We start from the raw sequence: 113,204 nt of genomic DNA, 5'->3' as shown, positions 1-113,204 counted from the left end.
CGTGCTGCGGGCGGGGGAGGGGCGAGCGGGGACTTGGCCATGTCGCGATAGAGCCGCTGCCACAAACAAACGCTGAAGCCTCCGAGCGAGGCTGCTGCTGAGAGGCGGCGCAGCGCAGCGGGGCTGGGGCTGCGCTCCCGCTGCACCCGCACCTGTGCGGGAGGGGCGGGGGAGCAGCATTGGTGACTGGAACCACATTGTGGCCAGCTGCGTTAAGTCACAGCACTAATAAGGCAGCTTCGTTGGTAATTAACGCAGGTGGCCACAATGTGGGTGTAAGTAACTACCAACAAGGCAGCTTCGTTGAAAACGGGTCAGGTGAGCGCGCAGGTTCCTTATTGCAGCTATAGCCCAGCTCTTGCTTGTAATAATTTAATGAACACCAGGGCGCTGCCGCCCCGACAGCGTGGAGGCTCGTTACTGCACTGATTGGTGGCCCCATGGTGTGCTCTTCAAAATAAAATGCAAAGAGAGACCACTGCTATGAATTAGGTCTCCATAAAAACAAGTGCTGTTTCAGGTCAGTCTAACAGAACATGTCTGCAGCAGGCAAAAGTGAATTTTGACTAGAAGGACTTGAACATTGACCAAAACGTGCCAGATCTAACCCCTTGAGTCAACTTCCCTCACTTTATCTGGTTGAAGGAGCCAGACACAGTTTGCAGGTAAAAGAGGAATGGCTTTATAGACCACCTGAGTAAAACATCGTGTCTGCTCCTGCCTTGAAGCCATCATGGGCTGCAGAACTCTGCATTAGGATGTGGCTGAGCACATCTATGCTCATACTCCACCACCTTTGCTCAGGGGAGCAGTGCTCCTCACTCATCACCCCTGCTTACCCTGCCAGGTACCACATCTCAGGAGAACCCTGGAGTGCACAAAATGGATGAGACTGGACAGGGAGATAAACTTAAGAGCACCACTACTGCACCCCAGCTGCTAACAGAGGCTGAGTCCAAAGGGCCAGACCTGAGCCACTCTGAAGCAAGAGTCCCCTGAATGGTACAGTGTGGACAACCACACACTCCACATCAACTGAATTGCTCTACAGACCTACTCCTGCGGATTTGTTATGTTTGTAGGCATGTCCGCATTCACCAAGTAGTGTTAATGTAGATGCAGCTCGTAGAGCGTACTCCACAGGTTTGTGAAGCTCCATCTTCCACATCCTGAGAAACTACTGTAACAATGAAGGTAGCACCTAAATGGAGACCGTCTCTGTGATGATTATTACACATCTTCATCCCTTTTTTTTTATTACAGACATCCTTTAAAATTTTTTGAAGTTAAAATTATTAGCTCAGATATTTCCAAAAGATTGTGTCACTCCATTTCTGTGAAAACTACTCAGAAGAATAACTTCTCAGAAAATCTCAAGTTTTCCTAGAATAGGATTTCTCAAACTAGTAACAAATTTACTGCCCTATTTTCCCACTGCCTGTTGTCATCTCTTATCACAGATGAAAATCCAGTCCCTCAGCTTTGCTGAATGCTTTTCTCTGTATTCAGGGAGACAGCTTTAACATACACTATTCCAGCTTTAACTTTTCAATATATGCAGCAGCATAGTCTTGTGTCCTGTTTTAGTCTGCTCTGCCTCAGCTTCTGCCCCCTCTCCTCTTCTGGAGTTGCCTCAGGTGATGCAGTAGTCTCTGCAAGGTGTGGAGTGTAGGTAAGGGTAGGAAGCAAAACACACTCCCCCTCCCCATTTTGCACTCTCTTGTCTCCCCTGCAAAGCACTCAAGCAAAGCCACATGTGGAGGATCACTGGTCAAGATCCTAAATCTAGCTGTAATCCATTCATTATTTCATTATTCAGCACTACTCACTCTATACCACTGCAAGAGAGCAGTATCACTAAGAGCCAACTCCTACATCAGAATTTTGGACAAGCTATTTCCAAGTGAAGGGAACCATGCTGTGAAACAGCAGTTACTGAAATCTCCACCGTGCTCAGTGGAAAAGGCTCAACTAGGGGCAAAAATAAAGCAAATTGTTACAGACTTCTAACAAGTACAGAGGACAGGCATAGTAATTAAAAACAACAAACCTCTTGTCAATAGTGGAAAGTAAGACTAAAGGTTCTAAATTTCTTGAAGTCCTGAAAGCAGAGCAGACTATGCAAAAAAAACCCCACCCTAACCCAAAAAAACTCAAACAAAAGAACCCAACCAAAACAGGAAAGAGGACTTTCCAAGTTAACATGATGATGCTCATGAACACACAAAATCGTAACAGTTCATACAGAGCCTGAATATGGAGACCTTAAATTAAAAGCAACCAGCAGCATAAAGAGGCTCATGACAGAGGTTACTAACGAGCTAAACACCAACACATGGTCAAATACACAATACAGCAAAAAATCCTCCCTCAGCCAGTACTGAATTGTAGAGACAACTAATTATTAACATGTTTATGAAGTTAGTAAAGAACAGTTTCATTACAGATTTTTGTCAAATCTCTCGGGTGCCATGTCTTTCCATTTTGTTGCTCAGTTGTGTAATCATAACTTGAATTAATATTCTTTAGGTGACTTCTTGTAAAACAAGAAATTGAAACACCACAAGTAAGAGCGACTCTAAAGGATGCTATTAGCTGTGCAGCAATTACACTAACAGGCATTGCTGCATATGTATCAACACTGTAAATCTTCCCAAAGTTTGGGAAATGGAAAGAATGAGAGAGTTGTTTGTGGTCATACCATCAGACATAGGGCAGTTGTTTGGATCCATCCTTTGAATTCAGGAAGGTAGGAGAAGGGAGAGTGCCTGGTTTGCATTCAGGTCTTAGTGGGATTTGTTGATGTTAAAATGCAAAAGTAAAACACTACACAAGTGAGATTAGATACTGCCAGTTTTTCTCGCCCCTCAACACTGATGTTGAGCTGGACTGTCCCATCCAAAGCTAAATATAATTAGGCCTACTGCAAAGCCACTGCTCTTCTGTCACCATCATTTTTCTTCCAGTCTCAGATTAATGGTGCTGCTGGCAACAGGCGATATACACACAAACACAGAACCAGCAGTGAAATCGGCCATCAGAATCATGCTATGTTGGTTAAAAACCACCGAAAAAAACCAATATCTCTGCCCATCAGCAAAGGTACAGCTTTGTCATAACTGATAATGCATTGATTTTCAAAATAAAATAAAAAAAACACCACAAAAAACAAATCACACCCACAAAAAATCAACATATGAAAAAGATATTATACATTAACTTCAGCAGATTGCTTAATGCAATGGGAACAATGTTTTAGACTTTTCTTCATGTAAGTGTATAAATTTCTATTTATGCACTCTTTAAATTTTGAGTACTGTGAAGATGATTTTGAAGTTGTTCAAACTACAGTGTAACCATCCTAGCAAAATTAACATTTCATGCAAAAAAACCAGCACTGAGCTCATCTGCAGTGCTTAAATAAACTGTAATGAACATTTGTAAGCCTACTATGTTTTAGGTCTATCTTCAAAAAGCAGACTACAAAAACAGTAACACATGAAGACCAAAAAGCTTTCAAATTTTGCACAACCACACCAGTGAAAATTTGGTAGCAGCAACATGTTCACATCGCTTGTCAGACTCTGCTTGTGTCCAGTTTAAAACAAGCCCTTTGATCAATAAAATTTACCCATGCAAAAAACCAACTCCATATAGTGTCAACCGCTGATACTTGTTACAGAAATCCTTGAAAAACGGAGATTCCATAAAAAGCAGCACTCACAGAAGACACCCAGAATAAATAAAGTGCTTTTAGGTTTTATTTGCGTGCTGCTGTGACTGAAAAGGCTCAAGCAAAATGCAAAAATGTGTTATGTTTTTTTAATATGTAAAATATATTTAATATATATAAAATAATACACACACACACCTCATTACACACACAGATCCTTCCCTTATCAAAACTCCAGATTCTCCTCCCTCTCAGTGGTGAGGTTCTCCCTGACCGTTTCCTTGCACCCCTGAAATTCACTTCTCACCGTATGGCATGGCAACCAGAGCAAGACGATGCAAGCAGAGAGGCTCCCTCGCAAAAGTCACTTCCTCCATCTCTTGACACTGCAGCTAAGCCACCTGACTTCCTCCTGCTGTTGTCCTTTTTAGAGCAAAAAAGGATTTTAAGAAGTTGGACACAAATCTAGACTTCACTGAAAGACAGGGAGAAATCTGAAGAATAGTTTTCTTTAGCACGACTTGATACTTTTTCTATTTAAATTACATCTGCAATTTTATCCCTGAAAGTAACAGTTCTAGTGGGATTCCACATTTACACAGGTATCTGCCTGTACACCCAATTTGCTACATCAACACCTCTGCCATAGAATCTTATTTCCATGGTTTTCTTGCCTGTCTTATGCTGCTTTGTTTCTTCTCAGTTGTGATCTGGACCAATTTTCCCCATATTGTTCAGATATTTAAACAAATACTCATGAAATATTTTGAAAAACACTTAGACACTTAACTGATATTTACAAATTATCTGCCCCCTACTTTCCTGTAACTATAGTATCAGAATAAATAGGACATACAGGGGCTTCCAATACAGTTTTTATTGCAAAAATGGTGTGTTCTTATGTGTGTTGTAGATTATGCTGTAGAAAAGACCACATATCTTTTCCAAGTCCTTGGTATTAGACATGAATACACATTTTGTATTAGGTGACATTCACTTCTTTCGAGTTACCAGTTTGTATACCTCACCTGAATTCCTTTCTACATTACTGATTATTCTGAATAACTACAGAGATTATTTGATATGTTCAAAAAATTCTGCTTGTTCAAGAATAACAGAGAAGTTACTATAGAAGCAATTATATTTCAAACTTCCTTTAATTAAGCAGAATATTTGGGAAAAAAATAATGTCAGAAAGATACAGGAAATCTAAGCAAGACTTCACCGAAGAACTAAGTGTCTTGGGGAAAACGTAACAGCATGTATCCAAATCATTATGATGCAGGAGAGAGAAAAACTACAAAGAGAAAAGAAAAATCTGACAGACTGTGTGTCCAGACCTGATAGTTTTAGAGAAGCAGAAGGGCGTCAAGCAGGCAAAGGTATTTCAGCAGCTCTGAGCAGAACGCCCCAGCCAGCAGAACTGACCGTGTTCAGACGGGATGCTTTCTGACGGGAACGGAAAATGTCCGCGTAGTTGCGGTTTACCTGAATGTAGTCAGACCTATAAATAGAAGACACTAAATAAAGATACGCAGTTGAAATCAAGTTCTCTTTTTTTGAGGGCTCTCTGAGTGGTTATTTTGTGGTTGGTTTTGTGGTTTTGGGTTGTTTTTTTTTTTTTAAAGCAAAATTCCATCCCATTTACAGAACGGCAGCTGCTTGTTTGATTTAAAGTTTCCATCTTTCTACACAACGCGCCTACTGAAAGAAAACCTCAAGAAATATCTTAGAGCTATCAACTGGAAATTTATCCCTAAACTTCTATGCCAGTACACCTTAACAAAAAAAAGGTTGAAACTACCAATGAAACTCTGGCCAGTGACACACCGCAAAGCGCATTATCACAAAACTAGTTCCGGAGTAAGCTTGCACAAAACCATCTCACAGTTCAAGACCAGACCTGACCATAAACCAGCACCTATTCAGCTTCTTTCCAAAGTCTTCTGAGGGGACTATATCCCAGGGCAGCTTGGATGGCCGGCTCAAGAAAAGGTGGGAGCCAACATCTCCTGATCCTTAGTCCCATACTTTAAAAGATGGCCCTCCTCCTGGTGTACTCCATGCAAGGATACACTACAAAAAGCATAGACCACAGACACCACTACAAAAAACTGGGGGTGAACAATTAAATTCACAGCAAGATGTGGCACAGCCCATAAAGGTTAGTACCAAGTGTACTTGCATCCCAATCCTAAATTTTATCCTGTTCCTTTTACAAGGGGGAAACAAAACCACCAACCCTCTCGCAAAACTAAATTTTTGCTTCAACTCTTCATATAGTTTTGAAGCGCACCGTTTTCTCAGAGCTTGTTGGTGTGTCTCTGGCACTGACCAGAGGATTTCTGTCCCATTTCTAAGCCGAGTGCTGGAATCGGAAGTAGCTGCACTCCAGAGCATACAAGGGGAAGGGAGTTCACTGCAAGGCAGATCAGAGGCCAAATCATCTGTTCTTTAAGAGACAAGTCTATTCTGTGCTTCCTCGTATCGAGCTGCCAGTGAGCAGAGCTAACGGTAAAAACGTCTTCAGGATTATAATTTCTTTCATTTATGTAGGAAAAAATGGTTAAAACACAAACAGGATTTTTTAGAATTTAGTTCCTAAACTTGTAACCTAAATAGAAGTGAGATTATTTTGAAAAAGTTATTGGAACTTTCCCTTACTTAAACAGGATACACCAATGCCTTGAATATTAAAGTCTGCTCCTCAAAAGATCACTCAACGGATTTGTGTGCATGGGGAACTTGCAACCCTGTTACACTTAATGCTGTTTAGAAATGCTGCTCCATGCCTGACTAGAGATTATGGAGCCTAACTCTGAACATCATTTCTTTCAACGTTTTGGTCTCAGCTACAATTAAATTTTTGAAAATAACTCAATACATACACCATGATTTATATGTATTACTATGAAGACAACCTCAGCAGAGGGTTGAATCACCATGTTGATGCAATTAAATTCAGATTCAGATTGAGGTACTCCAGGCCAGTCTGAGGCATCTCCAAAACTCCCAGGCCAGCATCCCTTCACCACTAACAGGTAAGAGGAAAAAAAATAATCCAAACCAAACATTTCCATTAGTCTGCATAGTTTACAGGTGTGTAAATCCACAGCTCAAGTGTACAGAAACAAGCAGTGATCCCTTCCTCTAAAGTATATTCTCTGAAAACAGTATAAAACTATGAAATCTTATGTAATTTAAAGTCTAGTAGGAATTTAAGGGAAAAAAAAAAAAGACAATTATACCTTCCTCCTATTCTGGCCATCTGATTGAAAAACATAGTAAGGCAATTTTCAGCTGCCCAGTTGTATTTGCTCGCATTCGGTACCAATCGTCAGCTTGGTACTGATACAGCTTTCCAGATACCACCATATTTTCTGTAAACAGTGTTTCAGAATAGGAATCTATACTTTACCTGTAGCTTTAAGTGTTGTTCCTTGGGCATCTAGTAGCACTGTTAGATTATACAGCTAGTTCCAGCTAGTTCAAGAACAGCGTAACTCTCCTGTGATGTCTACAGCTAAACTTGAACAAAACATTGATATGCCCTACAGTGAGCCTTTGCTTTGGATTTGGAGAAAAAAAAAGTAATACTTCATACTTAAAAGCGCTCAGTCGATTCTAAAAATAATACTAAGCCTGGTTTTACTTTGTACTGCACCTTTTAAATATCTTCAGAAGACTGGTTTTCCACACCCTCTCTCAAAGTGCAATCAAGTCTGGCTACCCTGTGCAAGCCCCACATAGACACACCAGCCAAAAAGGACCTCAAAACAGCATTTAATAAAATAATATTAAATTAAGCAGGATTGGCCTTTTTCAAAATTGATGTAACACATTTTCTTATTGCTTCATTGCAGATATAACTTACCAGGAAAAGGCTTGGCAACAACGATGAATCCTGTAAGAATCTTCCAGAGTGAATCATGATGATTACTACAAATGCAGAATTTCTAACTGCAAGAAAGTTTTGAGAGTCTCTATTTTAACAACTTTGTATTTTATGTTCTAAACTGTACGGGACTTTTTTCTATTCCATTTTACCATACTAAACTATGTCAAAATTAGTTTTTTTGTCCTTGAACAGAGAAGTAGAAGGCATTGGCCCATGCCTTATGGTTTAGAAATTGAAAACCAATTCTACTGGCTTACTAAATTTGGTATCACAGCAAGATACTTATTTTGTAAGTTGGTTTTACCAAAATGTTCAGTGTTTCTTAAGAAACATACCAGGAAACTTTTAATGTCAAACACATTGTTCATAACCATCTGAAGCACCTTTTCTTTTTGTCCTACTCTGCACCTTATCAGGTTGAGACCTGCACCCAAATTGCTTGCTCAGTTAAAACAAAGAGCCAAACAGAAACCTCACAACTTAGTATTCATTTCACCTACACCCAATCAACTCAATGTTTTTGTGGAACATTTATTACACTAATAGCTAGACAGCACTTTTTTTTTTGTGGTCATGGATCACATTAGTATTCCCATGTAATAAGACAGACAACAAGAAACAAACCTTAAGAAGTGGTGTTTGGGCAATACACAGAGACCAAGAGCAGATGCAAGAAATATGGAGGATAATCTGTAAATTTAAGATCACCTGTGGATAGTGCTCAGCTCCTTCAGAGCTACAGGTGTAATATATCCAAACAGATTAAGTGACATCATTGCTTTCTAAAATTGCACAGATACTGTAGGGCAATACCTTTTTCTTGAGCAAATAAATATCCTTTGGCTTTTCATGACACAAACGTCTATAGTAAAGGAGGGAATGGAAGGTTTGTCCAGGGCTGCTAAGTTTATAAAGTATATAAATTGATTGCTGCAGTCAGTAATGGCTAAGCTTAAATTTCACTGCGATAAAAATCTTGCTTAACTCACAGGGAAATTCGAAAGCTATGGAGCTGCCCATCACTCCCTATTTAGCTACATGGAGCAATGAATTCTAAATTACTTAAAACAGCAAGACTGTAATTTGCCTGTATGCCCTATGCGTGGCACTATGTCACAACTGCCACACATGAATGGATTGTTAATTAGTTTGTTTTGTTGTGTGGTTTTTTTTTAATATAAATACAAACCTCAGTGAAGTAAAAAAGACTAATGAACATCTTTTTCAATGTCATTTTAAAAATTTTTAGCAGAACAGCTGTGTTTGCACCTGCACTTCATGAAGTAATAGTGATTATGTCACAGCATGTAAGTGTGGCCATTAGTACTTACCAGGTAACACGTTCAGATTATAGCATGAAGTGATACCAAACCATCTTTAGAGTCAATCTTAGCGCACAAGGCACTAAATTTTTCTTTTGATTTTTGTGTATTTGTAAAAGACCTATTACACACATATATTTGCCATTTAAAATTACTAGTTTATGACACATATAGCAATGAAAACTATATCCACAACTGGTAACATATTGTTTTAGTGAAACAAGAAAGAACTTACCTGTTTGAAAAAGAACACCTGACAAACAACACTCACAAACTACTTCTGCACCGATATCTACTGACATTTCCACCAGCACCCGTCCCTCTAACTACAGTGTCCTCACAAAGCTAGTAACTGAATGTTACACAAGGATAACATCAGTCTAGCCTTCTTTCTACTACCACCTACAATTTTAGGATTCACATTTTAATTTTAATATTCACATCCATAGACTATCCAAGTGCTCAGACAGACCTGCAACATGAAGCCCCACTCTAGCTTTGTAAGTGAAAATGAGATGTATCATCCAGAGTCAGTAGCGTGGCTCTGATTCTGAACATGCTTTGGACAACATGTAAGCAGAGAAAATACATTACAGGAATTATGAAAAGAAAACTGCTTAGAAATCAAATTAAAAAGAAATTTTAGACCATTACTTAGAAAGCTCACATAATCTGAAAAAATAGTATAGATATCCAAGTATAAGTATCACTGGTCAATTACAAAATCCCAGAGAGATTTAGAAATAATACATAGTTGTGTAGTTGGTAAATGTTTCAAGGACAGACGGGTTAGGGATAGGTAAAAGATGAGCATCTCCCTCAAATTCTCTCGTCTATTGAGAAAATAAACACGAGTTTGAAATACTCCAAGATCATCTTACTCCTTGGGTGCACATATGACTGCAGGAGTCCACAGTATGGATTCTTCTCCCTGGCGACAAGCACCAAAACAATTACGTAGGATAAACAGCAAAGGGATTATCTAACCATATCCATTCACAAATTACAGACATCTCGGCAGTGGAGATGCACTGCTGTCATTGCACTGATAAAATGCTTAAACTTAAAGCCAGCATCCTGAACCAAAACCATCATTACATTAGTTACCAAGTACTCGCCATACTGATGGGTGCTTCAACTGCAGCATCAGTGAAGAGGAGCTTATTATTGGATAGGAAGACCGTCAAAGCAGAGTTGAGCTATAACTGTAGAATCTTTATGGATCTGAGCTACTTCTGATGGAGTCATCAAGGTGCCCTGGCTCACATCACTTCTGGCTCCTAGAAGACTGGGAATTCAGATTATTCAGCTGCTTGGGTTTTAAATCAGAGATTCATTTTTGAAATTGTTTTAGCTGTACATTTTTTTTGAGAGGTACTAAGAGGCAACCTACAATTTTGAAAAAGTGTGGTTGGTATCTAGGCACCTTCATAGACACATTTGCATCGGTTTGCTGTTTGACAAGACAGTTTACACATCAAAACTGAACAACTTGATTTATTTAAAATTCACCTCAAAATGCATTGTGTTTAGTTTCTTTTTTAAAATGAACATTCAAAGCATCAAAATATTACTAATTTAAAAAGAACCTTTGTTAAGAATAAGATAATTTACATACTGTAGATTGTGGCTGTGAGGGGAGAGAAACAACCAATGGTAGATTAGGCACAGTACTAAGGCCAACATGCCAGAAAACAACACAGCTCTATGCTCAACTTTTAAATGATCTGGACAAAGTAAAACAATTGGGCAGGAAAATAAAACCAATTGCTTACTTGAGGGTGTTTGTGTGAAAAAAAAAAAAAGGTGTTAGTAAGTTTTCTATCTAGACTTAACTCATTCATGTATTTAAAAAACTCTATCTTCTTCCAAATAACAAAAAAAAAAAATGTTTCTAAACCAAGGCAGATTATTATTTGGAACTGGCATAGTAAAACAAAGGATCACAGTATACAGAGCTTAAAATCCTGTACCAGGAAAGAGCAACAAGTGGTTTACAAGGGGATCGTTTAAGTATATTATCTAATCTTTAAAAACAGATATAAAATACCAGTTGCATAGGGATTTAAATATAAGGCCAAGCAGGAGATTAAAGTAAAATAGAGATCAAAGAAGGGCACTATGGTGTCAAAACATAGTATTTCCATTTGAATTAATGTCTAATTCAAAATCACAGTATTTTGCTAGTACTACAAACAGTGAATGTCAAACCGTCCCATTAATCTTGAACTGAAAACTGACATTAGAACTTCTAAATAGTACAAAACTAAAGCTCATTGTCTAAACCTGATCAGTGTATTAGCACAATAGTGCTTGGTACGTACCTGATTTATATACTCTACCTTCTGTAAATAATATAAAGGTTATTTCTTGTTAATAAGTGTGAGATCACAATATTACTGCATGCCATCAGTGGTTTGCAGGCTTACTTGATATTTAATTATTCAGTCTTTAAAAGTGTAAGATCCCACCCTGCAGAATCTTCACCCATTGAACACAGAACACTGTCATTAATAAAATACAACAGAAGTTCCACCACTAACAACTAACATAGAAGCCAGGATTGTAGGTCTAAACCCAGTACAGTCCATTATTATTAACTCACAGCAATTTTTGTTAGGAAGGTAACCTGTAGACTTCCAAATAATCTTGCGTGTATTAAATAGAAACAAGTATGTAACTAACGGTCGTCTCTTGGCATTTCAAGTAGATTATTCAATTGTGAAAGTATTTCCGCAAAAATCAATTTAAAGTTGTTAAAATGAAGTTCAAATATTAATTTCTGTATCTACACGTAGCTTAATTAACCTAAAATTGTAAGGAATAGTAGTGTAAGGAAAAAAAAAAATTCTCCAGATGAATTAGGCGTTAAGGTACACTAACTGGGAATACCTGAACCAACGTTGTAACTGAAAAAGTGCATAAACATAGTAATACTACAAACGTGTTAACTACAGAACAAAAGGTTTTCTAAAAGCTAAGCGATACTATTTTACATGGTATTTACAGGTTGCAATTTTTCCAGAGACCACAGAGGCAGCTTATGATCTTAAAATTCCTTTGATCTATTCAAAGTGTCCTTTGGCTTCCATCCTATTCGGTCAAGAACCTATTCACGCACCAGTGAATCAGGTACTGTACAGTCGAATGACACCGCCGTCGTGGTTCTGTTCTTCTTCAAAATTCACTCCTTTCTGTTCTTTGAAGAAAAAGCAGTGTTTTCATTTCACGCTTTTCGTAGGCGTTTCAGATTCTGTAGACTGTCGCCCATCAGTCCATGCCTCTCGTGTGCTCTTCAGTGCTAGCGTTTTCTGCTGGTCAACAACAACGTAATCAACTCTTTCATCTGCTACACTGCTGCCTGAACCACTGCTCTTTTTCTGGTGAAGGCAAAAGAGAGTGAAAAACACATATTAAAATAAATCCATAACAAAAAGTAAGTAGATGTCCCAAACAGATACAAAACAAGCACACGTTTCTCTGAAAGGTCCAACATAGGCTTTTTGAGTCATCGTTTGACAAACTAGTCAAGATGATCTTGCTGGAGGCTCCCTCTTTCCCAGTAACTACTTGTGAAGAAATTTTAATCTTTTGATGGCAGAAATGCAAGAGTTGAAGATTTGCTTACCTTACGAGGTGGGGTAGATTTTCCTGAATCTAGGTCCAGATCTAAATATTCTACTTGTTTATCTCCCTTAGGTTTTACCATAGGGCTGCTTCCTCCATCAAGACTGTTGCTTCCAAACAAATTCTGAAATTATAATATAAATAACTTCAGCACAAACGTACACGCTAATGGTCCACGTTATCAAATATGCTTATTATGAGCTGCCAAAATATTGAAGACCTGACTGAGAGCTCTTGCCATCAGTTAAACCATGCAAGTTTTATTGACACTGTATAACAAGGGGATATATTCTAAGTCAAAACTGGGACAGGGTTGAAAGCCAACAGGGGGCAAAAACCCCAAAACCAACCCCCCATATTTAAGGTTGTCACCAAGCCAATCTGTGCCTTTCATCTAATGTGCCTTTCACTTCATGAGATAAGAATGGAGCGTGGTTTGTTCTTTTTAAATAAAGTTGTTATATCTCAAATTTAGCATTAATTACAAACGTTTTTATTTCCTTAAATTGCTGTTAAATACCTTACAGGAATTTTAGCATTACAATTGTGGCAAAACTTCAAATGAAATTTTTATATTTCATTCAAAAGCCATCATGATTAAGTTGAAAATCAAAAAGTATTATTCAATTGCTAAGACCAAAAGATTAAAACGTTGGAAAATTTGTGTAGGGCTGTCTGAACTGAAGTTGCATTGTATATACCTAAATTTCAATTAGCCCAGACTTTTACAACCTCACCTCCTCTGTCCTCTCCCATCCTGATCCCTCCCTCTTAACAGGTGTTATAGGAACAGTACAATAGAAGGACTCTTCTCTAAAAGATAAAGAAAAAAAAGGAAGACAGAGGGCAGCAGTCAGCAAAAAATGAAGAGGAAGGCAGAAGGAAAGACAGAAGGGTAAGGCTGACAGCAACTTGAAAGAAAAAGCAGAATATTGCTGATTTTATTTAACAACATAGAAGTATGACATGTCCAAACAAGATGCCTCAAAGCTGATGACAGAAAAAAGAAAGAGTATAGACTCCTTTCTAAGATGCAGTTGGAACAAATAAAAATTTCCAAAATGTCTATGTAATTGGAACATTTTAAAACAAAGGCCTTGAGATATCTAGAAACGTTCAGGTTCTCTAGGAAATAAAATACTTTATAGGTTAAAGCTTAATGGGCTGGGCTTTTCAAATTGAAGTTACCCATTGTATCTGTACCGTCTAACTCATTTGATAACAAGTGGTAACAAGGACAAACACAAACTACTGAGACGAAGTTCACTTTTGTTGCCCAAATTCTCTAAACAAATTTCTGCATATTTAACATATGAAAATCAGGTTCTGTATCAATGTTTCCAGCATAAATAGAAAAAGCTATTACTCTTTAAATAAAAAGTAATCTGTTATTTCAAAGAAATTAGACAGGCAGAACATATGCATTAGAAAACAGAAACTTTAAATAAATGAAAAAGAAAGGAAATCTGTAGAACAACCTTAAAGAACGAATGGTGCAAGCAAACAGAAGATATTAATGAGAGGCCATCTGAGCTGTGACATTAATTATACTGTCTTGGCACTGAAGTTAAACCCCTGAAACAACATCGTAAGAATCAACAAAAAACCCCAATTTGAACTGCGATTGTGCTGCAGGGAGAACCGTGGGCATCAGTGATTCTGAACCTTGGTGTAAAACGGGATGTTTCTCCCATCTGTGAAATGGGACGTTACCGATTACTTACCAACACCTCTCACAAGAGAGGGGCTAAGTTTTAACATCATCAGCTCCCCGCCGCCAAAGCGCGCTTCAACTGGGAAGCGGTCCTGCGCTGCGGGCAGGTCAGACATGGCACAGAGCATGGGACAGGATGCCATGATGGCTCGTGAGCTTGCACCGAGCCAGAGCTGCCAAGAGAAGTCAGCAGGAGGGGCTCGCTCTGGGGCACCTAAGAAGCAGTATCCAGAGGCAGCGATGATGAGCTGGAGGGGAGGGAGACTGGAGGAGATCGGGGAGGGTATCCAGAGCAGCAGGGGATAGGGAAGCAAGCAGCACGGCGCGAGGAGGAAAGTCCAGGGTGTAGTGAAATGGGCTAGCACATGCCATATAGGAAGGTGGACAAACGAACAGAACAAAAAAAGGTGCTAGACAGGCCCTGCCCAAAGAAGGTCTTTCATAATGCTTTAAAGATGAAAAATCCTGCGGTGTTCCCTACTAAGAACTCAAGCTGTAAAAACGTGGTGAATGCATCGAACTACGCTGAACAAAAAGCTGAGCTCAAAATACAGGTTTTCCTCCAGTGCTTTAGGGGTATTCTGGACCACATTTTAGTTTAGGCCTAGGTCTGCTGCTACTCTCTTACTTTAAAATACCAATGTTGATCCTTCTTTTTCTCACTCTCCTTCCTCCCCCATCCAAGTGAAAACCACAGCACGTGTCATTAACTTTTCTTAACTAGCTCGTCATTTACTGCACTGCAAGCTGAGTATCTGAAACTTTATTATCAGAGAAAATTTTCCCCCAAAGGGGAAAAAAATGCAGTTATTCAATATAGAAAGACCCCTTATGTCCTTCAAAGTTGTCCTTTTAATAAAGGTTTTTAAGCCTGTCTCAGAGGTTTTAAGACAGTTTATTTCCCTTGATGTCTTAATACTGAACTGGTGCATAGCCCAGGACAAGCAATCACAGGCAAGAGGAGACAGTTTCTAGGGAAGAGGACAAAAAAAGTCACGTATTGAACCGTTTTGTACAACAGATACGTACACTAGCCATTCTCTTTATATATGATTACACTTTTAACTTCTTCAGTGAAATCTTAGTAAAATTACAGTTTTTCTACAGAGACTTTTTTATTACTATTTTGATCTAGAAGCACAAAGGGAGTGATGTAAAGTGGAAGGATTTGTGTTTGCATGATTTTAAAGTAAGGACTGCACAGGAAGAGAGTAGTTAAGATGTAGATTTTACATACTGGGTCTTCAGTGGACTGATTTGGATTCATGGATACATAATTCTCTTCACTGTCGTGCGAGTCACTGCTGGAAGTTGTGCTATGAACTGAATCCGGTCTGGGAGACATGGGAAACCTGGAGGAGCTAATTACCAGGAATTATTTTACAAACAATACATCTTGAATATCTTAAACCTCCTGGTAAACAACAAAAATAAGCATATTAGAGCTGAAGTTTTCATTCAAGTTTACGAGTGTCACATTTTTTTGGTTATACACAGTCCCATATATTTAATATCACAAAATAAAAATTAGTATGGACACACTTTGTTTCAATGTACATGTGCATATATACATACACACACACACACATATACACACACGCTTCCAAGGGAAACCTCAATTTGTATTAGACAGGCTAAAAATCTAATAAAGATGTACACAGATTTATTAACACTCTTATCAATGAAAATAATTAATCCAAATAAGGAAAAGCTAAGAAACTTACTCTCGTGCAAAGCTTCTGGTGATAGGAGATCTAACTGGGGCTTGTAATTCTTCCCATTCAGGCAGAGGTTTTATTTCTAGTGGAGCTGGTTTTGCTATATAAGAAACAGACAATCTTAAAGCACAGAACGTTCCTAAACAAACTTAAATTTAACAGCATTTCAAAGCCTAAATAAAAAAAAACACACAACTGTTTTTTTAAACAATAAATACTAGTTAGGAAAAGGGAACACTGTTCAGTTCTCAGAAAGCCTTGATTAAGCTATATTTTTAATCTTTCCAGGTACTGAAAAGCAACATCAATTGGAAAAACCCCCACAATTTAAGAATTTTTCAAGTTATACTTGTACATGGTAATTCTGTTTTGAAAAGAGACTCTGAAAACGGCATCATCGTGTTCTGTCTTTACTCTGCCACGATGACTTGTTGAACTGAAAAGCCCAGGATAGGGTTCATGGACTGTTTCAGCAGAGCCAACTCCGGGTACTTCTCTTGACTCATGGGACAATTATTATTATGCAAACTCTACCCTCGCTGCATACATGTGCCCTTACTGATGAGATTTCACAGCTCAAAGCGTGGGCAGAATCTGCAGCTAAGACTAAGTTTGCAAAAGTGAGAGATGACCAACACCCAGCTTCAATTCCAAAAGGTGCTTGGCTTGTTTCAGTGCTGATCAATGGATCAGCAGAGCAGCAGCGGTTTTGTGCCATTAACAACAGCTAACATTGTTCTAGAAAAGGTGCCATTTCTAAATTCCATTTTCAGAACAGAACCACAAATAGAGTATGAGTGAGAAACACACTATCCCTCTTCTCTGGCTTGTATGTTTCACCCCTCCGAAACGTGAGGAAAAAAAATAAAAATAAAAGGACTTGGGGGTGGGGTTATTAAAAAAAATTAAATAATCACAGTCAAACTGCTGTCACAGTTTGAATCTCAACTTTATCCTCCCTAAAACTGTTTTTCAAAACTAAAGATGCAATGTCATCACAATAACAGCCCTTGTCCTCACCCCCACCCCAGTTTGCTGCCCATTAGCAGATTTATCAAGATCAAATGTCAGGCACAGAGCACAAGTTCATGTTCAGTTAGAGCTGTCACAAGTGACCACATGAGGAACTGACAGAAATCAGTTGCTCAATTGGCATGGTTGTCCCATAAGGGAAAAACAGAACTGTACTTATTGTACTTTCATTATACTCAGTCTTCAGATTGAACTTTTTGAAAAGTCAGCTATCTTTATTGAATATAAGGACTCCCGATCCGAATTTTCTGGATCGGTATCACTCTTGAGTACCCCAAACGGTTTTCTCCTTTTCTCTGTTTAAGAAGTCATAATTACGCACTCAAAGCACATCAAGCCTACTCCAGCAACTCTGCCACTTTAACTGACTTGCTCATAAAACGCCGTCACCACAGGCTCAGAGGAGGAACTACGACTCATCTGTCTCAAGTTATAAGGTATCATATGAAACAAGAGTGGCAGAATCGAACTTGACATAGGCAAGATGACACTAAAGCATGAGTGACACAAAAATGAACAGCTTGGCTCAAGTCCTCGGTAAAGGGCTGGGACTACCTGGCAGGAATAAACGGCTGGCAAGGTTCTGCTCCAGCAGAAGCAGAGTTAGGACTTAGACAAAACCCACTGAGAACAGCAGGAATATTTCATCCAGTTGCAATGGGCTTTACCAACCGAAGGTAATGATCAGTGACACTTCCAGGAGATTTTTAACATTATTTGTAATCTCCTGTACTTCTTAACGACTATATAAGGCACCAAGTCAGCACCTTCAATAAAGCCCATCAGACTAATTGCGATCCTCATAAAGGTGCATAAACAAACCTCTGCACTAGTAAGTGGTCAGAGGATCAATATTTTGCTTTATTTCAGTGTTTGGCCAACAGCAGGAGATCCAAGTAAACTGTGATTTCAGGTTATTCCCTAAAAAAAAGTTATTTCAAGCAACTTACAGGTAAGTTATATATACTTGCTTCTAAATAAGCAGACAAAAATAAATCCAAAATATGAACAGCTACAACTTAAGAGATCAGAACACCCATGTTAACGTCAAGGAAATGTTTTCATGTGCTGCTCAAGCCAGAAAGACTTCAATTCTGTATATAGCAAACTTTTTGCTTGTCAAGGAAAATGCATCCATGATCTTAGATTATAACAGAAGTAAAAAGACTATACAAGACTTAAAGTTATTCTAGAATAACAGTTTTCTTAATTTTTGTTTACTTATTTTTATAAAGCTCCATATACATACAGTGCTAAAGTACATACCCTTTCTTCTTGTAGTAAAGTCACCTATGGTTTGTGAATCAGTTCGCTCTAAACCATGTGGTTTAGGTCTTAAAATTTTAGGACTTTGACCTAATTGGTAAAAAGAAGACTCTCTTAATAATATTCTATTTGTAACTGGAAAATGGAATTTTGTAAATAAAGAGCACAACCCCCTGCAGAAAGGTTAACGCCACAAGCATAAGCAAGCTGCCGAAGGAGTTTTACAGTCTTGCTAGGTCTCACACTAAGGGCTTAAGCACCAAACCAGAAACAAAGAAAACACTGCATGCAAGTAATTGGTTGAAAGCAAGCATAAAAAGGTGTACAAAAAGGCTAAAAAGTGCATCAACAAACATTGTAACTGATCATTACTATTAACTGGTTTCAAGTTACATTACGTGAAAAATTCTGGTTTTGAGTAATATCTAGCATGATAGGAGAAGAGTAATGTTTCAGATGCAAGTTGAGGTATGCTCAAATAGATTAAATCCTCTTTAGTCACAATATTACTTTGGAATTAGTGATACTCTTGGAAGGTCTCCTATCCACCGCTCATCTCCCACATGAGAAGCCCCAAGAATCTTTTTTCGCACCGTATTTGTTAAACTTGTTCCCCAGAGGCCTGTATCTATCTGTACCAAAAAAACCTCTCTGACCTTGTGGACACAAGGGGACTTTCCAAGCTCCCAGTCTGTATACTGTCCCCTCGCCATGGCACAACCCAGTCTCCACCACAAACAACCTGTCATAAAACTGCAATCTTTAAAGCATTTTTTAATTGCATAAACCAACATAAAAGTGCAGTAGATGCACTAATCATTCCCCAATACCTTACACTATCATGTTATTAGCATAACATTCCCCTACGTTATGCTATCCCACAACGTAACTCTTGAGATCAATCTGGTAATAAGGTGAAGAGTACAAACTCAGACAACATTACAGTCAATAAGCTCCCTACAGACAGTAACATAACCCCTCTCCCAGCAACGAAGTTCTTGGCCAACTTGACCAAACTCTGCAAGTGTTTCAGGTCACACTGTCTTCTTTAATTAAAAATGATCAATAACGCATAATAACTCTAAGCTTTCACGTCTATCTGACAAAGTGTTAATATTAGGAAAGGTGAGTGTCTTCGAGTGGTACACCAAGAAGTCGTATGAAAGGTAAATCTTTACAATAAACCAAATGAAAAGTTTAAGTCTGATTATGTTAGAAAGTTGCCCTACAGCACAAAATTGAAAAGGACCGGTACAGACTCAGATGTGGGCTAAATTGAGTGAGAATGCTTTGTAATAAATAAATAAATAAACTTGGCAACAAACATCAGAAGTTTGCAAATCTTTACCCCACAGATTTTGCATATGAAGTGCTCTATTACTGTTATCACTGAAGTATTGGGAATAATCAAGTAACAACAAGCAAGGTAAACAGAAAGGTTTTGTACTGTATCTTAATTTCTACACAGTGTTTCTGAGAGACCATGCAGGTAAGACAAAATTTACTTATTTGCTAGTAGTGCTGCATAGCAGCCTCCTTAAAAAGAAAAGGCCATGAAATGATTTTCACACAAACAGTTCTGTTCCAATTTCAAAATCAGATGCTCCCTTAAACGGCTCGAAGTGCCAATGGAGAGGCCAAGCCGTTGGGCAATGCTGACCAAAGACCCAGATTGTCAAGTGGTACACCAGGCATTTATGTAAAGCATACTGTTGGCTGGAGCTAAGTCAAAAGCATGACCCAACATGCTGGCATACTTCATGGTGAGCTGATTTGCTATTCTGAAGTACCTTGCCTACAACGCTATGATAAAAGCTTGCCTATATGAAAAGATCAAAATCTTAAAATCAATTGAACAAATGTAGGAGTTCAAATTCAAACACCTTTTATTAAGAACAATTTGATGCTGAATATCATTACCTAATCATATTAACTTTGTGTTCCACAGTTTTATAATCTGATTGGCAAGAAACGTGGCCCTATACAGCTCAATTTAAAATGCCAATCAATGCACTGACATATGAGCACAGATTGTAAGTACGGTGAGAAATCTATCAGAGGTACCAGGAATAATGAAATTACTTCACCACTGTGTACTTTAACCTCTCTGCTCTTATAGCCAAACATAGGCTGAAGTGCCTGAAATCTGTAACACAAAAGATAAGCGCAAAGAACTCAGAGCTATGACTCATTATTTCTACTTTTGTTAATTATGCTAACGTGGTCTCATGCAGCTAACCTTCCTGAACTATGATTATCCCCATTTGTAAAACATGGACATTATATAATTATCGGCCTCATACTTAATTTAGCACTTACAAGCTGAGACTTCCAGAAGAGCTATATAAGTACAAGTCCTTATAATATTTCTCTTCTGCATCAGACAAGAACATACAAAATGTTCCAGTATAAAATAAACTCACTGAGCTTTCATCTCTTGGTGCTGAAAGACTGTTCAACCTAAATAAATTTGGTGGCAAAACAGCTTGCTGCTACCAACCAGCCAGGATAATGCAATTCCTCTAGTTTAACATGTCACAGAGAATTAAAGTGTTTGTGCAGGCTGGTTTTATTCCTCCCTACAAACAAAAAAACAAAAGGTCTAATCTCTATTGAGGAGCTTATACTGTGCAACAGAAAAAAACGTGACACCAGGCAAGGGAAAAGGGGAGAGGGGACCACAATCACAAAACTGAGGTTGGTTATTTATGTCTGTAGTGCAGGATTCCTCCTCTACCCTGGTTTTGCCCATTTAAGAAGACAAAGTAACATGAGCTAGGGCACAGAAAGCCCTTAATAATATCCTTTACTGCTTCAAAAGACATATTTTTAATAAATCCATCAGAAATTTTAAAAGTGCCATTCTTTATTTAAAAATTGACAGTTCTGCCACTATCTTAAGCCAGATCTGTGAACAGAAATATATATATTTTTTTAGAACTTTGTATCTTAAGTACTGCAACTGAAATTCCTGGTGCTGCTCCCAAGTAACCTCACTAATTTTCCCCAAGAGCACTTCCTAGCTTAATATAACGCAGAGGAAAAAGTGTCTGACAGCTGTACACTGGACTGGTCTTCAACATCTATTCTTTTCAGAAGGAATCAATAAAGATAAGCGTCACAGGGCAATTCTTGAAATCGGCGTTATGAAGGTAGAAGGACAGTAGGTCTCTACGGAGAGTTTGGCTCCACACAGCATTCAAACACCAGTAAAACTGAGGAACACATGTCCCATGGCTTAGGCCCACAGGACCAAATTTACCTCATCTAATGTTTAGGCACTCACACAAGACAACATTTTTAACTTACACACCTATTCTGGGAATGATAAGTCTGGGTTAAAAAAAAAGAGGTTTTATAAATTTATTTTTTCTTAACTGAAAAGGAGACAAATTGTGTTGCGACACTACTGGATGCAAACCTACAGGGGAAACAAACCCAATACATTATGGCAAGTGAAACCAACCAAGCAAGAAGTGAAAATTAGATGTTTTTGTTGTTTAGTCAAGTCACCACCTGTGAAATGCAAAGTGCTACGGCCAGGAGAGAGAAGCTCAGCTTCTGCATGTTCCATCAGACAAATGCTGTGCAAGGGCACTCTGAGGTGAAAAATCACTAATGAAGTCTATTTTTCTAACAAGTGGCTGCTTGTAAAAACTGCCAAGCAGAACAAGCGATTATGGATCTAGCGTTAGAGTGCACTCAGACGACATGAATTCTGCTCCTGACATTTCGGTGTGTGTCAATGCTGCCTTTGTCTGAGAAGTCATCAGGAGAAGAGTCCATTTCACATGTTTGGTTTTGTTTCAAATAACGGTTTAAATTGAAAAACCTTTTGGTTCTTCCATTGGCTAATATATTCCTTCTTCTTGTTTTCCACAAAACACTTGGAATATAATGTTGCAGGAGAAAAAAAAAAAAGGGGGGTCCCACCGCAGCAAATTCCTGCATTAGAGTAGGTGGGTCCTAACATTTTTGGTTTTGAGGACGTAAGCTGCTCACTGAAGAGCCGCGTTTGTTTTCAGGCTATTGCCTTGAAGCGCAAGTACTAAACAAGATTTCTGTTCAGAATGCTTCTTTTCCAGCTGCCTGCTTGCTCGATGGCTTGCTGGCAAAGAATTTTATGTCAGGAAATTACAAACATCCTCATGAAAGAGGCCAACACTCTATTTAAATACTAGTTATTTAGAGCTTAAAATTTTAAAGTAAATCTACTAACATGTCATAAAATTTGAGAAACGCATGATCTGTTAATGCCGTTTCCTGGCCAACAGGACTAATCCACATGAGACAAGGAGAATAGACCTAGGAATGCTACAGCAGCGCTTTACTTGGAATAGGAGGGAGAGAGCAAGAGGCAAAACCAGCCACATGAAGTGTCCTACATCCACAAAAGTACTTTCAGAGATGTAACTAACAGCCATTTCCATTAAAAATACGCATCTTTCCCCCTCTTCTCTGTAATTAGAGGAAACAAAATTGCACCGAGGTCCACGAATTCCAGTACTCAGAACCACTGTAGATTTTTCCTTAAAAAACACGGCTGAAGCTCACCATCTTACTCCCACAGGGGTTATTATTTGGTTTTTCAATTCTGCGGAACAACCTCCTCCTTTCCTTGTCTTCCTCACCCCAGTGAACTCTGATTCCTGAGTACACGGTCTTCAGCACAGAGCTCTACAAATAGCCTGAATTTGCTTTTTCATCTTTGTTTTTATTAATACTATTTCCTGTCAAGGTACTTCTAATTAGAAACATGTATTTAGTTATACAACATTCATATTCACTTCCACATTAGTATTCAGCAACAAATAAGATCATCAATAATGCGCTTAGTTTTGGTCAGTGATGCCACATGGATGGTGATAACCACAGTCTCTTCAGGACAGAAAAAACAGAAATAAATTTATTCTTTCACCATTACGAAATATAAAAAGTAGTCATCTAAAGAGATGCTCTCCTGTTTTCTTAGATATCTTTATCTTCTCAAAATAACTTCTCTTAGAGTACTGGTACTTTGAATGCTCCAGAAATTAAGAATGAACCACAAAAAGTTATCTGATTATAAAGAAGTCCAACTGCATCTGACAGCTAAGGTTCACTGGCATTCATGAAATATTTGCCAAATGCCATAAAAACTATTCAGAACATACCAGAGCTATTAATCACCCAAATAGTATTTGTCTGCTCTAATTTGTGAGTAACTCTACGTATCTGTATTTCAGAAGCCCCCAAAGCATGATGAACTAAAAGCATTCAATAACAAAGACAGTGGTTTAAGACCAAAGTACAGTGTTGTGGAGTGTTTATCGATTAGTAGTTTAAAGTTGCACTAAGATACATGAAGTCCAAGGAACACTACTTGAGATCACTTTCTCTACTTTTTTTTTTTCTCTTTAAACAAAGCACAAAAAACTAAGTTTAACTTGTTCAATGGAAAAATCAAGCCAAACATTAAGTCTATAAAAAAGCCAATGGAATAGCATGACCATATGTATATCAAAAACTATGTTTGCTTAAAAAGGCATTAAGATACAGGGAAGAAAAAAAAAAGAAAAATTGTATGGAGGGAAGGAAAAAAACAGGGCATGATTATCCATGTTCTCTTGTTCCTGCTCTCCCTAGCATCTTTGGAGTTCAACGCTACCACCTCTAGCACTAGCATCAGAGCAAGTCTTGCAGTTTGTCTTCAGAAAAACTCATATGTTTAATTTTTTTAAAAACTACTGCGTCCAGTAAACCATAGCTTCCTTTGCAGCTGTGATGCAGCCATCCAAACGAAATTTTTGCTTGAAATTATTTGTTGTTTCAAAGTTTTGTAAGACAAATCACAGCTGCAAGTTAAGGACTGGCGTGTCGTAGCAAGGAGCTATATAGATTTTAGTTAAAGCTATTAAGTGAAAACTAGCCTTGTAGAAGTAATTTAGCATAGCCATGGAGGAAGTGTAATTTTCAGCTAAAAGGAACTCTTTGGAGCTTGTAGGGAAAAAAAAAGAAAAAATTATCAATAAACGTGTATTCAGCCTGCTTTAGGAACTCTTGAGGAAGTACCAAAACATCCTCCAAAAAGTCTTTTTTTAAAAAAATTCCTAAATGGAATGAACAAGAGGTGTAGTTTCCAAGAATAAATGGAAGGATTAAACACATGAATTTCTTAAAAGCAAGATGAACAGTACTTCTGGTCAGAAAAGCCATCATGAAAATTACAGTTTCTTTTTCAACAGATCTACAGTTCAGTTCTTGCTGCTAATTAAAATCACCATTCACAATTTTTCAATGCCCACTTGTCCTAAAGCCTGAGAAAATGAGTGATCCATTATTTTAGAATCTGCAAGACAATCATGATAGCGTAGAACACTGCAGTGTTGCCAACTTCTAATTATTATTATTTTTAAAGAAATGTCAGCTCCTGTCATCACAAATGCCTTAATTGTTTCTCTGAAGTTTTATTTCAAGATGGTGTGGTGCTCCTGCTATATCAGGATGTGCAATATGTTCACATTGTCCAACTCAAACATGTAAATATTTAACAAGGAAACTGTTCACTAGACTATTTATAACTAACTTCACAGCTAATGAGGGTTCTTAATTTCCTTAACAACTACCTACTTTGCTTGAGATTTTTATAGCATCATACTACGCTACAACAACAGACGATTCTGCCGGTCACCCAGAAGCATCATGGTGAGTCCCATGGGAGCCACAACGTGGCAGATGCTTCCTGCCACGTGAAGCCGCTGTACACAATTATCTCTTCAAAGTGGGCCTATGCTCTTAAACAAAGAAAACTGGAATTTTCTATGAAGTTAATCTGTTTTGGAGATGCGCATGAGTAGACATGGCAAAGATACAGCCACATTTTTATAAGCAATCCACATATTTGTGGTTTAACCACACAAATTATGTCTTGTAACATCTTAAATGAGAAAAATCTATAAGGAAAACAACCAGATAAAGTTTTCAACACTTTTAAAACCATCACAAGTCCCAACTCCATAAGAATTTTTTTCTTCTCCCTTGGTTTCTTTTGTTTGTTTGCTTTCTTGTTTTCAAGGTGCAACTGGGTATTTATTGACATGAAAAGAAACATCTGCATCACTCACTGTCTCTAAATCCTAACTTACCACTTGCTGGGCTGAAAATTACCAGGGCCAAGCAGCGGTCTCTTCTAAAGGGAATCACATGGACTCAAGTTGCAGGGAGCATCTCGAACTAAATGCTGATACGTTTTTGTTGAAAGATAGGTCTTTTGTAAAAAAAATAAAGGTGAAAACGCACTACACTAGCTATTGGTTATTTTTGCCATCAGCAAAATAATCTGTGCATTCCAAACCAAAACTAGGACTAAAAATCTTGTTTAAAATAATCTTGAACACAATTAAACTCTAACAATATTTGGGAAAATACAATTGCTATTCAAGACAAGTGGAGAACCAGCACCATGTTGTAGGCTGGGAATCTCAAGTTCTTTACTGCCCCTGTGAACAATCTGCTTGGTGATCCTGAGCGCCTTGTTCTATCAATCTCAGCTCCCCATGACTCTGAACTAGGATCTGTGCTTAACTGAACTCCTTTGTGAAGTGTTTAAGTACTATGGAGCAAAAACATTACAAAAAATGGCAGCGTTACTCTATATCCAACTGAATGAGATTAACTTTCGATTTCCATTCCATCACGGTCATGAATTGTTAATTCAGCCACATGTCCTGGTTCATATATCTCTTTTCAGATCCTTAAAAAACCCACTTTGGTACAGAACTAAATTCCACCATCACCAATTCCATCACTGACTTAACTGTTTGTTTCAGATATTGAAAAATTACGCTTTGTCAGTCGAGGTATTTCTTAAGAGCTTTGAACTTTACAGATGAGATGTACACACACACTAAATGTTAGATGGCTATAAGGAGTCCTTCTGGACATCTCCTAAACAAGTATTTAAAAAAAATAATAATTGTATTTTGCAGTTTGGTCTGAAAGTCTTGTTTTAAGAGGACAAATCCCATCCCCGACCCCCGGAAATGAATCATGGGGCAGGAGGGGATCATTATCAAGCCTGGAGGCTCACCGACACCCCTCCATCTCTCAAATGCTGCATCACTCAAATGCTGTCTCCTGACCTACAAAAACCGATTCACACTCTACCCCTTTTGTTTTCGACTATGTACCTGCCTTCATCTCTGACTTACGTCACGTTTGTACTGAAGATTACGATCGTCTAGACTCGCAGACCTCTGTCAGGCCTTACAACCTTCTTATGGACTGCCAGCACAGCCACCTGGGACCTGCCTTGCTACATGAAGCAGTTCCCTGCGGAGCAGCGAACTGTTTGCTACAGTCCTGCAAGCTGTCAGCAGGCTGGAGATCGCAGGATCCACTGCATCATATCACAACCCTGTTCAGATATTCTGAAGAGCCTCAGGGAAAGTACGAGGTGGAGCAGAAGAGAACCTGTTCTTTGCTGCCTTAGTTGTCCAGGAAGTCTTCACCTCACTGCATTTGGGCACCTTTGGTTCTACTGCTCCTTCTTGGATAAACGGTATTGTGAGGATGGGACATGTCACTGTCAAAATGAACGTCACGTAATGACTGTGTCAGAAGTAGTTGCAGTTTTTGAACAATTGAGAGAATAAGACCCAACTGCATGGATGGATGCAATGTTTTTTCCGCTTGAAGCCTTTTGCTAGCAACAATGCTTCCAATTTAGCATCACTGCTACATGCAACCGTGGCAAGCTAAAGCAGCCAAAAAGCAGAAATACGAAATCAGTATAGACAATGGTTCTCTATAATAAAAGAAACAGCACCCTGAACAAAAACAAATTAAAAAAGATATCATTTTTGTCATTCAATGACAGGTTATTGCAGAAAAGCACCTTGCCAAACGCCCTCTGTTTTGTCCCAAGCAAAATATCACTTACCTTTTGGTATGATTCTCTAAAGAAATTGTAAAGTGCTTTGGCTCAAGTTATTGGGGCAGGAAGCCAACACCATGTTTTGAAATTACTTTCAAGACTTCCAGAAAGTACTGGAAGCTCCCCGCATTTACAGAAGCAGCTGTGAGCTAGAAAAATGAAACTACATGAAAATGTAGTGTAATCTCAAAGCTATATTTATTTATTTTTGAAAAATTTGTTATTTTTTAACCCATTTTCTAAATCAAAGCTCTTCTAGAAAAAGACATCAGGTATCTCAGCTCACCATGACTCCTGACCCAGGTCACTCCTACAGCTGATAAGCCTGAAGAACCTGAGGCTCTCACATCAGGGATGCACAAGTACCCTCCACAGAGTAACGTGCACATCTTTCAGTGAATTTTAGACCTATTTATTACCTACATTTAGTTTACCCATGTTGCTGATTTTTCATAACAGTCACTACTTCTACATAACTGTACCTATTCTTAAAAATGTGGAGAGTTTTAACAACTTAATAAATTATCCAGAACGCCAGGTGTTTGTATCATAGCTGTGAGAACATACACATTACAGTCACTGCTGCTGACAGACAGATTGCCAGATCTGTGCTGCCTGACACATTATTATTCTTCAAAGACAGCAGAACCAGAATAACTGAGTATGAGTTTCATCCCAGGTTTACAAAACAGAAACAGCAGAGGGGAGGGCAGGCTGTATGCAACAGAACGGCCGCTGCCACCACCAAGCCCTCGAATTTCTACCCTTGTCAAACTACGTAAGAAGTAAGCCCTTAAACCAAAGAAAAATAGATGGGATGCTAAGCATATACAGTTGACAACAAAAAGCAGTGCATTCTTTCTTTATGTGCTAGTTTCACTGCATTATTTCTTTGTCAAATGTATTTTTAGCACTGAACGTAACAAACTTCACCAGTCCACACAGAAACATTAACTGAGCCAGAGCAAGTGCTCATGGGAAAGGTGATGGTGATATTTCTCAGTAACAAGGATAGCTACCAAAAAGGAACTGTTACTTGGAGGCAGTGTAAACACTATTTTTTCCTTGTCACCAATGCACCCCATCTCTGCAGTAATACCGTCTTTTAGAGAAGCAGCAGTGGTTCTCAACAGAAATTCTTGAACCAACGGCATATTAGAAAACCCCAACATTTAAAGGAGCAATAGCCAGAGGGTAACTATTTCATGTACCATTTCCTCACTTTCAGTGTCTGCCTAAGTTTTATTGAACATACCAGCCAACTTGATAATTTCTAAGCACTAATTCGTAGCAGAAGACCGCTGCAGCACATTTATATAAGCAGAAATAACCTGATAATAGAAGTTGCTTCAAGAGCTTGAAAGATTGAAAAGCAACACAGTAGAATATAAAACACACTCATTTTAGTTAGTTAAGGGTCCACTAAAATAAGAGTTTTATCCTATTTAATTCAAAAGGAACTGCAGTTTTGTTTTCCAAAGGTATTTCTGGCAGGAGTTATTTGCGAGGAGAACTCAACTACTGAAATAGGAACATATTATTATCCTGATGTGGCATCATATCTGCTCTTCACAACAGCGGAAGACTCGCAGTAGCACACTTGATAAAATTTGAGTGAGCCAGTGTATGTGTGTGTTACTAAGATAAAACCCTCAGTGATAAATCAGAATCATTACCATTCTTGGTAGCTCAAGATCTTCACAAACTTTTTTCAGCCCCTAAGCATTTACTATATAACATTTACTTCTGGGGACAGTTTTACTTGAAAATTACTTCATCTTCTAAATTATACTAAATAATTGTATTACTTTACAGTGATAACAGCTTCTAGAAGTCTACAAGTAAAAAACAGAGCCAGACACTCTACACTCATTAAGAGGTATGTTAGTACACCTAAAAATCTTCCTTGATGTTAGCTAGGTCCTTCTAGCTGTAAAGCATTTGAGGATGGGAACAAAGCAGGAGCCTTACACGTCACTCCCAGTATGTGAAACACTGACTTTCAAGAAGAGAGATGCAAGAGCAGCCATGCTGCCCCAGATGACATCTGTGCAACTGCTTTGCACCGCCAACAGCACAAATGAGCAGCTTTTCAACATTGAAATTTACTACTATTGAAGGTCAAACATTTTATCAGTAAAATATACAAACTGGCCAGTCAGGGAAAATATTTTAAAGCAGTTCAGTGTTTATTTTAAGAATATTTTCTGGTATCAGCTTTCAATCTGTTACTGTCCTGTATTTCTTGGAAACTAAACAAAACTAGTGTCTGGTAACACAGAAACAACTAGACACAAGCAGAGAGACAAGGTCTTGAAAAAGGCTGAGCCTCGTTTTCTGAAGATGGACAGCCAGAATGAGATGTGGTACCTCCCATTTCACACTGGGATCATCTATATCATAATGATATGATCTACTTCACTTAATTACAGGCTGTTTTCACTTAGTGGTAAAAATACTAATGTAAAGGTTTAGTTAGTGCATATTTTGGATCATCTGATCATTCACCATTCAGTTTCCCACAAAATGAAGTCAGTCATTCCCGATGTAAACACTAATTTTTCAAGCATGTAATTTTAAAAATAGGACTTAAATACAAAATAGTGCAGACGTTTGACCTAATGTTCTTTAGTTCCCACTTCTACAAGAAAGTTAGTTATGGTGTCTGAAAAACTGCATAGTAGGGAAATAACTTCCTCAAGCATTTACCTGTATTTCTGACAGGCTGGCCGATAAACCATTTTCAATTAACTGGAAAAATCTAAGCTATTTATTAGTGATCCTCTATACAAGTATCTCTTATAGACACACCAGAACAGTATCATCTTTGTTTCTTAAGAACACTGGTCACCTAAATAATTCTCATTTTAAGGAAAAGTAAACCCAGTATGCACCAGATTCAAGAGATTCACTTTTTAGGACAGCTTTGAAGGGGTCCTCTAAAATCTGGGCTTTTTCTCAATTTTATCATTGAAGTTATTGCAGCTTCCTCAGACTCATAACAGTCATCTTCCACACATTCAGCAGTGTAAAATATTTCCACATAAACCTAGTTTTCCTTTCTCTTTATGACTTTGTTTAATCTATCACATTCTAAAAAGGCAAGGAAATTGTCACCTACTACAGTTTATACCAATTTTAATACAAGCATGGCACCCAGCTCCTGTGACCATGCAAACATATCTTAAGAGGTGGCTTGAATTAGCTTTTTCCTCCTTCCATTTGGATCCCAAGGGAATATATACGGTAACCTCACAGCACACATTAAACTTCTTCCCGTGACTGCCCCATGTGGCCACTAACACTTAAGCATTAAGCAGCCCCAACATCAAGTGATTTTCCGTGCTTTTACAGACTGAAATGAGGACTTAACTACTTAGTAGGAAACACTATTTCTTCAATCTAATTCTTCCTTCATTTGAACACGCTTTTAAGAATTATTCTATGTAAGACTTTGTAAGACCATTGCATACTTTGAGTAGGACTGAAAAGCAGCACTCATTCTTCTTGTAGCAACTCATTTCTTCTAACAATGTTTACATCAAAAGCAAATACTTAGAGTTAAATAAGTTAATCTTATCTTTTACTTCATACAATGAAAGCACGTACTGATCCTACACCAAGCACTGTTACGGCTATAAATTTGTATTCTATCCAATGCCTTGTGTGCTCTCTCTCCACCGCAAGTCAGCTAGCTGTCTTCTACGTATAAGGACTAAAACTTATGTTTCTGAGTGTTCGCAATTCTGTGTAATTTTTTCATTGGTAGCTACAGCAATAAAATTTGAACCTATGCTTGTATTTGGCATTGTTATTGTGATGTTTTAATAAGGTTTAAAATAAACCTAAAATTCCTTAGTGCTATGGCTATCTCATAGGATAAAAATTACTTCGTTAGAATTTCTAAAAATATGGTAATTTTCCACTAATCAGAAGTTGGAAGAGCTATATTATTTTCTTAGATGATAAAAATCAACTTCTACTGGATATTTTCCTCACCTTTTCTGTCTGGTTTGAGGTTCCGATCCACTGGCGGTGGCTCACATTCTGCAACAGGTACTGACCGTCTGGGAGGGGTCTTTGGACTGGACCTGAAACCCATGTGAGCGGGAGGAGGGACTTGCTTTCCAAATAACGGAAAATCAAACGTGCCTGGTGTCATTGGTACATAGTTTGTTTCCTGGATGGGTTCAGTGAAGCTGCTGGAATGCTGTCGTGGAGGAGAGTTGGGATTCATTGGGACATAATTTTCATCTAGTTCTTCACTTGAAACACTTCCCACTGTCAACATGCTTCTGTTTTTCTAGAATTAACATATATTTCCTTTAACAAAATAAGTTATGCAATCAGCTGTGAATCACACGAGTTTTTTAACCTAATCTACACAGATTAATATATTCTACTGAAACTGAAAAAAAAAATAGAATCACAAACACCGTACAGCTTGCTTTTTTACAGGGGAAAAAAGAGCATTCAAGCACTGTCACTGTCACCTCTCATCAGATCAAGTCATACTTACAAAGTGGTTATGGAAGCCCTCCAGTGAATTAGATCTGTCATTCGGAAACGTTCGTGGAATATCATAACAGTCTTGAGAACTAATTTCTAAAGAAACAAGAAGAGAAAGTGGCTATTTATCATCCCTGTTCCTGTCACTTGGCACCAGGCATCCAGAATCTGTTGTTATTTACTGTCTGCTTCTGAGAGCATACAAACACACCTCCTGAAGCTGTGGCCCATAGATTTTATCTATATACTTGAAAGGACTGTGTTCACAAACAAACTTAGCACTCCTCAGTCACAACTTTAAGGTCTTGTAGTGGCATTTTTCCATGGCAAGAAAAGAAAAAGTAATTTTTCCTGTCAAAGCAGCAGTAAAGCCTTCCTTTCAAATAGGCAGGTGTAACAATTTAGTGTAAGAGTGGGTTTTGAGATACTGGGCCCTCATGAAAAATCTATTCTAAAATCAACAAACAGCAGATGGAATTTAGGGTCTGGAGAAAGGTTTTCTGACTGAACACCCTTCCCTTGGAAAGGGCTGATTCAACAGGATTCAATCTGTTGCAGGAACAGGTGAATCCCTCCTCACAGTTCCCCAGTGCAGTCTCTAGGGGCTCTCAGTTTGAACAAACTGCTACAGAACCGAAGATCTCTCCATTTCCAGGGTCCTGGCTGTTGGCAGTCTGGATTAAGAACATCCTCAGCTTTGTGGCTGCTTCTCTGGCGGGCAGGGTTTTTTTGTGAGACATCTGGCTCTCAGGTCCCAGGTCCTGCTCACCCACGCAGGCAACATGCTGCCTTACCCTGCAACAGGCATGTCCCTCCTTCTGGTGCCAAGGCAGAAACTGTGGGCAAAGTCTGGCTTTTTTCCTCCACCTTGCCCTGAAAAAAAGCTCTGAAGTTTTTTGGAGATTTCCACCTCAGAGGAAAAATAAACACTTCTGCTATTAAGCACCAATTTAAAAGAGTATTTTCAGAAAGCCTACTTTTCCTGAGGCTGATAATCTCGGCTTTAGTGCAGGACTATTCATAAACTTAGAATGACAAAGAGGATAATACTACCTGAGCACCTGTATGATCACATCTGTTCTGTATGTTGCCTCCTCTAAAGGCCCTGTCCCCATCCCCTCTCTCATTTCAGCCTCCCATCCGTATCTAGCACAACTCAAACTATTCTTCTTTAAAATCCCCTCTAACATTAGCACCAACTCTAACTAGTTTAAAATTTCACTTTAAAAATAACACTGTAATGCCCAAAAAAAAAGGAAACTCTTAGCCCAAGAGTAGTTAAGAAAACCAGAACAACTGCTTTCTCCAACAATAACTATCAGCTTCCCAATCGCTACCTCTCGCTGCATTTCTCGAGATAATAACAGGAACAAAGAAACAGCTAGGAAAAAAAAAACCCAACAACAAATTATTTGAGTAAAAGTACCTACACCCAAAATACACCCAGCTGCTAAAGGAAAAAGCAGTAAAAAAAATGCACTAGCACATCTGGAATGCCAACATTTATTTAAGTGACTATAAAGAATGACTTTTAATTTTAAAAATGCAGTATGTATATCTATCATAAGGAGAGAAATAAAGGTCAGTGGTAATGATCGCCAGATTAGGCTTGATCTCAAAGCTCTGGGTATACACCAAGTCCCAGCGACCTTCATGAAACACTTTCAGCTTCTACAGATTTAGACTACTACACACTAACCCTGCTTTGGTTGCTCTGAACAACTGATAACGGCAGTACTGAACTCAGCTATATGAACTTATTACCAAAAATCCTGATTAGTTCTTCACTGCTGTTTTCTTAAGATGGGTAAGACCATATATATGCCGAGGTCTTCAAATATTTTTAGCTAAAAAGAATGTCACACTGCAATATACGTCCCTTATTGATGTTCTGTGCTTTGCTGTTTTAATGGTTTTCTCTAATAATCTTCTCTTTTTCCTCCTTCCTGCTTATTTTAAGCATTGTGACCACAGACCACTTTTGTGAAGGGCTACACACTTGTTTTTTTAAGGCTAGAAATGCCCTTTATATCATTCAGCCCATTTGCATCATTCATACCACATCATTCATCACAAGATGACATCATTTAACACAAAAGTTCTGGAAGAGCAGGATAAAATATGGAATACTGACCTTTACGAAAGATATTCAGATCTACAGTTGAAATGGTGTTACTGCGTGAGGGTGGCATTCCTGCGGTAGGGATGCAGTAACTACTATCAGTGTCTGAAGCAGTGCGACTAATGCTACATGTTTCCACAGGAGATCGATCTGCAGCGTGGTGAGGTTTCGGTGGCCGAGGTGGAGGAATATCTGGAATAGTCTCCAGTTTTGAAGTCTGAGACAACGTTCCCTCTGGAAAAGTTCGTGGAATCTGATAAGTACCTCCAGGTGTGGGGGGAATGTCATAGCTAATGGAGATGTGTCTCATCTGTGCGTCCAATGTAGATGTTGCTGACGGGGTATTGAAAACATGTTGCTCTCCTTCTGCGTCAGTCCCAGACGGAGACGCTGCCTTCGGTAAAACATCCTGTGAGTAACTCCTAGGCAGGTTATAAAGGCTGCAGTCTGCCAGTGTTAGTCCAGTACGAGAAGGTGGAGAGTCATAGACACTTTGCTGCTGAAAAAAGCCATTCACAGCATGCTTGCTTGCTGATGGCGCAGGATTTTTGTGGGAGGGCACGTTATCGTTGCAGTCTGTTTCAGAAGAGCTGGATTTTGCTGAGTCAGCGTGAGATCTACATGTGAGATTGTGAGATTAAAATGTTGATGAAGATATAAAGAAAAACAAACATTACAAATAATAAACACAACATTTAAAATGTAAACAACTAAAAAGTCTTCCAGTATTTTTATTTTAAATGAAATGCAGGATCTTAACTACTAAACAAAGAGTAGTACTTAAGAAGGATCCCAAGTACTTACACACAGACAAATCCATGCATGTGAAACAGATAACACAAGTGTGGAGCTTTAGCAGCAGCAAAATAATAAAGTGATACGTCACAAAGCAAGTGATTTCTGTGATGCGAATTTGGAGCAGAGTTTGCTTAGGGGCTGGGAGATTTTTTAATTACTTTTTAACCCATGCTGCAAGCTAGCAGCACTTGAATGGCACTATTAAAGGCAAAAATAATACACTCACCCTTGGGTTTACAGTACTTGCTAGTTCTAATCAGTATGAAAAACATTAGAGGAAAAAATAGGACTGCTTGTAACACTCTTAAGTGCATGCCTAAAGTTATCTACTGACCACACAAAACTGGTTCAAAATAGATAAAGAAGAGAGAAAAAAAATAGACAAGAACAGAAATAGGAAGAAGACAGCACGCTCTTTGGGGGGAAAAAAAAATCCATAGCATATATGTGCAACAGAGTGCTTTTGTCTTGATGCAAGTTAAGGCAGTGTTGTTAGATAAAACTGCACAGTAGTTTGTTTACCTTTGATTTATTTGGAAATTCCATCTTTTATGAGAACTGCACTCATTAATATTGGTACTAACCAGTACCAGTAAACTTACATGAAAAGTAAACGCATTGCAATCTTTTTTCTTTCGCACAAACCTTCCCAGTTACCTCGCTCCAGATAGAGAAATTCTGTTATCAGTCTGACTCCTTGCTTAAATGAAAGTCAAAACAGTGGCAAAATACTAACACAGGTGGAGTTAATGCAGTCCATACATCTTTTGATACCATGGTATTTCCTATTTTCATTCCCACAGTAAAAATACCATTGTTATGCTAATTTATACATACCTATGTAAATATTTCACCATGCGTGTGTATCAAGAAATAGCTGCTATACTACTCTTACCAAGCCCTATTAAACAACTGGACTATGCAGCTTACAAAACTTCTGAGAAATAAAATACATGAAAATCAAACAGCATGACTACCACAAGAAGCATTTTTTTCCCCAAATCTTAAGAGGCTCTCTACCTCAAAGTGATCACAATCAGAATTTATAATGCAAATTTCAATTTGTCAGTAAGATCACACTAAACTTTCTTTCTTAAGGGACAACTGGATTTATTTCCCAGGGTTCTGGTAACCTGAGAAGAAAGGAATCCAGTGTAGCTATTCATTTAGGTTTCCTTTGCGGCCATTGGAGAAACAGAGACTGTGTGAAACACAATCCGTCCTTCTTAGATATCCATCTAAACCCGATGAATCACCCCCAAAGTGTGCCTCTGCCAGTTATCAAGGGAACTGACATGATTAGCTTAGACCGGACATCTGCAGTCAAGAAATATGTCATTCACCTAACCAACTGGTTTTTGTTCTGTTTAATAGCAGAGATAGAATCTTCCCTCAGTCTGAGCAGCTTATGAGAGGAGTTCTCTGGCTTTAACTATATCATCCTTTACTGCTAGCTTGTTCTTTCTGGTTTTGGTTTTGGTTTTTTTTTTTTGGTGTGGGTTTTTTTTCATTAGAAAAAGTACACTGGTTTTGCCCTGGTTATTATTTTAAACATAGATTTAAGTTCTGTATCACTGTTTGGAATTGGTTTCTAGAGGACTCTGAACATTAATCTGCATTTAGTTCAGCAGGACCCCCAAAAAAAGAAAGTATCGTTCTCATTAAGTATTTATCCTTGGCACAACCAAGGAAGTGAAACTTCCTATGTTTCTTACAGTGCGAGCTTCAAAAACTCACTAATGAACCATTGGAAATTTAACACACGTGCAAAAAATTGAGCACTTAGGACTGAAGGAACTACACGAGGTTACAGGCTACATAATAAATTGTGAACATACTGCGTGACTAGTGACACAGTGAGCTTAGCCCCTGCTGCAGCCCTTGCTCTTACATGAAGGATTCATTCAGGAGTTCCTCACTTTCTAAAAGTACTCTTTTACTTCTGTGGTATTCATTCAGACCAAAGTCTCAGCAAAAGTCACGCGTATTTTACAGGAGCAAGGATTGTGATCTGTATTTTATACGCTATAAAAATAAAGTGGGCAGCCTAGAAAAGCTGGACACTGACAATCAATTGTAGAACCAAAATGATTAGTTCCAGTTCACCAGGATATACTTTAAAATGAAAAACATTTCAAAACTACAGGCATAAAATATAAACACCACCATCTCTCTAACAAAAAGAGAACAGAAATGCACATAATGAAAAAAGGGTACACTCAATGTTGTTATTCATTTCATGGCTTGTACACGGGATCACTTCCATCCATTTAGCCATGCACCAGAACCCAAATGACTTAAAATATTTTCCACACACAAAAGCAGAGAAAATACCCTTAATCTTACCAGTTCTAGGCACTATGGTATTCTTTTTCAGACATTAGGGCATATTATAATGATGCCATGTTATATTTGGCTCTAAAGATGCACAACATGCAGGCGTATATAACCAAGGCTCAAGATGCAATAACAATACATGAACAACACCAGCGCGTAAAGATTACCCATCACACGTAAGCAACAAACGCTATCATTCTGAAATTCAGGAGATTCTCTGAGTCTAAGTGAATGCTGCTGCTTCTTTCTTGACCACAAGCACTTGTGAAGAACAGAAAAAATGTTGGTTGTTGGAACTAAAAAGAATGACACAAGGCAGCCATAAGGTTGCTTGCTTAGCTGATGGCAACAACTTACATTTCTCACTGTAAGAGGGCATTTCTGATTTACTTCACATTTTAAAAAATAGTCTTTTGGAATCAACCTCTTAGTCTATTGAAATAGTTTCCAAAATATGAACTAACCAATCTGATTTTGCAAGACCAAAAGTTTGGAATCCGTCTGAAACACGGGACAACAAAGCAGTTCATGCTACAATGAAGACAGGGAATTCAGCCTCTGAAGTTTAAATAGTTTTCAAAAGTCAGTATTAACCACTGATCATAACACATACAATCTTGAAAGCCTACAAAGTATTTGATTCATGTTACCTCAAGGAAATATAGAGTACGACTAGACTTCAGTCCTGCTTTTTTTAAAAAAAAAAAAAAAAAAGATTTCAGATGCAGGATATTTGATGATTTCTCAACTTAAAACTACCTGAAAATCTTAATTTTTCTCATGTAGTTCAGAACAGCTCAAAACAAAATCAATTGGCTTAAATATTCCATTAACAATTGGTTAAGATAAGTTTTTATGTTCTGGTTTTTTGTTTTAGTTTGTTTGTTTTTCTTTTCTTTTTACAGAGTTTAAAATAATGGCAAAGTTGGATATAACATAACGAAAACTCCTCGTTCTATTTATAAGCAGAGGACAACTGTGACATGAATTCAGCGCTATTGCAACGTGAATTCAGTGTTATCACATGTAGGCATCACATACCCGCAAATTATGCTAAGTGGCCAAACTATTCCTTACTCAGTTCTAGGACTGGACACCTCTTATCACACATCAAGATAAGAAAACTATACAGCCTGCAGATCTACAAGGACTGCACAACAAGATGCACAGAGAAGAGACGGGTTACTGAGGCAGGGGAGCCCAATAAAAAGTCTGCCTCCATGTACCAAAATCTGCTTGTTGGCAGAGACTCAGGAAAAAAGTTTTACAAGTGTTTTAGTCTGAGGGGTAGTCATCTCCTTTTTGAATATGCTGTATTTGGTCTAGCTTGACCTACTCATCCTGTCGAGCTGATCCTTTTCCCAACTGCAGGTATCGACACGGCTGATTAAATAGAATACTATGAACAAAGTGGCAGCAAAACTGCTCTTGTGTGCCAGCCATCTGGGACAGAAACAGCAAGCATAGTAAAAACATGGATAAGTAAATAAATAAATAATAAACCAGCTCTATTTCCAGGAAATGGAAGCCAAAGTTACATAGTTTTTCTGTTAAAACTCACAGAACACCATGCAAGACGTATCTCAAACAAACAATATTTTCAGGCAAGTTAATGGCTCTGTGATTAATTTCTCACACGCGTTCCAAGAATGGCTACTGTTCACTCACTGCAGTGGAATCTTTTTACTTTCAAAATCTTCTAATAGCAGGTATTCCTGCCCTTCTTCCGAGAGAAAGGATGACCCTTGGCTGGTTCATAAACATAGGAAAAATGAGGAAGACAGTGTTTAGTATTTCAATATACCTCTCGAATGAGCCAGAAAAATAAGGGCTTTGGAAACAGTCTTTGGCTGCATTTTCTTATTCAGGATCCAAATACAAACCTTAAAATCTCACTAAGTGCTACAGTCAAACAATGCTCTTTCCCAAGTCAACAGTGAACAGAGCACAGAACTATTTTAGACAAAGTACAGCATAATTGTTACAGCTGTGAGTACTGTGTCCGAGATATTCTCACAACAGTACGTGGTGCATTGCATGCCACCATAATGAAGCATTTTAAAATTATTTATTAGTTTTAAACCACTACAATTCTAAAAGATTTCAGAGGCAGCTTGGATACTTCCTCTATGTTTCAGTTACATGCCTCACCCAGAAAAGAGCCCCAAAGCCTTGGAATAAAATTCAGTGGTTCCCAGATTATCTACAAAGTACCATGCAAAATTAAAACAGAAAATGTTCCCTCTGCATATTGGAAACTTTAAAATCTAAAGTGAAAACATCACAGGAAAAGAAAACATTCAAGTAACAACACCTGCCTATTTAATTACATCTATTAAGCTTTGCACTTTACACTAAGGAAAAAAGGTTGTATGAAATACACAGATAAATTGTTCCAAGTCTGGAAATTAATAGGAAAATGATGCAGCCATTTAATTTTTCTTCACCTGTAAGGATGTGGATTGGTGTAGTGCACAGAATGCCCTCAACTGTTCATCTTAGTAACATGCTACGCAGATACACAAAGCTCTAATTCCGTAGGAAAAGGTCCTCTATACTCTGGTCCAAATCGAGCAGAATATCTACAGTACCAGACATGAAACATAAGCAGCCCTTTTAGGTGGAACTGAGACTCCGGCATAACTATTATTCTGAATTTTCATTATTACAGCCTTCTTAATGAAAGGGCATAGCTATTTAGTGAATTCAGTTAAATATAATATACTAAGCCCCTATAATTTCCAAGAAATCACAATGCCAATGTTTCACTGTCTTCAAATATTCATAAAAAAACATGATTTATTTAAACAACCTCTACACTCCCAACGACTTTGTTCAGTTCTTTCTCAGTTCCCTCAGCATTTTATCTCCATTGGACCTTCTGCCTTCCTCAATACACAAATACCTCTCTCCTGTGTCATCAGTGTCTTCCTCAAGAAATTTTTCAGGCTATTCACAGACTCTGTACCTTGCCGTGTTTTGTGCCCCCTTGTATGGTCTCCTCAGACTCCACTCCCTCTACTTAAACCACATGTCATACAACTGTGGGAGTCAGGTCAAAAAGCCAATTACACATCCCAACCTTGATCATTCCTAAAAACATACTTCATGTGGTATTGTTAGAAACCCACTCTGTGCCCACCCCTCGCAGAAGCAAATGGGCACTCAGACACATTTCTCATAAGCCAGGGTGCTGAAATGAGAAGTCAAGATGTCTCTGCCAAGCTGTTCTGGAAAGGAACTTTTGATAGCTTTTGGCAGGAATGGTGACATACCTCTCAGGCACCATCAGCTTCTACACACTGAAACCTTTAACACTGAGAAAGCAGACGCTGGATTTCCCCTTCTCTTGCAGGAGGCTTTGGGGCACGCCGTGCTGCTTGTAACCTGCACATTCCATTCTCTGGGGAAACTATAGGCTCATTCCTCTGTTTTATAAGAAAGATTGTAAAGGTGGATACTTTTCTACCATGTAATCATCAGCAAACGGAGCAGGAAACTCCTCAGGCACAACAGAGCAAGATAAAAATGCCAAGGGAGTGGAGAACACATGGCACAGGTAAAACTGGCAGAGCATCAAGGTGTTGATGAAGAAGGCACCGCCACTAAAAGGTATGGCCCTAAGGGAGTATGTGAAATACTCATGAAAACACTTTCAAAGGAAGCTTTCCTCAGCCTTCCATGTACTTGTCTGCAATCACAAAAAGAATATGATGTTTTGCTTATTTTTCTGGAAATACCCCAGCAGATTCTATTTTAAATTACTGCAGAAAAGCAGCTTGCCAACGAGATTTGTAAGATTCTCCCACAGAATACCTAAGGTTGGAAGGGACCTCTGGAGATTACCTGGTCCAGCTCTTCCAATACCTCTAAGCAAAGCCAACTTCAAAGGCAAGTGAGGCTCCTTAGGAGCTTGTCCAGTCAAGTTTGTTTGTGGTTGTTGGTTTCTTTTTTTAAATCTTGGAGGACAGTGATTCCACTAAGTCCCCGGGCAGCCCACTCCTGGGATGGTCACCATGATCCAATCTGAAAAACCATACTGATATTTCCCAGGTACCTACCAAAAATATCATATCCTCCTACGAAGGAGGTGCTGTACATCTCTAAATTAGAAGTAGCAGTTGGAGAAATAAATATACATTTAATTCAGTGGAAGCTCTCAATTCTTTCCTCTAGAATTTCCAGTTGCACACTTCTCTGAAGAACTGACAGTGCGAGTACTCTTTAATTGAGTAAGAAATAAGGCTTATTTAAGCTTGTTTTAAAATATCTGTTATTTGGAAAAAGTTAAAATTCAGGATACAGAAATTGAGTGGTTTAAGTCTCCTGCATTCTTAGTTAGCACAAAATAATTATCTTTTACTCGTGCTTGAGAGTCTGAAGCATGTCAGTAATAGTCAGCAAATACCATTTGAGGATTGCTATATTTAGTGATGTGATAACCTGGCAGGTGATAATAAGTATCATGTTTTACTGAATCCCTTCCATGAAAGCTTTAACTAGCAAAACTGGGGCACCAAACACCAGAAGAGAGAAAGACTAAATTTCTCCAGCTTTTTCTAGTCCTAGACTGGACTAAACACACCAGATTGTGGCAAAAGAAAGGTTACTCCTCTGCTCTGTGCCATGCGTCACTCCAAGCTACAATAAAATGCCTTCACCACTGCATTTATCTGATACTTTATATTGGCAATTGCTGTCCACACTTTTGAAGAACTCAGTATGGGTCTAGCGCTGACCAAGCAACTTACTATTGCTGCAAAAAGTTCACGCATAGAAAGAAAAAGAAGCAAAAGTTACAGGCAGCTTCCCCCCACAGATTACGTGAATCCAAATATTCAATGATTCAGCAATAGAAATGTGCTTTTAGCCCAAATATTCTTGGCCTGTAATTCAAGTAAGTGCTATTAAGAAAAAAAAGTCACTTACCTCATAGGTTCAGGTTTTTTACTTTGACAGTTTATTAGCAGTAGGTAGTCTTGAGGATCTTCTTGACCAGAGGAAGACTCCAGCGGGGGGATGTTAATAAGCTGATAAGGAGGAGGTAGGGAAGATTCTGCTTGCATGGAAGGTGGTGAAGTGTTGATGGGCAAGGGTAACTCCGCAGATGGTTGTAAAGAACTGACTGGTGGCTTCACAGCATCTGCAAACATAGAAGCATTCTTGTTACAATGAAGAAATAGTCTTACAATACTACCAAAAAAGTTTACTAACAGAAGGTGAGAAGGATCTGGGTTTTGAATTCAAAATTGTAAAATCGGTAGACTTAAGAACATCTGGATATTAACATTTGTTTCAGAGTATTTATATATAAATCTTTATAATCCTTTTACATGTAATCAATTTCTTAAGTATGTATTTCTTAAGTATGCCTTAGAAACAGAGGTTATGCCTTATTTAATGATGCTTTTAACCTGTTTTCTGATCATAGAAAGAACAAAGATGCTGACAGCTGCAGTAAGACTGCTAAGAAAACAAATCTGTTTTTTTAATCAAGAGCAAACAAAGGCCCATAGGTTATTACTTGAATATGGTAACCTGAGTCAGCACTTGAACATATTCATCCCTTTTTGACCAAGGTCACTTCAACATTTGAGATTAGTCACCAGTCAAGAACCAGCCTCTCTCAATATCTGAAAAGCAACAGGAGAAACTTTACTTTTGCAATGGAAGATCCCTTATAATTACTTACTTATAAAAACTTACTATAATGCCTTAAAATAACGCAGAAGACCCCTCCTTACATACTCCAACTTTATATATACTTAGTGCAATAAAATGAGGTAGTTATGGTTTGCTGTTGTTGTTTGGGCCAGGATTTTTGGGGGAGTAGAGAGGATGTGTTGTGGCTTTTTTGTTTTTTAATAACCTTGTAATTCTTATCCACTTCCTATTAATGTATTTTCTAGAGTAACTTAATTTTTCCTTCCAAATACATGTATCCTGACTATTAAATTATCTGGGAGACTGAAAACATATTGACACTGTTGAACATTAAACAATCACCTAACTTTTTTTCATTGTTTTAATGATACATTGACTAAGAACACCACAATTAAGCAAATTGTTCCTCAATTATCAAGGCTCCCTTGTGCTTGCAACTCATTGTACGTTCCAGTTTGCACATCCCAAGAATGGACGCTGATTATTAGCATTGTTTAAATGAACATATTATTATCCAATGCAGGCTGCTCCTGTTAGGCTTATAGACCAACTATGCACTACAAAGTAATTTCATCCAGCTTGTGCTTCCCAGCTCTATCCTGGGAAGAACAAGATGAGCAGACCAGAACATAGCCCTCCTGCTTCCAGTTCTCTGTACATTAGGTACAAGTGATTTAGACGTGGAAATAGGAACAGCAGTACTTGCTTTGAACTCCCATGGCACTTACACAGGCTCAGAAATTAAATCCCACCACACCCATGTGGGTGGAAGAACTTTAGGTGTATGAAAATTCCTCAACTCAACCTACCTGAAAAGGTAGGATAACCTAAAAAAAAGTTTTTATAAAAGGCTGTGCCTGACCTATCCATCAAACTAATTAGCAGAACAAAGGCACAACCAGACTGCACCCAGTGATCACGCACACAAATAAAATGGTTTCTTTACTACATGTGAAAATATTAAAATATGACCAAGTTTCTATTACTTAGGAATTCTGAGAGCTTGAAGGAGTCTACTTGGAGCACCTACTGATACTTCTTCATTCCCCTAATGTTGGGGTTCAATAGCAGAAATCGAGAAGTGCCTAAACAGACCTACAGGCATGTATTTCCTGCTCCTGGAAAAGAGGTAGTGGGGAAAAAAGACAAGTAGTTCCCTGCCCTGTCACCTCCAGAACTGAGGAATGCAAGTAAATTGACGCACAAGTTACGAGCAGAGAAGAAGAGTTTTCTGCCAGATACACTATAATTCTTTGGCCACACTTACAGACAAGATCCTCAAGGATGTTGGTGTACCACAATCCTCGTTTGTTCCCCACAAGGAACCTCTGCACCTTGTCCCTGACTACACACGATCTTCACGTCACTAGATCTGCTTGGTGCCAAGTTCACACAAGAGGAAAAAAAGAAATCAAACAGGACATCCCTGCAGCTTCCAGGGACTATGGGTGTGTCAATCAGACCACAGGTAGTCAGGAGAGCTCAACAGGTATATAGTAAGATGCATGCCTACGTGAGGCTGATGCATTTAAACGAACCACGCACTAGCATTCCCAGGAAGAGTAGCAAGGCTCAAGGGTAACTTTCCAGGGCAAAATAAAATCCAGAAGCTTGAAAGAGGGCTAATGTATCCACCATCAGGTTTTGAGAAAGAAAGAGTTATTTTCTTGGAGGAGTAAGAAAAAAGTGTGTGTGAGAGAAAGAAAAAGTTAAGGCTAGTTAGAACTTGTAATTGGCAAAAGGAGGCAAGGTGGTGAAAACCATTAAGCTAAATATACTGGCTCGGATCTGTAGCCTCTGAAGACCGTGATGCCATCTCCAACGGTACCCTGTTGCAGACCCCCTGAGCACAAGGCAGCAGGACAAGCCTGCCACAGTGGCCCCAGTTTCTGGGGCTCTATGGCTTTGGGGCACCCCAGTGCCGAGGCTGTACCCACAGCCTATGCTGACCAGCCTCTGACAAACTTTTCTCTAAATTTGTCCTACCTCTTTTGAGTACGTTTATGTTTTTAACCTCTACCATCATCCTGTGGCAGCAAGCTCTACACCTTATAATGTATCGCAGGAAAAAAATATTTCCTTTTCTTTTAAACCTGCTGCCTGGTAGTTTCACTTTATATCCTTCAGCTCCCATCTTCAGAAAAACAGTGAACAATTGCCTCCTGTTCATAATCACCATTCTCAACTTTACACAACTTTGTCACAGCTTTACTGAGTTGGTGCCGCTTGATTTTTCCTGGTACAGAAGCTATTTCATCACAGATCTGCCCTTCACTCTCGCCTTTCCTAGCTCTACTAATTCCTTCCTGAGAAGGGAAACTACTGCATAAAACGTCCCAAAAAAGTCTGAGACACACTTATCGATTTACAAAGACATAATAATTCATTCTGTTCCTATCCTAACCATTTGTCTTTTGATTGTTACTGAGTATTAAAGGTGACACTGTCCCAACTGTCCAGAAGGTTCATGATCTCCGAGCAAGGATTTGGAGCCCATCAATGTTACTGAATCATTAAGGATACTCTCCTTGCGATGAGCTGCCTCATTTATTTTGACACAGATACCACTTGACAAAATCCCTGAGCCTTCCTACAGATCTGCTGTAGGTTTTTTTGTGCGTGGTTTGTTGGGATTTTTTTTTTTTTTCAGTGAATAGAGCACTAAGCTATTAAAACACCAACTTTCTGATGTGAAATTCATCCTCATGCAGGCGTTTTTTTATGTGTTAAATAGTGTAGGCTATATGCCTGATTTAAAGAGCAACTGAACTTAGTCTAAAGCACTTCACTGCTGGGCTACTTATTTGCTTTATGCATTTGAGCTATTTCAAATGTGACTATGAAGAAAACGGTAATGTTAACAACTTTCCTCACCGAGCAAATGAACGCTGTTTGCCTATCTGTACCCTCTCAAACATTCTCTTTAGCCACGTACTTCAGAAGCTGATATGAAGGAGTTTCTCCCAGCAGCCTATTATGATTTCAAAGAGTACCATCATCAACTTGCTCCACTTTGGACTAGCAGATTTTTAGGGAAGGGGTCATCTGCACACCAAAGAGCGTTGTAAGTCATTTGGTTTGTTCCCAGAGCTCAGACACTCGGACTGCTTTGAAATAACTGGGAGCTGGAAAAACATCCAGAATATTCAACATGCAAATGAGCGTAACAAGAATCCTATTTTGTTTTTTTTTAATTCCTGCATTCAGTAGTGCTAGAACAAGCAGCTTTCTCAAAACAGGGCAAGAGTTTTATCTTTTCTCAGCTGGTTTGTAAAGAGCAGTTACAGGCATCATTTTCACTAGAATTTATATATTTCAGTACTTGCCTCACTAATAAAACAATCAAATTTAACGAGGTAAAAAGAACATCTTCTGAACAAGTATAACAACAGGCTCCCTTCTCTTCCTTAACTACATAAAGCTTCTTTATTCCACATGTTCCTATATTTCTGCTTTACGAACAATCTAGAAGATCTGAGTGTGGGAGTTTGCATCTAGGGCTAGTTTTGTGTTTTTGGTTTGGTTGTTGTTTTTTTTTTTTAAGGAGAGCAAAAATTAAATTGTTTTCTGCATTATGATATATAGTCTCTTAATATTCTAATTATGTAAATACTTGAAACATTCTCATAGTGAACAAAACACAGAAGCCTCATTACAGTAAGCATTTCTTTAAATGTCAAAACTGCAATCAAAGTAAGAAAATGCATTCTTAGCAGATCATAGGTAGAAAGACTAAAATAGAAATGGGATTTTCCCATTGTAAGAGTGAATCAGCAAAGGATTTGCAATTGTATAATTCTACTCTTCTTCTGAGATGCTTCATTCAATCCATTTACTGTGATGCAATGTTATCATTAACCAACAGCCAACAAAATATTAGAGCAATAACTCTGAACAAAAATTTACAGACACAACAGCGGGAGCCACAATTAAAAAAAACAACTTCACTTTAATCCTTAAAAGGACGTGTTGTTTTTTTTTTTTTTTAATTAAATCTCTTAAGCCATTATCTGTGCTGCTTAATGTAATGAGACACATCCTGAAATACACCGCTGGAGTTTACTCTAGTGTCAGCTTCTACATGGTCTCAAGTGAAAGATCTTGGAACCAAAGGGCCCCATGTGTGCACGTTCACGCACAGAGCACAAGCATGTGTACGCTGATGGGCACAGACAAACAAGGACTTGCTCTGTTTGCATACTTAACTCCATAGATATGAGCCAGATCCAGCCCAGATGATGCATGGACACCATAGTCTGGGTTTGGTTTTCAGCACAAGTGATAAGCTTACAACCAATAGAAAAATCTATGCAGTGAACCTCAATTCCGAACCTTTCTGCTACTCCCAGAGAACATCCTTTTAAATACTTCAATTAAAAGGTTCCCACGCATTTCACAAGATTGTTTTCTTAGTTTAATATAATCTCAAAGTATCTCTCTCTTTCTGAAGATAAACATGATACCCTATTTAAAGAAGATTAACAAAAAAATCAGCAGTTGCTCATATATTGCGCTCAGGACAACGCTGCTTCCTGCATCTGAACCAGAAACATGACTAACTGTTCCAAGTTCCTATCACATGCTGAAGTTTCCAGCTTTAAGAGCTCACATCTACAATTTAGTACTTACTACTTGCAGTTCATAAGTAATTTTAAGCTGCACTTTTGGTTATTTAAAATTTGAAAACACCAAAAGCATTTCCACTCAGGAATTTCTTCCCCCCCTCCACCTGCAATTTTCTTTTGAAGACTATTCATCCAAAAGGGGAGGAAAAAAGAAACATCTGTAGCTTGTTCTCTCCATCTTCAGACGGGACACAGGCTGGGTGATGCAGAAAAAATAATCCAGGAGTCCTGTTATAGACTAACTTCTGTAGCTGCTCGTGAAGAGACACAGTGCAGCTCACCACATTAAAACGTTGGGGTTTCCTTCACTAAAAAGGCTCAGAGCTCTCCTTGGCCAAGCAGGCTGCTCTGTCCCCTCGGTGATCTGACCCAGCTGGGGCTGCAGCACACTGGCTGGAAGCATAGGCACCTCTGTGCTTCAGAGAGGTTTTCGGTGCTCCACGTACTGCCTCACAGCACCTCACGACTCGAGAACTAGTGATCCGCTGAGCAGTTTTCCAATCCATCCTCCTGCAATCTCCTTCCCCTAGCAACTCATCAGGTGATGTTAATGCCACAAAAACTGTCCAGCAGGAACCAGGGAAAATTAACTTAATTACCTAAGCATATTAATTTCCGTTTATTTTTCATCAAAGAAGAGTAGAATCATCTTCTATATGAATTGTTGTCACATGCAGTTGGCAGCTTAAGATAATAACTCCAAACGCTCCAGATTAAGATTCTGATCGCACTCCTGATAGTAAATTATATCTTTTGTAATATACGTGTTTTTTTCCTCACAAACTTGTAAGGGAAGACCTTCTGTTGCAGATTTTGTGCTCTATTAATCATCATCTCACTTAGCCACCCATACTTAAACCACATCATCTCAAGTCAAAGACAGTCTTCTCTGCTGTCTTCTCTCTCTCCTTTGGATAATGGGCAATAATTATCTCAGCTTTGCCTCCTTTTACTCAGCTCTTTAGCCACCAGCTACCACCTCTACCAAATGTGCTACGCCAAATCTCAGGTCCTTCTCTGGTCCTGCTTCTTCTAATTTTATTATTGCTCTGCAATTTTGCCAGATGAAATCTTGCAACTCTGACAACCTCCTTCACAGTCTATCCTCACCTTCCTCTCAGAAATTCCACACACAAAAAAAAAAAGACAACTCAAAGTTTGTACATCTCAGTGGCCACTATCCTCCACTTCTACCTCCTCAAAGCAACCAACCAAAAAAGCCTCCACAAAAAGATGCCCTTGTGCCACTATTCCCTCTAAACCTACCACCTCACTTTCAAGACAATAGACCCACAATTCTTATCTGGATGGTCTCTCTCCTAATGCTTAACTTGGACCTTTCATGTTATTCCATACTGCACTGCAGGTCACCAGCCACTCATCCTCCTGGCATGTCATCTTTGAGCTGATTTTCTTTCTAGTTAATCATATCCAATAGATAGAAAAAAAAAAAAAGAAATCTCAACTCATCATTAAGTATATAATTTCTATGTTGCAACGACTTTTTTTTTTAAGCTTATTACTCTCATTGCACTTCTGTCTGTCCTCCTCCAGAGCCTGCCTTCCTTCACCTAAAAGCTTATGCTATTTCTTCTCTTCTGAGCTCTTTCATGACCAAGGTCTCTAATATTCATCATATGTTACTGAGACGGTGATTTTGATTTGCCAAGCGCACCAGCCTCTATCATTCACTTATTAAAGCTGTCAAAGGAGAACATTTTTTATTCCTGCCAGGCAAATCCCTCCTGCAGGAAGGGCACCTCTCATGACCAAAGACCCCCTGAAAATTTATTCTCAAAAATCCCAGAGTTCAACACCAGTCCAACAGCAGAAGCACTACGATCGCTATCTGTCACAAAGGTCAAAACCACCTTATTTGCTTTTACTTCTTCCCATGCCTCTGCTCCTATGTCGATGCCTCTTACTGCAGATAATACGTTCCTACCGGTAGAGCCTGTTTTCTGTTCCACGCTTGCGTTACAGGCAGCACAGGGGTACCCTCATCTGATACCAGGATCTGCAACACAGAGTAGCAGCAGCGATGCCTGATAACGCACCATCGGAGAGAACACAAGGAGCCAGGATCGAAAGGTGGAGTTACGTTCTACCTGCCGGCCCTTGATACTGCACCCAAGCTACGATCGATCTGCACTGCATGTATAATCAGAACACGATTAAAAAAGAAAGGTAATCTGAAAATAATTACTGTTCAAAAGGCAGAAGGCACATGAGGTGTACACCAGATAGCAGCTACCTGAACAGAAACTGCCAACTTTTGAAAGCTTTGTGAGTGAAGCAAGCAGCAGCTCTTCCAAAGTACAGTCCTTATGATGACAGAAGCTTTCTTTACCACATGTAATTATTTGTGTAAATGTAACTGTAGATTTCAACATCTAGTTCTTCCCTTTTCTTTTTTTTTCTTTTTTTTTTTTGCTTTACTTTGTTATTGCTATCTTTATTCAAATGAACACATGCAAGTAACATGTTTGCATATCGTAAGATTATTTCCTCCTTCCCTTGCTCTGCCAAGCACGCAATTCACTAAGTTACAGAAACGTGGAGCTCGATCACGTATAAAACATTCATTGCAGATGTCTACTGAATTCTGGGGAAGGACTTTCACAGCCTGTGCTTAAATATCCTTAGAAGGTTTTTCTTTATCATTACATTGCCCACTGAAAGAGAAACAAATTACTTCTCTCTTCAGATAACAACTGATCCATGTCCTGCTTATCACACCTTTTTATACTTTGAAAGTCAGCTCTTTCCTCAGTATTTTCTTCCTGGGAAAAACAAAACCTTCAACTTTCTCCTCATTGATGACTTCTAAAAATCCATTTCCTCTATTTCTATCTTTCTTTAAACATATATCCTTATCCTTCTGGGAACTCAGGCCACAGTATTTCAGCTGAGGTCTCCACAGCACCAGGCAGAGGAGAACAGCCATTTCCCATGTCCATCTAGTCTCTCCACCCCAGCACGTCTCTCACTGGAGTTCAAAGCACACAAATCACTGGCAGCACATTTTTGCTTACAGTTACATTTTAATCTCTGAATAACATACTGTATTCTGACCTTAGAGAGAAAATACGAATGTTAAAAGCACAGTATGAAACTCAGTGGTAAACCTAAAACCCATGCTCATGTGTAGCCCCCTACACCTTCGCACGTGCATTTTAAAAAGATGCTACAGAAACCAACGTTTTTCAGATTCCATTTAACAGTAAGAAGCATTAGCTGAAGAAAACATCAGAAGTACCCAGAGATTTCTTTACAAAAGTAGATGTAGCTTATTTTTTTAAAAAATCATAATTCCTTCATGTTTCCGTCTTGTTCTAAGTTTAGAAGACCTAAATGATTGTTCCTTAAAAGAAAGTCCCTATAAAAAGCCATATAATGTAATTGTAATTGTAATGTAATCATTACAGATTACACTATACTATGATGCAATCAGAAAGCCGGAGACTCAGTGGCTTGTAAATATGAGTAAAGAACATAAATTTGTGTACTCAGTCCAAATACAAATATAACACTGCAGATCTCCAGAATGAACAGATTTCACGTGCATAAACCAATTTGTATTTGGAATGTCATAACAAAGCATTACATAGGTAGAAATTACTGTGAATAAAAGAAAATACAGCTTCACATCACAGGAATTTCTGAGTCTTCATTAAGTATGGAAGGAGCAGTTCAGAGCTAGTCTGAAGTGATCTTTATTTTTTTGGTCTCTCCACAGTTATAATTAACTTTTTCTCCCTCATTTCTCCCAACACCAAAACACCAACTCCATATTAATTTTTTAATATCACTAACCACCACCATCTCAATTTTTTTCTTTGTATATCCAAGGAAGGAATTGGACTGGGCTTCCAAACAAACTGCAGCAGAAGAGGGCACCGCTGGCCTCTTGCAAGTCCTTGATTGAGTAAAGGATGCCAATGACAGTCCTCACATAACAAGACCCTTAACCGGTTTGACAAGAGAGATTTTGTCCAGCTTCAAAGAAAACTATCTTCCGCTTCCATAGGCTAAAGGGAAGGTTGGTTATGCCCCACACAATCTCCTCCTCTTTAGTTTCATACTAAAATACTAGTGCTTTTTATTGTTTGTAGTGAATTTCACCTACTCTTTAACTTCTCAAAACAAACTATAAAAAGCTGTGTTAACCTACAAAGTACGTTTATGACTTGCTTTTCCATTAGTAGGAAGATTTATCTTGTAAAAGTAAGACTTCGGCAATAAACAGACACTCAGTAACTGTTTTTCCATTTTTCCTTTTCTAATTCTTCCTCAGTGCATTGCAAGAATTTACTTAACCCATAAAACAGGCAGTACTGTCAAATCTCACTTATGTAAAGGTGTTGAGATAATTCAGACAAAGCTAAAATGCCAAAGATGAAACATGCAATGAGAGTATAATAGGGATAAGTTACCGATATAATTGAATGAAGCGAAAACCAGTTTTGGTCCAAACAGCCAGTGAGGGCATATTTAGTTCTCTCCACATTCATAGCATGTTTCATCTTCAGTTCAACAGAAGATGCAACAACAGAAAATAAGGATTAGCAAAACACCAGTTCTCAGCAAGGAAAGGCCTCATGGCTTGGAGGGGACTCCACCTCTCCGTTCCACAGACTGGACACATGCTCCTTTGTGCTCTCATATACACAAGAGCTGCTAGGTAAACACATTTCCTCCTTGCTTCCCAGACTCTTAGTTTGTCCCCAGGACCAATGATTTCTGAGCACCTCCTGCCCACAACTGCACTGGTGCACTAGAGTATTATCCACTGAAAAGCAACCACCTGCCTGTCTCTCTCCCGTACATAACGGATGCCTGGCAGACCGAATACTGACTCACATGGCAATCGCTCTCAGAAACGTGCTGTGTGGTCTCAGTTATGCTCAGGGCATCACAGAAACATGCTGGAATGGTCAAAACAACTACCCTTCACTGAATTTGCTATTAGAGTGGTAATTCATAGACGAAGTTCTCATGAAAAAGTTTTAGTTCAAAATTGCAATAAGAGGAAAGAAAAGGGCCCCTCTTCAAAAATGACTGGAAAATATTGTTGCTTTCAGAGGACTTGGCTGGAGTAGAAGAGATGCGAGACCTTTTTTTCCCCCCCACCTCCCTCAATCCACCATCCTACAAAAACAGGGATTTAATTCTAGCCCCTTCAGTCAGGCTTGCTTTATTTATAACCCTCTTACAGCTTCTATTTAATCTTTTCTTGGGACTGTGCAAAGAGCTACAGAGAGTCATGCAACCCACTAATCTCCATAAGGAATGCAGGAATAATAAGTAAATAAATAAGGATGGATTCAGGACAAGCAATGGCCACAAGGTATTTGTAGGAATTAAACACACCATCCTGTTTCCTACAAACTGCTTTCACACAATGTCTATTTTGGTAGGATTAGAGCCGGATAGTGGAGAACTACGAGTTATTTTTTGTTTGTTTCAGCTGGTGGGGGGCAGATTATTTTTTTTTTTTCCCCCAAATTGCAAAGCAGACTGAGAAATGGTAATATTAGAAACCTGACATTTTGCACTCATTCCTGCTTACATCACCATATGTTTTTATACCAAATGGGATTCCTTTGATGACTATGATGATCTTCTGTTTCGCATGATCTTACTTAAAAATTTTTCCTATACTGTCAAGATCTAACATCATGTAAAAGAGAAGAGCATCATCCAAGTTGTACGGCATACTTAATTGGTAACAAATTCTGAGTATCTCCCTCTGTTCTGCTTACTTTTTTTTCCAGAGTAACAAGGAAGTTTCATAGCCAATGCATACAAGCTTGAAAAAATATGCCAGCTAAAGATAGTCATCTGATCTTTGAAATATTCTTCACATGTAGGCATCACACTTTCTCAGAAAAACCAACAGAACTTACCCTCATCTGTAGGGTTGAACCCACAGATATCACAGATACATCGAACCCACTTATTCATCTCCTCCTCGCTGTCTGCTACCAAATAGAAAACTCTGTCTATAGTGTTGATATCAAAAATATAACTGTTTTCAAACTCTTTTTTGTTGAATGTTAATCCAGCATCCACTTGTTGACATAAATTTAAGTCAATAATACGGATAGGCTTCTTGGCATGGTCATTTTTGTAGTATTCCAATACATCTGGATCCCCCGTTAAACGGCCACTGCGAAGCACAAACCATCTCCTCTTCCATGCCTGAAAATTGGAGAGACAAAAAAAAGAGATGATAATTAGAAGCAAGAAATCATACCTTAAGACTGTTAGCTTTTGTGTATGATTCCAACCTGGGTCAGTTCAAGTAATAATAAGTAGTTCAATTATAATTCCAAGAGATAACACACCAGTTACCTACATTTAACACAACCCATTTACATATTGTTACAGCAGTGGACTAGAGGATTACTGAATTCGTATTTTAAAGTTTATTTCTTCTGTATTTGAGCTTTGTTTTTAAGAAAGGGACATACAATTAAATCACTGTTTGCAAAATGAGAAAGGATTAATCCAGTAAAGAGAAAAGCCGGGAGGGGACCAGAAGGGGGAAAATGCACATGCAAAAAACTTCTGAAGGAAGCCAACGTAAGCATGGGGAAGACAAAATAAAGTATATCTTTAAGTGCTCCATAGTGTCTTGTTTCCAGCATCTGCTGCTTTTACAATCTCTGTGGAAGATATGCCCACAGAAGAAATACACTTTACAATTTGATGCCGTGCTCATTACACCAGCTTTCCTGTTGCTGCGGAGTGAAAGAAGCTGGTCCAGGAGAAAAGCACAAATAAAACGTCTCATCTTCCAACTCATCCTCAAGCTGCCTTTCATCTCCCATGGGCCTCTGTCACCTGGCATAACTCTCACCAAAGATGCTAACTCAAACCAAAAAAATGAAGGTTTGCATACAACTGTCCTGGCCTTACCAACAGCACCTTTATTGTCCCACTTAGCTGCCTTTTGGTTCCTCAGCTCTACCAGCAATACAGCATTCTCGGCGAGAAAGCTTCCCTATATGCACAAGTGACAGGATAACAGGCACAGTTGAAGAAACTAGACATAGCGCCATTGCCAACTAGAAGGCCTGCACTGCATTCACAGTTGGAAATCTGAAAGTAGAGCCTGGATACAGTGGGGAGCCATCACTGTTTTGTCCATTTGTGTTTATGGTTTTCAGCCAAGTTGGATATCAAGGCAAACCAACGCAGCAGCAAAGCCACCGTGCGTTACACCGCAGACTCACACCACGTTACCTTCCAACAAACTGGCAGAGGGAGGGCATAAAGGACAGAGGGAGAACTGCACTGCCATCTTCCAGCTCCGAACTAGCGCCGTCAGCTTTGCACTAGGGCCTCACAAAACCCTCATTGTCAAGCGGGCATGCCTGCTTTGGGTATCAAGCTTAGGAAGCTATTATGAAAAGATAATACAGCAAACAGGAGAAAGGGAAAAATGCCAGACAGCTTAATTAAGGCTTGTGATCCATTCTCCAGCTACCGAGCCTCTAAAAGTTAGTTGATTTAAGATAACTTTTATACTTTATAAAACAAGTATATTTCTTGCAGTTGTGAATACAGCATCTGCCTTTAAATGCTGAACTGTGTGAACCAAGTCAAGCTCTCAAGCAACAATTTCCACGGTAGCAGTTAAGTTTAACCGTGTGAACAGTAAAACACAGAAAATCTAACAGACGAAAGCCCTACAATTTATATCTCAAACGTGAGCGTACTCTGGTAGCACAGCTGATTAAGTGCTGTTTAACAGCAACCCAAAAAACACTGGCAAAGTTTGTCACAATCAAGTGACAACTTAAATGCTGGGATAACAGGAAACTTCAATATTGGAGGCGCTCTCTCTAGACAAGGTCGATCACAGATAACCGCTACGAACCAAGCTGCAAAATTGTGTTGCTTCAGAAACTATCTTTATCTTTAACCTCGGCCTTTGGTCATTCAGATGAAATTTTCAAAGCTTAAGTCAGGAGGAAAAGAGATTAGAGATAGGAGAGGGACAAGAGCAATTGAGAAGCACGAAGCATTTTGTCTCACGATTTGTGTTACAAAAATAACCCCCAAAACCCTGTAAATCAACTCTATAACAGCCAAGTGTGCCTCTTCTCGAAATTTATTTCTAGAACTTTGTTAAGGAGCGTAAGATTCTCGGCAATCCTGACAGTTTCTGTTGAGCATTAATAAGGAAATAAGACTCTTAAATTCAGAAAAATCAACCAGCTAAACAGAACTTGCTTTCAGCCCTCTGGGCTACAAAGTAGCAACTATAAAGCACTTAAAACACTGAATTTAGCCTACCAGCACCTGCTGCTATTTTTGAAGTTTTCACATAGTGCATATGTGAATGTTTATTTCAGACATATAATGAGTCACACTCACTGAAACTGGCACAGATTATATTCAAAAACAAAAGCAATTCCATAAACTACACACTAATAAGGCAGATACAAAGGTTCTCTGGATTACAGCACAAAGCACAATTTAGCAGCAGAATAAAGCTTAAAGCTAGACAAGCAAACTGACATCAGCACCCGTGCTAATCACAGTACAAAAGCGCCTCTATATTTTGTCAAAGTGCAAAATGAGCCCACATAAATCACTCTTTGTTATTTGAAAATATCTGGGATTCTTAAAGCTTGATCTATTTTTAACATTTCAGTATTTGTCCTTGTAATGCAAGCTCTATACTGCCCCACTGAAGCACAGAATACTGTGTTATATGGGTAAGGAAGAGAGCATCTTCAGTAACGGCTTTCAAAAAAGAAACTCTAAAAGAGAGCGTGCACATGTGCAAATACATATTTACGCACTTTTTTATTATTTTTTTAAAACCCTTTGGGCATTCTTGTTTGAAAATTTTTGCATGTTACAGACTATTTCTCATAATCACCGACAGAGATGCAACTGGTTTATGGCACAGGAAAATTACAGGTACTGATTATCTGCCATGTTACCGCCATTATCAAACACACATTATCAAACACAGGTTTTCTGTGCTAAAAGTCAACTGCATTAAGTTTAAGAACTTAAAAAAATAGCCAATATAGGATTTAAACACTTTGTCCCAATACCAATATCATTTAGTTCTCAAAAGATATTTCAGCAAATAGAGAAAAGGTGGGTTTTTTTATAAGAAAAGATTTTTTCACATACATTAAATGTGTATTATTAATACAAATAGGGTTTTAAAAAATATCTTTTATAAATATACTAACACCTAGTTACAAAACACTGCATACAGATCAAATATTTAATTCAGGAGTAAAATTGTTCCTTTTAAAAGTGTAGTATGGCAAAAACCATGGGAATCGGGCTCCCCAAAAGCCTGTGTAGGCTTTGTAAGTTATTACAAAACAAGTTTTAACGAGGTTTGCCGCTTTTGTTTCAGACTAAGAAAGGCCTTGTGTGCCTCTCAGCTTGTTTTCTCCTTCGAGCTGCAAAGCATATCAGCTGGCCGAAACATAGGACATGACCATTCTTGCCAAACATTGTCCTGAGTGTATCATAAGACCATCGTATCATGAGACCATCATAACTACAGAAGCAAGCTTGTTTGCTTGTTTTTGAGGTAGTCTAAAATGTGACAAGCTGCTCACCCACAGAGCATCAAATGATCAAAGGAACAGTGGATTCCTCTATTTTTCACACAGCATTTTGAGTAGGTTACAAAGCAACAACAAGAAACTCCTGCGATTAGTTTTTCCACTCACATATATGCAAACTGCTGATTTAAAAGCAAGTGAATCAGCTAAGAAATTGGCAGAAAGCATTATTTAACCGTGTTCTGGTTTTTGTTTGGGTTTTGTTTGTTGTTGGGTTTTGTTGGTTTTTTTTTTTTCCCAAAGACTGTAGCTAAACCCATATACAGTACACAGGATTTAAAACATAATCTCCTTACAGGAGGTATATCTGTTGAAGAACTTGTAGTTATATCTCCCCCTTAATCTTTACATTAATGGATTCCCCCCTCTTCCTATACATTCAAGATGGACCTCATTCAGCTGCTGGCTGTAGTTCAGAGACGTAGGAAATAGGGGATGTATGTGTAAATGGAGAGAGAAAGGAAGGAAGAAGGGGCAGGAAAGAGTAGATAGTTCACATTTATATTTTAAGAGATTTAACTTTCCATTTGGATCCCCTTAAGCTGTTGCTCAAAAAGCCAAAATAATTATATGAAATGTTGAAATAAAAGCTTAGAAATGTTAAATCAAAGACAACTTTTTCTGGTCAATTTTTTTACAGCATTTACTTTCACGTGGTCAAGTAACTCTGCTTACTGATGCAGAGTAAGTAAGGTCAGTTGTCCTTCTTTGCTTTGCTAAGTTACTATTAACCATAATTCTGACATCATTTAAAGCTGATTTTTCTCCTCTAGCACATTTACCACCTTTTTTCTCTTGGGTAGCACCCAGCCAAAAAAACCTCCAAAACTCTCAAACACTGGCTAAGTCAAAGAGGGTATCACTTACATCTCACTCCAGCAATACCGCCTATAAATCTTTCCCCATGTATGAGCAGCAGACCCAGGAATAAAATTACAAATCTCAGATCTCCCTTCTCATCTCTCAAGTGTGCAGACATTTGTGCTCAGGTTTTCACCTCCATGCTCCACAGACAGTACTTTAAAAGGGCAGTAGTTGGCATCCTCCCTTCCCAGAGAACTCAACTAAGACTTGGAAGAAAAGAAGCAACCTACCCAGGGGCACAGGGAAGGAGGTTACAGAAGAACACTTGATGTTTTACAAACACACAACAGAACATTTCCTTGCTCCAAAACAACTTGTAAAGTAAGTAGAAGACATGCAGAGTGTGAACCAGAGAGAAGTAGGGGGAAGAAAGACAGCTCAAGGTCACTTCAGGCTGTCACTCTCCTGGACATTTATGTAAATCCTGAATCTACTGTTGAAGTATTTTCATTGATCTGCTGGGATCAGATTTGATTTTCTTTATGCTTTTTACTCCCACCTATTTCATCTGTCCCTCTCCCATTATTTTTATTCCAGTTCAAAGGTTAAACAACAGTGAATTGCTACATATCTTTGGCAAACAAAAGGAAGTAGGATCATAAACAGAAGCTGACTGTTCCTTGTCCTTTTTGCCTCCACATTTCTAGTGTCCAGGTTCATCGCAGGAGACAAACACACCTCTGGCACAGCTTCACTCTCTTGTGCATCAGACCTGTGCTCTGCATCCCATTAGGAACTCAAATGAAATAAAAATAAGTGTTCCTTCACACTGTGCTTTTTAAATCCTGTTTCTGGTAAGCATACACCAGTGACAACTATCACTGATGAGCTTCATCCCACAAGGCACATATTTGGAAGGACTGCCGGGAAGTAGCCAAAAGAGGTCACCTCAGGTAACAGTACTTCAAGTACGGAACTTTACTTTTTCCACTTCCTACTCTTGCGGCTTGCAGAAATAACCCCAACATGGTGAAATTTCAAAGTTTCAGTTGATGTTTTCCCTGAGAAATTAACACTTGTATATTTCTAGATGGAAATAAGGGTTGTTTTTCAGGAAGCAGTTTCTGGAAATCTTTTAAAACCTTTTTTTTAAAAAAAATAAAAATAAAGGCCATACCATCAGCATCAGAACCGAAAAACATGTAATTGCTAGTTACTTCTGCAAACCATTGTCATAACACCTACTGGAAACTGCCATCCTCTTCCCTAAAAATGACATCTTGTCTTTTTCTTTTTTTTGAAATATAAGACAGAACAACTAAACTATCCACAAAAAAAAGCATGTTTAGTGTCTTAATTCTAACAGCAGAAACTGCATTTCTAAGATTTGACAATAGTCCAAACATTCTACTTTTAGTAGCTAAATACTACGAAGTGTAAACAGATTGCTGCAAAATAAACAAATGTGATATGAGGAAAATACTGAATACATTACGACTTTCTTAAAATACTTAAGACTTGTTTTCCAGGAAGCACCATCTTTTCTCACTGAGCAAAATAAGGAAAAAACAGACTCAGTGGAAGTTTCCACTCTCCTGGCCATCATCCTGATCATCTGTTCCGAATACACACAAGGCCAAAATTTCCTGTTTTCATACTATTGTCACCATTTTCTAGTCTTGTGCTGTCGATTCTAACTTTAGCTTGTTAAATAAACAAAATAAAACACTGAAAATATAGCAGAACAATACTTCCACACAGATTTACTGAGCACTGTTTCATAACTGACGTTTCAGCATGTGAATTAGTCTCCCAGTTTCACACTGCTAATTAAAGCATCAAAAAAGGCGCAAAATACAATTCAGACAATACAGCACTAACTGCTGCTTTATTACGTGATGCTGAAATTGAATATTTTCATAGTCCTTTCCATTTTGCATGGAGGTTCTTGTTTTTTTTCCCTTTTTTAAAAAAAAATAATTTAAAGTCTTATGCCTATTCCCAGTGTCATTGTGCAGTCAGGTCTGTATCATCTAATTCCCATTAAACTGATGCTCATTACGACTGGTAGTACCAGCCACTTCAATAAATACTTACTTTTCTGCAGTATGTCAGAAATTTTCTAACGGGAAGCAGAAACTTCTCTCTGCCATACTCCTGCACACCAGAAAATTATCATCTCTTCACCAAAGGAGAATGGATTCAGAGAGTTACATAGAGCAATAAAAGCAGGAGATCTGCAGCAGAGCCCGGACCTGAGCCCTCATTTCACTGTCTCTAATCTAGGACCAGCAACCAGATCATCCTCTCTATCTTCCCACAACATCTTATCCACTTCTTGTGCCTATAAATATTCTGTCATTTCTGATCACTTGCAAACTTATCTCTTCACTTCTAGTTGTTGTACTTCACATCACCCACCCTCTGTGCCTAAGACATATTAACTCCCTAATAGTCTTGCCAGCAAGAAGTTCCATGTCCCAGATATTAACTTTGCCATCTCCTCTGAGCTCTGTCAGCAACAAAAAACATAAGTCTTGTCACAGCACGACGCTTGTCACGGCACAAGGAAAGTATTATCTGTTGCAGGTTCCTTACTCACACATCTACAGAGTCTTTGTTTTGCTGCCCTGTTTCTCAGAACATTTCCAAAATTTGGTCTTCTCCTCTCTGATCATGAGCATGTTCTGATCATCTCCCTCTCTAGTCTTTCCCACATCCATCCTATTTAAAATCATACTGCCAGGACAATCTCCTTTCTCATTCTGATTACATCATCTCTCATTTTAAAATTCTCCATTTATTGACTCACTTGATTGCGGTTTTGAGCCTCTTTTTCAATTTTTAGGCTTTTTCTTGTTCGGAAAGTCAATGCACCGATATCAGATTTGGCTCATTTTTTCCTTTTGTCCCACACCTTGCATCTTTCTTCAACTTCTGAAGGTGCCCTGAATCAATAGGCATGGCAATGACATCTCCTTCCTTCAGCTACTTTGATAGTACTTAAAATCACCCAACCAACTTACAATTTGGCTTTGCACCAGATGGATTTATTTTAAAAGTAGTATTTTTGTGTATTTATCAGACAAAGGCTTGTTTGTTGGCTTTTTTAAAGTTGTTTCAGTCTTTTCAACAGCTCTTAATTAGAAGTCACTTCCCCTCACGAGTCTTAGTCTAAGCAAGCTAAACATTGAGGGAAGGTTCTGCCTTTTTTTCTCTTTTTTTTTTTTTAAGTGTCTGTACATTATTTATCACAAGGATTACTACAGTGCTGACAAGATCCCCTTAACAAGACAAGCCAGAGAAGACACCAGCCACGCTGTCTGACTCGAATTCCACCACTGTGAGCTCATGGGCATATGTTGTTGCAAGTTGCATGAGAGCATGCACAGAAAAATCAAAAATTTAGGATTTATAAAGCCACAAAATCCAAAGCTGAAAGATCAAGCCTACACGCCATTGATATCAACAGCTACTTTCCAACTAATGGCTGGAGATTAAATATTTCACCACATATTTTCGTCTGTTCATTTCTCATTTCCTAGGAGGACAGTCATTTTGAAGTGGTGTTTGTAACAAGGCATGAGAAATCTCTATTCTTCCAGATCATAAGCCTAGTGTTTTTGTAGTATTTTGTACGGACACGGTTTTCCTTTTCTTTTTTTTTTTTATTAACCTTCGTACTTGCCTATGTAGGTATCTGTCTTCATTATCTGTGAAGGACTTGTATCCAAGGAAAAACAAGACACTAGAACTACGCAGAAACATGCAATTCCTGACACTATTTTGGATCCTTTAAAGGACATTGCAGTTTCAACAAACATATAACACACGCTTCACTGTGCTTCATATTTGGATCACTCAAGTGTGCTCATGCTTCATACAAAATAGAGATTTCTGTAGATGACGGAGGCCAGGCATTCTGCACATCATCTCTTCAACAAAATATTCATAGGCTTAAATACTGCATTGTGTACTCTCCATAAAAGCAAGAGGATTTCAGCTACAGAAGTAGCAGTTTCACCATCTTCAATAGGGAATGACAAATTAAGGGGGATGATGCAAAGATGCCCCATAATGTCTACAAATTGCCTCCCAACTAGCCTGGTTTAGCCTACTAGTGGTATGCATAATGAAAGAAGCTCCTACACATCCATTAACACACATGGTAAAGTCTTCAAAGGAAATTCCAGAGGTTGTTTTAAAATAATCCCTACAAATTAACTTAGGACATGTTGACACTCCATCCTTATCCATCTCTTGTGAGAGCAAGGCTGTGCACTAGCTGACGTTTTTTCGAACCAAGTATCTGTAGACCAAAGCAGGAGCCTCTTTAGTAAACACCTCAGCTATTACAGCAATGAAAGGACCGACACTTACTCAAGCCACTTTACTCCTGCACAGTAAAGAGAAGGCTAAAGGAAATCCATTGTTCTGCCAAGGTATTAAGGGGAGAATCAACACAGTACTTTTTAAATACTGTGAGGCATTGCAAGGAATTCCTTATTCGAAAAAAGGGGAAGAATTAGGAAGGGCATGCTCAGTGTTTACATTTAAGATCAAAATTATTAGCTTTTCCATTACAAACCATCAGATCCGCAATGCGCACGAACCAAGCATGCAGATATGGCAGGAAGCGTTGCTAAGAAAAGTAAAAGCTACAGTAAAGCAAAAGTCAGTATTGTATCTGATACATACATTCTCAGCTTACATGACCAAGAAAATTTGCCAACTAGGCTCAGCAGAGTTTTTTCTGAACAGAACGGACCTAAAGAACTCCAGAGAAAATTAACTTCAAAATAAACAAGCACAAAGTCAAAATTCTTTGCAAGACATTATGATGTATAAATGGCTTTTACTATGCTAATTAAACTGAGTTTCAAATTAAACAAAAATATTGTTTTTCCAACGCTGCAAACAACATTCTTTTAGATTCAAATAACTCACTGGTAATAACAAAATGGTTAAGAAATTTAAAAACAAGCTACATCACATACCAATAGCAAATTTGACTACATACCAGCATACTTGAAAATTAAGATGCTTCAGTATAATTACTCTGATTAGCTTACAAAATGCTCCTCTTGCTCTCATTAGCTCACATGAAGTTTTCAGCTGTTTCCTAGACTGTAACAGTACCCTCATGCCACATATTATTAGGATCAACAGCTTCGTAGAATTTAACTACTACAACCAATTAATTTATAGTTTTTCTCCCAACTCCAGGGCAATCTTCTGAATCAGGATTCGTTCTGAAACCAGCAATTGCTTATCCCACAGGCTGCGCTGCCTCGCTGGAGGAACCTGAGCACCAGGACCAAGCCCCGGTCAGGCAGTGGCTGCTCACAGCAACTCGCCGCAAGCCTCCCTGTTGATAAAACTGAAGTACTCGCACTAGTGTTTTAACAGCCAAGAAATTAGAGATGGTTCTTGAATAATGATAGAAAAATTAAGATAAAATAAGCGTTTTAGAAGGCTGAATCAACACACCTAGCATGCTCACTGTAACGTACCGAACTGATGCATCGCAGAGCTTCTACTTGCACTTTGTGGCATAAGCCTTTTTTTATGGTGTTTTTTTTTTTTGAGTTAGTGATACAAGCGAACAAACAGATAGAAGTTCAGGCTCGTGCTTCAGAAACAGAATTCACCAAGTCAACTTGTAAATCAAAACAAAAGCTACACCTCTTTTTGAATAAAAAAGATTTTTCAAGCAAAAAGATAACGTTCTTTAAGGAAGCCCCTGTTTACTTACTCCAGTTCATTCTCCATATACCTAAGTTACAAAGCAGAAAAGTAAACAACATCGAGAACAGAATTTTTTCTAGTTTACCTTTCCAAGTCTTCAGAAAATTTAAGCAATGTCCTGGCCATTTCTGTAGTTGTGTCTACCCAAAATAAGCAAAGCTTTCTTTTTCCTGCCAGCTTCCCACCTCACTCTACACCACCCTATCCTCATAACCTTTGACCAACAGGAAGCAGACACAATGGACTGAAAATAACAGCAATTGTAAGATTTCAAATGATTGAATACGTGAGGGGTGGGCTTAAGATTTGAAAAACTTCCCTTGCTTTGGTTTTTCAACAGTTGCTCAAAACACGTTATCTACATAGACTTAGGTTTGTTAGAAATCCTAGACTGAATGAGGCTGAAAACTGAAACACACTATTAAGTGCACAGAGGTACAAATTCTTGCATATGTTGAGTTTCTGCACTGAAGTCATAGTCTTTAGGCTATTATATCCAATGAACTTTTCTGACAATGTAAACAATAGCAGTAGAAGTTTCTTACAGCAATATATTTTGGGGTTTTTTTTCCAAATATTTTTATCTATCTGGGGTTTTAGATCAGAAATAGGTATAACTATATGTCCCATAGAATAATACGACATTCTGGTAAGAAATGTAACCAGCAGTCCATTTAAACACTGCAGTTAAAGCTATCAAAAATGTGGTGATGGAAAGTCACACAACAATTTGCTAATACGAAAAGGACCTTTGCTAATTCTAAGCAGCTGAGGTGTACTTTGTGGTGTAGAAGGAAGGATCTTTTATCTTCTCGCATAAAAGCCCAAGCAATGACCCCATAGATATCTTCATTACCAGTAAAAAATTCATGTCCTTTAAATAGCACTAACATCTCGGCACAAACACTTGAGGGTTACAGATTCCAAAGTCCAGATAGGCAATTAAAGCATGTCTTTTTATTAGTTCTGATGTTTTCTGTCTTGCATCCCAAGTACCAGCTGATTATTATTTTGCAAACCCACAATCACGTCCTGTTTCTGTCATCCCTCCCCAAAGCCCTCAGGTTCCTCTTTTGCGGTTACACCACAACACATACAGGTCATGATGATAAGAGCAGAATGAATTAACTTAGAGAGGGACTCACCTCTTCTGTAAGAGCTATACTATGTTTTCTGGAGCAGGGAATGAGGAGAGGATAAAGAGTCAGTGTCATTTTTACACAGACTCCTTGTCCCGACATAAGACGACTAAATCAAAGGTTCTTCCACAACCATAAAAGCTGGTAACATCCTCTGCCTTGTAAACAACAAGCAAAAATTTCAGGCTAGGAGTATTATAGTGGAATAGTTACAAACATGTTGCAACACAAGGTCATAACAACGCTCCAACATAATTTTGAGTACATTTGCTATCCCGTGCACACACTTCATCAAGCATTCACTGTACCTCTATAGCACATTACGTGCTGCTTGATTTTAGAGGCATTTTAATCACAGAATTACATCAGAAATATTCTTTTCCTGGCAGGGGAAGCTCATGCACTGCATTTCTGCAGGATAAGACTGGATCTAGCTTGTCAATGCAGTATTTCATTAAGGTCTGCAAGTGCTCAGAATAACTACAGAGAAGCCCCTCATGATATATTTCAGCACGGTATCCACAACAACTTCCAAATATAAGACATCCATACTGCGCCTGAACAAGCTTTTCTGCACAGCACCAAATAAAAGCCACCACTGGCATGTTATAATAGCAGCTTGAAGCACAAATGGTTCAACAAGGAGAGTAAATACAAAGTTCTCTGCAAGCCTGCAGTTTAAGAGTCCCTTGAAACCACTTTGTCTGCTAATAGGATCCTCCTTTTCCCTTCCCCCACTGTAAGACACAACCTGATGCCATCACACCACGGAATAACAGGGAAAGGATATCCTGCCTAGATTTTCCACTATACAGATCAAATCATCAATCCAGAGAGGTCTTTGCTTACACATAGGATAAAAAGAAGATGCTTCCAACTGATAAACCCTGAGAGGAAGCAAGGTTGGCCCCATGACTATTTTTAAGTAGGTGGCATTCACACAATGGCCTAAAATTAATGGCCAACCCTCAGGGTCCATGAAGCCTTCATTTAAAAAAAATAAAAAAATTAAGGAGGTAGCATACAGGGGGAGGTAGGGGGAACAAAAGACCTAGAAGGTGGCAGATGGAATCATACTTCTTCCCAGACTCACCTTGAATTAAGTTTGTATGCTTGGTTTAAGTGAAAAGACAGGAAGCTTTATGTCGCTTTCTCTAAAAATGAACCATTTCCTTCAACAATTGCTGGGAGAAATCTTACTTCACAGATCTTGCCATTTTAACTAACACTCTCTTGCTGTAAGTATCATATGACAAAAAGTAAGTAAACACAGAAAAATAAGAATATCTTCATGTAGCTGCATCATGAAAGAAGGAACTTGTTTCTCAGCCCTAATTTCCAAGGCTAGCTACCACAGCTGTGCTGCAGCTCCCGACGTCTCACCACCTCACAGACAAAGGGCATTCAGTTTACCAAACGGCCAGTGTTTCACATTTAGCTCAGTTAAAAGCATCCCACATCTAAGGCTTCATCTAAACATGATAAAAAAAGTCATACTTTGTGCATCTGGGCAGCTGATGAATACAAACATCTTTGGCATCATCTGTGGATAAATAATTTAAGTGGCATCATTTCAACATTAAATGCACTGAAAATGCAATTCTCATGCCAGGCATTTCTTTGGATGAAGAACAAGATGAGGCAAAACGCCCTTTAAGATCACCTTCGTAATCTAGGAAATGCCCAGAAACTCGAGACATTTTAAATGTCACCATTCATCTCCACCTTTTAGTGCTAAGAAGGATTTCTTCTTATTAGCATTTATCCTTTTGGAGGTGTTTTTTGTTTTTGTTGTTGTTTTTAATAACAGCATCCTTCTGATGAGTAAGAGAATAATGGAAAACAAAAATTGCCTAGAATTTCTCATCTCATCATGAACTACTCCCCTCCTCCTCTGCGCACTAGATAAGAAGTGAACAATTAGCCTGCTGTTTGCTCGGTACAGTGAGATTGTTCATTTCTTCATCTGTATCAGATCACATCATGGAATACAGAAAAACATTAAAAATAGATTAAACAAAAAAATATATCTATGATTAAACCACCAACACTGCTATGAGAACTTAAACCTCATCAGATTTTGATTGTTTATTTTGTAGTTTTGAGCAGATTCAAGTATTACAATCCCTTTACCTTATCTGGCTTGCAAAGTACTTCACGTTTTTAAGCTTTGCTCTTTGACATGAAAAGCAAGCACTACATCATCCAACTGCTTTTTACATCTTTTTGTGAGAGTTTCGTAACTAGTTTCACTTACTATAAAAATGTTTAATTTTTAACTTACAGGCAGCAAAGGAACTCTAAAACTGGACGCCTTGTTACTTTATTTATTGGCTCTCTATACATCTAAACAGCATCTACTTTGTTTACTGACTGGAAGCTCTTACTACTGCCAGCACTTCAGGAACAATGTAACTGTGGAAAAGGGAAAAACATGTTTTTCTACATTTTGTTTGTCACCTACCAGAATTATAAGGTACACATGTACCAGTTTGAAAATATTTTTTATAGCTAGTAACCTCAAACGGACAAAACAACCTACCTCAGCAGGTATTTTGTCTGAACTTGTAACTTAACCCTTTTCATTCTGGAGCTATTTGAGTAATAATGACTGCCAAATTTGCAACACTGATTATTTTTTCAATATCTGTATGATAACAAAATTGGAAAAGCATATTCTATTTCTAGAGATGACCATTTTTTAATCCTTAAAATTGGAAGAGCTTGGGGCAACAGCAAGAGGCATGCAATCAGAAATAAGATTCAGTACCTTGTACAAAATTTTCCAACTCAAAAATATATATCACAACACTGTTTATATGAACCCAGTAAGATACACAACTGATTTAATTTGATTTTAAATACAGATATAAAAAAGGATAATGCACTATAACAACCTATGAAATGTCAAGCAAAAAAAGGAAGCTTCTCATATGCCCCACAACTTACAGTGGCATCCAAAGTCTTTCCTCACCTAGGGAATTCTGGTGCCACCTGTATTAGGTTGTGTGACAAGGATCCACTCGTCTGAGGGGTACAGCAAGGTGAGAGGGATGCTGCTAGTCAGGCCAGGTGCCCCTCTCTCCAGGTCCTCTGAGTACACCTCCCTCCTGCTCCCTAGCACTGACAGCAGTCCTACACGAGAAAGGCCACGGTGGTCTGTTTCAAACAGGAGAGATTTGGCAGAGGAGTGCACCTTTATAACCAACATCAGGTCTCATACAGGTTTCCTAGGCTGTCCTTCATCCTCAATGCTAAGCAGATGTAAGGCACATATTGAGGTCTCCAAGTGGATGGCTCCTCTACTTTCACAGTCTATCACCTACCCTCCCTCCGAGACCTGATAGGCTAACCAAAAAAAAAATAGAAAAAATAGCTACTCTAAGCAAAACTCAGCTGACCTTCACATTTGAACGCATTGGTTTTGCCTCTGCTGCAAGCCTCTTCCTTCTAGAAAGCTGCAGAGTTGAAGCTGCTTATTCACAACATGAATCGTGACAGAAGGACTGGTAAGACCAATAACAACAAACCCAAACTGTAATTTTTGAAACCGCTGATGTAGAATGATTATATCTTCACTGTCACCGGCTGCGAAGACGACACACCCACTAACGTCGCGTTATTTTCCTGCTGCCGTCAGCTCCCTGTCAGGCAGGTGCCACTTCACTGGAGCTACTACAGGACTGGAGAGCACTCCTTTCTCTTGATAGGCAGGGAGGCCAAAGGCTGAGTGATATGGAAACAAATACACTCTCACTTTTGATAACAGGCTGACCTGCCAGAGTGGCAGGAACGTCTATTCTTACTCTCCATCCTAAAATTTTTCAGAGAAAGTAAGACAGATATCAGCAGATTGGGTGAGACAACTCACATTTTACTAAAGCAACATTTTATCACTGCACAGTGATGATCAGAAGATTCTGAGGATGGGATGATAAACTGAGACTGTTTAAATTTTCATATCACTTCATTTTGACTCAAAAACATGCATTGCTTCCTGCCCCGCCCCCCTCCCCACCTTGAAACTATAAACTTTAAAACATGATGCCTCACGGCATGTTAAAAGCCTAAATCCTGCTACGACCACTCACATCAGCTACTGATGGACACTGTCCAAATTGTTTCAATCCAGAGAAAAATAACTTTGGTGATCAAAGTCACTGAATCAAAGTAACAATAAAAAGCATTTATACCCAAGTTTTGGCACCTTAACCAAAATACGCTGATCAATCAGTTTGTCAGCCCCTTTGTGACTAATAAATAAGCGTAACCAGTATGAACTGTGTGCTTTCCACCTCTCACAACTCTGCTCAAATACTGCAAGAAAAGCACAGGCAAACAGTTTAACAGTTTGCTATTCTATGAATGTCCTCTCCACAGCAGAAGATTTTCTGCAATAACGTGCTTAAACTAGACATCCAAATCAAACACCTTCTGCCTGAGCAAGGTGATGACAGCATGTGATGCTGCTTGGAGAAAAAGCTACAGTTGAACTTCTCCGAGCATTTAAAAGAGTTATCACATCATACCAACAGAATTAATAAAATTCCCACAGAAGGTAGGAGAAGTTTCAGTGACTTTTATCAGACACAGCAGAAATGAGCTGACAGCGTAGAGAAGCATATACAAACAACTGCTTTCTCTTTGATTCACAATATTTAGATTGTTATTTCCAGCCCAGGTTAAACAAATTGGTGTTATGATTCTATTGTTAGGCTAGATGTATCAACATGTTCATGCACTTTTGGAGGCAGGTCAGCCAGCTCAACAAACAGATCACAAAAGAAACAGCAAAGAGGTAGAACATGAGCTGCTGCTTGGGTTCACCCACCGGGCTGTTGTGGAGAAGGAGCAGGGGGCGGGAAGGAAGAAAACAGCACAGAACAACAGTGGAGCAAAATATGTTGTGAACATGCTATTTTAAGAAGTGCAGAAGGTTTCTCAAAACAAAAACAAACTCAAAACCAAAAAAGCACTCCAGCATCGATTCATACTCCTGAACATTTCATAGAGACACAGATAAACTTGCTGATTGCAACTGCCTGATGTAAATCAAGGCAAAAGAAACAAAGAAACACTGGATATAGATTTCTTACAGTGAAAGGAAAATTAGGGCTTAAAGCACAAGTCACCATCAGCCAAATTTTTCTCAGTAGAAAACTACTTGTTTTCTTTACAAACAAAGAATAAGGACAAAACATACTTTCCAGGTAGTCCAGATCTCCTACTTAGTCTTTAATGAGAAGGGCTCAGCCTTACCCCCACCACTCTCCTGCAACAGCTCAGGGACTTGACTCCAATTCTTCATTCTGCCCAACACTTCTATAAAAAATTACATTTAAAAAAGAGAATTCTTCCTCATTTCAATCAAAGGAGAGATGTTTTGAGACAGGTTATTTACAGTTATTTACCAGAGCTCTCAGCTTACAGATACAGAGTTGAAAACAGGCATATACAAAGCAACAGAGATTACGGATTTTTCAGATATTACAACCAGCCCACATAAGCAGAAAGAGTTACAACTTTTAAATAAGAAAGGCAGAGCAACAAATACAATCATGGATTAATCTCCCTAGCTTACACTCTGTCTTGGTGAATCTGAAATCATTTATCTGTTCCAACAGCTGACAAGGCTGATGTACCATCCCTGTAAGTCCATTTTCTAAGCGGACCCAACATGTAAAGAGAAGCAAACCACATTAAGTAGTAAAGTCAGTAACTCATTCCCTTCAAAAGGGCCTTGTGAGACTTGTTGTTTATGATTTGCTCTCCTCCATGCACAGCAGACGCTCTGAAAAAAGTAAGCTCGGTTGCAGTCCTACCAACAAAGGAGGCTTCTATTTTCATAATCAAAACACTTGCCTCGTTTCACTGGAAATACTCCATAATTTTAAATTCTATTCAGAGGAACAGGTCCTTCGCCAGCTGCGTACCAAGGCCTTGCTTTGCCCATAAAGTAAAAACTGCAAAGTAGTGCCATTAACTGAGTACCCTCAAACATCTCAGGCCACATCAGGACTCGACCAAGGTCTCCAAACACATCTTAAAATGCTTCAACTCAGTCAGCACACTTGGAGAGCAAGCTTAAGTTGAAGTGGAAAACATTTCCATACCTACACATAACAGATATTGAAATATTCAAATAATTCATTTCAGTCTACTATACAGAAAGATATACTTAACTACACAAAAATAACGCTTTGCGAATGGGGGAAAAAAATAAACAAATCTGTAATGCTTGCCAGTTCATTTATTTTCTAAAGCATTTAATTTTGATAAAACTCAACTTGCTTCTGCATACAAATCATTGGCCTGCCTCTTATTTGTGTATCACTGATACCCAGTGTAACTTTGAAGTTTAAAATCAATCACACAAGATAATGTCTCCTATCATCAAGTTATGTCACTTTTACTAAACTAGGAAAATTAAACCTGAAAACTTGGTGTATTTGCTCTGCTGATCACATTTCACAGAATATTGTTGTCTGTAACCCATTAGTAACTTGCATAAGTTTGTCTTTTTACTTTTTGTCAAATACACATGAAAGAACATTCTCCTTGCAGCGTGCATGTTTCTCTACTTCATCACATGCTGGAACAGGTTGTTGTTGTTGTGGGTTTCGGGTTGGGGTGTTTTGGTTTTTTGTTTTGTTTTGGGTTTTGTTTTGTTTTTTGACACCAGATCCTAAATAGCTCTTAGACGAAGATCACTTCCTTGCAGAACTTCTGAATAAACAGACCACATTTAACAACAGGGTTCAGAAGCTTTTACATTGCTGGGGTTCTCTTGCCAAAACAAAAGAGTATCTGTGCTTTTGTCTCACTGGATGTGCATATGTGCTTATTAATATCATATAGTGCTTTCTCTAAGCAAAAGAAATGGACCAACTGCTCGCAACACGCAATGGAAATTAGAAATATTTCTTCTATTTGTTCCCCTCACCCCCAACTGATTAACTGGGCTATTCTTTAATACAGAAAAATCCAACTATACAGCAACAGTAGTGACTGCCAGTCTCAGTAGAGTAGTCTTGACCTTCCAAAATTCTGTTCTAGTAACCCTTGCTTTATAAATACTGTAACACTCAAGTCCCAGAATTAGAAACATTTGTTTTTCATTTTAGCTTGCTAGCAAAAACAAAGCTCAAGTACAGGAGACTAGTCAAGTATACTACTTCTCATTTGAAATACAATGTTTCTCAACGAGCTCCTTAAAACAAGTAGTATACAACCAAGTGCCGTAGGGTTTCTGTGTACCACCAGTTCTAGTACGAGCATGTGATGCTGACCACTATTTGTAAACAGGACAGACAAGAGGATAAGGAGTGCTACTTACACTACACCTCATCCTCGGTCAGGACAAAACCAACCTCCAGAAAACACATTTACAAAACCAGAACTGTGACATGCACTGTGACACTCCCCTTCTCTGTAGGGACATAGGAAGTTACACAAAGCAGAACCCATCCTTTTAACACTTAATACTACAGATTTTCACAAAGAACAGCAAAGCATGATAAAACTAAAAGTAGCACAAGCCTGACACGGACTTTAAAAGAAAATGACACCATCATCCAGAATCTTACTTTAAAATACAGAAAGATGGAACATCCTTCATCAGCCTCCAGCTGCTGCTACTTTCATCCTGGAGAAAAAGCCCAGCAAGATCTCCATTTCAGCACCACTCCAAGGAGAGTACTACACTTATTTAGCATCAGTCCCCAACAGCAATACAACTGAAAGCTCTGCAATCTGGTAGGCTCAATGAAGGTTTTAATCATCTAATGAGATTACCTCATCCGTGTGTGGTTTCACAATGCAGTCTCAATGGTAGCCCATTATGCTGGTCCCCTGACATCCAGTATCAATCATGCTAATCGGCTTACTCTGCTATCACTCCTACAGCGAGAAGACTGCCACGCACAGAAACCAAAACCATGAAGAGCTTCTACCTCACAGGATAAGAAGAAATTGTGAACTAAGTACTGCCATGGCAGCACAGAAAACATCGCTAGCTCCAATCCTAAAATTCATGTCACTTCCATCCAACAAGTTATGAGCCACATTCCATTTTTGAATTTTACATACGTTCTATGCTCAACCACAGCAAAGTACAACAGCTCCCTTTGGGAGAACATGAAGCTCATGTATAACAATTTACATATTCACGGTTAATAAATTTCATATTGAAAAATCATAAAGCTTCGCAGAACATCAGTAGCTGCCTTTTCTGAAACACAAGATTCCCAGTTATCATCAAACCGAGCTCACAAAGCACAGCACACTGGCTGTATTACTGTTACCAATATAAAAACGTTATAGTAATTAATGCCATTCATTTACCAAAGTAAGAAGCATCCAACCTCCAAGTAACGTAACGCACGTACAAATAAAACTTGTTCTATATGACAGATGAGGCTAATAAGAAAATCTAAATATTAAAACCAAACTTAGCCCATGTTTCGTTCTTCTGTTGCATAGGAAATAATAGCCCTGATTTCTGCTGTCTTCCTAGGTAACACAGGGATCCAGTTGTTGTACACACAATTAAAAAAAGCTGGCCATGCTACACAGCTCAAGACAAACAAAACAAGCCCCTCTAGTATCAGCATTTTATGCAAGAGAGATTAAATAGCCCAAAGAAGCACAAGAATCATATGCAAAAATCTAAGACACACCTGTTAAATTAGCACTACCGTATGACATTGGCTCTACGGCTTACACTCTTCCCAAAGCACTTAAAAATATTAGTGCTACCAGAATTTCAACACATCTTCATTCAATGCAAGAAAAAACACACAAGCATAAGCACAGATATGGACACACACTTAACAATATGATTTTTCTTTTTTTTCCAAAGGCTACACACATCTAGACTTGACTGGGAGCTCTAAAATAGGTCTCCCTAACCCAAAACATCTTCTCTAGTGTATCCTTTTACCAGTAGCTGCTTTCAATAACATGAAGGAAAGGGAAGAGAAATTGATTAAAGGTGACCAGACGAGTACATAAGGCTATAATCTTGTCATATTTAGGTTGGAAATACACCAAATCACTTAAAACTTGACACAACCTGTAAAAAGCAAGAATCTCAAAATAAAAAACCCAACCAAAAAAGACAGAGAAAACACACACACAACTCTGTTGCTGATTATCAGCCCATTTTGCTGGACCAAGTATCCCCGAACTCTTCGCATCTTCATCCACTGCCACAATACTCATTTAAAATGGGAATGTAAAAAGGGAAAAGCAGCAAGGCGATTTCGGGCAGACAAGTCTTTTGATCTTGTTATCCAAAATTAACTGCCTTGTAAGTCACTGACTCAGTTGGCCCAACTGAAGGCAGAATCTGACTCAGGACTCTTGCCTTGCTGAGTAATCTTTTTTTTTTAGATAGCAAATACCAAAAGGTAACCTTGCGGCATTTGACATTCCAGATAAAACACATCATATTTTAAAAAGCATCTACATTTTCTCCTCTGCTTTTTCACGAGCATACTCAATCCAAGCAGTTCAATAACTTCACATTTTTATAGGACATCATCGTCATCTTTGCACATCCCAAGCGAAGGCAAATAGCTCTCCATTTCACATACTATAAAGACTCAGAAATAACCTACCCCTGCTACCCCAATGCACACTAACCCTCCAGAACAGAATATAAAACTGCATCACGCTGATTCTCTCACCCAGACTTGATTACTTTTATACTAAGTTAACACTTTCGATTTCTCAAACTTTTAAACAAGTGAAGGACAAGACTATGATCAAGAGTAGTCAGCACGGATTCGCAAAAGGAAAGTCATGCCTGACCAACCTGACGAAATGACTGGCTGCAGGGATTACGGGCGAGCAGTGAATTTTAATTATCTTGACTTCATAAAGGCTTTCAGCACTGTCTCACGTAGTGGCCTCACAGACAAATGCAGTGAAATATGAGCTAAATAAGTGGACAGAAAGGTGGACGGAAGACTGGCTGAACTTCAAGGCTCAGAAGCTTGCAATCAGCAGCATGGAGTCTAGGTGGAAGTCAGTTACTGGTGACGTACCACCACCACTGGAGCCAATGCTGTTGAACATCTTCACTAACAATGGGACAGAGCACACCCTCAGCAAGTCTGCAGATGATACAAAACTGAGAGGTACAACTGATACATCAGATGGCTCTGCTGCCACTCAGAGGGACCTCAAACGCTAGAAAAACGGGCCAATGAGAACTTCATGAAGTTGAACAAAGGAAAACACAAAGTCCTAGTTATTCCTGGGAGAAATAACACCAGTGCAGGCTGAGGGACAGCCAGCTGGACAGCTGCTTTGTAAGAAAGGTCATGGTAGACAAACTGACTATAAGCCAGCAATGTGCTCTCACAGTCAAGTTGGCCAACAGCTTCCTGGGCTGAATTAGGCAGAGCACTGCCAGCACGTCAAGAGAGACGATATTTCCTCTCTACTCAGTCTGTTAAGACACATCTGGAGCTCTGGGTCCAGTTCTGGGCTCTGCAAGAGAGACACGGACATGCTGGAGAATGTCCAGGGAAAGGCTGGAGAGAGAATTAGAGGGCTGGAGCATCTTTCATACAAGGAGGGGCTGAGAGAGCTGGGACTGTTTAGCCTAGCGAAGAACAGGATTTTATCCATGTGCATAGATACCTGGTAGGTGGAAGAAAAAATAATGGAGTCTTGACTCTTCTCAGTTGTGCCAAGTAAGAGGACAAGAGGCAACGGGCACAAACTGAAATACAAGAAATTCCATTTAAACATAAGAAAAGCCTTTTTATTGTGAGGATGACTGTACACTGGAGGAGGCTGTCCAGAGAGGTCTCCATCCTTGGAGGTGCTCAAAACCCAAGTGGACAAGGTCCCGAGCAATGCGCTGTTGCTCTGAGCAAGGGAGATGGAGTACATCTCCAGAGGTTCCTTCCAATCCCAGAAATTCTGTGAATATATAAATAATCAAGCAACTGTCAAACATCGTATTTGTTGACTGTTTTGAAGTTTTATTTTTACCACAAATGCACAAGCCAAAAGGACAGTATGCATAGGCCAAGACCTTCAAATCCTTTCTCATTTGAAACAGCATCTACTAGGCAAGAGCTTTCTTGAAACAATAAAATCACTTACTGTTTATGAAGCAATTTTGAATGGTCTGTGAGACACCCCAAACAGAGAATACAACTGAAACAGCAAGACAGGTAGACAAGCTACTACACAACCTGATCACTCCCCGCTTAGAGGCTGAACTGTTGCTACAGTTTAAAAAATGCACAAAATCAAAACTCTAGATACAAAACAGCATTGCTTCTTCCACTATTTCATCAAAATAACTACGCCGATGAAAAGGAGACAAGACAGAGGAGAGGAGGAAAAATGCATTTGACTTGGCTTCAAAAAGAAATGAGTAGGAAAAACTGCATCTGTAATGATGTTTTATTCCATCTAAAGTATCAAATATTGACATTAAAAGCAGCATTATTCATCTGCCACTAGCATAGCACTGAAATCTACATAGAAAGAGCAGCAGTCTCTGTAAGCACGGAACACTGGCAATGCACAAGTGTCTGTTTTTAAACTTCTGTACCTTTAATAGACCTAAATATTTAATTCTGTCCCACTCAGCAACTTAATATTGTTTCCAAATTTAAACAATATTCCAAAAGTCTGCTAACAGCCTTCTGAAACCAAAATGTTCCTTCCCATTCCTCACAAAAAAGTTCCAGTTGAAAAATACTGAAATGCCTCTCAGGGTCTCTCAGCCTTGCTACTGCAAGAACTTAACAGGAGGGAGAAGACAAGGAAGGACATCATCCTTAAACAAACCTATTATCACCTGTTTTTCAGTCCTTTTCTCACACACAGTCAGCTTACCACAGATATCCAGGACAAAAAGTCATTAGCACAACCAGTTAAAACATGATTTAACTAAGACAATACTATAATGGGAGATGTTAGGCAACCTAAAACCTTGAAATTCATTGGTTGGTCTATCTGTAATAAGATTCTCGATGTTATTATGTTAGCTTCCATAGGGATCCAAAATACTAATTAAATGAAAAGTCAAAAAAACTATGAATTGCACTCTCAGTGTGGAAAAAATACCAAAAAGAGATCAACTTCATATGAAGTTTGTTTAATCATGCATTCCAAGTTTGCTTAATGCCTCTGTTTGATGTTCTATAAAATTGTCATTTAGATTAAAGCAATTCTAAACCCAAGTAGGAGAGTCACATAAAGCCCAGGGAAGCTGCATTAGGATGCAAGAAATCATTTCTAATTGTAGAGTGCAGACTTTATCAGGTTTCTGTCACACCATTTATCAGTGGTACCATTATTTTCCCACATCGTTTTTGTTACAGCAGAAAAGCACACACGCTCAAACAAGCACGCTATATTGTTGACTAAATCCAGTCTGAGCATTGTACAGGTATCCAAGTACTTGTTCATCATGGTAAAACACCAGTGAATCACCAAGAGAGCTCAGAGAAAGGAAAAGAAAAAAATGTTGTCCTGGAAAAAAAGGTTACTGAACACAGCAAGTCATTATTCGCCTTTCTGCTCATTTTTGTTGAGGATCTGGAATGGGGGGGAGGGATGAGGAAAGAGCAGTAGGTAAGAATTCACTTGTGCAGATGACCTATTATTCAGAATAAAGTAAGACTAAACTAAGAAATAGTCTTCTTTTTGATAGAAGCTAAGGAAAAGATTCATGCAATTCCTGAATTTGCTTATTTTTATTGATCTAGTTCCTAAAATGCTTTTCCTAGTGCAAGGTATTTTACATGCATGCTAAAATTGCACAAACACGTAAGCAACCAGCGAATGGAAAAAGAGTGAAAGACAGGAAGAAACTGATTTGCAGCACAGGACAAGCAGGAGATAGGAATTTGTGAACTGCAGTTTTAAAAATAATTGAAAGGAGTTTTCTAATTACCACCATATATCAAGAAACTATTATTTTAAGCTCGGTATAAAAGACCATAATAATGCATGATGTCTGACAAGTCATTTTGGGTCATAAAAACATGCTATTTCTGACAGATTTCTTGTTGTTCAGAACCTACAGATTGCTCCACACTCCAAACTAAAGCATTGCAATAGGCACAAATGTTGAAAGAGGTTTTAAGAAACATCTTCCCACCTGACAGTAATTTCTTTCTGACTCCATTATGATGAAGCAGAGTGTGAAGCTGTACTGGAACTTACACCCACAGAAAACTTTAAACATGAGAAAATGCTTCTGGAGATGGACATTTGACCACATTACGTACGGGATTGGGGTTGTTTGGGTGTTTTTGTAATTTTGCATATTTAAAAGACTCTGTCCTGGGAAAGTGCAGGTGCTCCTTAGGCCAGCATGCTTTCAAACCTCACCTACAGGATTTACAATGGATGGAGTTCAGAACCACAAACCTCAACACAGATGCTGCATGGCACCGCCAAGACCACGTCTGTAAAAAGGCGTATCTCAGCCTGCCCTTGCAGTTCCTGTCTAGTATAGGGAAAAACCTAAGTGAACAGCACTAGACGGGATACACACATGGGTACAGACACGCTGATAAAACTCGTGTATTTGAGCAGCTCAGAGCAAGGAAGCCTGATCCCTTCTACCGACATTATTCCCCGATCAGCTCTCGCAGACAGGTGAGCAGTGAACAACCATTATCAGGGGACAGACCATCTGAAGAGCAACAAGCTCCAGGGCATTGTCTTACTAATAGTCAAAATAAAGAAGCCGGCCTGGACAAGTCTTCAGAGGCAGCAGAGCTCCAGCAGAATCAACCCTAGACCGAAGATGTTGCTAATAAGCAACCTGTGATATCTTCTGATCTCTGCAGTGCGAATTCAGGTCTGAAAATAAAGGATAACATCTCTTTTTTTGACTCTGCCTCCTGTCCCTAATTTCTGCTATACATTATTACATACAGAGATATGGTATGCATACATCAGAAACAACATGATTTTACAATTATAAATTACCGACATTTGGCAAGACAGTGATTTCAGCCACTGTTCCAAGACTACCAAGTAGGCATCTGTTAACATATGAATTGAAACTACGTAAGATTTTTATGGTATAAATTTATAGTCAAAAAGCAAAACAGAATAGCTCATTAATTTAACTTGATTAAAAGCACACTTGAAATCTTTCTCAAAGTACAGTGGGTTTTGTGGAAGAGGGGGAAGAACTAAAGCACATGCATGAAACAAAAGACAAGACATATGTATTGGTAAGCTGTTCCAGGTGCAAAGAATCATGGAAGAAACAGACCTGCAAGAAGAGGGAAAACCGATGAACCAGCCCCAAGAAAGACCTGATGAAATAACTTCACATTAGCACGCAGTAATACACCATGTGTGCTTGTGCAAAGCCCTGCCTACGCAAGACCAGCTTTGTGCCTTCTCCTGCTCTGGCAGGAGGAGTGCTGGAGCACACACCTCACCACCTACTGAACACACTTCTAAGGCTGCAGTTTTCCGAGGCCATCTGTGGGAAAGCTCTCTGTATAGACTGCATAGGGCTGTATCTTTGATACTTTGTCTTCATGATTCTGTCTTAAAAAGGAAAGCCAGTTGTATTTATCTGTATTTGATCGGAGGCACCTCTTAAGATCATAAAGAAAACATCTTGCTCATCCTTCAAGAACCTCCTGACAGCTGTGCATGGGTGCACACACGCTTGCACACCTGTATTTTGAAAGGTGAGGGAGAATAACAATTGGTTTCCTGCAAGTGTTATGTCCTGTTGTTTTTCCGAGGTGATCTAGAGAATTACCACAATACCAGATGTTTACAAGGGGAAAGAGAAACTGTAGTAACTCTGCACAGAATGAGGCAGTTGACTGCCTAAGCACGTTATTCTAAATACAAATTCAAAGCATCACTGCTTTTCTATAGGGGCTCTCTGTTCCAAATCCTGGAATTGCAAGCTGCAGGACATTAACAAGCATACATTTGAGTTTCCAGCCCCTTCAAGTGTGCATGAGGCAACGAACTTATACAAAGTATTTTTAGACTTCCTGCAATCAACTGTCCTCCCGGCATTGCTCAATATGACGCACAGTTGTCTGAATTATGCAGTTGTGCTAACATACGCTCTAATTTTAAAGCTTCATTTCTGTGTTTTCCACAAAATAAGTACCGTCATATTTGCTCATGCAAGAAGTTGAATCACAAGTGATTAAGGGTCATCTAAGCTACACCATATTGTGTAAATGCTTATTAAATTATACTTATAAAAAGTAATTCGTTTTATCTGCATAAGATAATTGTGTAAACTGAACAAAACACCAGTAATGATTGGGCGTGTATATAAAAAGAGATGGCTAAATTCTGCACAGTAAGTTTTGCCATTACAGAGTCACACAAGCCTAAGGTTAGTCCTGCTTGGAGATAACATACATCTGCAAAGGAAAATAAAGAAGAAAACATTGCCTCAACTGTACAGATCCTCCAAGACAGAACGGCTCAACTCTAAGAATTGTCCTGCTTCCTGGCATAGTTCAGAAAATATTGAACAGCTGAATTGTTTGGAGGAGGAGGAGTTGTCAAGAAACAGCGTGATAGCTGGTATCATCTAGGCATCTTGTACGTTCAAGAAAGGACCAAGTTACAGCTGTATCAGTCCATGTATGACAAGCCAGACAGAAGAATTCCAATACAAGATGTTCTTGCAAGAAATAACCATGGACAGGGTAATTACTGGAACAACCTAATTATTCAGCAGAATTGAGTAACAAATCACTATCTGATGCAGCTCCAGACTATACACTATTACAATAAATACTGTCATTAACCATGATTACGCATTATCTCTAATGAAGAAGCTTCAAATGAAAGAGCTAACAAATTAGCTGTGTCCCACATCTCAGAGCCAACAAAGGAATCTTAGAAGTCTTCTGCTAGCAATTTGCAAAAATGAGTGAATAAGATTGGTCCAATAAGATGCTGATGACGCTTCTTCCATTAAGAAAACAAAAGATGCCATCAAGATGTGGTGTTGTGATTTTAAACTGTTACTGATGCATTTCTTTTGGAATATGACTACTCTTGGTGTACTTTAGCACTGTCACTGTAAATTACAGAAGAAACTGATTGCTACTTTTGGCAGCCGCCTCAATTCATCATCCCCTCAGTACCGCCATTATTATCAGATTACTAAATTATAGAAAAATTGATCATACTGACCCAACTATTCAGAAAAAAAAAGAGAATAAGTTTCACAGACTAAAGCTGATGTAGACTGAACTGAATTGCCTTTTTTTCAAGGCCCATCTGAAATCGCAATGCAAAAAAAAGTACTTTGTTTTAAAGAGTAAGTTTTCACAGTAGTGTCCTGTTCGAAAGAAATCTTAATTCTTTCTGAAGAATGAAATCAAAATAATCTCAGTTTCATGTTAATAAGGATGACCGTTTTCTTCAGACTAAACGATAAGAGACAAAGAATCTAAATGAAGGAAACAGTCTCTGGGGGGTGTCCTCTAAAAATGGTGAAGAACTAAACAAAACAATCAGATTAACACTGATTCAAAGCTGGTGAGGCTTAAAACTGTATATGCTAGTGACAGTAGCATGTCATATCCCTTTTTTCCAGTTACAATCTTGGTCTGGATGAAACCAAGAACACTTCAAGTACTTAAAAATTAAGCCACATACAGAATTAAGGATCCTCTTTTTAGTAAGCACAGAAAACATTTCTTGTTATTATAACAAGCAGAGGAAATGAACTGTAAAAGTATAAAAAAAAGGTGTTTTTTTTTCCTAATTTTAATTTTTAGAACGTCTCTCCTCTTCTGCACAGCACAACCAGCAGCTCCACAAATGGATTATCCAAAAAGCAACTTTACTAATTTGAACACATTTCATATATTTGGTAAAGTGCAGATGGCTTTTCATTGGGCAACTCATATGCAAAAACATACAAGCAACTGTTTTATACATTGTTCTTTGCCTTTTGTGTCACATGCAAGGAACTTACCTGAAATATTCTCTGAACTCAAAAAACTACTCTTGCTATCACCTACAGGTCCAAAAGTAGCATGGCCATTTCAAAGAGATCTTGCCCACATCTGTGAATTCCAAACTTCTGGTTATAGACTACTTGCTTTTACCACAAACTTGGTCCATTTTTAGACATTCAGCAGTGCAGCAGTTGTAATGACTCTTGCATTTGGATAAATACTTTTCAGCTGTCATGGTATTAGCAGTTTGTCTCACTCCAACAGCTAGGAAACACACACCCATCTTATTTACTAGGGATGCATTAGGAAAGACAGAACCTATCTTGTCACTGTAATGCTGGTCATGTGGAATAAAACCAAGCTTGCAGATCAAACGACTAAAAGGAGTCAATACGAGCAGAAAGCATCGGTTCCTGAAGAGAAAGAGCCAACTCCTGCATGCATCATGTTTCCTTTGTCTTTAGATCATGAAACAATGAGAATAAATACTTCAATAGGAATTATGTGTTTTAACAGGAAATTATAATCTGAGCACTACTGATGATTAATCTAAGAACTAATGCATACAAGCAGAGCATAAACACAAATTTTTGTTGATGACAAATCCATATTAAGGTGAAGCAATAAGGTTAGTATTTATGCCAAGAGTACATAGACTATTTGTAATAAAGCACAAGGGATACTCCTGGTACTCCTAAGAACTATTAAAAAAACCCCTGTATATACACAAGGAAAAGCATGCACACAGAAAACATTTAAAATCACAAAAGAGCTCAAACACTCAGTTTTATAGTATCTGGTTTGACAGATTGAGAAGGTGAAATTCCTTGCCATTTCCCCAGACCCTCTGCTTCACCATTTAATAGTCTGTATTTCTTTTTATTAAGCATTGAGGAAGACTAAGTCACATAAGTGACTGGAAACTATTTTAGTTCTCTTTACAGATATTCCTGGTTTATGTTACTATCAGATCCTGACACCTGAATAAGAAAGCCTAGTTATATTTCATATGGGCTGTTATAGATACCTGCTACTTAGAATATACTTTTGAAATTATTTTCCTATGCTTTTAACTGGATAATTAAATGCGGCCAGCAGAACGTGTTTGTTCAAGCCTTACAGGAAAAAAGGCAGTTACAGGTAAAAACTGCATGTATAAGACACAGAAATTTACACAAATCAAGTAATATCTCAGACTCCAGTCTTATAAGCACATATCCAAAAGTCTACAGTTAAAAACCAAAACAAATAAACAAACAAAAAAACAACACCACACCAAAACTCCACAAAACTTTTCACATCAATGTCACTGCTATGTAATTTGTTGGGTGAATTTGACAGCATAGTCAGAGCAAAGTTCTCCCTTTAAAGCAAAGTCAGTAGAATTACTCCTAAAAGCAAAAATAATGCAATAGTTAAGTTTATTTTCAGCGTCCCTGGAATGTGATAGTAGCAAAAGTTAGCATTACTCTTCCTTGCTTGAGGGGTGAATACCAGGTATCTCTTGTCAATACATTATATCACAGTGGTTTCTTTAACACAAGTGCTGCACGAAAGGGAAAACAAGTCTGTTTTTCACAGGGAGAGACAAAGTGTGTAGGTCATCTCCAAAACACACTTTCTTCCTCTCTTCTCTTTGTCTAAGACGGAGTTTTTCTTAAAAGCATGGAGTGAGTCACTTGCCAGATTCATCTATCTAATGCACTAGGAAGAAACAAAATGTGTTGCAACAGCCTTGGTAAACTACTAGTCACAGATGTAAACACAAACAAATCACTGTAGTATCACAGAAGTTTAAAAAGGTTACTTCAATAACAAAGACTGTATTTCAATTGTTTGTTGGGCTTTTTCAGATAGTTATGAGAACCTAGATGGTTAGCAAACCCCAAATAAGATTTTTTTTTTTCCCCTCCAAGCTAAATGTTCCAAGGAAGCATAACCTAATGGAATTTGTTAGCTTTCTGTGGTAGGTTTCCAAACATTCTACCTTTTATGACTATAGTTCTTGATAAGAGCATTTAAAAAGATTATGAGGAACTGCTTTCTCTAGAAGTTGACCACCATTGTTCCAAGGAAAAGCATATTATTAAACACCACAGTAAATCCAGTTAGTGTTTCACTGAACGTTTCAAGTCTCTTCACACCCAAATAAAAAGTCACTGAGATGAGAGAAATACCAAGTTCTAGGCTTGTGAAATGGGTTTATTGAATTATGACACAAAAACCCTGTCAAGACAACTTCAGTTTTCACATGCTTTTTTCACCACAGTTTAGTAACCTCTACAATATTTCAGGAAAAAACCTTGACTGCAAAAGCTTGACTTTTTCCAAAAGAAAAGGTATATACAGACTTTCAAGATGAACTGAGTTGCTACTTCTATTTATTGTACCAGTAGCTGCGATGTGCAAAGGCACTCCTGCTATGATTTTTAAAAATTTGGCTTGTACGATATGCTTATAGCTGCACACCTACCCTTTTGTTACACAGAGATGGTCTACTGACCTTAAACGCCGAGTCTGTCGAACGAGACTTTCATCAATGAAACGCGGTTTCTTAATGACTTAATGGAGACGGACCATTAGCTTACAAAACAGCGTCAGTTTGTCTAACCAGAAAGAAAGTAAAATTATCCCAGTGGGATAGAACGGGAGGCTAGTAAGGAGAAGAAAAGAAAGGTCAAGCGCATGAGCAGGATTTGGATCAGCCGAAGACGGCAGGACAGAAAGACAAGACATACCTCTCCCTCGGCGCTGCCCCTCTCTATCTCTGCCTCACATCACCGCTCTGCGCACGAGAGTGGTCTTCGCAGAAGCTGCACATAGAGCACAGGCTGGCCCGCGGCCAACGGAGTGACTTCAGCTGCTCCATATTAATACGGCCACAGAAGCAATGGGCAGGGGACAGCAAGAGCAAACGGAGAGGGCTGCACCCTCTGCTCAGCTCCCCCCTCTCCCCGGAGGCAGCTGAGCAAGAAACCTGCTCGCTCACGCGGGATCGGCACTGGAGCGTTATCAACGCCAGCACCTGCTGTGCCACCTAACACAGGGCACAGTTTGATTCAAAACAAAACAAACAAAAAAAGCCCCAGACAGACAGACACCCCCCTCCCTGCTGGGTAGGTGTCACTGTTCAAACACGAAGGTAATTACAAGGCAACTGGACCCAGCCTCACCATTATAAGCATGCCAAGGTGCACCAGCCACACAGTCGAGCACCTCACACAGACGCTTGGCAAGCAGGACTTCTTCATGGTAAAAAGGTAAGATTAAAGAGATGGATTTGAAAAGGCCTTGGAAGTTTCAGAGTGTGATAAAATGCACTAGATTCCTGCAATAAATTATCTTGCATTTTCTGAGCTATTTCCTGATACATGAGCTGTTCAGTCAAAAACTTAAAGGTCAAATTTGCATCGATAGTCTCGCCAAGAAGTTTTCTACAGAGAAAAGAGGGGAGGAGGAAAGACCAGAGAAGCAGACATGACACTAAGAAACCAATATCTATATTTAATGCAAAATAAAGTCACATGTAGTACAGAATCAGCCTGAAGAGGTGAATTACTCGTCTTCTTTTAACCAATATTCTTTATCTCATCTTTAAGTCTTTCTAATTAGTGATACTTACTCTTTTCTCCAGTGTTACTTGGAAAGCCTTCTTTCTTTAAAAAGAGGGGAGGGGGATTACTGACTGTCTCAATTTTAATCCTTCCTCACGCTTCCACACATAGAACTTTCTTTTCCTCAAGCACACTTCACAAGTACTTCATTATGTCAGAAATAGTTTTTTTTCCCCAGTATGTATAAAACAGCTACTCACCAGTTTTAACTCACTCAAGTTGCAGTCAAGCATCTTGCCACAGATGTTTAAAACTGGGCACGTTGCTGTTAAGAGGAAGATCTCTGAATGCTTAAGTCATAACGGCATGCTTAAGCAAGCAAACACCAAATGTAATTTCTTACCTGTGTCACTTGCAGATTTCTAATGAGCCCACATGGGTTTTGTTGGTTGGTGGGTTTTTTTACCCTTCCTTTTAATGAAGGAGAAATTGAAGCACCTGTATCTTCTACAACCAGCACACACCAATAAGAAAACTGAAAATCTTAATTACTCAAACCTGTTAGTTCACAATTAATCAAGAATGCATAACATTAAAAGGTCTCACATTCAACCAGCTGGTATTTTAGAGAAACAGATTCATATTAAAACTGATATGCTACCACACTCAGATGGGGAAGAAAGAAAAGCACAGCCACATGCATGCCTTATTTTCACACCTCATACTGTCAAAGCCCTTCAAGAACAAAACACACAAAAAGGAAAACCCTGTCTCTTAATGCAACCTGGCACTGTGATTTGCAAAGCAAATAGAACAGCATTTAAAACTGTTACAGCTTAGTACTAGTTTGGCAGTGATCAAATCACAATGAGCCATGCACAACTACTACCCAAGAAGGAAGATTTCTCAGTAGCACAGCTTCCAGGCTGCCACTCCATCGCCCTTAGCTTCTCCACCTACGAAAATCTGCAAGGTATGTACCCAGCATCTCTTAATGCCTGTCATACATCAGTGCAGCTGTGCTGCCTGGTACAAGAGGCACAGAGCGCCTTAACTCTGTTCAGCAATTCCCTCCCCACTGCAGAAGTAGGGGAAGACCAAGAACCCAGCACCTTTTCCACAACTTGCTTCAGCCCTCCCCTGTAACATTCACCATTCAGCCCTGGGACACAGATTTAGCCCTGAAAAAAAAAAAACCTGTCACTATCAGGTGCTGTGATCCACCAGAAAGATTTATTGAAATTCCCCAAGCAAACAGACTCAGTCCAGCTGACAGCAACTGTAGGTCTGAATGACACATTAAAAAGCAATCAAGCTGATTACATTATGCATCAAAACATGGTTAAGTGGTACAGTTTTGCTGCAATGTTAAAAGAACATCTGATCCTCCTCTGAAGAAATATGGTTTAATTGTCAAGATACAGGCAAGAAAAAGAAATACAAAAGCTGCAATGGAATAAACAGTTTTTCTTCAGTACCTTCTGGACTACAAAGCTAAGGCTTCCCATACCAAGTGAAAGCTTTATGGAAGCAAAGGGTAAATTTAGTGACCTTGCCTTAGGCAGATGGAAGAGACTGTAACATTACAAAGTTCTCTTATTCCTTTTGGGTTTTTGTTTGTTTGTTTTCTTACATGCAAGTTATTCCTGCCACTCCCTTCTCACCAGGTGTAGTTCACTTCTAAAGCTCCCAGTAAACCACCTCTCCTCTCAAGCACTGTCTGTCTGCTGTGGCAGGCCAGCTACTCTCCAAAGTTTCTATACTCCAAACACAAAATAAGAAAAAAAAGCTTCTGTCTGAAGGAGAAACATTCATCAAATTGAGAGAAGAGGAATCCAGCAGAGATAAGCAACAACAGAGAAAGAAGTCTGTCCACACATCTTGTTCTACAAAGCCATTTTTTCTTAAAATGTCATTCAACGAGACAGCAAAGAGCTCCATTGTGGACATGCTACAGTTCTGCTGCAGACAAAAAATATGTACACACACATTCCACCATAGCAACTACAAACTCTGGGTGGTGACATACTTGTAGAAGGACCACTTTGCTCCAGAAAAGAGAGGAAAAGCTTATGCAAAAAGGACACTGTCAGAATTTCACCTGCCTTTTCAAATGCAAAGGCTGCACCAGATCCAAATAACAAATTTTTGAGCCCTGGTTAAGTTCAACCTAATAGAGAAGCATCTGCTGGAGACACCAGCCAGCCACCAACAAGATGTCACTGTTGCTGAGGAACTTGGGACAATACCTACAATATGCTGTGGAAGACCTCACACAGTTCTTGCTTATCTTATTTGACAACCGAGTGTAGCCATTTCAAACAGGAGCTCTCCTGTTATTTTTAATTGAAGACTTTCCACTTCAAGTTTCCCCCAAGTTTCAGATGCTTGACTAAAGGAGACAGTATTAGTTTAAGTCAAAACAGCTACAGAGAAAGAGACACGTTACAAGTTTCTACACACTTCTGCATACCTTTGCATTAGTACTTTTAACCTGGCATGGCTTTTTCTTTGAAGGCCCAGAGAAACTTACAGAGTAATATTGTGAATGTTAAATTTATGCTTGGATTCAATGCAGGGTAAAGATTACTTAGGAATATGAAAGTATACTTTGTTGGACCACCACCTTTGTTAGGTTCTGGGAACCTAACAAAGCTCCAGAACTGTACTTCTGAGGCTCCACTATTACAGCCCAGGGTAGAAGTGAAGCAGTCCTCCGGTGGTTTGCAGCCACATGTTAAACAGTATGTTCATCACTCACACGGCATTTGGACCAGCGAGCATTCACTAGCCCACAGTCTACTTTTAGAACTACTTGTTTTTTTTTTTCTTTTGCCTGTTTTTAACCCAAAAGGGTTTTGCTGATTCCTCTTACAAAGAGCGATGCCACAAGACAACTCCCAAGACTCAGGCACTCTCTCATAAGCATTGCAATTCCAAAATGCAGAATTTTATGGGCAGCCAAGAAGACACCATGGGAACGAAACAGATGAAACAATTAACGCAAGATTTTTCTCCCAACATAGTGTTATCAGTCTGTGGGTCCTATACACAGTGTTGCAGCACATCTGTGGAATAAAAAGCAAAAAAGTAATTTTCAAAGGAAAAAAAAGATCATATCCCACAAAGTCGTCCGCAGACAGCAGAGGAGTGGATGTCTCTTCTTCCTACACAGTGAGAAAGAGACTACCAAAGAAGCAGTTAAGTCAGCCAGCATGCCAACAGGAAAGGTTTCACATTTCAGCATTGCAAAAAAAACCAAACAAACACAACAAAAAAGGAAATTCTGCTTCCATGCATCAGGCCTGAGCAGGAATATTCACTAATGAAGGCTTCTGAGTCAAGTAATAACTTCCAACAGAAATGTTCTTCCAAGTTAGTTTTTGAGTTATTCAGTTAAAAGTCTTTGCATTTTATATCACGATCCAACTAATGAAATTCCTTCCAAAACCCCACCCTTCCCTCCATGCCAAAAGTTCACAAATTTGAAATTCTAGCCCCATCCTGGATTAACAATTCACTGCTCTGTCACCAAGTCGTATTTCGCAACCAGCCTGTAAAGTACTTGTAGCAAGAACCGTCCATAAAATCCTAGGCTGCCAAGACCTGCTCTGATGCTCTCGCTCTCATTCAAAACCCCAGTGCAGCCTGAAGGCAGAGACACAGGAAAGGGCATCTCTGCCAGGAGTCCAGGTATTTTTCTGCTACAGCTACAGAGGTATCTATCGATTTAAACTGAAAGATTCACAACATGTCAGTAAGTCCGAAGTGGAATCAATAAAGTTATTTGTCTCATTTCATTCTTCCCTCATCAACTAAAAAAAAGGAACAACTATTAATCAGAGATCAGTCCTCCAGTACACTACTGCAGATCAAGTCACTTTTGGTGTATATACTAATGATAATAAATGAAGAAATCCCCCAGAGCATAGCACTTACAGTTATTAAAAATACATAGTTTCACTACTCTAAGAGTGTGCTAGTGTCTATATGTTCTTAAATACTTTAAACTTTATTCCTGTAGATAGTTCTTTCTGAGAAGGCTTGTCGATAGGAAATTTGATTTATGAACACGAGGAGAGAAAGCCGTAGACAATGTGAAATTTAAAGACTAATAAAGACCATTTGTTTTGAGGATTTTTAATTATTTTTACATGATAGTATGAAATTCAAAGATGAAAAATTTTAAATAGCAAAGCTATCTGGAAGCAAAGCTCTTAGGAAACAACATGTCAAAGGAAGTATATTTATAGGTCTGCAAATGAGGAGAAAAAAAATCACTGAAGCAGCTGCATGTTTCTTGCACAGAGGACAAAAAAAAAAAAAGAAAAACAATTGAGAAAGGAGGAAAAGGCAGAGGGAAAAAAATAAAGTAGTTTAAAACAAAGGCTCCAGTACTTAACTTACTCCTGTCTCAGGTTATTGTGAAAGTGCTGGGTTTTGGTTTGGTGCTTTCTTGTTTTGGTTTTTTGTTTGTTTGTTTTACTTTAAAATTAGTGCTTTTTTTTCCCTACCTGATCCAGTTTTCCTAAGTGCCTTTCCCAGTTTTCATAATTAAACCCATTAAATAAATAATTATATGGCTATGACGCACGTTGCTATGGCAAGGATTGCGATAGCAAAGATTGAAGCTTTTATGGCTTCACTACAAGGTCACATAGAAGCCTGCGAACAAGAAAAATGCGTGGTGAAGAAGGTTACTTCCATTAACATCAACTGCAAGGAAAGATACTAAGATGAAGTACGTGCCTGCGCTCAGGAGAGTGGTCTGAAGCGCGAGGGATTCATTTTTCACTCCAGTCTCTGCAACAAGTCACAGAAGGAAAGAGAAACGTGACTATGGATTATCTCATCCTCTGGTCCTCCCAAAACGGTGAGAAGCCCCCGCGCTTCTCCGGCACTGAAGGTGATGGTCTATATGGGGAGGAAGAAGCTGCCCGTTGGCTGGCAGCGAATCATGGCATCGGCCTCGCAAGGATGCACAAACACCAGTTGGGAGTGAAAGGCGTAACTGAGCTAAAGCAAGGCGCCTCTAAATTGTTACTATTTTTACCAGTAAATCTTGCCCAAAAATATTTGCATAGGGGAGGAGGAAAAAAAAAAAGGAGGATTTAGTGGGGTGTCAACTAAAAATTTCTCGTCAAATACAGATGTGTATCTGAAGGCAAATAAACCACTTTGATGCTGCTCCACAGTGAAGTCTACATCTTAGCGCAGAGGACGAGGCAAACAGACTTCCACATTAAGAGAAGAGGTGGGAGATTCAAAATCAGAGATGAGGAAAGCACACACTTGTACTGAACTTTCAAAACAAGTTATTCCAGTTTAACATTTTTCTTCCTGAACTGACGTAGCATAAATAAGAACCAATGAACTAATGAAATGCAAAGCTTATCCTGAAGCATGAAAGTATTATAATTGTGCTGTGCTTTGCTAATTTTAGAAGACGAAGAAGAATGACTATACTATAATAAGTCAAATGTAAATACACAGGGCCATCCAATCACCCGTCACGCACTCAGCCCACATCAGTCAATTCTTCTGCGCGTCCTCTCAATTTAAGGCAATACAGCAGCAAGGAATTCCTCCGCGATCTCCAGTTTGCTAGATAAACAAATCTGTTCTACTCCAGAGAAAAGTTTACCAGTCACAATCTTCTTTGCTTCAAGACTGAAATTCTGCCTGTAGCCTTCTCCACCCAAGACAAACAGAAACATCAGAAAGTGCAATAAAGAAGTGCGAAGTGTCTGGCATCTTCGCAGTGCTCCGAGCCCCTCGTTGGCTGCATCATCACCTCCAGATTCCCAGAGCAAAGTCAGATTTTCATCACTATAGTACCAACACACTTGGCTAACATCAGTGTAGTCCGAAGACTGCGGTTTCTTACATGACACTCAAAACAAATGAACTGAAAATGGAAATAATGAAAAGAAAAAAAAAAACCAACTACTGAGAAGTTTCAAACAAGGGAACATCTTCCCTCCTAGCCACTATTTCCAGATAAAAATCACTATGGGTCATGGCCTTTGCTGTTACAAAAGCCAGCATTTTGCACAAACCTTCTTCCAGTAACACAGATTAAGAAGGTCAGATAACTACACCAAAAAAATGAGATACAAGCCACAACGTAAGCTATACGTGAGTATATGCTTGCTATCTCTGCTTTAAACTACCCTGAAAAACTCTGGACTATCCAGCCTAAGCAAACCACAACATTCATATTAGGAAGGCTATCAAAATAGGAAAAAAAATCACGAAACTCCAAGATTATGAAGCCACGTTTCCTTCCAGCCTTTTGGGAGAGTGAGGAGAGCAGAAGGGAAAAAATAATCTGGAAACATTTTTGTTTCAGTGGAGCTGTATTTCTAGTCTTAGGAAGAAATTTTATTATTGTTTTCTTGTTAAAATTTAAATACCTAGTTTTTTTACTGTAACAAAAGTATTTCTATTTAAACAAAACAGTTTTCTATAAAGGTCATTAAATCAATGGGTTATAATGAAATATTTCAGCTCATCTAGATAGCATTTCTGATATGACTTGTTGGAAACTTCAACTTACTTTTTGGAGAAACATCAGGTTCTCAGATACACACAGATGTTACATGCTAACGTTCAAAAGGGACAACAAAAAGCAATTCTAAGCATAAAAACCCCACCTTTTACAACAGAGAAGATTCTAAAACTGAAACAGTTCTCATGAACAAAACTGGCAAAAAAATATATATATTAACTGCAGAACTTGGTTCAAAACCAAACTTATTTCATGTTATTCTGTTTAACAGAATACTGATCAACTTACAGTAGCTCTGATTAACTGGCTTGCTTGAAAAATTCTTTACTAAGTTTTGCTTGGTATTAACTCATTAAACTTAGTCCAAGAGGAAAAGAAAAAAAAACCTAACTGGAACAATTTTCCTTAGCATTGAAAGTGTTATGCTGAATGACTATTACATTCTTTTCACACTAGATCTTCTCAGTGAAAGAAGTTGTTCATAGTAGTTTTATTATCTGAAATACTAAAAATATTCCTATGATGAACTCCAAAAGCCCACCAAAAGACCAAGAAGGCCGTGAGCTTGGGAGGAGCAGGGGGGGATTTTCTTTAGGGAGAAAAAAAAAATATATCACCTCACTTGATACAAACTGTCCATCAACACAAACATTTTCAATTCATTTCAGAACAAGCCCAAAGACCATTGATAAGAAAATCTTCAACTTCCATTCCTCTTCCTTAGGAACTCAAGTCCCTGCCCCGCCCTGCCATCATTTATTTTTTAAATACATAAGGATCACTACGGTATTTTTTTAGTATGTCTGATTTCCCACAATCTGCAACAAAGTGATATCACCACTATGAGGTGTGTCTCAAAAGCATATAGATTTCATATGGCATTAATGTGTCATACCACAGGGGCATATTTTGTTAATGTTATGTAAGATATTACAGCACATTCCCTTAGCTCTGCAGACTCTAACCACACTCACCTAACAAGACAGGCCAGTTTGGCTTACACGATACGTAAACAAGCCTTAGAGCAAACATGCAGTAGAACAAGTTGAAACATTGGTTACATTAGTTAAACCTCATTACACCTGAGTAGCCTCTTCATTTCCAGTTATTCCCATTAAGAACACTGCAGGTTAGCAAGATCAGAAAAATAACAAGTCATCATTTTCTCCATCCCCCCGTTCCAGGAGTACCTTGCACAGAGGGATGCAGCAAAACAATTGTCAGAGCGCACAAACAGCTCTGGACCACGGCCAGGTTACTTTCACATCTATATGCAGACAGCTCCATCTTTTTCTCCCCCAAGCACAGTCCTGGCAAAACTCAAACATACAGGCTGATCAGTGCTAACTCCAGCAGCAGCTTTTGGTCCCTTGAACTACATTGGTACATGCAGGACCCTGGTGAGGTGGCTCACGCAACTACTTCCTCTTGAACAGCAACAGACATGGATTACATGATGGTATTTGGGATACACAGATTCCATCCTGTGGCAGAGTAACTAACTTATTTTGTCACACATCATTTTTAGAGCAATTTTAAAGACCTGTGAAAAAAGAAAGCAGTAGCTTCAGTAGTCATATCACCACTACAGAGATAGCTCCCAACTCCAAATCACTTCAAACCTGCCTGACACAGGTTGAGAGAAGAGTACCTGACAGAGGCTGAGTCCAAGGAAGACAAGACTGATGCTGCAGGAAGCAAAGACTCCAAAGCTTTTTACCGCATTCAGATGACGGAATGCATGTGGTGGGTTCTGCTGGCTTCAGGTTTTCTGTTGGTTTGGGTTTTTTTTAAATATATTTATTTTATTAGCAGAGTAGTGAGATCATCAAACAAAAGAAAACTTGGCTTTAGAGCTAAAATTGCATTCTTCCAGGGGCTGGCTTTCATATTTGTGTTTGCTTTTATATCTTGATGGAATTCGAATCATGTATGCTATTTGGGGCTTTACTGAAGGATGACCACAAAGAAACTTTACAGCTGATACAGAAGACAGCAGCTTATCTTGGCAGTGCTCCTAACAGAGCACAGATAATTCCCATGCTCTCCAGTCTGTATTCTGTCAATTGTTTCTGTGCACAAATTCAAGCCAAATTCTATGCACAAATTCAGCCTTAAAGGATCTCCATATAGGCAAAGTCCTAGCTACAAAGGAATCTCTCTCTACTCAGATTAGACTAAAAAAGACAATTATGTTTATAGCCTGCTACATCCTTTCCAAGCATGGGATCGTTTTTCAGCGTGAACCCTCCTGAAAACATCATTCACAGTTTCTTCCCTCAGTGATGTACAATCTCACAAAATGGAAGACAGAAAAAAAAAAAAAAATGAGGAAAACAGTTATTTTGCTCTATAAGGTGATCATGTCCATTTAGCATGGGGGGGAAATTATAATTGTCATTTTTAAACATGACAAATAATAACATGCCAAAAAATAACATTCCCAGAGTTATGACTACATTCAATGTTAACATCCATTGTCCAAAACCAAACTTAACCTTTAGGGACATAGGAGCATTTCACAAGTTATTAAAATAACCTACAAATCCTTTGTATATGTAATAGATTAAATTAGCCTTAATTAAGAACTGAATGAAAAAAATACTCAAGTTCTAATAGCTCAGAAAAAAGTTTAATCAGTTCACCCCAAAACTTAGCACAGAGCTCAAAAACAAAGAGCAGGCAGGAAAAATGAGACGTAAGTCTCTATAGAGACACAGTGCAGTTATGAAAGGCTTGAAACACAACCTTCAAGTAGTCCAAATTTCATAAATTTATGAAGAAAATAGTTGTTGCATTTAGAGATATACAATATGGTTAGCAAGCCTGACAAAAAAAAGGTGACACCAGCTATAACTGGTTCTGTCTGGAAGAAGTCTACGTGCTCACCCAACAGCAGACGTGGGCCATGTCATCTACATGTTCCTGCAACAGGCAACTCCAGTAGTCAAGACACTTAATCATTGGGAAAATGTGGGTATATTTTCAAGCAATAGAGAATGTGAACTGCAAAGGTAATTTACAAGAAAAGAGAAGATACACTTCGTTGGTATAAGCGAAAGGTTACTGATAGCAGCATACAAAAGACATGTCAGAGGAGAAGAGGCAGCATTTAGGAGCAGAGAGACCGAAGCATGGGCCACTTACACAAAATGAGCAAAGGAAGTCATCCATGGAGAGGTCAATGGCAAGAAGGTGCAAAGATGAAGAGATACAAGCTAACACGGAAGCTGCAGATCCCCAAGGGAAAGCGAGACCAAAAGGAAAAGGCGGGGGGGAAATAAAAAAGAAAAGAGACTACTACCTTTTAGTAGACACATGAATGAAGTTACCAGAGTAGCAGGGTATAGTGTCACAGGGCTAATTATAAAAGCTCAAGCAAGGAATTACTGATTGTTTCTAAAGTGAACAAAGATGTAAGAGGAAAAAACAAAGAATGAACGAACGAACTACTGACACCAGAATCGGCTTAGAAAAGGTCACCGGTAGGCCTCTGCAGACATCTGTCAAAGTCATGAGGAAAGCCTTCACCAGGCAGAAGCCAAGGCTTCCCAAACATGGAGATGTACCAGTAGATAGTTTTCTGGGAAGGTTCTTGACTTGGAATTTTGCTCCTGCCTCCCCCTCACAGATGACCTTCTGGGCATACTGCAAGGCTTATTTATTTACCCAGGTTTTTGCCTGAAGGATACAGGGATGGGTGTGAAGATTTTCCTACTAGGAAGGCAAAGAATTATCTTTTGTTGGGACACTACTGATTTCTAAGCTGTTTAAATTGGTTTAATTACTATGTACACATCAAGAAGTTATGGCAGAAACTGAAAAATATACATTGTGCTTTACTGTATCTAGAATATAAGGTTATTTGGACATTGAGTTAAGTTTTACCACACTCAATGGAAGTTCAACATTTCAAATGACTGCATTAACAACACTTAGCTTTTAATCCAGAACTGTAACCAACTTAGAGGATTCTCTCATTTTGCCTTTTCACATTAAGATAATACATGACTAACAGTGCTAGGGTTCAAGCAATATGTCCTTGTTATCACGTACAATAATTACCTGAAACAAAAGTTTCTGAGTTATGCTAGTGAAACCTTAAAGATCGTTTGGGTTCTGCCTAATCTTCACAATATGCCCTTGGGCAAGCCTGTGAAATATTCCTTGTAAATCAAAAGCTACAATCCTGGAATTGCATCTGCATCTGGGGACCTTTTGCCAGAGATGAGTAAGAAGTTGTCTGAACGCTACTGGGGAATAATTGCAGTTCAGAGGAACTACTACGTTCTTCCAATCGGTCTCTTTTTACCTATGTAGCAGGTAGTTCAGGGATCTGTTTAACAAAACAAAAAATTCATCAGTGTGGGACTGCACTTCTTCATGAAAAGCAAAGATTAACACATCGAGTCAACAACTTCTATTTGGAAACGGTTTAATTCTCTAAGGAGACGACTGCTTTCCCCAATTGATGCAGACGTCGCCTGCTGTTGTCTGGGCCAATTCAGAGGCTTGTTATTCACTACTCTGTTGATTTCAAAATCAGACTACCCCTTCAGAAAGTTGCAGCGGCTATGACATCACATTTATGATAATTTATTGCACAATTACGGTGGCTACATCCCTGGATTTTATTTCGTGGGAAAGCATGTTTCTACCTCAGTCTCCACCATTTTCTTGGCTTACGCCTGCTCACAGAGTTACAAGTTTTGGTGTAAAGCTGAGTGAGATTTTTTTCATAACACAGTAAAGGTGTTTTGTAGCAACTTAAGGCTGTGTAGTTCCATTGCCTAGAGAAATATTTGCACTTTAAATCAAGACTTACTGGAATTTCATAAGCAACACACAGAAGCACTGCTTAACTATTTGCTAAAAATCACACAACCTTCCACCAGGTTTTACTTTAATGTTACTTTTGTCTTTTAAAGAAACAAAAAGCCCAACATCCTTTGAGGAGGTAAGATTGTAATCTCCTTAGATGAATGACAATAATGCAATCACTGAAATTCAATGCAAGAGTATAATTTAATAACCTCAAGTTCAAATGAAAAGATTTGCACACCAATGGGATATTTATTGGCTAGAACCGATAAAACAGTACTGTGGAACATGACAAGACAGCTTAAAGTAATGCAAATGATTGGAAAATTTGGTTTCATTATACTTTGGTCAGCGTTATCTTCATTCTAACCAGAAATACTTTATATTACAAGCTTAAATTAAAAGGCAATAGTAGACAGGTCCTGTAATACTATAATTACAGGACCCAACCCTTACATTTCTGCTTCTGATTCAGCAAAACTTTCACCATCCACTGTACAAAGGACACAAAAGTATTTTCTAAGTTATTTAACATGGCATTTATTTGAATATGTAGTATTTAGTTTCAAGAATTCCAAAACGCACGTAACAAATGAATAAAAAAAATTCATATAATTGTTTCCACATTCAGTTCCCACATGGCACAGTGTTCTTAAGAAACTGGTTGCCATAATTTTAGACTAAAATATATTGTAAACAGGATACTGTCTTATATCGCACTTTTTTCTTCCCAATTCCCTAACATCGTTCATTACCCACACTGCACCTCCAAGAGCATGACTTTCGTACTCCAAATAGAGTAAACTCATTTCAACCTCAACCATAGGAATCTGTAGCTCCTCCCACTATTGTGGAAAGAAATGTAAATTGTTTCATTACACATAAGCAAATAGTGTAAGTAGGTGATGACAACAGAAAGGGTAATCGAATCCACTCGCCATTTCTAAGATGAGCTACCAGGTCCAAAAATCTCTCAAACTTATCTTCCTGGGAAACTCCATCCTTTCACTCACTGACTGGATGAGAACAAATGGCACAAGGGAAAACCCTGTGCTCCTGTGCATACACAACCTCAGGAGAAACTGGAACATGAGGCACTCCTGTGGCATGCAACAGCAGGGTTCTTTTGCTGTCTTTTCTGAAATTTGTGTTAAACTAGAGGCTACAGTAATATTCTGTTGCTTTGTTTTATTGACACAACCTTCCAAATACTTCATTTTTTTCCAATCATCTGTATGGAGAATATGACTCCCATGCTATATGCAACACAGTCAAAAATCAAGGTAAGCTGTAACTGTCGAAAAGAAGGCTCTCTCTTTTACAAGTAATTACAATTAAGAAGTCAGTATAACATTCAAGGTGTTCTTACCTCACCTAATCTGTCCTAAATATATTTGATTTATTCTCACCTTCTTACCACCTTAGTGGGAAGAAACAGATAGGGAAACAAGGATGCACAGATAAATGGCAAGGTACAAATGCAAAGTTGCCAAAACAAGGACTGGATCTTTCTGCTGCTGTTTCCATTTATCAAGTTAAGTCCATTTAATGGTTCCACACGTAGTTGCAGTGTGGGAGCTGTAGTGTTCAGCACACTGTGAGGCTGACTCATGATTCACTCATGATTCAAGACCAATTTTCCACATATAGGACAGAAACCAGCAAAGAGTGAGTGTGAGTGCATTGGGAGAGGTGTGGAGTCCCCATGGGTGTTAGCTGTGTCTTCTATGCATCACTCTGGAGCCACAGTCAATTCAAAAATTAAAATAAAATGAAGGATTTTCAATGCTTAAAAATAAGACTAATAACAAGAAAAGTGAGGATGACACACTCATATTTTTTAGCATTTACAGATATGGCCTGAGAGGTCCAGCAGGCTGAAGGAGGCAGACCACGTGTCCCCAAGTGCCCTGTGTCATCTTCTTGCCTTGCAGTGAAAGAATCCAAAAAACGAGCAAAGCTCTAGCGTTAGACCAGACAGTGCTTATCAGAAGTGACTGGTTAAACGGCAGACACTGGGTATCTCAGCAGCGTAGGTACATGCAAGGTATGAGAGAGAAGAGGCAACACTAACAGCAGGGAGACTTGAGACAACCTAGTTGCTACTGTCATTAACTTCAGAAGCTCCTAACCCACTGTTTATTGTGTTTTTATCATCTGCTACCATTCACCTGCTCATCCCGACCAGCCAAGCAGCTACATCAGTGTAGAAGATGGGAAAGACAAGGAAATCAGTTGGCCACAGAAGCGTGCAGTAAGCAGCTTATCCAACCCGTACTCAAGTGAATTCGCTTCCCAAGCACATTGCCAGAGCGACCCCCTCCACCTTCATAAATACAATGTCAACGTTTGGAAAGGTGCCAGGAGTAAAACATTTGTTTACTGCAGGCAGGAAGAGCTACCTATGATTCAGACATTAGGAAGTGACAGGAAGGACTAAATTATGCAATTTAAAAGTAGGAAAATAAACACAAAATAGTTGCGATGGGAGGAAGGAGGAGGAGGAAAGGACATGAGAGAGAAGTTTCAGATCTACTCTCTCACTTCTGCAGGGCTGAAGCGATCATCGCAGCAGGAGGCTCCCATAAGATTTATTCACCTTTTAACCCTCATCCTAGAGCCCCTGGCCAGGGACTTTCCTCCTTAGCACTGAGTAAGAAACATCTGTCCAGCTCAGTGTCCCAGTTGGAAAGGCCAGATCACGGTCTTCCCTATTCCCTATCCTGTTTAAGCAGACAGAGATTTCAGAGAGGAGCACTCCATCCGCCCTCCTTTTAAACAACAGCTACCAGAAGCAAAGGATCCAAAGGCAGACAGAAAGAAGGCTCATTTTCCAGCCAGCTAAGGGAGGTAGGAACATACTTCAGCTCTGTCGGATGCTGGTTGCGGAGATAGATAGGAAAACCTCTTCCCGTAAGCAGAAAGCAGAAGCAGCCCAATGGGAATAGTGCTGCCTTCCCAGCAGTTGTTGGAAGCAAATCGAGCATCTCCGCAGTGTTGCTTAACGACTTTGCGCCTCCCCTCCACAGCTCGTTAGATCGACTCTCAGCAGTACATATCTAGCAAAAGTTTTAAGTTTGTTAAGTTGCAGAAATAGTCCACCTAATTAACATGCCCATTCGAGGCTAAAATAGCAAACTAAAATAGTTTGAAGCTAAAATAGAGGCTAAAATAGAAGATTTCACAGTCAGTTGTGGCTGCACTGTAAGAAAACACCACCAAAGAACACTATCAAATTTATGTAATGGTGATGGTGCCTCCCTTTTATAATCAGTAAAGATCTTTCTGTCACTCTCTTTTATAAATTAGACAATAAATTTCTGCTCTTTTTCTTCTTTTCCTGGAGCTGCAGAGATTCACAGATAAATAGAGACATTAGGTCAAGGAAAAATTCAAAGGAATATGAATTAACTTAGCACTGAAATACACAAAATAGCACAAAACTCTGTAGTTACTTGTCTGTCCTGGGATAAAACTACCCTAGGATGAAACCAGGGTTAAGTTTCCCGATTTACACTAATGAGTCATTCGAATGCTACTCCTCACTTTTTATCTTCACTCCCCTGTCCCATTTCTCCTTCTCCCTCCCCAAAACTCCAGAAAGGAAAAACAGGTTTTATCTTAGTAATGATTGACTCCTAAGCACATAGAAGTGTCTTCTGTCTGCCGATAGACCTTTAGTAGCGAAGAGTAACTTGAATTATTTTTCATCGTGCTGACAAGCTTATGCAATTTAACTTCATTTGTGCACGCAGACAACTCTATTAGGTAGGTCATAACTAAGAGTGTGACATGACCTCAGCTTTGAGCTTTAAGGGCATTATTTCACACTGAGTAACGAGTCATTAGACTGCAAAACTTCTTCACATAGCATGATGCGAATAATTTCAACAATAATTGTATAGAAACAGTACATGGGAATGCATTAGAACATGCAAGATTCAGGAAGATACCTACTCTTGCACTTCTTAAAGTTATAAGGTATAACAGTAAGTGTAATCTCCAACAGGAAAAGAATTTTGTAAACAAAAGTTTTTCTAATGCCACCATGAAAACATCACGGACTATAACACATAATTGAAAGACAGAAACATTTCTTTAAAGAGCACTACAAGAAATCACGGAATTACATAACAAGTGATATATTCAAAAGGGGTAACTTTTTGTCAGTTTGTGGCTTAAACCTCAAATCAAGTTCATATAGATCACTACTTTCTAGGAAAGCAGATTTGCCAGATGGGATCACACCCATAGCCTACCTCTGACACTTCCAGCACGTCAGCAGAACTAGGAAAAGATTAGATTGCATAGGTGAACAAAAGGAACTGGTTACAACTTGAAATTTTTTTAAGTCTCCTCTTGTCACATCCCAGACCTCCAAGCGCTCACACTTACACCTAGGGGATTCTCTCCAAGCTCCCTGGAATCTCCTGCATTCCTGACATGGACACTGCATGGCAGAGCACTCCACTGCCTTGTCTGTCCTGGGAAACTCCAGCCTCTTCTGTTTCAAACCACACTCCACACCTTCCCCTCCTCATCCCCTTCCCTTTTTTTAAAAGAAATTAAACTACGCAAGGACAAATTGCCAATTCATGTCAAGTCCATGCATTACTTGGACATCCTCTCTTTCTTCTAAAAAGAACACAATACTAATCCTTAAAATAACCACTAGAAGCATCAGATAAATTATCCCCACCATCTCTTGCCTAATATCTTCCTTACTTTTCAGTGTTTGCTGGGAAGGGGCAGACTTGCTATCAGTATTTCACCATATTTTTAAGGATTATAAATACTTTTTTTTTTTTAAATCATAACTGCTAGATTCTATATATGGACTTTGGAGTTGATCAAGATTAATGACTTGCTCACATGCTCTACATCAATTGGTTTCAAAAAGTAGTCCTTCCAAAGTATCAATCCTCCCCTGCACCATCCCAAAACCAGGCACAGCTTCTCAACTACATCTGATCCTACTTAGGAATCTACATGGAAACACAAACGTCAGAAAACTGTAAAAGAAACATGCATTAAGTGTGAACGGGAACATTTGTCTAGCACATTACGTGACTCAGTGCAGTTATTCTTCATACAAAGGGAAAATGACAAACTGACACACTATTTTCAGAATTGCTTCTTTTTTTATAAACGAGTATCACCCCGTTTGGAAACTTAAAATCCATTTTTCATCTGATAACATGTGTGCATTTACCCTTTTAATAACTCTCCCAAACAGACTAACTCTTGTGTGTTGATTGCATCAAAGGTCTATTTGAAGGCAGGGTTATTAACTGTGTTTGAATGGCTTCCTGTATTCTTATCCCATACCCCAAATCTAATCCTGCCAACTCCTACTGTCAGCAATAAACACCTACAGAAGGTTTATTTTGTTTTTAAATCCCAAGCTCCAGACAACATAGAAAAATAAACCAATGTTGCTCTATTTTTGTGTTGTTTTTCCCTTTTTCCCCTTCTCTTTTGAGGCAGAAATACTGAAGAGCCTGGCGATAGCTGTAATCCCAGAGAGAGGAACGTGCCAGCCAGCACCACTGAAACCCATCGCATTCCTCCCGGGGTGGAGACAGGCTTACCCAGGAGGAAGGCAGGCAGCAGATCTGCCATCACCCTGCCCCAAGGCTGGCTGTGCTGGAAAGTGGGTGGAGAAGTCCATTTAGTTTGTGACAGCCACTATCTCCAATGCCACCAAAGGTTTATCTGGCTTTGTTTTCACTTATAAAGCAGCAAGACAACCCACACGTGACCAGCCAGCCAGCTGGAAAACTCTTGTGTGAGGAAAGAGGCAAAGAGACAAGGTTGCTTTTCTCCTGCTAGGCAAGGTCATCCCAATACTCTGCCGTCGACCCTGGCCACTCGGTACAGCCACAGGCTTTGCCTGCACATAGGCCTGCATCGAGATTCCTCATCCAAGCTAGCCAGCATGTGGTAGAAGACAAAAATTACCTCCTTCCTAAAGGCAGAGAAGGCAAAGCTTTCTTCTGGCTTCCTAAAAATTATCAGAGAAAAGAACAAGCACAGCTCCTGAAAAAGTATTCTGTTTTTTGTTTGTTTTTTTTTTTTTTTTAAAAAACATATCACTGTCAATAAATTGCTGTACACAATAAGAAGGAGTCAAACCTTTTCATTTAATTCAGTTCTTGATGTGGGGCCTAAACTTAGCTGTCCAGAAGTGACAAGCTGGTATGCTAACTTGGCACAGTCTCCTAGCAGAAGTATCACCTCTGTTTCACAGTACATTTTTACACAGAATTATTTGTATTATTATGTACAGATATTATGTATAATAATACACAGGCATGTGGACATAACTGCCTGATGATTTTTAATTACATGTTGTTACACCACCAGTTCCAAGAGAGACAACTGTCATGGTGTCATTTACCCCAAATAACTGCCATTTACCTAAAAAAAAAAAAAAAAAAGGGAAGAAAAATGTATCACCATAGCCTCAGGGAGTTTAATCCTCAAGTTGAAATTTTGGTGCATAAAATGCAATTAAACATCTTCCTTCTCCTCAGTCAAAAAAAAAAAAAAAAAAGAGATGATGGTTAGAGAGTTCAACAGTTAATTCAGGCTCTTTAATCTCAAGGAAAGTTACCTTATAAACATTTTCCTACTGGACATTGTTAAGGAGATAGTCGGATACTACATAATGTAGGATTATTTTTTACAACTAAAAGTTGTGTGGCATGTTCCAAAAAAATCTTCAAAAGCTAATCATGAGAAACAAAACTTTTGTCAATAGCTGGAAGCAAGATCAAATACAGCATAAAAAAACAGACTACATAACCTTTTGTTGGAAGCCAGGGTTGTGGGGTTTTTGTTTTTAGTTTTTTTCAAAAATACAAGTAGAATATTGCACTGAGCAGTATTTACAAAGCTAACACTATTTGTACAACTATGAACACTTTTCCTAAAATAAACAAGTCAGAGAATTCATGAAAGGGGAACCGCAACAGTCTAATCAAGAATTGATAAAAGGAGGAATTGAGAATAAACAATACTTTATTTTTAGTCTGGAGATGGCATAATCCCTTTCCCGCCACTCCCCCCCCCCCCCACCCCCCCACCCCCCCCAAAAAAAGGAAAATGTAGTACTGCCTTAGAAATACTTGTTTGTACATATGAGGAGCTGAATTCACATTAGAGGCCCTAAACAGCAGCAAATTACGTTGGACTAACAATATTCACCTGTACCTACCACACACCTGCCTTGACAAGATTACCCCTTTCTGTTGGATCTTCCTGCCTGCCTTGCTCAAGTAATTTTCATGACATAAGGTCTGTCCCTCCTAAGGAAACACTGCAATTAAATTGCAACAGTTGAAATTGCTTCTGTTGGCAATAAAATGATTAGTCATTAAAGCATGGAAAATTTTAAGGTCATGTTGAAAAAGTCTCAAGAAGTCACTGTAACACTACAAAAGAAGTTGGGATGAAAACAGCAAGAAGGTGTATCTTTGCTTTATGTTTATTTTCCCTACATCAATACAAATCTTGCACCTCATCAGTTGTACTCCTGGTCTTGATCTGATCTTAATATTGTTTGGTGACATCTATTTTTAGACTACAAAAAGGTGATAGCGAGACTAAAGACGTACGAGACAGCTCTGGCATGGATATCTACAATACACAAAATCAATCTCTCCCTTGAAATTACTACATTATCAATCACTGATGGTCATTTTACATTTTGCGAAGACCTCTATCAATGCCAAGAACCAAATTTAATAGGAAATAAATGTGTTCTAAATGTCTGTAAGAGATCACATTTTATTCTGATCATCTGTTCCAAGTAATGTCAAAAAAGACAAAAAAAATCCATGCCTGAAATTTCCAAATCATCATTCCAAGATTTTTAAAGTTTAAAGAGAAAGAGGAGGACACTGGAAACAATTTTATGTCTGTCACTTTCCTCTTTCTAAATAATGGATTGTTAAACACCAAAAAAAAAATGAATGAAAATGGAAGGATTATCTTTTAACTGAAAGAGTGAGCTGGCCAACTAAAGGCCTCCAGAATCGATGCTCATTTTGACAGTCAAGGCCTATATTATTTATTTTTTTAAGCTAAACTGTCCAATAAAAACATTCTTCTCCCAATATATCCAATTCCCATTTATTTCACATGGCTGCTTTGGACTTAAGATTGACTGAGAGGCACGCAAAACAAGGTCATCCACATATAACTGGAAGTTAAATTCATGGCATTTCGTTATTTCCTCTGGTTAGCACCTATGTTGCTTACAGAGAATGTTCAATGCTGCAAGACTTTGCACATACATGGAGGAGCAGCTACCTCTTCCTCCCCCTGCTCCATTAGTTCTTCATTGAGTTGCACTCCCCTGTGATTAGCTGCTCCAAATCTTATTAACACACCTACCACAAGATAGAAGCATAGTGAAAAGAGTACCCATAAGCTGCTATACATCCAACTGAGAACGATCCTCAACATCATAAGAAGTCAGAATTTGACTATTTCCTCATCTCTCAGCTATTATGGTCCCAAATTAAGGGTTACAATTTAACAGCTGTTAAGAAAAATCATTCACATCAAGAAACATCTTTAGAATATCTGACTTATTTCGTATGACCAGCAGTTCATGGGCACTTCAAAAGGAACGGGACAATTTCTGTTTTCTGTTACTTGAGTCTCTGACTTTCCTACTTATATCAAGAAAAGAAACGTTTAAGTAGTTTAAGTAGTTTAGGTACTGTCTGACCATCCAAGCTCAGAAGCATTCAAATTAACAGCGTATATCAGTGTGGTATAAGCTACATAAAAAAAAGAATAACTAGCAGAAGAGACTTATCTTACTTAGTACATGTATATTAGACTTCTTAATCTGTTTTCTATACTGTCGCCTGCTCTCACCCTCTGAAACCGTCCACTAGTAATTAATTCTGAGCATACACCATAGGTCAAGCACTGACAGTGCTGTAGCTTTGGCAGCAAAGTCAACACCAGTTGCTAATGTCCTGTCAAAGATGATAAATACGTGTACGATGAGTTCCGTGCTCCTCAAGTGAGACTTACACCCAAGTAAGCAGCTTAAGAGGTAGGTATACCCCCAAAGTCATAACAGAGGATTTCGGTATCTTCGGTCAGCATACAAAAAGACACAGCTTCCTTCTATAACCAACAAAAGCATTATGTTTAGTCATGCTTTTAAATTCGTGGTTTAGGGCTTACTAATCCATGTTTAAAAATATCAAAAGGCAAAATACTGGTTCCTGCACTGTGCACAGCAGAAGGGAAGGGACAGAATTCCTTCCAGAAGGAAGGGTTTCTGCATGAACACTGATTCCCACAAGGTCTCCTGAAGCAGCACAAGCACAATCAAGTTCAGAATATTAAAACATTACTTGATTACACTCATCTGTCTTAACTTGACCCAGCTCTACAGGGACAGCACTAAATGATGTCAAACAAGCTCATCTTGGTGTGGTTTTTTTTTTTTTCTGTAAACCAACTGGCCACTTAAAATTTGCTCACTACACTCATGCAAGATCACAAAAAAAAAAAAAGCTTCAATACTAAGAGGTGCCTTCCAGAAAAAGAGCTTTCGTCAGGCACTGCAGCTTTTACCAGATTACAATTATTCTGCTGAATAAAACATTTCTTAACACCATTACATATCTTAGCACATTTAAGTATTACTCAAGACCAAAGAGGCACCTATGTGACTAGTGCCAAAGAGCAACTGCCAAACAGAACCACAAAAAAATATTCCACTTCTATTACTTTTGTATCTATACCGTCCTAGCCTATAGTTCAAACATCGATAACTAGCTTAATAGTCTGGCACACTTGTCATGGCCATCTACAACTGAGAACATTAGGAGTAGTAAGATGATGCTATACGTGGCCTTCTCTGAATTATATCACTGCTCCTTATGTCCTGGTGAGATCAAGCCTATTTCTCATCTTTTAAACTCTTTGTTTTTAAATAATTAAACACACAATCAGTAGGAATAGTCAAATAACCACAGGATTTTTAGTAATAATTACATCAAAATGAAGGTTTCCTAATTTACTTTCGAAATCATCTTATGAACTCCCGTAAGTACAGGGAAGCCTATCAGATACAGAATTACCCAAAAAAGTGTTTTCTCCTTTCCCAATATAGTTTGTGGAAATTTTTTTTGATGAAGTTTTACCTTTTATCAAACAAAATGTATTTCACTTTAAGTGGAACATGTTAGAATACTGAGAATTATTATATTGCATCAGTAGACTTTCCATAAACCAGTTCCATAAACCAACTGTTAACACTAAAATCCTGATTTTAAGCACAATTCAGTTGTCACACTGCACCCTAGCCACCACCCAGATGAAAGCGTAGTAGCTCTAGCAGAGAATTTAGAAGACTTAATCCCATTCCCTCAAGCTTTTCTCCCTCTCTTTACCAAGGACAGCTGTGTTTGAATATCCGGTGGTTTCTTAGCATAATGGCAGTAAAAAATCCTCCATGCTGCTACCACAAAGAATCAGCTATTTTAACTGGCACGTGCACAGCAGAACTGCAACGTAGCAGAAAACCACGAAGCCAAGGTTTACTATCACTTTTTAAAGGACAGATGGAGAGAAAGGGGCCTTCCTATTACATCTTTAAAAATAAGGGGACCAGAGCAGAAAAAGTAGAGTGGGTTAAGGTGGGGGAGCAAATGTTAGCAAAGTTAGAGGCAACAGAACAAGTGAGGAAAGAAAACAATACGGAGGGTAGCAGAAGCTGTGAAATTTAGCAGTCCTCCATCCCTACACACAAATAAGTTCTTTCATATATTCATGCAACCACTGCATAGGCTGTAGAGACCTGTGCAAGATTTAGTCTCAGCTCCCTTCCCAGGGGAACCAGTCTATCCCAGCAAACAAACCGTTTGGAATATCAGCTCCAGGAACCAACCCCAGGTGCCAACAGTTATCAGAAAGTTACTTCCATACCAAAAATGCATGAACAAGAAATGAAAATAAAACTCCTTTTAAGGGGGGAAAAGACATCCACAGCATTAAGGCATATATTCAAGGAAATCTGATTTTTCCACCTGCAGGACAGGGTTGGTTTTTTTTTTTTTTTCTTTTTTTAGTCTCATAATGACTGTAAGCTAGCTTTAATATCATGTCCAACTGTTTCAAACTAAAAATTGAAGTCCCTGTGAAACATATGTCTATGTACGAGCTTCAAAGTGCTCCTTTTCACCCTTCCTAAGAACTGAAACCATATTTAACTGCAATTTCAGACTTTTTATCTCCCTTCCCAGATGGTAACCTGGATTTGCCCCAACACTTGCATGCAAAAGCTAATAGAGCGTGAAGTTACAATTTTCCATATATATATGTGAAAAGCACGCGCTGCCGAAAAACAGTTTCCTATTGAAATCACTTTCCCATCTTTTCGTCTGGTGCAGCCTCTTGAAATATCACCAGCATAAAATACTGCTTTAAAAAACACAGCTCTCCTGTGCCTAAGCATAGAATTACAGAGAGCATAAGCCGACACTTCAATCAGTGCACTCAGTTAAAGTTCATCGTCTTAAGTACGTCAACTTCTCGTTTGCTTGAAGATGGCGATCATGATGTCAAGGTCACTTTTAGGTCTTTGAAGTGAGTATGAGCCTTTAGCCTACAACTGATCAGGCACTACAGACAAGCAGGAGGAATTTCACTCCCAAGTCCTCTTTTAAATCGTACCTTTCTTTTATACAAGCAGAAAACAGTCCAAAACAACGAGCAAGATTTAAACTTATGACCTCATGGCCTACAGAGTACGCAGATGCTAAACCAAGTCACGCTCACATAAGCTTGCCGTACTGTCATTCCGATCAAAAAGCAGATCCCCTTTTCAAAGGGAAATTAAGGAATTAACTTCTTTAGGACAGGGAGACACTTGACCAAAGCTGTAGTCCAGGGTTTTCCCCTCAAAGGTTCTGATGTTATTCCAGCATGGCAGTGAAGCTATAAATACACTGAAAGGGCAGTTAAGTGGAAGAAAGCTTGTACATTTAGGGACTGATTTATGGTACTGGTTTAGGAGGGGAAACTCTCGCTTACAACTTCTGTCCATGAACAGACAGCATAACTGTACGTGATTTAGAGTTTGCGCAGGAAACTCATTCAAACTTCAAAAACATTAATACTGCTCTTGATTCCTACATATTGGTAAAGCAGCATTCTGTGAATATACACACATCCAGGGAGGATTGGCCAGAAATACCGCCCGTGTCCCACTCGGCAGCCCTGCCATGACCCATCAGGACGTTCTCTTCACAAGTCTGATCCTCCATCCTTTGCACGAACAGGATTTTTGCCATTGGGAACCAGAGAACAGGCTATCCCACATATTTTGATTTCTGAGAGAGTCTCCTTTCACCAATTTCCTGGCATTTCAAAAAAAAGTTCACAACAGTAACAGTTCTTCAAGAAGTGGTTGTTAATCGCTAACAGGTGAAAATAACACGGTCACATCAAGACCCACATTCACAGATTCTCAAACGAATTTCAAGGTTTAGCTGCTTAAAAAAAAAAAATAACAAAGCAAAAGCAAACCACTGATAACTGCAAGGGCCATTTCTATTTAATCACCACCTCACAGGCTAAATGAAAACTAAAAAAAGAATAGGAGGGGGAAAAAAAAATAAAAAAAGAAGAAGGCCTAACATTTTGTACCGATTACACAGATGCCGTGCAACGACCGGGGTGCCAAGGGGAAAGGGCTCAGCAGAGATGACTCCTGGCATCACCCATCCCTCCTACGTGACCCGACGGCGTCTCGGCCGGCCCCAGCGCCCAGCGGCACCGCTGCTGCCCTGTCACGAAATCTGCCCTCTCAGCAAACGCGCTCCATTTTCCTGCGAACTCGGTGTCAGCTCCGCTGCAGCCCCTGCCGAGGCGCTCACTGCTGAGCGACGGCAGCCTCAACTTCGAGGAAGAAAAAGGCACTTTTCTTGCAACTCCTTCCCCTTCCCCCGCTTTTCCCCAGTCCCAAGGGCAACCCGCCCCCCCGCCCCGGCCCCAGCGGGGAGGGCTCCCGGGGCATCCCCGGCTCCCGCCGTCTCCGGGCCAACAGCTCAGGCTGCTCTCCCGCCAGGAGCCACTCTCGGCCCGCCGCACCGAGCAGTTACGGGGCGCCCCCCGCCCTCCCCTTCCATCAGGCACCAGCAGCGGGACGGCAAGTGTTTACGTTCAAAAATACATCTATACTGAGCCCGGATCCAAAGGGAAAACGGAAAAACTCCGCCCCTCTCCCGACTCCCTCAGAAAGGCGATAAAAGCAGGGCAGAAACATCTGACCGCCCGGCGCCCCTTTTTTAAGGGCAGAGAAAGAAAAAAAATAAAATAGAAAGGAAAAAGAAAAAAAAAAAAAAAAGCGGAGAGAGGAGGAAAATAAAGGGTCAGAAAGCCCCGCGGGACATACCAGGCAGCAGTCCCGGCCGAAAGGGGAAAGCGGCCGGGAGGGCGGCTCGTCCGCGGCGCCGCCGCCGCCGGGCCCTGCCGGGAGGGACCGCGCGGGGAGGCCGGGCCGGGCCGGAGCGGGAGGCGAGCGGGGATCCCCGCCGGGGGAGAAGCGGGAGAGGGAAGAGGAGCGCGGACCGCGAGTGGGAGAGGGCACTCACGTAGCGTTTCAACTTCTTCTCCGGTGGGGACTTTCGGAGCCAGCCCGAGCAGACCACCTCCCCGCCGCTCATGGCTGGGCCGCCTGCCCGCCGGGGCAGCCCTTCTCCTCCTTCTCCGGCAGCAGCGGCGCCCGGGCCGGGCTGGGCCGAGGGAGCCCCGAGACGCGGCGGCGGCACCGCGCCCGCTCCGGCCTCCCGGGGCTGCGGGGCGAGGGAAGGGGAGGGACGGGGGAGCGGGGTGTGTGTGCCTGTCTCTCACGCGCAACAACCGGCCGGAGCGGCGAGCGGGGCTGAGGCGGGAGGTTCCCCCCCTTCCTCCTCCTCCTCCTCGCCGCCGCCGAGTCACACGAACATCGGGAGAGACGACAGGGGCGGCCGCCGCCCCGCCGCAACTTCAGCTCCGGCGTCCCAGGGAAGGATCCAGCCGCCGCCCCGCGTCGCTGGCACCGCCCCCCGCTCCGCCGGGACCCTCCCGCCGGGGAAGGGCCGCGGGGGGCTTCCCCTCCCCTCGCCCCGCCGCCGGGCCGAGCTCAGCGCCGGCCGCCGCGGCTGCCCGGGCTCGCTCCTTCCCCTTCCTCCTCCCCCTGCGCTGGGAGGAGGGAATCGGCCGGCGCTCCTGCCTCCTTCACCTCCGGGGGCAGGGAAGGCGGGGGGCGGGGGGGGAGCGGCTGCGCCTGGGTCTCGCCCCGGGGCTGAAGCTGGGGCTGGGGCCGCGTCCTCTCCCTCCCGGCGCGCGTGGGAGGGGTTTTCACGGTATGGTATTCACGGCGTCGAGTCTCCCCCCCCGGCCCGCCCCCAGCCCACTTTTCTCCACAGAGCCGGCGGCCCCGGCCAGCCCGACGGCGGCACCTCCCCACCCCGCCTGCCCCCGCCCTCAGCGCCGGCCTCCGCGCCGCCCCGAGCGGAGGAGCCACGGCGCGGCGGCTCCCCCTGAAACTCCGCCGGAGCCTTTTCAAACAACAAGGGCCGGGAGGGAGAGGGGAGGGGACGGCGCTTCCCAGAGGGATCCTGGGAGCTGTAGTCGGCGGGCGGCGGGGACTGCGGCGGCGCGGCCGTCAGGGGGGCGCGGGGCGGGGAGGGGAGGGGACGGCCCCGCCGGTCGCCGGCGGAAAGGAAAGGGCGTGAGGGAGCGAGCCTCACCCGCCGGCCCAAACCCTCCCGGCGGGGAACGGGTTCGGTGTGTTTTCTGCTCTGAAGGACGGGACTGGGAAGCGGGTGGCGGTTTGAATAACAAGTATTAAAATCGCAGCTGAAGTGGCGATTCCTTGAAACCCACCGCAAAATCGTTCATTGGATATGGGGCGGGGGGGGGGGGGGGGGGAAGGAATCTTCCAAAAAACAACCCAAAAAGCCCTATAAAAACTGCATTATAAAGCACTCGGAGAAAGTAAACGCCTCTTAGCGAGTCTGAAACTGTCTCGGGGGAAAAAAAAATGTTAAAAAGTTGTTATGTTAGCGCAGAAGGACGATATGCCAGGTGCGGTCCTTCCCGGAGCCGGTCCCCGGGACCGGGGCGTGATGGCGCTTCCCCGGCAAGAAGCTGCAGTGAGGGGCCGGCCGGTGACAGCCAGGATGGATTCATTAGGGTGAAAGCGTCGGAAGGATTTTAAATCTCCCCTGGAACAACCAGCGCCCACCCGCATGGGTGCAGATCCCCCTCCCACCCTGAGCCCCTCCGCACTGTTCCCTACCAAAAACTCACCCCCCCCCCCCAAAAAAAAAAAAAAAAAGAAATAAAAAATAATAACCAAGTTTCGCCTGCGCGTGCCTGCTTATGGATCTCCGGGATTTCGGGTATTACTAAGTGGCGTGTCGGTGGGCTCCGAGGCTGGCCCCAGCTGCGCTCGCCTGGGAAAGAGCCGCAGCCCCCGGAGCCGGGCGGTAGCGGGGCTGCCCCCGAGCGGGTCCCACCGGCTGCGGTGGCACATCCCGGGGGCGAGGCGGGCGCCGCCTCCGCTCCTGCTGCCGGGAGGCGGCGGGGATCGCCCTCAGCCGGCACACCGCCGCTGGCACCCCGGGCTGGGCAGCGGCCGATGCCCTTTCTCACACCTTCCATGCTCCCCTTTTCCCTCCTGGCTGAGGGGCCAGCGGTGAGCCCCTCGGGGCAGGGCATTCCGGTCTGTCTACACAGAGATAAATACCACCCCTCCATAAAAAAATAAAAAAAAAACAAACAACAAACTAAAAAAAACCCCACAACACCGCAAAAAAAGAGAGTGGCAATCCTAAACGCTGTTCATTTAAAAGGGAAAGACCGAACTCATCCAATATCTCCACTGTTGGTGCTCTCTCTCGCTTCCACTCTGGCAGAAAAGATCTTCAAATAAATAAATATATATATATTTATTATTTTATTTTTTTGCAAATTACTTAACTGTAGGCTTCTGGCGTGGAACCGCTGTGGTGGTGGTTAGCACCGGTGCTCTTCCACTGCAGAGAAATAGTCCCCCTAGTGTGCCGTCGTTGAAGGGAGCGCTGCGATGCTGAGATTTATCAAGGTATATTGCATTAAAGACTTATAAAGCAGCGGTTGTAGCATTTTAACAGCGGCATTTATAGAAATAACAGGAAAAATAAAAGTGAAAGCTTAGAGACGTTAGAATCAGTGCATCAATTTCACTATAAACCTTTTCACAATCATTTCCATTAATTCTTGAAGTGTTATGACAGGTAAAGCACTATTAAGCACTAAAAGAAAGATCATCAAAGAACAAGATGTTTTGCCAAAAACATCTGAAAAAAGAAAAACAGTGAATGTTGACCTTTATCAATGCTAGAAGTGCATACATCCTAGCATCCAAACCATCCTCACGTACATTTCTGCACATCATCATTTCAGATGCCTCAGTAGAGGTCTTGGAAAGTGCAAAAAAAATATTTGATGCATGCAGTTGAAAAACCTGAACTGAAATTGTACCGTTAGGTTTAGATTTCAAGTTGAGTTTCAGTATAGCTCTTTTGTTTAAACCACTAGTGTCCTTGTTTAAGAATCTCAACATTTGAGATTATTCAAGTGTCAAATAATTGTCAAAAATTTCCAGTTTCCTTTAGCAACTGGAGACAGTTTAGTTTCATCAGATCAAGAACATGTAGAATCAGTGTGAACTTACAAAAAATGCCATTGGCATTAGGGTGTTGTAGCATGATCATAGAATCATAGAATCATAGAATCATAGAATCATAGAACGGTTTGGGTTGGAAGGGACCTTCA

General features: G+C 39.6%; 1 protein-coding gene across 3 annotated transcripts; it reads right to left on the bottom strand.

Annotated features, from left to right (window-relative positions):
* Window positions 1-12,114: 12,114 nt before the first annotated feature.
* Window positions 12,115-110,065, bottom strand: GAB1 (GRB2 associated binding protein 1). 3 transcript variants are annotated; one of them, XM_086611990.1, is made up of 12 exons: window positions 109,994-110,065; window positions 53,129-53,423; window positions 41,860-42,073; window positions 38,599-38,679; window positions 33,808-34,412; window positions 31,684-31,769; window positions 31,164-31,467; window positions 18,251-18,340; window positions 15,959-16,052; window positions 15,472-15,595; window positions 12,522-12,644; window positions 12,115-12,273 (listed from the first exon to the last, which is right to left on the bottom strand). In XM_086611990.1, the coding sequence occupies exons 1-12, from the start codon at window positions 110,063-110,065 to the stop codon at window positions 12,115-12,117; spliced, it is 2,247 nt and encodes a 748-aa protein (XP_086468116.1). The 3 variants fall into 3 exon arrangements, with proteins under 3 accessions (XP_086468116.1, XP_086468117.1, XP_086468118.1); XM_086611991.1 differs by lacking the exon at window positions 38,599-38,679; XM_086611992.1 differs by lacking the exons at window positions 18,251-18,340; window positions 38,599-38,679.
* Window positions 110,066-113,204: the final 3,139 nt, after the last annotated feature.

The sequence above is a fragment of the Tauraco erythrolophus genome, chromosome 5 (genome assembly GCF_009769465.1).
Source record: "Tauraco erythrolophus isolate bTauEry1 chromosome 5, bTauEry1.pri, whole genome shotgun sequence".
NCBI lineage: Eukaryota > Metazoa > Chordata > Aves > Musophagiformes > Musophagidae > Tauraco > Tauraco erythrolophus.
The sequence above is the reverse complement of the archived record's forward strand: the minus strand, read 5'-3'. Positions and strand labels throughout refer to the sequence as shown.

What these genes read in the sequence shown, in the direction of transcription:
- GAB1 (XM_086611990.1), bottom strand. Translation starts at nt 110,065, where the DNA reads ATGAGCGGCGGGGAGGTGGTCTGCTCGGGCTGGCTCCGAAAGTCCCCA. An exon ending in AGAAGAAGTTGAAACGCTAC is followed by an intron (nt 53,424 to 109,993) that starts GTGAGTGCCCTC and finishes TCCAATTTTCAG; the next exon opens with GCATGGAAGAGGAGATGGTT. An exon ending in AATCTACCCCACCTCGTAAG is followed by an intron (nt 12,274 to 12,521) that starts GTAAGCAAATCT and finishes TGCCTTCACCAG; the next exon opens with AAAAAGAGCAGTGGTTCAGG.